The sequence below is a fragment of the Pristis pectinata genome, chromosome 12 (genome assembly GCF_009764475.1).
Source record: "Pristis pectinata isolate sPriPec2 chromosome 12, sPriPec2.1.pri, whole genome shotgun sequence".
NCBI classification, from domain to species: Eukaryota; Metazoa; Chordata; class Chondrichthyes; order Rhinopristiformes; family Pristidae; genus Pristis; species Pristis pectinata.
In genome coordinates this window covers 43,470,055-43,614,233 of record NC_067416.1, presented here as the reverse complement: position 1 = coordinate 43,614,233, position 144,179 = coordinate 43,470,055, and the positions used below count along the sequence as shown (strand labels likewise).

The following is a 144,179-nucleotide window of genomic DNA, read 5'->3' as shown; positions in this document are numbered from 1 at the left end:
AACTGGCCCAAATTGATTGGAAGGGTAAGCTAGTTGGAGGGATGGCAGCGCAGAAATGGATGGAATTTCTACGAGAAATAAGGAAAATGCAGGATAGATATATTCCAAGAAAAAAGGTTATGAATGGAAATATGGCACAAATGTGGATAACGAGAGAGGTGAAGGCTAAAATAAAAGCAAAAGAGAGGACATACAAGGAAGCAAAAATTGGTGGGAAAACAGAAGACTGGGAAACTTTTAAAAACTTACAGAAAGAAACTAAGAAGGTCATTAGGAAAGAAAAGATGAATTAGGAAAGGAAGTTGGCAGATAACATTCAAAAAGATACCAAGAGTTTTTTTAAATATATGAAGAGTCAAAGAGAGACACGGGTTGATATAGGACCAATTGAAAACGGTGCAGGAGAGATTTTAATGAATAACAAAGAGATGGCAGAGGAACTAAATGAGTATTTTGCATCAGTCTTCACTGTGGAGGACATCAGCAATATACCGGATAGTCAGGGGTCTCGGGATAGAACTGAATTCAGTTAAGATTACTAGAGAGAAGATGCTCGGGAAGCTAAATGGACTAAAGGCAGATAAGTCTCCCGTACCAGATGAGGTACACCCCCGGGTTCTGAAGGAGGTGTCTTTAGAGATTGCGGAGGCATTGGTGATAATTTTCCAGGAATCAATAGACGCCGGCATGGTTCCGGAGGACTGGAAGGTTGCAAATGTAGTTCCGCTGTATAACAAGGGTGGGAGGCAGCATAAAGGAAATTACAGACCAGTGGTGAGTAAATTATTGGAATTGATCCTCAAGGGTGGGGTTATGGAATACCTAGAGGTGCAAGGCAAGATAGGCCCAAGCCAGCATGGTTTTGTGAAGGGAAGATCCTGCTTGACCAACCTATTGGAGTTTTTTGGGGAAACCTCAGGTAGGGTGGATAAGGGAGAGGCTGTGGATGTCATGTATTTCGACCTTCAAAAGGCCTTTGACAAGGTGCCGCACAAGAGGCTGATTAATAAGATGACAGCTCATGGGATTTCAGGTAGGATATTAGAATGGGTGGAGCATTGGCTGGTAGGCAGAAAGCAAAGGGTGGGAATAAAGGGATCCTGTTCTGGTTGGCTACCGGTTACTAGTGGTGTTCTGCAGGGGTCGGTGTTGGGGCTGCTTCTTTTTACTTTGTACATTAATGATTTGGATTATGGTTTTGTGGCTAAGTTTGCAGATGACACCAAGATAGGTGGAGGAGTAGGGAGCATAGAAACTTAGATAGTTTAGGAGAATCTGCAAGGAAATGGCAGATGAGATTCAATGTTGAGGAATGTGCAGTTGTACACTTTGGAAAAAGAAATAAACGGGCAGATTATTATCTAGATGGGGAGAAAATTCAAAGTACAGAAGTATAAAGGGACTTGGGGGTACTCGTGCAGGATACCCTAAAGGTTAACCACCAGGTCAGATCAGCAGTAAAGAAAGCGAATGCTATGTTAGCATTCGAGAGGTATAAAGTATAAAAGTAAGGAAGTGTTGATGAGGCCCTATGGGGCACTGGTGAGGCCTCATTTGGAGTACTGTGCGCAATTTTGGGCCCCTTAGGAAGGATGTACTGATGTTGGAGAGGGTTCAGAACAGATTTATGAGGATGATTCCTGGAATGAAAGGGCTTACTTATGATGAGTGTTTGTCGGCTCTTGGATTGTATTTATTGGAGTACAGAAGAATGAGAGGGGACCTCATAGAAACATTTAGAATGTTGAAAGAACTGGACAGAGTAGATGTGGTTAAGCTGTTTCCCCTAGTGGGTGAGTCCAGGACTAGAGGGCACAATCTTAAAATTAGAGGGTACCGGTTTAAAACAGAAATGAGGAGAAATTTCTTTAGCCAGAGGGTAGTGAAATTATGGAATTCTTTGCCACGTACAGCTGTGGAGGCCCAATCATTGGGGGCGTTTAAGGAGGAGATAGATAGCTATCTAATTAGTCAAGGTATCAAGGGATATGGGGATAAGGCCGGAAATTGGGGCTAGATTGGAGCAGCCCCAATGGGCTCGATGGGCCAAATGGCCTACTTCTGCTCCCTTGTCCTGTGATCTTGTGATCATCATAGAACAATACAGCACGGATACAGGCCCTTCTGCCCACTGAGACAATGCTGACCATGGTACCCACCCATCTAATCCCAATTTCCTGCATTCAGCCTATATCCCTCTTAGCCCCACCCCTCCATGTACCTATCCAAGTGCTGCTTAAATGATACTATTGTACCTGCCTCAACCACTTCCTCTGGCAGCTCATTCCATATACTCACCTCAGGTCCCTTTTAAATCTTTCCCCACTCACCCTAACCTACGCCCCCTAGTTTTAGACTCCCCACCTTATCTATGCCTCTCATAATTTTAAACATTTCAATAAGGTAGCCTCTCATTCTCCTATGTTCCAAGGAATAAAGACCTAGCCTGGCCAACCTCTCCCTATAACTCAGGCCCTCGAGTCCTTGCAACATCCTCGTAAATCTTTTCTGCAATCTTTCCAGTTCAACCATGTCTTTCCTATAACAGGGTGACCAAAACTGTACACAGTACTCCAAGTGCGGCCTCACCAATGACTTATACAACTGCAACATAATGTCCCAACTCCTGTACTCAATGCCCTGACCGATGAAGGCCAGCATGCTAAATGCCTTTTTCACCACCCTGTCTACCTGTGACACTGCTTCCAACAAACTATGCACTTGTACTCCTGGGTCCCTCTGTTCCATTACACTCCCTAGTGCCCTACCATTCATAGTATAAGTCTAACGCTGGTTTGACTTTCCAAAATGAATCACCTCACACTTATCTGTATTGAAATCCATTTGCTATTTCTCTGCCCACTTCTTGAACTGATCAAGATCCCATCCCCCTGTAATTTACAATAACCTTCTTCACTATCAACAACATCACCTAATTTCGTGTTGTCCACAATTTACTGATGAAGCCTTGTGTATTTGCATCCAAATCGTTTATATAAATAATGAATAACAGAGGTCCCAACACAGACCCCTGCAACACACCACTAGTCACCAGCCTCCATTCTGAGAAACAACCTTCAACCTCCACCCTCTGCTTCCTACCTCAGAGCCAATTTTGAATCCACCTAACTAGCTCTCCCTGGATTCCATGGGACCTAACCTTCCAGACCTGCCTGCCATGTGGAACCTTGTCAAAGTCCAAATAGACAACATCCACTGTCCTAGCCTCGCCTACCTTTTTGGGTTCCTCTTCAAAAAACCTCTAAAAGATTCGTCAAGCACGACTTTCCATGCACAAAGCCATTTCTGACCCCCTGATCTATCCAAATTCTGGTAGACCCTATCCCTCAAAATTCCCTCCAGTAACTACCCCACGACTCATATCAGATCTGTAGTTCCCTGGCTTGTTCTTGCTACCCTTCTTAAACGATGGAACAATATTAGCCACCTTCCAATCTTTGGGAACTTCACCAGTGGCTAATGATGAAGCAAATAACTACAAGGACCTTTGCAATTTCTTCTCTAGCCTCCCACAAAGTCTGAGGGTGCACTTGGTCAGGCTCTGGGGATTTATCCACCTTAATGCGCTGTAAGGCTGAAAATACCTCCTCCCTGGTAATATGAATTTTCTCTAAAACATCTCCACTAGTTTCCTTTATCTCTTGAGCAACCATGATTTTCTCCCCAGTAAACATCGAGGACAAATATTTGTTAAAAGTTCCACCCATTTCTTGCGGCTTGAGATGTAGGGGACCTACAGGGGACATATTCTCTCCCTACTCCCTTACTCTTTATGTAGCTTGGGAATTTCCTTCACCTTACCTGCCAGATCCATCTCATACCCTCCCTTTGTCCTCCTGATTTCCCCCTTAAGAGTAATTTTAATTTTTTTATAGTCATCAAAACAGACATTGTGTAACATGCCTGAACAGTATAATTGTGTTATGTTCAACCATCATGCACTTCACAATAACTGAATATTTTTATATTGTATAATATTTCATATTGTGGTTAGAAAGTTACTGGAGGGCATTCTGAGGGGAAATGATCTATCAACATTTGGATAGGCAAGGTCTAATTAGGGATAGTCAGCACAGCTTTTGTGCATGGGAAATTGTGTCTGACAAATCTGTTTATTGAGTTTTTCGAAGAGGATAGATAAGTGGACAATAGATGAGTGGACATATCTATATGGATTTTAGCAAGGCCTTTGACAAGGTCCTGCATTGCGGGTTAGTCTGGAGGGCTAGGTCGCATGAGATCCAGGAAGACCAGCTTTGCAATTGGATTTGCAATTGGCTCGATGGTAGGAAGCAGAGAGTGATGGTTGAAGGTTGTTTCTTGGACTGGAGGTCTGTGACTTGTGTACCACAGGGGTCAGTGCTGGGACCTTTGTTATTTCTATAAACGATTTGGACATTACTTCTTTAAATCATGTGAATTCACAAGGCATGGTTAGCAAGTTTGCAGATGACACAAAAATAATTGGTGTCATAGTGAAGAAGGTTATTAAAAATACAGGGGGGTCTTGACCAGCTGGGTGTGGGGACTGAAGATTGGCAAATGGCTTTCAATCCCGATAAATGTGAGGTATTGCATTTTGGGTAGTCAGTCCAAGGTAGGACTTGTACAGTGATGATCAGGCCCTAGGGAGTGTTGCAGAACAGAGGGACCTAGGAGTCCTGAAGAAGGGTCCTGACCCAAAACGTTGACCGCCTGCTTTTTGCCATGGATGCTGCCTGGCCTGCTGAGTTCCTCCAGCATCATCGTGCTTTTCATCTGGATTCCAGCATCTGCAGTCCTTTGTTACTCATTGAGTATAGGAGTTGGGACGTTATGTTGCAGTTGAACAAGAGGTTGGTGAAGCCACACTTGGAGTGTTGTGTACAGTTCTGGTCACCCTGTTATAGGGAAAGACATCATTAAACTGGAAATAGTGCAGAGAAAATTTACGAGGATGCTGTCAGGACTCAAGGGACTGAGTTGTAGGGAGAGGTTGGGCAAGCCAGGACTTTATTCCTTGGAACATAGGAGATTGAGGGGTGACCTTTTCGAGGTGTATAGATAGGGTGAATGCACATACCCTTTTTCCCAAGGAAGGGGAACTAAAAACTAGAGAGCATGGGCTTAAGGTGAGAGGTAAAAGATTTAAAAGGGACCTAAGACACAACTTCTTCATGCAGAGGGTGGTATGTATATGGAATGAGCTGCCAGAGGAAGTGGTAGAGGCAGGTACAATAATAACATTTAAAAGGCATTTGGATTAGTTCATGGATAGGAGGGGTTTAGAGGGATATGGGCCAGACACGGGCAAATGGAACTAGCTTGGTGGGCACCGTGGTCAGCATGGATGAGTTGGATGTAAAGCCCTGTTTCCATGCTGTATCGACTCTTTAACTCTATAGCATCCCAAACCATAACTTACTGGATCATATCGTGGTGTAATATCCCCATCCAGATTGCATTATTGCATAAGTTCCCTGAATTGCATCATCTTTCCATCTCTAAAGAAAATTATTTTGTTGCACAACAATTCTCGAACTGTCATGGAGTTACATAACATGGAAAGAGGACAATTTGTCCCCTATCCCCCCTCGAAAAACTCTATCAAGTTAGTAAGATGCGACTTTCCCCACACAAAGTCTCTAATTAGGCCATGGTTTTCCAAATGCTCATAACTCCTAGCCCCAAGAATCCTCTCCAATCCTACCAGTGACGTGAGACTCACTGGTCTATAATTTCCAGGGTTATCCCTATTTTCATTCTTGGACAAAGGAACAACGTTAGCTACTTACAAGTTGTCTGGGATCTTGCCTGTGGTTAGAGAGGACAAGAAGATCTTGGTCAAACCCCCAGGAATCTCACTTCTTGTCTCTCATAATATCTGGGATATATATTGCATCAGGCCTTGGGGACTTGTCCACCTTAACGTTCTTCAAAAGCCCAACACCACCTTTTTCTTAATCTCAAAATTCCTGATCGTATTAGCATGCTCCACACTGATCTCTCTATCCTCCATATCGTTGTCCTCGGTGAATACCGACGCAAAGTACTCACTTAGGACCTGGCCCACATCCTCTGCCTCCAAGCACATAGAGTCATACAGCACATAAACAGGCCCTTTGGCCCAACTGGTCCATGCCGACCAAGATTCCCATCTAAGCTAGTCCCATTTGCCTGCATTTGGCCCATATCCATGTAAATCTTTCCCATCCATTTACCAGTCCAATTGTCTTTCAAATGTTGTTGATGTACCTGCCTCAACCACTCTCTGGCAGCTCATTCCATATACTGACCACTCTCTTGGTGAAAAGCTGCCCCTCAAGTTCCAGTTAAATCTCTCACCTTAAGTCAATGCCCTCTAGTTCTTGATTCCCCAACCCAAGGAAAACGACTGTGCACATTCACCCTATCTATGCCCCTCATAATTTTATACTTCTCCATAAGATTGCCCCTCATTCTCCTTTGCTCACAATCTCCAACCTCTCTCCATAACTCAGTCCTCAAGTTTTGGCAACATCCTCGTAAATCTGTGCACATTTCCCAGTTTAATGGCAGGTTTACCAAAACTGAACACAAAATGTTCCAAGTATGGCCTCACCAACATCTTGTACAACTGCAACCTAACATCCAGTCTTCCATACTCAGTGCCCTGACTGATGAAGGCCAGCATGCCAAATGCCACCTTCACCGCCCTGACTAACTGCGACGCCACTTGTACTCCTAGGTCCCTCTATTCTACAATACTCCCCAGGGCCCTACCGTTCACTGTGAATGTGAAATGCCAAAATGCAACACCTCACACTTATCTGGATTAAGCACCAGCTGATCAAGATGCCTCAAATTCCTGATAACCATCTTCACTGTCAATGACACCACTTATTTTAGTGCCATCTGCAAACTTACTAACCACGCCTTGTACATTCTCTTCCAAGTCATTGATATGGATGACAAAAGCAATGAGCCTGACACTGACCCCTGGGGAACACCACTAGTCACAGGCCTCCAGTCCAAAAAACAACCTTCCACTGTCACCCTCTGCTTCCTACCATCAAACCAACTATGTATCCAGGTCTCCCTGGATCCCATGCAGTCTGACTTTCCATTAGCAGCCCACCATGTGGAACCTCATCAAAGGCCTTTCTGAAGTCCATATGGACCACATTTACCACCCCGTCTCATCAACTTTCTTGGTTACTTCTTCAAAAAACCCAATCAAATTCGTGAGAAACTCCCATGCACAAAGCTGTGCTGACTATCCCTAATCAACCCCTGTATCTCCAAATGCTTGTATATCTTATCTCTCAGAATCCCTCTAGTAACTTACCTACCATAGATGTTAGGCTTACTGTCTGTAGTTCCCAGGTTTTTCTTTGCAGCTCTTCTTAAATAAAGACACAACACCTCACCTGTGGCTAACGATGATGTATATATCTCAGCCAGGGTTCCTGTAATTTCTCCTCTAGCTTCCCACAGTGTTCTTGGATATACCTGATCAGGCCCTGGACTTTCATATGTTTTAAGATATACAGTATCTCCTCTGCTGAAATGCAAACTATCCCCAAGACCTCCCCATTAACCATCTCAAGGTTCGAAGTCGTCATGTCTTTCTCCACAGTAAAAAGCAGAGGAGAAATACTCATTGAGGACCTTGCCCATCTCCTGTGGTTCCACACAAAGATGACCAATTTGGTCTTTGAGGGTCCCTATTCTCTCCCTAGTTACTCTTCCCTTGATGTACTTATAAAATCTCTTTGATTCTCCTTAATCTTCTCTGCTAAAGCTACTTCATGCCTGCTTTTTGCTCTTATAATTTCCTTCTTGAGTATACTCCTGCCTCCCCTATACTCCTCCTGGGACTCGGTTGATCACAGCTGCCTGCACCTGACCCATTCCTCCTTTTTTCGTGACCAGGGCCTGAATATCCCTTGTCATCCAGAGTTCCCTTCTCCTGCCAGCCTTGCCCTTCACTCTAAGAGGAACACGCAGACCTTGAACTGCATCCAATAAAAAGAAGGTAGGATAAAGTGGAGCAGCCGTTGTGACAGTGGGCTAGTGTGGGGGTGTGGAGCTGAGGATTTGGCTAGAGAGGCTTTGGTGAGAAGGCACAGGTGAGGAGCAGATAAGAATCAGGTAAGGTTTTTATTTTCCTGTTAATCTGCGACCTTTGACAGTGTAAATAAAATGGCAGTCAGGGCAGTGGAATGCTCCTCCTGCAAGATGTGGGAAGTCAGGGAAACTCACGGTCTCCCTGATGACCACATCTGTGAGAGGTGCACCAAGCTGCAGCTCCTGACAGACCAGGTGAAGGAACTGTAGTTAGATGTACTCAGGATCATCCAGGATTCTGAGGATATCACAGTTGAGAGTTTTAGTCAGGTGGTCTCACCTCAGGTGCAGGCTACAGATAGATGGGTGGCCACCAGGAGAAGTAAAACAGAGCAGGGTTCCACTGTGGCCGTTCCCTTCACTAACAGGTGTACTTTGGATACTGTTGTGGGGGATGGCCTTTCGGAGGCCAGCACCAGTAGCTGAGTCAGTGGCCCCGTGCCAGGTTCTGAGGCAAACAAGGGAAGGGTGAAGTCAGGCAGAGAGATGGTGATAGGGGACTCGATAGTAAGAGGTGCAGATCGGCATTTCTGTGGCTTCAATGAAGACTCCAGGATGGTGTGTTACCTCCCTGGTGTCAGGGTCAAGGATGTCTCGCAGTGGGTACAGGACATTCTGAGAGGGAAGGGTGAGCAGCCAGAGGTCGTGGTCCATACAGGTACCAATGATGTAGGCAGGAGTAGGGATGAGGTCCTGCAAAATGATTTTAAGGAGCTAGGTTGGAAGTTAAAACGCATGACTTCCAGAGTTGTAATCTCAGGATTACTGCCTATGCCACATGCTAGTGAAGTGAGCAATAGATGCATAGTGCAGTTCAGTATGTGGCTAAGGAGGGAAGGTTTCAGACTTATGGATCATTAGTCTCTTTTCCAGGGCAGGTGGGAACTACTAACAAGATGGTTTGCACCTGAACTGGAGGGAAACCAATATCCTCGCTGGGAGGTTTGCCAGTGCTACTTGGGAGGGTTTAAACTGGAGTGGCAGGGGGATGGGAACCACAGCAGCAGGGCAACAGGTGGTAGGGTTGAGGGCAAGAAAGATACAGTGACAAGTAAGACTGAAAGGAAGGACAGCAGGGGACAGGCTAATAAACACTGTGGGACTGATGGGCTGACTGGCTGCTCAACGTTCCTGGGTTTCGTTGTTTGAGACGTGATGGGTGGGGGGGTGTAAGAGAGGTGGAGGGGTTGCACTACTAATAGGGGAGAATGTCACAGCAGCACTCAGAGAGGACACACTGGAGGGCTCATCTACTGAGGCAATTTTTTAAATTAGATTTCTTTATTAGTCACATGTCCATCAAAACACACAGTGAAATGCATCTTTGCGTAGAGTGTTCTGGGGGCAGCCCACAAGTGTCACTACGCTTCCGGCGCCAACATAGTATGCCCTCAACTTCCTAACCCCAATGTCTTTGCAATGTGGGAGGAAACCAGAGCACCCGGAGGAAACCCATGCAGACACAGGGAGAATGTACAAACTCCTTACAGGCAGCAGCTGGAATTGAACCTGGGTCGCTGGCGCTGTAATAGTGTTATGATGACCGATACACTACCGTGTACTCAGAAATAGGAGAGTTGCAATTACATTGATGGGATATATACTATTGGCCCCCAATAGCCACCGAGAGGTGGAGGAACAGATATGTTGACAGATTATGGAAAGGTGCATAAACAACAGGGTTGTCATAGTGGGGGACTTTAACTTCCCCAGTATTGATTGGAACTTCCTTAATACAAGAAGCTTAGATGGGGCGGGATTTCTTCAGTGCATTCAAGAGGGGTTCTTGAAACTAGAGGAGAGAACATACTGGACCTAGTTTTGGGAAATGTGCCAGGCCAGGTGACAGACCTGAGAGTGGGTGAACATTTTGGGAATTGTGACCACAACTCATTAGATTGTTTTGGGAAGGATCAAATTGGATCTTGTGGGAAGGAACTAAATTGGGGGAGGGCAAATTACAACAGGATAAGACGGGAGCTGAGGGGCATTGATTGGGAGCAGCTGCTGTCAGACACGTCCACATCTGACATGTGGGAGTTGTTTAAAGACCAGCTGATCAGAGCTCAGGATTGGCATATCCCGGTTAGGAGTAAGGACAAGGATGGTAAGGTAAGGGAACCTTGGATGACCCGAGAGGTCCTAAATTTAGTCAGAAAGAGAAAGGAAGCATACATAAGGTTTAAGAAGCTAAAATCAGACTGGGCCCTTGTAGAGTATAAAGATAGCAGGAATGTGCTCAAGCAGGTGATTAGGAAGGGGCCATGAAATGTCCTTGGTGAGCAGAGTCAAGGAGAAGCCCAAGGCATTTTATACGTGTATTAAGAAAAAGAGGATAACTAAGGAGAGAGTAGGTCCACTTAAGGATAAAGGAAGGAATTTGTGCCTAGAGTCAGAGCAAGTGGCTGAGATACTGAATGCGTACTTTGCGTCAGTATTTACTGAGGAGAAGGAATTGGAGGATAGTGAAAACAGAGTGGGGCATGCTAATGTGCTGGGACATTTTGAGATTGAGGGACGAGAAGTGCTGGGTCTTCTGAAAAGCATTCAGGTGGATAAGACCCCAGGGCCTGATGGCATGTATCCCAGAATATTGAAAGAAACAAGTGAGGAGATTGCTGGGGCTTTTACAAGGATCTTTGTGTCCTCACTAGCAACAGGTGAGTTCCTGGAGCACTGGAGAGTAGCAAATGTTGTGTCTTTGTTCAAGATGGGAAGTAGGGATAATCCAGGTCATTATAGGCCAGTAAGCCTCACATCAGTGGTCGGGAAGCTATTGGAGAGGATACTGAGGGATAGGGTTTATGGAAAGGCATGGCCTGCTTAGGGACAGTCAGCATGGCTTTGTGTGGGGCAGGTCATGTCTTGCAAACTTGATTGAGTTGTTTGAGGAGGTGACAAATGAGTTTGATGAGGGTAAGGCAGTGGATGTTATCTACATGGACAAGGCATTTGACAATATCCCTCATGGTAGGTTGATTCAGAAGATAAAGATGCATGGGATCCAGGGTAAATTGCAAGTTTGGATTTGGAACTGGCGTCCCCATAGAAGACAGGGAGTAGGGGTGGAAGGCTGTTATTCTGGCTGGAGGTCCGTGATCAGTGGTGTTCCACAAGGATCGGTGCTGGGACCTCTGTTGTCTGTGATATATATCGATGATTTGGATGAAAATGTAGATGGGTGGGTCAACAAGTTTGCGATGACACCAGCTGTGGACAGTGTAAAGGACCATCAAAGAATACAGTGGGATATAGAACAGTTACAGATATGGGCAGAGAAGTGGCAAATGAAGTTTAATCCTGGAAAGTGTGGGGTGTTGCACTTTGGGAGTTCAAATGAAAGGAGAAAGTATACCGTTAGTGGTAGGCCCCTTAATAGCATTGAGCTGTAGAGGGATCTTAGGGTCCAGGTCCATAGTTCACTGAAAGTGGCTACGCAAGTAGATAAAGTTGTGAAGAAAGACGTCTGGAATGCTTTCCTTCATTGGTAGGGGTGTTGAGTATAAGAATAAGGAACTCATGCTGCAGCTATCTAAAACCTCAGTCACACCACATTTGGAGTATTGTGTCCAGTTCTGGTCGCCCCATGATACGAAGGATGTGGAGATTGTGGAAAGGGTGTAGAAGAGGTTTACCAGGATGCTGCCTGGATTAGAGGGTATGAGCTATAAGGACAGGTTGGACAAACTTGGGTTGTTCTTACAACGTCAGAGGCTGAAGGGAGACCTGACAGAGGTTTTTTAAATTATGAGAGGCGTAGACAGACAGAATCCTGTTCCCCAGGGTAGAAATATCAAACACCAGAGGATATGCTTTTTAAGGTTAGAGGTGGGAAGTTTTAAGGTGATATGAGGGACAAATTTTTTCTGCAGAGAGTGATAGGTGCCTGGAATGGGTTACGAGGGGTAGTAGTGGAAGCAGGCAGTCTGGTGGAGTTTAAGAGGCTTTTAGGTAGACACATGAACTTGAAGGGAATGGAGGGATATGGATGATAAACAGGAGGAGGACATTTAGTATAAATTGGCATTGAGATCGGTACATCACAGGCTGAATGGTCTGTCCTGTGCTATACTATTCTATGTTTGAACTCTCAATATCTCACTTTTAAAAGCCTCCCACTTGCCATTGCCAGATATCCCTTTGCCTGCAAAGAACCTACTCCAATCAACTTTTACAAGTTCCTGTCTCATACCGTCAAAACTTGGCTTGCCCCAATTTAGAACTTAAACTTGTGGATCAAGATCTGTCCCTTTCCATAACTAAAACTAGTAGAACTACGGTCACTGGTCCCAAAGTGCTCCCCAACTGTCACGTCAGTCACTTGTTCTGCACCATTTCCCAAGAGTAGGTCAAGCTTCGCCCTCTCCACTATAGGGCCCTCAATATACTGCATGAGGAGACTTTCCTGAATCCACTTAATGAATTCCACCCCATCTAAGCCCTTAACATTATGGCAGTCCCAATCTATATTAGGATAGTCAAAACCCTGACTAGGACACCTGACTATGACTATTCTTGCAACTATCTGTAATTTCCCTGCATATTTGTTCCTCTAATTCCCGTTGACTATTAGGAGTCTATAGTAGAATCCCAACAAGGTGACCATCCCCGTCTTACCTCTCAGCTCCACCCACAAAGGCTCACTGAACCATCCCTCAGTAATTTAATGTCTTACTACTGCCGTGATGTTCTGCTTAATCAGAAATACAATACACCCTCCTCTCTTTCTTCCACCTCTATCCTACCTATAGCACACGTACCCCGGAATATTTTAGCTGCAGGTCCTGTCCCTCCCTTAGCCACGTTTCTGTAATGGCAGTGATATCCAAGCCCAATAGCTCTCCATGCCCTGAGGTCATCTGCCTTACCTTTCAGGCCTCTTGCATTGAAAGAAACGCAATTTACTCCAGCCGTCTCTCCTCGCTCCCTGCCTTGCTGCTGCCCGTCTTGTCTCCTGAACTTACTGCTGTTGAATTCTCTCAACTTCCAGCCTCCCATCTACCTCACTGCTGCTTTGGATCCTACCCCCCTGCCAATCTAGGTAAAACCATCCTTAGTAGCACTGGCAGATTTGCCAGCTTGGATGTTGGCCCCCTCCAGTTTAGGTGCAATCTGTCCCTCTTTGTATAGGTCACCTCTGTCCCCGAAAAGATCCCAAGAAATTTGAATCCCTGCCCCCTGCACCAACTCTTCAGCCAAGCATTCATCTGCCATATCCTCCTGTTCTTACCCTCACTAGCTCATGGCACAGGGAGTAATCCAGAAATTACCACCCTGGTGGTCCTGCTTTTTAACCTCTTTCCTAACTCCCTACGTTCACTTCGCAGGACCTCATCCCTTTTTCTACCTATGTAATTTGTGCCAACGTACACAATGACTTTTGGCTGCTCACCCTCCTCATTGAGAATGTTCTGTAACCAGTCAGAAACATCCTCGACCCTGGCACCGGGAAGCAACACACCATCCTGGAGCCTTTTTCGCAGCCACAGAATGTCCTGTCTGCTCCCCCCCCCCCCCCCCCCCCCCCCACCCTTCACTGTTCCTTTATGCCTTCACCCTTCCCTGCTGAGCCTCAAAGCCAGTCCTGGCTGCTGCTGCTTTCTCCTGAACAGTCATAACACCCCATCCACCAACAATATCCAACATGGTATACTTGTTTTCAAGGGGAGTGGCCACAGAGGAATCCTGCACTATCTGTCTACCCCCTTTACCTGTCCTGGTGGTCACCCAACTACCTGCAGCCTGCACCTTTGGTGTGACCACCTCACTGAAACTCTTCTCTATGATGCTCTCAGCATCCCAGATGATCATAAGTGCGTCCAGCTCCTTGACGCAGTCAACTGGTAGCTGCAGCTGGACACACTTCCCACACGTGGAGTCCTCAGGGACACCGGAAGTCTCCCTAATCGTCCACATCCTGCAGTACGAGTGTACCGCTTCCCTAACTGGTATCTGAATGCACTAATTGTGAAGATTAAAGTTGAAAGACCTTACTTTTACTGTTACCTCTGCTCTGCCTCACAGCCTAAGCCTCAGCGCTTTGACCTCAAACACGGCCACTTTCAAAATGGCCACACCAAAAATATGTCACCTCCCTTATCTTTCAGTAGTCCTATCCTCTCCCTAGTTATCCTCTCACTTTTGATGTATGTATGGAATGTCTGGAGATTCTCTTTAAACCTACATGCCAAGGACTTTTCATGGCTCCTCCTGGCTCTCCTAATTCCCTTCTTGATTTCTTCTTTTCAAGCGTCCTGTTAGATTTTAGTTTCCTAAACCTTACATATACTTTTCCCTTCTTGACTAAATTCCTAACCTCTCTCGTCATCCATGGTTCCCTTACCTTGTCCTTTCTTCTTACAGTAACAAACCTCTCCTTTATTCTATGCAGTTGATATTTAAACAATCTTCACATGTTAGATGTGGATTTGCCCCAAAACAGCTGTTCCCAGTTAACTTTCCCTAGTTCCTGCCTAATACTCTCGTAATTTGCCCTCCCCCAATTTAATACTTTCCTGCAAGGTCCATACTTATCCTTATAGCTATCTTAAAACTTAAGGAGTTGTAATCACTGTTCCCTAAATGTTCTCCCACTGAAGGGCCAGTCACCTGGCCAGGCTCATTTCCCAACACCAGGTCCAGTATGGCCCCTCCTTCAGTTGAACTATCCCCATTCTGTTTTAAAAAACCCTCTTGGATGTACCTATCAAATTCTTCCCCATCTACCTGACTTGCACTAAGGAAGTCCCAGTCTATATTGGAAAAGTTGAAGTCACCCATTAAAACAACCCTACTGTTTTTATAGCTTTCCCTAATCTACCTGCATATCTGTCCCTCAATGTCCCAGTGACTATTTGGGGGGGGGGGGGGGGGGGGTGGCGGAAAGAAGAGGTCTATAGTATAATCCCATCAGAATGATTGCACCTTTCTTAACTGGGGTGTTATAATAGGTGACTTCAGCTTCACCCCCATTCATTGGGACTGCCATAGTGGCTTGGATAAGGCGAAATTTGTCAAATGTGTACAAAGTATTCTCAAACTATATGTAAATGGCCCTACTAGAGAGGGGGCAACATTGGATCTCCTTTTGCGAAATGAGGCAGGGCAAGTGACTGAAGTGTCAGTGGGGGAGCACTTTGGGACCAGTGACCATAATTCTATAAAATAGTTATGGAAAAGCATTGAACTGGTCCTAAATAGGGGCAAGGTAAAATTTAATAGCATTGGACAGGAACTTTCAAAAGTTGGTTGGGAGAGGTGGTTTGCATGTAAAGGGACATCAGGCAAGTAGAAAACCTATTAAACTTGAGATAGGGAGAGTTCAGGGACAGCATCGTCCAACCAGAGAGAAGGGCAAGGCTGGCAGGATTAGGGAACCCTGTTTGTCAAGGGATATTGAGACTCTGGTGAGGAAAATGGTGTACGACAGGTATAGGCAGCTGGGATCAAGTGAATCCCTTGAGGAGTACAAGAGATGTAGGAGTACACTTAAGAGGGAAATCAGGAGGGCAGAAAGAGGATATGAGATAGTTCTGGCGGATGAAGTAATGGAAATCCTAAGAGATTCTACAAGTATATTGAGCAGAAGGGAACTCAGGAGAGAACAGGTCCCCTTAAGGATTAATGTGGTCATCTATGTGTGGAACCGCAGGAGATGGGTGAGGTCTTAAATGACTATTTCTCATCTATAGGTACTGTGGAGATGGTCATGGAAGCCAAGGAATTAAGGGAAATAAATAGTGGTGTCTTAGAACATATCCAGATTATAAAAGAGGAGGTGCTAGCAGTCTTAAAGCATATTAAGGTGGATAAATCCCCGGGGCCTGACTAAGTGACCTTGTGGGAATCCTGGGAAGGACTTACATGGGTCTTGGCTGAGATATTTGTATCATCTTTAGCCACAGTAAGGTACTGAAAGACTGGAGGGTGGCAAATGTGCTTTTATTTAAGAAGGGGTGCAAGGACAAGCCGGTAAGCCTAACATCAGCAGTGGGAAGGTTACTTTGTTGTCACTGATTAATTAGACTCTGACAACTTGCACTCGTTTCTCAATCACACTTTATTACTTGTGCAGAAGGAGAACAGTCCGACCCCTGTCACTATTCTAAAGTTTCAACAAAGAGTTGTCTTTTTAAACAGATATTGACTTAATTAAAATCTTTGGGCACCTTAGAATCCCTCATTTGCATACATTAAATACCAATCATGTTCCATTAATAGAGGTGTTAATGACCAATAGAAACTACATGTTAATAGCCAATAATATCTTTAGAGTTAGTAAAGTAATTGTCCAATAGTTAGTGTGTGCCTTGCCATCCTTTGTTTTCATCTTTACCTTGTCTTGGTATGGCTGGTGACCTCGGCTCCCATGCTGTACAAAGAGGAGCTATGCTCTCAACGACCTTGCTCAGCATGGGTGACTGCAGACTGTCCGCAAGCCATCTTTGCCTGCACGCTACCTTAACCCTTACCTTGCCACAGCCTCCACAACTTGAGGGGATTCTGAGGGACAAGATGTAGCTACATTTGGAAAGGCAAGAACTACAGAGTCATTCAACAGGGAAACAGGCCCTTCGGCCCAACTGTTCCATGCCAACCAAGATGCTAATCCAAGCTAGTCCCATTTGCCCGCGTTTATCCTTCTGAACCTTTCCTATCCATGTACCTGTCCAACTGCCTTTCAAAAGTTTGTTATTGTACTTGCCTCAACCACTTCATCTGGCAGCTCGTTCCGTATATGTATCTCCCTCTGTGTGCAAAAAAAAGTTTCCTCTCAGGTTCCTATTAAAATTTCCCCTCTCACCTTAAACTTATGCCTCCTAGTTCTTGATTTCCCAACCCTGGGAAAAAGACGAGTGCATTCACCCTGTCTATGCCGCTCATGATTTTATACACCTATATCAGATCACCTCTCCTATGCTCCAAGAAAAGAAGTCCTAGCCTGTCTGACCTCTTCCTATAACTCAGTCCCTCGAGTTTTGGCAACATCCTTGTAAATCTTTTCTGCACTCTTTCCAGTTTAATAACATCCTTCCCATAGCTGGGTAACCAAAACTGAACACAATACTCCAAGTGCAGCCTCACTAGTATCTTGTACATCTGCAACGTAACATCCCAACTTCTACACTCAGTGCCCTGACTGATGAAGGCCAGCGTGCCAAAATTCTTCTTCACCACCCTGTCTACCTGCGATGCCACTTTCAGTGAAACAAGTACCTGAATTCCAAGGTACCTGTGTTCTACATCACTCCCCAGGGCTCTACCGTTCACTGTGAAAGTTCTACCTTGATTTGACTTCCCAAAATGCAATACCTTTATCTAAACTAAGCTCCATTTGCCATTCCTTGGCCCACTCACCCAGCTGATCAAGATCCCTCCGAAATTTTTTGATAACCATCTTCACTGTCAACCATACCACCTATTTCAGTGTCATCTGCAAACTTACTAACTGTGCCTTGTACATTCTCGTCAAAATCATTGATATAGATGACAGACAACAATAGGCCCAGCACTAACCCCAGAGGCAAACCACTAGTCACGGGTCTCCAGTCTGAAAAACAACCTTCCACCATCATCCTCTGCTTCCTACCGTCAAGTTAATTGTGCATTCATTTAGCCAGCTGTCCCTTGATTCCATGCGATCAAATTGTCCAGAGCAGCTACCGTGTGGAAGTCCATATAAACTATGCCTACTGCCCTGCCCTCATTGAACTTCTTGGTTACTTCTTCAAAAAAACTCAATGAAATTCGTGAAACATGATCTCCCACACACAAAGCTGTGCTGACTATCCCCAATCAACCCTTGTCTTTCCAAATGCTTGTATATCTTGGTCTGAGGGGCCTTTTCTCTCCCTAGTTACTCTTTTTCCTTTAATATACCTACAAGATCTCTTTAGATTCTCCTTAATCTTCTCTGCAAAAGCTATCTCATGCCCCCTTTTTGTCCTCCTGATTTCCTTCTTGAGTACACTCCTGCAACACCTATACTCCAGGGATTCACTTGATCCCAGCTGCCTGTACCTGACCCATGCTGCTTTGTTTTTTCTGGCCAGGGCCTCAATATCTTTTGTCACCCCATCTCTTGGTTCCCTACTCCTGCCAGCCTTGCCCTTCACTCTAACAGGAACATGTAGACCTTGAGCTCTTGCCATCTCACTTTATGTGTGTGGGAAATCGCGTCTCACAAATTTGATTGGAGTTTTTTTTAAAAGAGATGACCAGGGGAACTGATGATGGCGGGATGGTACTCATTGTCTACGTGTGTCGTCCCGAAATCAATTTTCCCTTTCTGTCCGCTGTAAATAACACTGCCACAAGGTCGATTCGAACAAATACCTTTATTAGCAGCGCACCGCTGGGAGAATTCTCTTCAGCACTCACTAAGAGTTGCTTCCCGAGTTCTCCCCGAACAAAGGGCAGACAGACATTTATACAGGAATTGTCACGCACATCCCATGCAAACGGCGCCGCGAGTTTCGATCAAGCTATAGAGATCCCGAGACAGCTATCGCACCTTTTGTCTTAGTATAATTGAGTTATAATCAAGGCTTTCAAAGGCAGGTATCACCCTTCATTGTTCAGACCAAGTCTTCACCTCGATGTTAATTACACTCAGTATCGCCACCGTCTGACATATCGGAATGGTTCGTTACCCAAAACAAAGGCAGTTAACATACTTAACATTCCAACCTAACTAGTGGGTCAGCAGCTTGCTAGTCCTTGCTAAAGAAATATAAATGCATATATATATTTTGTTTGCCAGTTATAGGTATGGTTGCAGTTCTTAACCCTTCACTTCCTCACGTGGACCCGAGGGGCAACATTTTCCACAGAGGGTGGTGCATATATGCCAGAGGAAATGGTAGAGGCAGGTACAAATGCAATGTTTAAAAGACATTTAGGGAGGTACATGGATAGGAAATTTCCAGCAGGTTAAGGGCCAAATGCGGGCAAATGGGACCAGCTCAGGTAGGCAACTTTGTTGGCATTGACCAGTTGGGCTGAAGGGTTTATTTCCATGCTGTATGACCTTGATTATTTCACCATTAAACAAGTTCAGGTTTATTGTCATGGGCATACATACACAGGGCAAAAATGTCATGAAAATTAGCTTCCTGCAGCAGCACAGTACATGGCAAACATAGCTCTTTTACAATATTTTATTGATTCCACATAGAAAATACAGAGTACATGAATCAGAAAAAAGACAAATTGCTACAAAATACATTGTGTTAAATCATACTTGAAATCATAATACCCCATACTGATACACAAAAATGATAGTTAATTAATTACAATTACATTGGAATAATTTTATTATAAAAAAAATCTAAACCCACTACCAAGACTGAAGCTGTTTGGTAAAAAAAAGGACAAAGAAAAACCCTAAACACACAATAATATTAGCCAATATCTGTACTTTAACCACCAAATCAAAGGTTTTGAAAATAGTTCAGAAAAGGTCCCCACAATGTTTGAAAGTCTAACTTAGATTCAGAAATTGAACAATGGATCTTCTCTAAATTTAGGTATGACATAACATCCCGTAACCATTGAACATGAGTAGGGGGAAACTTCCTTCCATTTAAGCAACATAGCCCTCCTGGCTATAAGAGAAATAAAGGCCAATACGTGTAAATCAGAAGTCTCCAAAATTATATCTTTTTCTCCAACAATCCCAAATAATGCAGTCAAAGGATTAGGCTTAACATTTATTTTAAAAAGCACAGAAACACCTCTATCCAGTATTTTTTAAGACTTGGACATGTCCAAAACATGTGGATTAAAGAAGCCTCTCCATTATTGCATTTATCACAATAAGGAGATATATCCAAATAAAAATGAGATAGCTTGTCTTTGGACAGGTGAGCTCTATGGACCACTTTAAATTGAAGGAGGGAGTGACGAGCGCATAATGATGAAGTATTGACCAATTTAAAAATTTCATTCCAAGTTTCCTCAGAAACTGAAATCTGCAAATCTTGTTCCCAAGCATTTTTAATTTTGTCTAAGGGAACCTTACTTGTTCCTAATAATCTACCATAAATATTAGATACTGAGCCATCGTAAAAAGGCTTCAAATTAAAAATTACATCTAGTAAGTTCTTATCAGGACTCATAGGGAATGTATGTAATTAAGATCGGAGAAAGTCTCTGGTTTGTAAATATCGAAAAAAAAGTGGGTTTTTGGTAAACTATATTTAGTTGACAATTGTTCAGATGAAGAGAAATTTCCTCCAACAAACAGATCCTGAAAACAAGTAATACCCAATCTATCCCACTCTTTAAAACTACATCAGTCATAGAAGGTTTAAAAGAACAATTAGCAAAAATGGGACTAGACAAAGAAAATCTCGATAAACCGTAATATTTTCTAAATTGTAGCCAAATCCTCAAAGCATGTTTAACTACCAAATTATCAGTTAGTTTATTTAATGATAAAGGAAGTGAACAGCCAAGCAAAGAAATAATAGGAAACTTTTTAACTTTTTAACAGAATTAGCTTCCAAAGAAGCCCATACTGGACAAGCCTCATGATTAGTGTAACCAAAATATAAGATTTCGTATATTGACTGCCCAGTAATAAAACCTAAAGTTGGGTAAGGCAAAACCTCCATTCTTTTTAACTTTCTGAAAGTGAACTTTATTTAATCTAGGATGTCTGTTTTTCCATATGTAAGAAGTGGCAAGGTACTTGGCAGTGTAGAGGAGCAGAGGGATCTGGGGGTTCATATTCACAGTTCACTGAAAGTTGCCTCACAGGTGGATAGAGCAGTTAAGAAGGCCTATGGGATGTTAGCTTTCATACGTCGTGGGATTGAGTTTAAGAGCCGCGAAGTGATGATGCAGCTTAACAAAACTCTAGTTAGACCACACTTAGAGTACTATGTTCAGTTTTGATCGCCGCATTATAGGATGTGGAGGTGTTGGAGAGGGTGCAGAGGAGATTTACCAGGATGCTGCCTGGATTAGAGTGTATGGAATATGAGGAGAGGCTTAAGGTGCTAGGGCTTTATTCACTGGAAAGGAGGAGAATGAGGGGAGACATGATAGAGGTATATAAAATATTGAGAGGAACAGATAGACAGCCAGCGCCTCCTTTCCAGGGCACCAATGCTCAAGATGAGAGGGCATGGCTTTAAGGTTATGGGTGGGAGGTTCAGGGGAGATGTCAGGGGGAGGTTTTTCACCCAGAGAGTGGTTGGTGCATGGAATGCACTACCTGGGGTGGTGGTGGAGGCAGATACATTGGACAGGTTCAAGAGTTTGTTGGATAGGCATATGGAGGAATGTGAGATAGAGGGATATGCGGGAGGAAAGGGTTAGATAGTGTGAGGGTGGTTTGATGGACGGCACAACATGGTGGGCCGAAGGGCCTGTTTTGTGCTGTATGGTTCTATGGTTCTAAGATATAATTGAATCAAGAGAATCAAAAAAGGACTTAGGAATAAAAACAGGTAAGGCCTGAAATGGGTATATTGTGGCGACTCACCGTCTAGTCGGGCAAACCAGCTCGGCAGTCGGGTCGCGCGGCGTCGGAGCGACAAGGCCCAAGATGGCGGCAGGCCTCGTCTTTCCGAGCGATGGGGAGAACCCGCGCGCGGTAAAGTCCTGATGGCGTAGGACTTACGTCATTGCCGGTTGTTTTGGGCGGGAACATTCTCCCTTAAAGGGCCCGCGCAAGGCGGGAAAATAAACCAGTTCTGTTTGGCAATCCTCCGAGTAGAGTCTTGTTTTATTCCGCGGTAGCAACCGCTACATTGGTGACCCCGACGGTCCAAACGGCTTTTGGACCCGCGAAATGGACGACAGCGCAGCAGCCAACGCAGTGGCCCTCAAGCTGCCCACCTTTTGGACACTTCGGCCCAGCGTCTGGTTTGACCAGGCCGAAGCGCAATTCCACCTTCAGCAGATCACCTCCGACTCCACGAAGTACTACCATGTGGTTAGCTCTCTGGACCAGGAGACAGCCGCCCAGGTTGGAGACTTCATCCAGTCGACTCCGGATGAAGATAAGTACCCGGCTTTCAAAGACCTTTTGATCCGGGCCTTCAGCCTCTCCCGTCGTGAGCGCGCCGCCCGCCTGCTTCATCTGGATGGCCTGGGGGACAGATCCCCATCTGCCCTAATGAATGAGATGCTGGCATTGGCCGAGGGACGCAAGCCATGCCTGATGTTCGAACAGGCCTTCCTCGAACAGCTCCCCGATGACATCCACTTGTTGTTAGCTGACGCCGACTTCAGCAACCCCCGTGAGGTGGCCGCCCGGGCAGATGTCCTGTGGAGGGCCAAGCGCGAGAGCGGTTCGTCCGTCCGTCAAATCACCAAGCCGCGAGCCCAACGCCCGCCTCGCCCGGCCCCAGCAACCGAGCAGCCACGCCCCAGGAACGCAGACGACGACACAGGTGACCAGCTGTGCTTCTACCATCAGAGGTGGGGTGCGGAGGCCCGTCGATGCCGCCCACCCTGCAAGTTTCAGGGAAACGCCAGGGCCAGCCGCCGCTGATGGCTACGGCGGCTGGCCGCCGACAGAGCCTCCTCTTCGTTCAGGACAAGAAATCTGGACGGCGTTTCCTCGTTGATACTGGAGCGGAGGTCAGTATTTTGCCCCCGACAGGCCGCGACATTCGTGACATGCCACTAGGTCCTCTACTCAATGCTGCCAACGGTACAACGATACAGTCTTTCGGCACCCGTACGCTCAATTACACTTTGGCGGCAGCTGTTTTACCTGGACCTTTACCCTTGCCACCGTCACCCGAACACTCCTAGGAGCCGATTTCCTTCGGGCCCACAACCTGTTAGTCGACCTGCGAAGGAAGCGGTTAGTCCACTCTAGCACTCTCCGGACCTATCCCCTGGGAGAAATCAGCCCACCAGCCCCGCGCCTGACTCCATTTCCCTTTCTGGCGACGATTTCGCCAAGCTCCTAGCCGAATTCCAATCGATTTTGGCACCTTCGTTTACAAATTCTAGGCCCACACACGGGGTACGACACACATCATTACCACAGGGCCACCCCTGCATGCCCGAGCACGATGGATTACCTCCAGACAAGCTCTGCCTGGCAAAGGAAGAGTTCCGTCACATGGAGGAGCGGGGATTGTTCGCAGGTCAGACAGCCCCTGGGCCTTCCCCCTGCACATGGTCCCCAAAGCCACCGGAGGGTGGAGGCCCTGCGGCGACTACCGCAGGCTGAATGACGCCACCACCCCGGACCGCTATCCATCCCTCACATCCAGGACTTCGCAGCGAACTTACACGGGGCCCGCATCTTTTCCAAAGTGGACCTCGTTAGGGGATACCACCAAATCCCGGTCCATCCGGGATGACGTCCCCAAAACTGCGATTATCACCCCATTAGGCCTGTTCGAATTCCTTCGGATGCCGTTCGGCCTTAAGAACGCCGCGCAGACCTTCCAGCGGCTGATGGACGCGGTAGGCCGAGACCTGGACTTCGTGTTCATTTACTTGGACGACATACTGATCGCCAGCCGTAACCGCCAGGAACACCTTTCCCACCTCCGCCAGCTGTATTCCCGCCTCCGCGATTTCGGCCTCACAATTAACCCGTCCAAGTGCCAATTCGGACTTGACTCTATCGATTTCCTCGGCCACAAAATCACCAGCGACGGGGCAACACCCCTACCCGCCAAGGTGGATGCTATCCGCCATTTTGCCCGCCCCGACACAGTCAAAGGCCTACAGGAATTCCTTGGGATGGTCAACTTTTACCATCGTTTCATCCCTGCAGCAGCCCGTATCTCGCTGCTGGCTGGTAAGGGCAAGGACATCACCTGGACTGACGAGGCTGCAGCTGCTTTCGTTAAGGCCAAAGATGCCCTGGCAGACGCCACGATGCTGGTACACCCCAGGACTGACGTCCCGACTGCCCTCATGGTAGACGCGTCCAACACCGCGGTGGGTGGGGTACTGAAACAGCTACTCGAAGGCCGCTGGCAACCCTTGGCATTTTTCAGCAAGCACCTTAGACCGCCCGAACTGAAGTACAGCGCTTTTGATCGGGAACTTCTAGCGCTGTATCTGGCGGTCCGGCATTTCCGATACTTTCTAGAAGGCAGGCCTTTCACCGCTTTCACCGATCATAAGCCTCTGTCCTTTGCCTTCTCCAAAGTCTCCGATCCCTGGTCAGCTCGTCAGCAGAGACATTTATCCTACATTTCCGAGTTCACAACTGACATCCAACATGTCTCCGGAAAGGATAATGTCGTTGCTGATGCACTTTCCAGACCAACCATCCACAACCTATCCTTGGGTGTCGACTACACGGCCCTAGCTGACACACAGCAAGCCGACGACGAACTGCCCAGCTACAGAACTGCAGTCTCGGGTCTGCAGCTCCGAGATTTCTTGGTTGGTCCAGGTCAGTGGACCCTACTTTGCGACGTTGCGACTGGTCAGCCCCGCCCTATAGTCCCTGCAGCCTGGCGGAGACACGTTTTTGACTAGGTACATGGGTTGGTGCACCCGTCCATCAGATCTACTGTCCGACTGGTCGCCAGCAAGTTTGTCTGGCATGGCCTGCGCAAACAGGTCAGTGAGTGGGCCAGGACTTGTCCGCACTGCCAGACGTCAAAAATCCAGCGACACACCAAGGTCCCACCACAGCAGTTCGAGCCTACCCGTAGGAGGTTCGACCACATACACGTCGACCTCGTGGGCCCTCTGCCAGTTTCAAGAGGAGCCCGGTACCTCCTTACCATCGTGGACCGGTTCACGACGTGGCCTGAGGCAACCCCCCTGGCTGACATCACAACTGATTCCTGCGCCCGGGCGCTGCTCACAACTTGGGTCTCACGTTTTGGCGTTCCGGCCCACATCACTTCAGACAGAGGCACCCAATTCACTTCCAGTCTCTGGGCTGCATTAGCGAACCTGCTAGGGACGCAGCTGCACACCACCACGGCCTACCATCCTCAATCAAACGGGTTGGTGGAACGTTTTCACCGCCATCTGAAATCGGCCTTGATGGCCCGCCTGAAGGGTCCTAACTGGGTTGATGAGCTGCCTTGGGTCCTGCTCGGCATACACACTGCCCCCAAAGAAGACCTCCGCACTTCGTCAGCTGAGCTTGTATACGGGGCGCCACTAGTTGTCCCCGGGAATTTCATACCTGCCCTTCGGGACCAAGGGGAACAACCCCCAGCAGTCCTACAAAGACTGCACGAGAAGCTTGGCGCCTTGGCCCCGATTCCCACCTCACGGCACGGTCAAGCCCCATCCTGCCAGCCCAAGGAACTACGGGACTGTAAGTTTGTTTTCGTTCGCAGGGGCACACCTCGGGCGCCATTGCAACGACCATATGAGGGACCGTTCCGAGTCATACGGAATAACGGATCCACTTTTATTTTGGACATTGGAGGCAGGGAACAGGTTTTCACGGCGGACCGCCTCAAACCGGCCCATTTGGATCTGCAACAGCCTGTCAAGATTGCCACGCCGCGACGCAGAGGCCGCCCCCCCTAAGCGGCAGCTGGCACAGCCCACGGACCTTGGGGACTGTCTCGCCGGTTCTGGGGGGGGTTGTTTGGCGACTCACCGTCTAGTCGGGCGAACCGGCTCGGCAGTCGGGTCGCGCAGCGTCGGAGCGACGAGGCCCAAGATGGCGGCGGGCCTCGTCTTTCCAAGCGACGGGGAGAACCCGCGCGCGGGAAAGTCCTGATGACGTAGGACTTACGTCATTGCCGGTTGTTTTGGGCGGGAACATTCTCCCTTCAAGGGCCCGCGCAAGGCGGGAAAATAAACCAGTTCTGTTTGGCAATCCTCTGAGTAGAGTCTTGTTTTATTGCGTGGTAGCAACCGCTACAATATAAATTTAGCTAAAATATTCATTTTAATAGAATTAATTTGGACAATCAACGATATAGAGAGGGGTGACCAATTTGATAAGACCCTTTTCACATAGGTCAATAAAGTAAGAAAGTTTTCTTTAAATGAGTGTTTATCATTTTTAGTAATTGTTACACCCAAATAGGTAAAATGATTTCTTACAATTTTCGAAGGAAGGTTAGTATCAAATGACATCAGATTATTCAAAGGGAAAAGTTCGCTCTTGTGTAAATTCAGTTTATATCCTGAAAACTGGCTAAAACAGGAAAGTAGAGAAAGCATAGGAGGTAACAAGGTCTCAACATCAGAGATAAAAAGCAGTAAATCATTGGCATAGGGCGAAACTTTGTGGGTAATACTTCTTCTAAGGATACCAGCAATATCTGTAGATTCTTGAAAAGCAATAGCTAAAGGTTCTAAAGCGAGATCAAATAGCAAAGGGATCAAAGGGCATCCCTGTCTGGTTCCGCGTTGAAGTTTAAAAGGTTTAGAAATTTGAAAGTTAGTAAGAACACGAGCAGAGGGAGTAATTTAATCCATTGAATGAAATTGGGCCCAAAGTTAAATTTCTCTAATGTTTTAAATAAGTAACTCCATTCAATCCGATATTTCCTTAGAGGATGAGTAGATACTATTCAGTAAACAACGAATATTAAAATGGGAATAGCGATTTTTAATAAAACCAGTCTGCTCATTGGATATAATTGATGGTAAAGTATTTTCCAATCTACGAGCCAAAACTTTAGATAGAATTTTAACATGAACATTAAGTAAAGAAATTAGTCTGTACGAAGAACATTCCGTTGGGTTCTTATTTTTCTTAAGAATAAGTGAAATGGAAGTGCCATAAAAAGATTGTGGTAACCTACCCAATTTAAAAGAGTCTGAAAAGAACATAAATAAGGTATAAGCAAAGAGGAAAAGGCCTTATAAAATTCTCCAGGAAATCCATCAGGACCTGGAGTCTTTCCGGAGTGCAATGAACGTATAACCTCGACGATTTCCTCATAAGCAATAGATTGATCCAATTGTTTTTGGTTATCAGAAGAGAGTGTAGGAATGTTTAATTGGTCGAAAAAAATTATTCATTACGGTGTCGTCTTTAGGAGAATCAGAACTATAAAGTTTAGAATAAAATTCTCTAGAAGTATCATTTATTTCTAAATGATCAGTTGTCCTCTCACCATTAGCTTTGCAAATTTCTTTAACTTGCCATCCAGCAATAAAGGTTTTTAATTGGTTAGCCAGTAATTTACCTGCTTTATCTCCAAGAATATAAAATTGACTTTTATATTCTTTTTAAAGTTGACTCTCAATTGGATATGTTAAAAGGAGATCATATTTAGTTTTAATTTCAACTCACCTTTTGTATGAAGCAGGATCTGGATCCAAGGCATATTTTTGATCTAGTAGTTTCAATTGATTAGCTAAATCAATTCTCTGTTAGCTTTTTTTCTTAATGCTTGCCACATAAGAGATAATTTGTCCTCTAATAAAGGCTTTAAAAGCATCCCATATAATAAGACTGGAAGTCTCTCCCGGCATATTCTCTTTAAAGAAAAAAATAATTTGCTTCTCCAAAAAATTTAAAAAGTCTTTATCAGATAACAAAGTTAGATTAAAATGCCAAGATCTGTTTGTTTGAGGGACTCCGGCGAGGTATAAAGATAAAAACACAGGAGCATGATCTGAAAGAGCAATCTCTTTATATTCACAGGATTGAACTGATGGAATCATTTGACTATCAATAAAAAAAATAGTCAATCCTGGAATATGTATGGAAAACATAAGTTAACATAAATTAACATCAATTATACACAACTCGCACAACAAAACAAACATAACAACACTAGTGCAAGAGAGGAAATTGTAGTCCGAGCTAATGTTGGGGTTTTTCAGGTCTCCCCCACATAGCAGTGGGGAAGAAGCTGTTTGTTGAACCTTGAAGTGTTGGTCTTCAGGCTCCTGTACCTCCTGCCTGATGGCAGCATCGAGAAAAGGACATGGCCACTTTGACCACTATGCACTATAATGGACTTTGTTTTTTTCTGTTCTGTTCTTTCTTGTAACAATAGTGTATAATTTATGTTTAACTTATGTTTTTCTTGTGAATGCTATTTACCTGATGCTTTGTGCCTGTGATGCTGCTGCAGGTAGGTTCTCTGCTGCACCTGGGCATATGACATTAAACTTGACTTTGAACTTTTGGCCTGGATGGTTGGTGTCCCTAATGATGGAGGTCACCTTTCTGAGATATAGCCTCTTGTAGATGTCCTCGATGGTGGGGAGAGCAGTACCTGTGATAGAACTGGCTGAGCCCACTACTCTCTATAGTCTCTTGTGATCCTGTGCATTGGAGTTTCCATTCCGGGCAGTGTGGATTGGAAGTAACATCTCTCAGATGCCTATGACAAAGCACTGATGAGTGAGATAGATCAGCTGGTTGAGTGGTGTTGCAATAACAATCTCGCACTCGATGTCAGCAAGATGAAGGAATTGATTGTGAACTTCAGGAAGGAGAAATCAGGAGAATACATACCACTCCTCATTGAGGGGACACTGGTGGAAAGGGTGAGCAGCTTGAAGTTGCTGGGTGTCAACACTTTGGGGGATCTATCCTGGGGCCCAACACAATGATGTAATCATGAAGAAGGCACACCAGTAGCTCTACTTCATTAGGAGTTTGAGGAGATTCAGTACGTCACCAAAGAATTACAAATTTCTATAGACGTACAGTGACTGGTTGCATCACCACCTGGTATAGAGGCTCCAATGCACAGGATCGCAAAAGGCTGCAGAGGGTTGTAGACTCAGCCAGCTCCATCACAGGCCCAGTTGTCCCACCATCGATGACATCTTCAAGAGGTGGTGCCTCAAGAGGCGGCATCCATCACTAAGGGCCCTCACCATCCGGGACATGCCCTCTTTTCGTTACTGCCATCAGGGAGGAGGTACAGGAGCCTGAAGCCCCACACTCAATGTTTCAGAAACAGCTTCTTCCCCTCTGCCATCAGATTTCTGAACAGTCCATGAACACTACCTTGTTATTCTTTTTTTGCACTATTTATTTATTTTTGTAATTTATGGTAATTTAATGCCTTTGCACTGCACTGCTGCCACAAAACAACAAGTCTCATGTCATCTAAGTCGGTCTTCAGATCAGAATCTGATGCAACCTGTCAGACTAAAATTGGTAAATTAGTTTATTATTGTCACAGCAAAAAACTTGTCTTGCATACCGTTCGTACAGATCAATTCATTACAACAGTGCATTGAGGTAGTACGAGGTAAAACAATAATAGGCTGCAGAATAAAATGTTACCGTTACAGAGAAAGTGCTGTGCAGGTAGAGAATAAGGTGCAAGGTCATAACAAGGTAGTTTGTGAGGTCAAGAGTGCATCTTAACATACTAGGGAACCGTTCAATAGTCTTATAACAGTGGGATAGAAGCTGTCCTTCAGCTTGCTGGTTTGTGCTTTCAGGCTTTGGTATCTTCGGCCTGATGGGAGGGGTGAGAAGAGGAAATGTCTGGAGTGGGTGAGGTCTTTGATTATGCTGGCTACTTTACCGATGCAGCGAGAGGTGTAGACAGAGGCCATGGAGGGGAAGCTGGTGTCTGTGATGTGCTGAGCTGTGTCAATTCTCTGCAGTTTCTTGCAGTCACAGGTAGAGCAGTTGCCATACCAAGCCGTGATGCATCCAGATAGGATGTTTTCTATGGTGCATCGATAAAAATTGGTGAGGGTCAAAGGGGACATGCCAAATTTCTTTAGCCTCCTGAGGAAGTAGAGGCGCTGGTGAGCTTTCCACTGTACATCTGTGGAAGTTTGTCAAGAGTCCTTGATGATAAGCCAAATCTCCTTAAACTTTAAGAAAGTAGACTCACTAGTGTACCTTCTTCATGGTTGCATCTATGTGCTGGACCCAGGGTAGGTCCTCTGAGATGTTGACAGCCAGGAGCTAGAAGCTGCTCACCCTTTCCATCGCAGATCCTTCAAGGAGGACTGGAGAAGGGTCTCGGTCCAAAACGTTGACTGTTTATTTCCCTCCATGGATGCTGCCTGACCTGCTGAGTTCCTCCAGCACTTTTTGTGTGTTTTCTGGTGAGTATTCACCTGATTTCACCTTACTAAAGTCCACAATCAGTTCCTTGGTTACTCCCTCTTCTGACATTCAATAAACATTCCTAATCAGGACTTCTGCACAGTTTGTGCTGCCTACTTGGAATTTTTACGGTGTGGAGAATAGTTATTAGCAGAATTCAAAAAAGGTTGTGGATTACTGGAATCAAAATTGAAAATGCTGCAAATATCCAGCAGGTCGGGCGGCATCTGTGGGAAACGGAACAGTTAACACTTTAGATCCCGGAGCTGTTGTCAGCACTTTAACTGGTTTTCTTTCCACAGACGTCTATTTTTATTGTAGATTGCAAATTTCTCGGTTTTTTTTTGTTGCTTTTCATTCACTATGGATTTCTGGATGCTGTTGTGGAAGAAAATGTTGAACGTGGGAGCAAAGACTGGGGACGGACCAGCCTCCCCCCGGTTCTGCGGGGCGCATCGCAGGCGAGCAGCGGGGGAAAGGCGGAAGTGTCGGCGGTGAGTGACAGGCCGTTCCCGCTCTCACGGGGCGTGGTTTGCGGCTCTCGCGATAGGAGGGGCGTGCGGCGGGCTGGAGCGGGCGCCATTTTGTGGAGAGTCGGCTGCGCGGTCTCCATTGTGTGTGGCGGCGACCGTTGGAGCGGGATCGGGGGCACGATGGCGCAGGAAGAGGGTAATCAGCGGCCCGATGGCCCCAGGCTTTGCCCCACCGAGCCGCTGAACCGGCCGGCCCACCGACCATCTCCCTGCCCGGGCCTCCGCGGCCGCATGGAGCGGGGGTGGAATCGCCTGCCGGGCGTCCCGCGTTTGGGCGAACGGCCCCCGGTCCGCTGGAGCCGGGACCCCGCTCTCGGTGCGCGGCCCGTCCCCGGGCCCCGGGGTCGTGCTGGTTACCGAATCGCCGTTGGTTCGGTCCCCCGTTTCGAGCGGTGAACGGGCACCGTGATTACTTCCTGTAACACGTAGTGAGAAATAATGGCGGGAGGCCCCGCTGCCGCTCGGGGTCTGCGAGCGCCCAGTAGGCGAGAGCTGTCGCACGCCGGGCCCCGAGTGGTTCCCTGGGCTCCGATCCCTCCCCCCCCCCCAGTCCAGGCGGTGGGCATCCGGCAGCAGCTCGGATTGACGCTGGGGCCTCCTGCGCCGCGGCGCCCCTCTCCCCGGGCCGGGCCTCCGGCGCCGCCGCGCCCCCTCCCCCCCCCCCCCCCTTCCCCCGGCGACCGGCTCATGCACTGAGCCCGCGCTTGTGCGGGGCCTCCAACCCTCGCCCACGCCGCCGACTTGGTGCCGAACCTCTTGTTGCGGAGTTTTAAGTGCTGTTCGCCGGATAAATTGGTATGGTTGCCTTGGTTGTTGAGTCCGTGGGTGAAGAATGATTCTTGTTTCCTGAGTGCATTTTGGGGGTTTAAAACCAAAGCCCCTGAAGGGAGAAAAGCAAATCGTTCATTCCATTAACGTGTCAAACTAAATCAAACTTGTGATTGTTTCGCAGAAATCTTTACTAACTTGGAGCCAGCAGTTGAAGGTAAGTATTGAATCAGTTTATGAATTGTAGTACTTTGGCTACGCACCAAGGCAGTTGCTGTTCATTGTTTGACAATAATTGCAGAGAAAGAGCCAGAAGTTCCCACAAAGGAGGAGGACTATGTTGTGCGAGTACGTGGTCTACCGTGGTCGTGTACACCGGAGGAAGTAACCCGTTTTTTTTCAGGTATTACTGTTAATGATCAAGATTACTTTCCGCTTTATCTGCGGGCAGTGCTTAATTTTAACAATTTTGTTTTGATTTAGAGTGTGATATTCGAAATGGGGTGCGAGGTGTGCAGTTCACTACCTCTAAAGATGGTCGTCCAAGTGGTGAGGCTTATGTGCATCTGGATAATGCTGAAGACTTCAAAAAAGCTTTGGCTAAAGACAGGAAATACATGGGCCACAGATACATTGAAGGTCAGTAGCAATGCTGCACTGTGTGGCATGTAGATTAAATGAAGGCTCTGAAAAACAGTCAACCAAAATTTCACTCAGCCTCGGCATGAAGGGTCATCAAAGAAATCCTACGTTTATAAATAGTGAGGACATTTTTGCTTTGTCCATTAATGAATTATAGTCCATGTGACAGTTCCTGTAGTCAGGAAAAAAATTGGCTAAAGGGCAGAGCTCTGAGATGCAGAGGGATCTGTATGTTATTTGCGGAATGGTACTATTAGAGGTATTGTAAGAAATTGGGAAACAATATTACTTGTTGCAAAGGGGATTCAATACAGAATTAGGGAGGTTTCGGGACTGGATTGAAACATGCAATATATTGTAGGATCTTGACGTGGAAAAGATCAGAATTGATCTGCCATTTAAGATGGAGATAAGTCTTTGAAACATGCTGCTTTGAGGCGTGGTGGTAGACATTGAAATTTTTTTAAGGCAAAGGTAGATAGATTCATGATAGTGTAATAATTTATGGAATTCCTTCTGGAAATCTAAATGCATTACATAGGTTCTCCTTCATCCACCCTGTTTGCTACATCCTCAGAACTCTACTAAATTTTCAAACTGGATTTTCCTTTCATAAAACAAAGTTGACTCTGCTTGATTGTCTTGTGACTTTCTAGATATCCTGTTATTACCTCCAGAAATAAATGATTCTGTTATTTTTCTAACTACAGGTGTTAAGCTTATGACCTTGTATGTTCCTGTTTTCTGTCTTCCTTTTTAAAAGAGTATTGCATCTGCGGTTTTCCAGTCCTCCAGGATATTTCTGGAATCCAGAGTGCTGTTTCTGCAGCCACTTAAGACCCATGGATGCTGGCCATTGTGTCCAGGGGATATTTTGGCCTTTAGGGTCATAGAGATGTATAACACAGAAACAGGCCCTTCAGCCCAATTCATTTGTGCCAACCATGATGCTGTTCTATGCTGATCCCATTTGCCCACATCAGACCCATATCCTTCTGTCTCCGTTAGAGCTCCAGCACTCTCCTCCGTTTCCTCTTGGCATGCTGGGGTAGATCCTGTCAGACCCTGGGGATTTATCCACCTTAACATGTGCTAGTACCTCTGATGTTTCCTCTTTCCTGACAAGACATTTTCCAGAATATCCCTCTCCCAACCCTCCATCCCCGCATCCTTCTCCCTGATGAATACTGATGAGAGGTATTCATTTAGGATCCTGGTTGTATACCCCGGCTCTCAGATTTCCCTTTTGGTCCTTGAGATGACTTGCTCCTTCCCTGGTAATTCTCATGCTTTTAATATACTTACAAAAGATTTAGGGATTCTCCTTAATCCTACCCGCCAAGTCTATTTCATGTTCTCTTTTTGCCATTCTAATTTGCTTAAGTCCTCTTCTACGTCCCCTTTAAATCTCAAAGGACTCGCTTGATGCCAGTACTTACACCTGCCATTTGCTTCCTTATTTCTGACCAAACCTTCAATTTCCTTTGTTAACCAAGGATCCCTAAACTTACCATCTTTGGTTTTTACCCTTCCAGGGATGTGCTGACTCTGAGCTCTTACTATCTCGTCTTTAAATGCTCCCCTCTACTCCGATGTTTTCCCTCTTGCAGCTGCTCCCGATCTACTTCTGCCAGGTTCTGCCTCATACTGTTGAAATCAGCTCTCTTTGAATTTAAGACCTTAACGTTAGGACCGATCTTATCTTTCTCCTTAACTGCCTTGAAACTTACTGAAATATGGCTGCTGTTTCCAAAAGGTTCCTTCACAGACACTACCACCACTTGCCCATCCTCATTCTGAGATAAGACCCCTTCCCTAGTAGGACTTGCTACATGTGACTGCAAGGGTTTCCTTTGGTTGCTCCAGTTTCCTTCCACATTTCGAAGTTGTTTGGTAGGTTAACTGTGTGCTGTAAATTGCCTTTGATGTGTAGATGAGCAGGAGAATGTGGGGAGAACAAAATGGGATTTGTGTTGGGTTAGAGTAATTGGCTGCTTAATGCTGTGGACTCGGTTGGCTGATGGCCTGTTTGCTGTATGACTTTTTATGTCTATAAAAAGAATAGTTATTGCAGCTCCTTAAGTTGTAAGATAGCTATGAATGAGGATGAATGTGGACCTCATACTTAAATTGGAGCAGAGCAAATTATGAGAGTACTAGGCAGGAACTCAGGAGAATTAATTGGGAACAGCTGTTTTTTGGGCAAGGATACATCTGACGTGGATGGTGTTTTAACGACCAACTACGCAGAGGACAGGTGTGTTCCAGTAAGAAGGAAGTGCTAGGATGGCAAGGTAAGGGAACCTTGGATGACGAGAGGGGTGGTGAATTTAGTTAAGAAAAGGAAAGTGTCTGTAAAGTTTAGGAAGCTAAAATCAGAGCCCTTGAGAATTACAAAGAAATGAGCTCAGAAATAGAAGAGCCAGGAGGGGCTATGAGAAGTCCTTAGCAAGTAGGATTAAAGAGAATCCCAAGACATCCTGTAGATACAGCAAGAGCAAGAAGATAACTAGGGAGAGGGTAGGATCACTCAAGGATAAAGTACTTTGCGTCTGTATTTACCAAGGAGAAGGATATGAAGAATGGTGAGATCAGTGTGGAGTGTGCTAATATGCTAGGATATTTTGAGCTGAAGAAGAAGGTAGTGTTGGGTCTCTTAAAGAACATTAAGGTGGATAACACCCCAGGGCCAGATGGGATATATCTCAGTTATTGAGTGAGGCAAGAGATGAGATTGCTGGAGCCTTGATCAAGAACTTTTTGTCCTCTTTTTGCCACGGGTGAGGTCCCAGAGGACTGGTGAGTAGCTAATGTTGTGTTATTCAAGAGGGGAAATGGGGTTAATCCTGAAAACTATGGACTGATGAGTCTTGCGTCAGTGATAGGGAAATTTAGAGAGGAATCTTAGGGATAGGATTTATGAGCATTTAGGAAAACATGGCCTAATTAGCGATAGCACGGCTTTGTGCAGGGCAAGTTGTGTCTTACTAACTTGATTAAGTTTTTATAGGAGGTAACAAAGGTGATTGATGAAGATAGTGGTGAATATTGTATGCATGGATTTTAGTAGTGTTCCACAAGGATCTGTACTGGGACCTTTGTTGTTTGTCATGTATATAAATGATTTGGATGAAAATGTAGTAGAGTGGTTGAGTAAGTTTGCAGACGACACAGATCGGCATTGTGGATATTTTAGAAGATTGCCAAAGATATGGGTGGAGAAGTGGCAGATGGAGTTTAATCCTGCCGGTATCTTTTTCCCAGGATTGAAATGTCTAATACTAGAGAGCATGTATTTAAGGTGAGAGGGGGAAAGTACGAAGGAGATGTGCAAGGCAAGTTTTTTGTTTACACAAAAGTGCGGGCCTAGAATGTGTTGCCAGGGGTGGTAGTGGAGGCAAATATGATACAGGCATTTAGGAGGTTCTTGGATAGGCACATGAATGTTCAGAGAATGGAGGGATATGGACATTGTGTAGGCAGAAGGGATTAGTTTAGTTCATCACAATATGGTGGGCTGAAGGCCCTGTTCCTGTGCTGTACTGTTCTAGGTAAAAACTCTTTCCTGTTTCTGTATTATTTCATGATTTGCTCTCAGTTTAGTACAGGAAGTCCCCGGGTTACAAACTAGTTCTGTTTTTGAGACTGTTTGTAACCCGATTTTGTATGCAACTTGGAACAGTGTCCGTGCATGTGCACTTGGCCTGGGGTTGGGCCAAAGAAGATGTACCGCCGCTGTGGTAGGATCAGGGGTCGGGCCCGCTTACGAACCAACCACGAAGGTCGGTTCGTAAGTATGGGCGTTCGTAAGTCGGGGACTTCCTGTACGTGAAAAGATGTGCTGCCACATTCCAAACCATTGCTTGATGGTGCTGTTGACAGCATCTTCCAACACTTTCTAGATGGCTGAGAATAGGGCAATAATTTTATATTGGGTAGTTTTAAATGTTTTAATTATTAAAACAGCTAGCTTAGAGGTGTATTTAGTTCAGGAGCGCAAGTCTTCACTAAGGAGTTGCTGGTCCTTTAGCCTTCTTTGTATGTGATGTGCTCAGTCGTTTCTTGATAATGTGGCGTGAATGGAGTTCAGTGATAGAGATCTTAGAAGAAACTTGATTATGAACGCAAAGTGATCAATGAATCAGGCCATGAAGTTGCAGATTATGGTTAGAATATATCTCGCCCAGAGTGCTTCATGGATGCCTAGTTTTGAGAGCTTGTTCTGTTCCATTTAACATGGTGGTACTGCACAGGCAATGGAGGATGTTCTTGATGTAAAGATGGGTCTCTGCAGTTATAATTTCTTTGTTTGCTGTCTTGGTCAATGTATCTGCTACAGGTAAATTAAAGAGGAGGAGGTTAAATTGGTTTATCCCTTTTGTGATTCACTCACTACTTGTCGCAGATCCAGTCTGGACAGCAGTGATCTTCTGGACCAGAATAATGTGGTCAGGCTGGGAGTTACCAAACTGTGGTGCATTAACATCCTCTACCCAGTGCTCATTTTGTGCTCTTTCTGTTCTCATTTAATGTAGAGGAGTACTGATTCTTCAGCTGAGAGAGAAGTATGCTATAAGCAAGAGGAGATTTTTATTGGCTTTGCTCAACCTGAAAGCATGAGACTTTGAGATCTGAGGTTGTGTTCAGTGGCAACTTTCACATGCTGCTATATCAGTGGTGGTGGGATGGTGTTGCTAAGGATTGTTCTGTAAGAATCTGGCATATGATTCGTTCCTGTTGTTACTCAACTGTGTAGGACAGCCTTCCCAGTTTAGATATTGTTCTCACAAATGAGAGATGGTCTCTGCCATTTTCAAATTTGGTGCCCTTTTGGTGGCAAGTTTGCTTTAATTCTTATTCTTTCTTACCTCTTTGGTGCTATTTTTCAGTGTGTAGCTAACAGTTTTGGGTGACAAGTCAGTCTGCAAATTTCTTTCCCCAAAGGACATCTATGAGCCAGATGGAGTTTTGGGGAAATATGGTAGTTTCACAGACACCTTTACTGAGACTAGCTTCTCTTTTTTTAAAAAAAATCACCCTTGATAGACAGTATTTGAAATTCCCCTGCTGCCTTGATGGTATTTAAATTGGTGTTTCTGGATGATTAGTTGGTTTGTGCCTGTGGTCCGGTAGATTAACCATGGCGTGACCATAAAGGGAAAAGGACAGAGTAGTAGCTGCCTCTTGTTACGGAGATGGAGTAACATTTTTGAGTTGGGGTGGGGTGGGGGGGGGAAAATGGGTACCTTCTATGCAAACTACAGCATGTCTTATTTTCCTCAGTTTTCAAATCTAATGGCAGTGAAATGGACTGGGTTCTGAAGCATAGTGGTTCAAATCATTCTGATACATCCAATGATGGCACAGTGCGACTCCGAGGACTTCCATTTGGCTGCAGCAAGGAGGAAATTGTTCAGTTTTTCACAGGTATTTTTCACGTACTTGGGTCTTAACTGGAAATAGATATTAGTACTTTGACTTGCCGTTAGATGTGTGTAACTTATAATGGATAATTGTCATCAAATCTTAAGAATTATCTGATTTATTTATCCTTTGGCTTCAACTATGTGCTTTTAGTATAAATTTAAAACTTGGCAACAATGACAACTGAAACTTTTAGTTGTATATGATTAAAAAATGTTGAGCTTGAAGCACATAAGGATTTGTATATCTTGATGCTTGAGGCATCCTTTACCTAAATGTAACCAGTATCTGCAATATGAACTGAATGTAAATTTTTATTTGTCCGTAGTTGGATTCAACGTTATGGATTGCAGCTGTATCTTCAGAACAGTCGTTATTAAGAGTTGTAATTGAAATGAGTTCTGTAGTTGATATGTAGTCTGTTTAATTATTTTGAAGCTGAACACTTTTAAATCATTATAGAACTTGGGTTTGCTTTAATTCTCTTATTAGTATTTTACATTTTTGTGTGTTAGTAACTGGGTTTTTAATCTTTTATATATTTGTAGATAATGTTGGGAATTGTGCATCATTTAATATTGTTCCCCTGATGGGGTTATTTTGTCCTTGGGTTAAAGGGTTGGAAATCGTGCCAAATGGGATAACTTTGCCGATGGACTACCAGGGGAGAAGCACAGGGGAGGCCTTCGTGCAGTTTGCTTCAAAGGAGATAGCAGAAAAAGCACTGGGGAAACACAAGGAAAGAATAGGGCACAGGTGGGGATGGACGGACGGGTTGGTTATTCATCTTAAAGTTGAGTTTAATCGCTAGGTGCTGGTGTATGACGCACTGAAGCTGGGACTACACACTGATCTTGCAGTCAGTTAAGAATAACGTACATAAATATAAACGTTCTATAATCCTAAGATCCCAAGTAAGAGCTACAAGTGTAGCTTAATTGAATTATGCCTTTTTTAAAAAAAATGTGTAATAATCCTGTTTGGATTGAATGGATTAAAAATGCAGCTTATTGGTTTGCAAATGTTATAGCAAGGTCTCACAGCTGCCCTATAATTTAGGTGGCTTGTTGTGATCTTGTAAGATCCCAGTAAGAGTCAAAAATGGAGTGCTGACCCTGTTTATCTGGGGTTGTTACAAGTCTTTGAGCTGATACAGTCGCATTTCACTCTTGTCATTACTCGCAGCACAATGTTTGCTCACTCATGTTGCTTTCAATGCTCAGCACTCCCTTCAATTTAATTTTTGCTCTGTCAGCACCCTTCATATCAATGGTCTAATGTGCCAGGACTGTCAAGTCCCTTTTTGGGGCTGCTAGTTCTTCCCTGGTGTGCCCTTGCCCTGTTTTTTTCGCTCCAAGCTGCAGATCAGTGAATGCCTGAGATGAACAGTATTGTAATTTCAATTATTTGCAACTGTGTTATACTTAAACCATATTTTCATGCATTAGAATACAATCCATTTTTATGGCCTGAACAAGCTTTGAGAAGATTACTTACAAAATAGTATTGAATATTGTAATCTATATGCTTGCTCCATTGAGAAAACATTAAATTAAAATATCATGTAGGAACCATGTTAAATTAAATGTGTAGTATTGGTGTACTTTAGAAATAAATAGTTACTGCTAGTTTACATCTTTCTAAAGTAAACTGAGATACATGTTTTAAATGTATTGTTTGTTATCCAGCATAATTCTATCATTACAGTATTTCTCCTGAATGTTAATCTGTACTCGTTGTGATTTAGGTATATTGAGATATTTAAAAGCAGCAGAGGTGAGGTCAGGGCATACTATGATCCACCAAAGAGGCTGATGGGACAGAGACCAGGCCCATATGACCGGCCAATGGGACGAGGTGGTTACCTTGGAGCTGGCCCTCAGCGAGGAGGTGTTTATGATCGAATGCGTCGAGGAGGTGGTTATGGTGGTGGTGAGTGTTTAACTGAAATGTTTTTTCGCTTGCAGTATATAAAGCTGTGCAATAATTTTAAAGTATTTATTAATGTCTGCCTGTGTGCAGCTCCATATGCTGAATAAACTTGTTGTGATCTGAATTTTACAAGATGGCCAGAAGTTATAGCCATACACGTCCTATCATAAGAGTGTGCCCAGACTGAAAATAGCAGATGAATGACATTTATTGGGCACAGAAATGGAGAAACCACCGGTCATTTGTTCATTCTGAGCAAATCTATCAAATTGCACAAATATGAAAATATCTGCAAGTTTCCAGGATTCAGAGATTTATTATGACCAAGTACAGGAAGTCCCTAACTTACGAACCGACCTTTATGGTCGGTTCGTAAGCGGGCCTGACCCCCGATCCTACCACAGTGGCGGTACACCTTCTTTGGCCCAACCCCAAACTTTTTAATCGATGTCTCAGCCTTGACATAAATATGAATAACCGGCTGTGAAAACAAACCACTGGAGGAACTCAGCCGGTCAAGCAGCATATGTGAAGGCAAAGGGATAGTCGGTGTTTCAGGTTGAGACCCTGCATTCAGACTGAATGTGTAGAGGGAAGAGAGTCAGCATAGAGGTGAGAGAGAGGTGGGCTGGCAGGTGATGTTGATTCAGGTGAGAAGAAAGATGATGGACAGATGGAGTCAGGTGGTGATTTGGCGGTGGGGGGGGGAAGGGGGTGGGTGGCAGTGGTAGTGGAGAGAGAAGTGGAGGAGTTGGGAGATGGTGGCTGGTTAGTGATAGGGTAAGGAGAGGGAGAAAAGGGGGCAGGTGGAGGGGAGGGAGGGTGCAGGCAGATGCTGGAATCTGATAAGGATGGTGAAAAGTGGAACCAGATAAGGGGGGGGGGGGGGATGATGGGCAGATGGAGCACATTGCAGGAGGGGATAAGAGAACCAGAAGGTGTAGTGTGTGGGTTGCTGTCATGAGTAGACAGGAGCTTTCTGAGCTTGCATCTTGGAAACTAGCATGTCTTGTCTTTGGTTATCAGTCCTAGTTTTGTCTTCTAAATGATTTCAGTGCAAGTAGAAGTGTATTTTAGGACCTTGAGGTTCACATTTTTTACTTTCATCTGTGTTTATGGTTTGTTTAGGTTATGGTGGATATGATGATTACAATGGATATGACAACTATGGCTACGGAAGCGATGAATACGATGGGCCTGGTGCAATGAGAGGCAACAGAGGTAAGTTTGATGTTTAAGATAATTTTGATTGTATTATTTACAGGGAGTGGGAAGTTGGACTGCAGGAGAGGGATAAAGGTGAATGGGATAGAGTAATTAGGAAGAATGTCAAAGATGAGTTTACTGTTGTATGCGCAGGTGCAGTGAAAAGCTTTCTTGCAGCAGCATCTCAGGTGCATAGTATCAGATACACAACAATCACAAGAAGAACAAATTATACAAGAAAGAGCACATTTAGAACAAAAAAATAAAGTTCATTATAGTGCAAAGTGGTCATAGTGTTGCTATACTGAGGTTATGATTAGGGTTGTGCAGGTTGGTTCAAGAACTGAATGGTTGAAGGAAATAGCTGTTCTTGGACCTGGTGGTGTGGGACTTCACGTTTCTGTACCTCCTGCCTGATGGTAGTTGTGATAAGAAAATATGGGCTTGGATGGTGGGATCTTTGATAAATGTTGCTGCCTTGAGGCAGCGCTCATGTAGGTACTACTGATGGTGCGGAGGGATGTGCCCATGATGTATTGGGCTGAGTCCACCACTCTCTGCAGCTTCGTGTTCCTGTGCATTAGAATTGCCACACCAGACTATGATGCAACCAGTCAGGATACTTTCAACAGTACATCTGTAGATTAGGGTGTTTGGTGACATGCCAAACCTCCTTAACCTTCTAAGAAGGTAAAGACGCTGATGTGCCTTTCTTGAGATTGCATCCATGTGCTGGGTCTGGGATGGGTTATCAGATTATGTTAACAAGCAGGAATGTAGAGCTTCTGACCCTCTCCACCAATGTGGACTGGTGCATGTTCGCCACCCTCCTTCCTGAAGTCAACAATCGGTTCTTAGTTTACAGATGTTGAGCAAGAGGTTGTTGTTGTGGCACCACTGAACCAGGTGCCCTGTCAGGTAATGGCACTGACCCATTACCACCTGTGATTTGTGCAATGACAGTGATGTCATTGAATTGGTATATCGCATTGGAGCTGTGCTTGGCCACACAGTTGTGTGTAAAGGGAGTAGAGCAGAGGCTCAGCATCTAGCTTTGAGGTGCACCGGTGTCGATGGCCAGTGAGGAGGAGATGTTGTTACCAATCCTCACTGATTGAGGTCTGCTGATGAGGAACTTGAGGATCGAGTTGCAGAGGCTCAGGTCTTGAAGCTTGATAAGTTTTGATCGTAAAAATGGAACGAGGGAGGTTGTGATGGGATATTTATTAAAGTTTGTTGGCATGAAATGTAGAGTAGAATGGGACATGGTGTTTTCAGATTTTTTTAACCAACTTTTTCTGCTGTTGAAAGGTATGGGTAACCATGGATATGGAGGAGCTGGAGATGCCAGCTCAAGCTACCTGAGTGGACACTTTGTGCATATGCGGGGTCTGCCATTCAGGGCATCGGAGGATGACGTTGCTCATGTAGGTTCTTGATAATTTCATACAATTTGCAACAATAAATGTGATCAATGGATGGTTACATTCTGCCTTACAATTGTTTCTTTATAGTTCTTTTCTCCTCTGAATCCTCTTCGTATTCACCTGGAGTATGGAAGTGATGGTCGAGCTACTGGGGAAGCTGATGTTGAATTTGCAACACATGAGGACGCAGTAGCTGCCATGTCTAAAGATAAAGCTCATATGCGTAAGTGCAGAGTAATCTTTGATCTGGTCTTCCCTCGGATGAGATGCACATTTTGAAGAGCCTGCTTTTCATTGCTAGATTTTACTAAGTTTGATGATCTTAGTGCTGGAGTCAAACTTGCCATCTCCATTATTTTAGAAAAAGAATCCTGCCAAGGCCAATGCTGTTGGGGAATTAGGGTATATGCAGATAACAGGTACCCAAATGACATTACATTTATAGGGCTGACCATGGGTCATGCCCATTTGCATAGATTCCTTGAGGGTTACACAGCCTGCCCTGTTGCCCAATCAGGAAGGGATAAATTCCATTAGCAAAATTGGGAGTGGCTTTATTGAGGCAATTTTAGAGCGTGGTTAAAATACTAGGTATGGCCTTGGTGACTAAAGACTGGTAAGGACAAGGTGGTTACTTTTAATGGCATTAGTGAATTAGTTGTGATGATATTTAGATAGCTTATGGGTATATTACCAATTTTTTTATGAAGTTGACCAATGCCATGGGATTTCAATTTTACTGCTTTAGTAACCTTTGCTTCCTGAAACTGGACGTTCCCAGACATTGAAAATATCCACAGAACTGCTTTATTAAGATGATATGGTGGTATAGGCTATCACAGAAAATTTACAAAGTTAGATATCGTCAAGTTTCAGAATATATTTAACTTATCAGGGAGTACCTGTTGCAAAAATGGTTATTCAAAACCATTTTGGTTACGGAACTTGATCTCATTTCAGAGCATCGCTACATTGAACTGTTCTTGAACTCCACTGCTGGAGGAGGGTCTGGCAGCTACGGTGGTAACTATGGAGGCCATGCAATGGGTGAGTTGAATTTTAACTCTGCCTTTTCAGTTGCAGTGTGAATATTTTCTATATATTTATTTAAAAGACTCCTTTCTTATAGGAAACCAGGGAGGTTATGGGGGCTCTGGGAACCACGGGATGTCCAGTAATTACGGTGCTGGTTACGGGAGTCAGAGCAGCATGGGCTCTTATGGTAAGGAAAGTTACATTCTTTTGCTTCAACTATAGATAGAATATAGAACAGTACACAGCACAGAAACAGGCCCTTTGGCCCACAATGTCTGTGCCAAGCATGATGTCAAATTAAAGTAATCCCTTCTGCCTGCGTATGCTTCATATCCCTCTATTCCCTGCATTTATCTAAAAAGCCTCTTGAGCACCACTGTCAGATCCTGCTTCATTTCCACCCCTGGCAAGCATTTTAAAAAAATACTTGCCCTGCACGTCCCCTTTAAACTTTCCCCTTCACCTTAAAGCTATGCCCTCTAGTATTTGACATTTTTACCCTGGGAGAAATATTCTGGCCATCTACCCTTTCATAATTTTACCTGCTTCTATCAGGTCTCCCCTCGGCCTCTGATGCTCCAGGGAAAACAGTCCAAGTTTGTTCAACCTCTTCTTATAGCTCATACCCACTAATCCAAGCAGCATCCTGACAAATCTCTTCTGTACACTTTCCAAAGCCTCCACATCCTTCCTATAAAGGGGTGACCAGAACTGCACATGATATTCGAAGTACAGCCTAAACAAATTTTATACAACTGCAACATGTCTTCCTGACTTATACTTGATGCCCTGATCAATGAAGGCAGTCATGCCATATGCCTTCTTTACCACACTATCTATTTGCGTGACCACTTTCACTGAGCTTATGGGCTTGGACTCCAAGATCCCTCTGTACATCAGTGCTGTTTAGGGTCCTGCCAATAAATGTCTACATTCCCCTTACATTTTACCTCCCAAAGTGCAACACCTCACTAGCTTAGATTAAACTCCCATCTGCAATTTCTCTGCCCGTAACTGATCCATATCCTATTGTATCTTCTGACAACCACCTTCACTGTTTGTAATTCCCAACAAAGGTGATGATTCACTAACTGAAGCTCCATTCCTTCAAGTACACTCATTGTTTTTTATTGCCCCTGAAATCCTGGAATTTAGTTAATGTCACAATAAATGTAAGTCATATTTATTACATCGTATCTTTACCCCACCCATCCATTCCATTATTTGTATGTAATTGATTGAAATTGTTTTCTATAATTACCTTGATTTTTCTGATGCTTGAGGCTGCCAAATCTTGCTAATCTTTTAAATTTTGATTTGAAGGCTTTATGATTGAATTCTTTATTCTAGGTCGACACAGCGGAGGCAACAATGGTGCAGGGGGCTACTACGGCGGCTCTGGAGGCATGGGAATGGGGGGTAACATGGGAGGAATGGGGAGCATGGGCGGGAGTGGAGGCTGGCGAATGTATTAGTGACTTTGCACGGCCTCAAGGTGACACTGGCCGCTTCTAGTCATTTTGAAGCTATTTTGTTTTCGTATTGTGCAGGATTAAGTCAGTAATATTCCTGCTCTGTTTCTAAAATGGGGTCTGGACACAATAGTTTGTGTTGGTGATGATGTTAATTCAAATCTTCAGGTTTCAATTTTGCTTTGATTTTTTCATTTTAATTTTCCAGTTTAAAAAAAATCCCATTAAATACCAAGTCTAATAAAGATTTTAAAAACTATTTTGAAATGGTTGATTCCATGATTTGCTACTATATACTTCTACAACACGTGGCCGACATGGGCTTAGCAAATCAGAACTGAATCTTGTTCCACCTGACATGCAGTGCAATGCATTCCAGTTAAGTGGGTATCTGGAATTTAGTTAATGTCACAATAAATGTAAGGCTCCATGAAAATGGGGCCATATTGCCAACTTGTCCATGCTAACTTGTAGGTATGCTTTTGTATTAACCAAATGCTGGCAATAGGGTTAATATTGCCCAGCCCTTGCCATAGGTGGTTAAAATGCTCACTAGATATCTATTACATGCTCTCAATGACATCATTGCGCATTCCAGGTACTTGACACTTGGGTGAAGAAAATCCTCCTAGTTTTATCCATTCTATGACCTGTGGTAGGATAGACTGCAGATCCATATCATATCCTCATATCTATATATCTCAGTTATGTACTCTTTTAACCTCCTGTACTCGAGAGTGGGATAGGTGGGATCCACAGTGATTTGGCTGTTTGGATTCAGAATTGGCTTTCCCATATTGGACACAGGGTAGTGGTAGATGGGATGTGTTATTTCTGAAGATCTGTGACTAGTGGTGTGCTGCAGGGATCTGTACTGGGACCGCTGCTGTTTGTGATACATATCTGAATAAATGAAAAAATGACTTGGATGAAAACATGGATGAGTGTTCTAGTAAGTTTGTTGATGACACAAAGATTGGTAGCGTTGTGAATAGTGTAGGATGCAGAGCAGTCTATTAAACCTCATCTGCCATTTTTTCAGTCCATTACACCAAAACATCAATCTCTGCTGCCTGGACTACGTTCCACACTGATAACAAGTCTGCTAATCTTCATGTCACCTGAAAACTTGCTGATCTTGCTTACCATACATCTTTCAATACATTACAAACAATAAGGGTTCCATCACTGATGTTTGTGGGATATCATGGGCATCCAATTGCAAAAGCAACCTTCTACCATCACCCTTTGTCTCCAAGTAAATTTTGGACATGTCCTGGGTCTCATGGACCTTTTAAACCAGGCTCCCATGTGTGTTGTACTTAAGTTGTATTTCATTCACCACACACCTAGTCTGGTAGGTATGTCTGCCAGGCTTGGTCACCTTTTGAACAATTAAACATTGCATTGTGTGCTGTTGCTGCCATCTTCTATGTGTTTAGCATGGAGTAGTAACACTTCAGCAGATTGATAGTAAATGGTAATCAGCAGGTTTACTTACCCATATTTGGCTTGATGTCTTGAGTCTTGAGACTCTGAATTCAATGCTGAGGATATCTCAGAGCTACTTTTTCCTTACAGTATAGTAATGCACCAAGACACCATTTGTGTTGCAGAAATCTGATATGATATTGCACAACTGCATTGGCTTAGCTTGGTTAATCTGTAGGAAAATTTCACTTTAGACAGCAGCAGAGAGCTGTTTGGGAGAACTTTAAGGTTCACTAGGCTGGTGGCAAACTTGCTGTGTTCAGATTCAATGCCAGTGCAGTTCTATTCCTTGGATAGACTCCCTCTACAACTGTATGCTTTCAATGTCAAGGGAATAAAATACTGTGGAGAGCTTTTTGACCTCCAGGAACAAAAAAATCCAGTTCAGGTTTAAGAATTGGATTGAGTTAATATCGTCCCTTATGAATCATACTCATTACACACCACTGCCTAAAGTCAAGATTACAATGAAAGTGTGGCTCTACTACTATATTGTGCAAGCAGTTTCTATTTCTATAAGCAAAAAAGGTATTTGTTTACAGTTAACAGGAAGGAAAAGCATTACATAAGCAATCAAATGGTGGTCTTGCCACTGACACCCACAGGTCATGCATAAATTAAAGCAATTCTCTTTTTGCACGTAAGTAACAAAACACATTACACAATTATAAAAATGATTACATTGTCCTCAAACAGACTCATTTTAATGTTAGTGAACATTAGTCTTCACGTTGTAGTAATTAGATGATTTCAAAGAACAAAAACTCATACCTGGTCCTCCATGCAATGTGAAAGGCACCAATAAATTGAATACCAGCAAAAGTTCAACTTTCAAAAAAATACTCCATTAGTGATCAACTTTAAATACAGTAATATTGTGAATACAAAATAATAGATGTTAAAATTACTACTGGCTTTTTGAGTTGGCATCTGTACAGATTAGGCAGTTCATCTAATTATTATAAAAGATGACTGATCATGATAAAGAAAATACCACTTTTCCATACTGTCTAAGCTGCTCTTCATTTTTTTTTTACAGAGACTAGCATAGACTTTATAAAGAACTATTTATCCAAAGATCTAAATTTTGCCTACTGGTACTAGGCCTTAAGTTTGAGACTTGCATCTACAGTTTTCAGGTATTGGAGGAACATTGCTGCAGCAAAAGTGCATGGCAGGTGTCACACACACGCACAGGTCTTGGAGAGGAGGGAAGAGGAAGCTCATTATCAGAACAGGCATTGCAGAAGATTTCCCCACAGTTTCTGCAGTGATGCTAAAGAGAAGATAAATCAGCTTAATTAGTACTGCCACTGTTAGGTATTTATTTCAGTAACATATACCACTGTTGATGAGAAAGATAATTGGAGGTGCAACCATAAGCTTAGCTTGGAGAAGCTAAACTTAGCTTAGCTTTTACAGAAGCAGCCTGGGAGCCGTTGGAGCAGCAGTTCCCTTTCAGGTATGGTGAGTATTTAAAAAGCTTAGTGGAGGGCAACTGACAGGTTAAAGAGTGTTGAGTGGTTGATCAGAGGGAGTGTGTACTTGAGGTAATTGGCAGGGACAAATATAAGGAGGGGTAACTCATAAAGTTTATAAAACCATGAGGGATATAAATAAGGTAGATGGTCATAGTCTTTTCCCCAGGGTTGAGGAGGGCACAAGAGGAGAGAGATCTAAAAGAGACCTGAGAGGTAACTTTACACAGAGTAGCTGGAATGAGCTGCCAGAGGAAGTGGTCAAGGCAATTATAATTAATAGCAACATTTCAGAGGCATTTCGATAGGTGCTTGGAGGGTTATAGGCCGAACACAGGCAACTGGGACTAGCAGGGACAATGCTGTGGTTGGCGTGGACCAGTTGGGCCAAAGGGCCTGTTTCCATGCCGTATTACGCCAAGTCTAGTGTTACTACTTAATATTCTCCAGCATTCTGGGTGACTGTTCAAGATCTTGTGACAAGAGGTACTTCTCTCATGTTCTTGCTCTCATTTCAGGATTTACACTCCTATATAGCTTTATCCTGCCAGTACATACTTCTGAGCATGTTATATACCTTCCTTGTACTGATGGAGAACTCCTTCCCACAAAGTTTACAGCAGGCAGCATCTCTGTCTTTCAGCCACACCAAACCCTGAAGATAGAAGCACAATGGTTAGCGTTAAGTGGAAAAAAAATCATTATTTCAAGTATCAACCTAAGAGAAGGTTCAGCCAATCTGGTGTTGAGTTGCCCTAACCAGAAGTTCTAAGTTTGAGCTGTGCCAGATGAAGCTCACTCAGAGACGGTGATATTTAAGCAAACCTTGCTTTCGATGAGGGAATTTGTTCTCTGATTACCACCTCAAATCTTTGCATGCATTGCAGCCTCAAGTCAGCTGCAGAATTTCCAAATCCAACAGACAACCCTGGGATTCCCCAAGTTCCCTCTGTTCCTCAATATATCTTAATATGTCTTGTAATTTATCATGCATTCCCTCACTCTATTTGCCTTTCCAATTTGACCAGACTATTAATATTCTCCTGCAGCCTAGAATTTTCTTCCTCATTATCATCACACATTCAATGTTGGTATTATCAGAAAACTTCTCAATTGTAGCATCTATATTTAAGTTCAAATCATTATACAACATGAAAAAAGCAAGAGGTCTTTTACTGAACACAATGTGCATTAAAACACCATTCAGCAGTATGCTTTGCTTTTTCTCCCACAGACTATTTTTAATCAAAATTGCACCTTTCCCTCAAATTTGATGTACATCTACTTGATTAATTTGCCATGTGAGCACTATATAAAAAGTGCTATTCTTGGTCAGTCCTCATAATCTAAAAGAAATTCATTTGGAATAGTTGAAAATGACCTTACCCTAACAAATCTCTGCAGACTGCCCTGTGCTCTGCAGAGATCTGTTAAGGTAATCAAACACTGATTAAGGCTGCTACTCAGAAGTTTTTTAATAATTTGCCATCACCACTATTGGGCTGATTACTTTCTCATTTTTTAAAGAAGAGTAAAACAGTCTATTTTTCAATTTTATCCCTGCTCTTGGAGTATGTCATTTTTTTTGCCTTATCATACATACCCTGTATTTTCTCAACATCCATGGGGTTGCACCTTCCCCCTTTTGATGGGAATGTATTTTAAACATGTTCCCGTCCTGGTAGTCTCTTCCCTGAATGCCTGCCAGCATTCTGATACTGGTTTATCCTCAACCAGCTTGGTTCCCATCCACATTTGCTAAATCACCTGGTAAAAATGACCTTGCCCAACTTTAAAATTTATACTTGTGTTCAATCTGTTTTCTTTCACTGTTATGCTAAATCTAACATATAATGTTCATTGCCTCCAAAATGCTCTCCCTTTCCCACAAGTTCATTCGCTAAAATGAATTCTAATACCACTAATTCTTGCTATTAAGAAAGACCTCAAGTGCATTTCAAAAATTATGCACCTTCTTTCCCACAAAATGACTAAATTCACATCAATTTCACTGTTTTCAACTTAATTGTCCTGGAGAAGCTCCAAATAGATCACTGACAGTAACTCTGATTTTCACATTGCATGAGCAAAAAGTTGCTGTTTCAAAGAGTAATGATGGCAAACACTGGTCATTTTGCAGTCATTACTGCAAAATCTGAGTCATTATTAAATTTAAGGGTTCTCTTGATGGCTCAGCTCTAAAAAAAACTTTGTCTCAAACACAATTAAGATGGACAAATAACATGAATAATTTGCAGCAAAAAAATATTCCTTTAAGGCACAAAAGCCCAACAGGAAAAGTAGTCCATGCATAGCTGACAAGAAAAGTCAAAAGTAGTATGAAATCCAAGGAAAGACCATATAAAGTTGCCAGAGTTAACAGGACTGAAAGCATGATCTATATCCCTATAATGATGGCTGTAATAACAGAGCTCCTTTTAAAAAAAAATTAGATTGATCAGTCAGCTTAGATTTACAAAAGGAAAATCATGTTTTATTAATCTGTTGGAGTTCTTTAAGAATGTGATTGGTAGTACAGGGGGAAAACAGTGGATGTAGTGCATTTGGGTAATCATAAGTCTTTCGGTGAGGTCCAAGCAGGAGGTTGGTCAACAAGTCACACATAGTTGGAGTTAATGTGGAACAGAGGGACCTGGGAGTACAAGTGCACAGTTCACTGAAAGTGGTCATGCAAGTAGGCAAGGTGGTGAAAGCAGCATTTAGCATGCTGGCCTTCAGTCAGGGCATCGAGGTTAGGAGTAGGGACATTATGTGGTATACAAGTCGTTGGTGAGGCCGCACTTGGAGTATTGTGTCCAGTTTTTGTCACCCGGTTGTAGAAGACATTGTCAAGCTGGAGAGGGTGCAGAATAGATTTACAAGGATGCTGCCTGGACTAGAGAGGTTGGGCAGGCTGTATCTTTAGCGTATATTCTCTAGAGTTTAGAGGAATAGGAGGTGATCTTGTTGAAACTTACTAAATTTATTCAGGGCTCAACAGGCTGGATGCAGAGAGAAAGTTTTCCCTATCAGTCTAGTATCAGGGATCACAGTCTCAGAATAACAGTTTGACCCTTTTGGACTGAGAGGAGGAGAATGTTTTTCAGTGTATGATGAATATTTGAGATTTCCTACTGCAGTGGGCTGTGGAGGCTCAGTCATGGAGTTCCTTCAAAACAGATTTCTAGATAGTAGGGAAATCAAGGAATATAGGGATGGTGCAGGAAAATGGTACTGAAGGAGAGCAGACACGATCTTTACGAATGGCACAACAGGCTGGAAGGGTCAAATGGCCTACCCCTGCTCCTATTTAATATTTCCACACTTACCCAAGTTTTATCATATCTTAAAACATTTGACAGTTTTTCTATTTCCAGATCACAAATGCATACAAAATACCACATTGGTTCTAACCTCTGGGGAACATTACAGGCTATCCCCAGGTAAAAAAAATTCAATTTTTACAGGCATCCAAATAAATGGATTTTGTCCATAAGTCAGAGAATACACAAAATCACTTGATACAGTAACTGTACCTCCACAGTATTTAATGAATGGTGGTGTTGAGGGCCAATTAACAGGAACATTTATTTATTGCCTTCTCCTGTTACAATGGTACAGAATCAGGATGTCTCACACTCAATGCATGGTTTCCATTGACTTGACAAATCAGTGGATGTTACATTGTTTACTAGAGCATTATTGCATCAGTATCAATAGAAGTGATTCCTCATCAATTTCCAAAGCAATCTTCTGAAGTGGCCTCCTGTGGTGAAACTGGCAGTCTGTGTTCTCAAGAGACAATGGTGTAAACAGGTTTCCTTTCAAGCCTAGTTCTTGTTTAGCTCATTCCTCTGAATGGGCGTCTAAGTCAGGCGTTTGTCACCCAGGGATGGCCTGTACTTGCATTGTTCTCAAATTGTTCAGAATTGCTCACTATATTTTACTGATCTCAAAGCTAATCCTTTATTCACAATCATGGGTTTCAATGTTGCTAATAGCTATTCAACTTTTATCTGATAAAGGACTTTAGCTAACACAGAATTAATGATTTCTGCTTTTTCTTGTTTATGGCTATTCACACTTTCACAGGTGGCATAAACCAGTGGTTGCGTCAATAGGGGTCCCAATGAATGAACATTCTGCACCACGTGGAAACCTCAGGATACTTCCTATGGCATGGACAAACACGTAGAGAAAATGTAGTCAGAAGAGCTCAAGTTCTAGGTTTTAGTGAATATTTGTATTTGAGGTTTGTTACTCAAATTGGTATTCAACAATACTGTTGAAGGAAGTAATTTCTTTGGAAAGTCTAGCTGAGGTACTATGGTTCAAGGTACTATGGGTACTTAACTGTCTAAGATGGGGAGGAGGGTATGGGGACAGTAGGCAGTGGAAGAGAAGGAACTTAGTAATGATAGCCACAGATGAAATTCCTGGACTGTACTTTGTCTCCCTGGATCTCACTAACCAGCTGCAGAATATTCTAAGAAGGCAGAATGAAAGACCAGTTGAGGATCATATCGTATTTGAAAACATTGGCGGAAAGAATGCATGCAGATTACAGGCAGCCATACTATAGGAAGGATGTCATTAAGGTAGAGAGGGTGCAGGAAGGATTCACAAGGATGTTGCCGAAACAGGAGGGCAGAATTATAAGGAGAGACTGGATAGGCTGGGACTCTTTGCCTTGGATCGTAGGAGGCTGAGGGGTGACCTTACTGAGGTATCCAAAACCATGAGGGGCACAGATAAGGCGAATGGTCACAGTCATTTTCCCAGGGTAGAGAAGTCTAAGACTAAAGGGCATAGGTTTACGGTGAGAGGGGCAAGATTTAAAAGGAGAACTGAGGGGCAAGTTTTTCACACAGCGGGTGGTGGGCATATGGTGTGATCTGCCAGAGGAAGTGATTGAGGCAGGTACAATTACAAGATTTAAAAGACATTTGGACAGTTACATAGATGAGAAAGATTTAGAGGGATATGGGTCAAATGCAGGCAAACGGGACTAGCTCAGGTAGGCATGGATGGGTTGGGCCAAGGCACCACATGGGATAACTGCCTCAATCAGCCAAAGAATGGAATGTAAGAGCAAAGGTGTTTACAAATCCAGTTGGGTACAGCTGGAATACTGCATACAGTTCTGGTCACCACACTAGAAGAAGAATGAGGGACTGGAGTGAGGGGCAAGGATTCAGATTTCTGGATCAATTGGGGCCTCTTTTGGGGCGGGTATGACCTGTACAAAAAGGACAGGCTGCACTTGAATCCCAGGGGAACCAATATCCTGGTGGGGAGGTTTGCTAAGGCTACTGGGGAGAGTTTAAACTAGAATTGTTGGGGGGTGGGATCCGAACTGGAGAGACTGGGGAAGATGTGTTTGGCTCTCAAACAGAGAAAGCTTGTAGTCAGTACGAGAGGAAGGATAGGCAGGTGATAGAGAAGGGACGTGCTCAGACCGACGGTTTGAGATGTGTCTATTTTAACGAAAGGAGTATAGTGAACAAGGCGGATGAGCTTAGAGCTTGGATAAATACTTGGAGCTATGATGTGGTGGCCATTACAGAGACTTGGATGGCTCAGGGACTGGAATGGTTGCTTCAAGTGCCAGGTTTCAGATGTTTCAGAAAGGACAGGGAAGGAGGCAAAAGAGGTGGGGGAGTGGCACTGTTGATCAGAGATAATGTCACGGCTGCGGAAAAGGTGGACATCTTGGAGGGATTGTCTACGGAGTCTCTGTGGGTGGAGGGTAGGAACAGGGTGGGGTCAATGACTTTACTGGGTGTTTTTTATAGGCCGCCCAATAGTAACAGGGATAGCGAGGGGCAGATAGGGAAGCAGGTGTCAGAATAACAGAGTTGTTGTGATGGGAGATTTTAGTTTCCCAAATATCGATTGGCATCTCCATACAGTGAGGGGTTTAGATGGGGAGGAGTTTGTTAAGTGTGTTCAGGAAGGGTTCTTGACACAATATTGGGAAATGAGCCTGGTCAGGTGTCAGATCTTTCAGTGGGAGAGCATTTTGGAGACAGAATTATGATCACTATCTCCTTTACAATAGTATTGGAGAGAGATAGGAACAGACAGACTAGAAAGGTGTTTACTTGGAGTAAAGGGAATGATGAGGCTCTCAGGCAGAAAATTGGAAGCTTAAATTGGGAACAGGTGTTCTCAGGGAAAAGTACAGAAGAAATGTGGCAAATATTCAGGGGATATTTGTGTGGAGTTCTGCATAGGCATGTTCCAATGAGACAGGGAAGTTATGATAGGATACAGGAACCGTGGTGTACAAAGGCTATAATAAATCTAGTCAAAAGAAAAAGAAAAGCTTACAAAAGGTACAGAGAGCTAGGTAATGTTAGAGATCTGGAATAGTATAAGGCTAACAGGAAGGAGTTTAAGAAGGAGATTAGGAGAGCCAGAAGGGGGCATGAGAAGGCCTTGGCGGGCAGGATTAAGGAAGACCCCAAGGCGTTCTACAACTATGTGAAGAGTAAGAGGATAAGACATGAAAGAATAGGACCTATCAAGTGTGACAGTGGGAAAGTGTGTATGGATCTGGAGGAAATAGCAGAGGTAGTTAATGAATACTTTACTTCAGTGTTCACTATGGAAAAGGATCTTAGTGATTGTAGTGATGACTTGCAGCAGACTGAAAAGCTTGAGCATGTGGATATTAAGAAAGAGGAGGTGCTGGAACTTTTGGAGAACATCAAGTTGGATAAGTCGCCTGGCTCAGGGGAGATGTACCCCAGGCTGCTGTGGGAGGCGAGGGAGGAGATTGCGGAGCCTCTGGCGATGATCTTTGCATCATCAATGGAAACGGGAGAGGTTCTGGAGGATTGGAGGGTTGCGGATGTTGTTCTCTTATTCAAGAAAGGGAGTAGAGATAGCCCAGAAATTACAGACCAGTGAGTCTTACTTCAGTGGTTGGTAAGCAGACGGAGAAGATCCTGAGAGGCAGGATTTATTAACATTTGGAGAGGTATAATATGATTAGGAATAGTCAGCATGGCTTTGTCAAGGGCAGGTCCTGCCTTACAAGCCTGATTGAATTTTTTGAGGATGTGACTAAACACATCGATGAAGGGAGAACAGTAGGTGTAGAGTATATGGATTTCAGCAAGGTATTTGATAAGGCACTGCATGCAAGGCTTATTGAGAAAGTAAGGAGACATGGGATCCAAGGGGACATTGCATTGTGGATCCAGAACTGGCTGGCCCACAGAAGGCAAAGAGTGGTTGTTGAAGGGTTGTATTCTGCAATGGAGATCGGTGACCAGTGGTGTACCTCAGGGATCTGTTCTGGGACCTTTGCTCTTTGTGATTAAGAAGGAGATTCGGAGAGCCAGAAGGGGCCATGAGAAGGCCTTGGCGGGCAGGATTAAGGAAGACTCCAAGGCATTCTACAACTATGTGAAGAGTAAGAGGATAAGACGTGAAAGAATAGGACCTATCAAGTGTGACAGTGGGAAAGTGGATGAGGAAGTGGAGGGATGGGTTAGTAAGTTTGCAGATGACACAAAGGTTGGAGGTGTTGTGGATAGTGTAGAGGGCTGTCAGAGGTTACAGCGGGACATAGGTAGGATGCAAAGCTGGGCTGAGAAGTGGCAGATGGAGTTCAACCCAGAAAATGTGAAGTGGTTCATTTTGGTAGGTCAAATATGATGGCAGAGTATAGTATTAAATGGTAGGACTCTAGCCAGTGTGTAGGATCAGAGGGATCTTGGGGTCCAAGTCCATAGGACGCTCAAAGCAGCTGCACAGGTTGACCCTGTGGTTAAGATGGCCTTCCTCAACCGTGGAATTGAATTTAGGAGCCGAGAGGAGGAGCAGCTATATAGGACCCTGGTAAGACCCCACTTGGAATACTGTGCTCAGTTCTGGTCACCTCACTACAGGAAGGATGTGGAAGCCATAGAAAGGGTGCAGAGGAGATTTACAAGGATGCTGTCTGGATTGTGGAGCATGCCTTATGAAAGCAGGTTGAGGGAACTCGGCCTTTTCTCCTTGGAGCGACAGAGGATGAGGGGGGACCTGAGAGAGGTATATAAGATGATGAGAGGCTTTGATCAGGTAGATAGTCAGAGGCTTTTTCCTAGGGATGAAATGGTTGCCACAAGAGGACATAGGTTTAAGGTGCTGGGGAGCACATAAGTTTTTTACTCAGAGAGTGGTGAGTGCGTGGAATGGGCTGCTGGCAACCGTGCTGGAGGCGGATACGATAGGGTCTTTTAAGAGACTTTTGGGTAGGTACATGAAGCTGAGAAAAATAGAGGACTATGGGTCTCTAAGGTAGGGACATATTCGGCACGGCTTTGTGGGCCGAAGGGCCTGAATTGTGCTGTAGGTTTTCTATGTTTCTAATGTGACAGCACCAGAGAGGGTTCAAATGACAACGTCAAGGATGGAAGTCTAGCTGAAGAAAGATTGCCCAGACGGTGTTAGTTTTCTTTGGAAAAGAAGAGGCCAAGGGGATTTAAGAAAGAATTAAAACTAAGAGTGGCCTAGTGAACAACTAGGGAATGCAGTTTTAGGGTAACTTGTAGAATACCCAAAAATGTCATTACTGTTGCTGCCAATTTAAACCCAGCTCTCACCTTCACATGTTCAGTCTCTGACTTTTTGAATCTGTCTCCATCTTAGGAGGTAAGCTAGCCACAAAACCTCCAAGACAAGCTGACAGACTCCTGCCGCTATCTTGACTAAACTTCCTCTCACCCTGCATCGTATAAAGACTCTGCTCCATTCTCGGAGTCCCTCTGATGTTGTCACATCTGTTCTGGTGACAACATTTCCCACACAAATGCCTCTGAGATGTCTTCCTGAACCATGCTTCCACCCTACCTTAGTTGACAGAGCCCAGAGTCATCCATTTACCACACTTCTATTCTCATTCCCTCTCCTGGCCGGAGGAAGGGTAGGGCTCTCACCAGAGTATCATCCTTCACATTTTCCAACATGATGCCACCACCAGATACATCTTTCCCTCCCCTTTCAGCATTCTGAAGGGGCTGTTCCCTTTGCGACGCTGCTCTGCTCCTCCATCTCCACCAACATTCTTCGTCTCAGGACACTTTCCCAAGCAAGCACAGGAGATTCTTTCACCTCTTCCCTTCCCACCATCCAGGAACCCAATCAGCCCACCCAAGTGAAAGTGATGATAAATTTCGCATGCCTTCCAGTCTTCTGTGTGGCGATCTTGCAGCCTTTGCATCTCAGTATGATTACTGAATTCAACAGCTTTCGCTAATTCACATAGAACACTATAGCACAGTACAGGCCCTTCGGCCCACAATGTTATGCCGACATTTTATCCTGCTCTAAGATCTATCTAACCCTTCCCTCCCACATAGCTCCCTATTTTTCTATCATTCATGTGTCTATCTAAGAGTGTCTTAAATGTCCCTAATGTATCTGCCCCCACAATCTCTGCCGGCAGTGTGTTCCAAGCACCCACCACTCTCTGTGTAAAAAACCTACCCCTGACGCCCCCCTTATACTTTCCTCCAATCACCTTAAAATAATGTCCCCTCATGTTAGCCATTGTCGCACTGGGAAAAAGCCTCTGATTGTCCACTGGATCTATGCCTCTTATCATTTTACACATCTCTATCAAATCACCTCTCATCCTCCTTCTCTCCAAAGAGAAAAGCCCTAGACATACTCTCCAATCCAGGCAACATCCTGGTAAATCTCATCTGCACCCTCTCTAAAGCTTCCACATCCTTTCTATGAGGCAACCAGAACTGAACACAATACTCCAAGTGTGGTCTGACCAGAGTTCTATAGAGCTGCAACATCACCTCGCAGCCCTTGAACTCAATACGCCAACTAATGAAGGCCAACACTCCATACGCCCTCTTACAACCCTATCGACCTGCATGACGACCTTAAGGGATCTATGGACGTGGACCCCAAGATCCCTCTGTTCCTCCACATTGATAAGAGTCCTGCCATTAACCTTGTATTCTGCCTTCAAAATCGATCTACCGAAGTGTATCACTTCACACTTATCCGGGCTGAACTCCATCTGCCACTTCTCAGCCCAGCTCTGCATTCTATCAATATCCTGTTGTAATCTACAGCAACCTTCTACACTATCCACAACACCACCAACCTATCATCAGCAAACTTACTAACCCACCCTTCCACATTCTCATCCAAGTCATTTATAAAAATCATAAAGAGCAGGGGTCCCAGTACAGATCCCTGTGGAACACCACTGGTCACCAACCTCAAGGCAGAATATGCTCCATCTACCACCACCCTCTATGTTTGCATTAGAACTGGTCAGTTCTGGTGCAGTGTTATCCACCTGCAATATCAACTTTGTTCTCCCTCTTCAGACGCTGCCTGAGCATTTCCAGCATTCTCCTTTGGGTTTCAGGTTCAGTAACAGTTCAGACCTGCATTTTATAGCTTTATCTCTTTCCTTCACTCCCTCCCCCTCCTTCACTCTAAATGTTCTTACTAATCTATTAACCAAAAGACTCTGTATACATTGGAATCGGCACAGCAACCTTGGCCTCATCCTGTGGAGAGATATTTCCCTTGTGCCATCCACCCTCCCCCAACACTGCAACTTCAAATGAATTTTTCTTCTCACCTTCCCTGGTTCTGACGAAGGGTTTTTAGCCTTAAACATCAACTATTTCTCTTTTCACAGATTCTGCCTGACCCGCTGAATGTTTCGAGCAGTTTCTCTTTTTATTTCACATTTATAGCATCTGCAGCTTTTTTCAAAATTTCCATCGGTGGTGGAAAGTTACTGGAGGGGATTCTGAGAGACATGATCTACTTGAATTTGGAAAGGCAAGGACTGATTAGAGATAGTCAGCATGGCTTTGTGCGTGGGAAATCTTGTCTCATGGATCTGACTGAGTTCTTTTTTGAAGAGGTGACCAAGAGGACTGACGTGGTCAGGGCAATAGATTGTCTACATTGGACTTCAGCAAGGCTTTTGACAAGGTCACACGTTAGACTGGTCTAGAAGGTGAGATCACATGGGATCCAGGATGAGCTGGCCAATTGAATACAAAATTGGCTTGGTGAAAGGAGGCTGTTAGTGGAGGGTTGTTTTTCAGATTGGAGACTGTGACCAGTGGCGTGGCACAGGATTAGTGCTGGGTCCATCGTTGTTTGTCAGGCCCCCAAATAGCCAATGGGAATTGGAAGAATAAATATGCAGGAAGATTGTGCAGAGTGGTAAGAATAATAGGGTTGTCATAGTAGGAGATTTTAACTTTCCTAACATAGATTGGGACTGCCGTACTGTTAAGGGCTTAGATGGGGTAGAATTTGCTAAATGCATTCAGGAGACTTTCCTTGGGCAATGTATTTTTACTCTTGGGTAATAGGGCAGGGTAAGTGACTGAGGTGACAGTAGGGGAGCACTTTGGGACCAGTGACCATAGTTCTATTAGTTTCAAAATAGTTAGGTAAAGGGACAGAACTGGTCCACAGGTTCAGGTTCTAAATTGGGGCGACATGAATCTTACAGTATGAGACAAGAGCTTGCAAAGGTTGATTGGGGTAGGTTGTTTGCAGGCAAGTGGGAGGCTTTTAAAGCTGAGACATTGAGAGCTCAAGTTGTTGAGTCTGCATGTTGTTGTTACAGTGAAGGGCAAGGCTGGTGGGAGTAGGGAACCCTGGTTGCCCAGAGACATTGAGGACCTGGCCAGGAAAAAGGAGGCATGGGTCAGGAACAGGCAGCTGGGATCAAGTGAATCCCTGGAAGAATACAAGAGATGTAGTTTGTACTCAAGAAGGAAATCAGGAGGGAAAAAGGGGGCATGAGATAACTTTGGCAGAGAAGATTAAGGAAAATCCAAACAGATATTATAAGTATATTAAGAGAAAAACAATAACTAGAGAGAGAACAGGCCCTGTCAAAGACCAAAGGGGACGCTTTTGTGTACAGCCGCATGAGATGGGCAAGATCCTTAATGAATATTTCTCCTCTGTTTCTACTGTAGAAAAAGACATGAAGACTTTGGAACTAGGAAAAGTAAATGGGGAGGTCTTGGGGAAAGTCCTCAAAACAGTAGAGGTGCTGGCTGTCTTAAATAGTATGAAAGTAGACAAATCTCTGGGGCCTGACCAAGTTTATCCAAGAACATTGCGGGAAGCTACAGAAGAAACTGCAAGAGCCCTGGCTGAGATATTTGCATCATTGTTACCCACAGGTGAGGTGCTGGTAGACTGGAGGGTAGAGAATGTCGTGCCTTTATTTAAGAAGAGCAGCAAAGGAAAAGCTGGGACCTATAGGCCAGTAAGTCAAACATCTGTGGTAGGTAAGTTACTGGAGAGGGTTTTGAGGGATAAGATATATGTACATCTGGGAAGACAGGGGTTGATTAGGGGTAGTCAGCATGGCTCTGTGCGTGGGAGATCATGTCTTATGAACTTGATTGATGAGGTGACCACGAAAGCTGATGAGGGCAGGGCAGTAGACGTGGTTTATGTGGACTTCACTAAGGCCTTTGATAAAGTTCCATATGGCAAGGCTGCAAAGGAAAATTAGATCACATGGAATCCAGGGAGAGCTGGCTAATTGGATACACAATTGGCTTGATGGTAGAAAGCAGAGGGTGATGGTGGAAGGTTGTTTCTCAGACTGGAGACCTGTGACTAGTGGTGTGCCTCAGGGGTCAGTGCTGGGCCCATTGTTGTCTGTCATCTATATCAATAATTGGTTGAGAATGTACAAGGCATGGTTAATAAGTTTGCAGACGACACTAAAATAGGTGGTATAGTGGACAATGAAGGAGGTTATCAAAAATTACGGGGATCTTGATCAGCTGCATAAGTGGGCCAAGGAATGGCAAATGGAGTTTAATTTGGATAAGTGCGAGGTGGTGTATTTTGGAAAGTCAAATCCAGGTAGGACATCCACAGTGAACAGAGGTACCTTGGAGTACAAGTACATGGTTCCTTGAAAGTGGAGCCACAGGTAGACAGGGTGGTGAAGGCGGCTTTTGGCACACTGGCCTGCATAAGTCAGGGCACTGAGTGTAAAAGTTGTACAGGAAGCTGGTGAGGCTGAACTTGCAATATTGTGTTCAGTTTTGGTCGCCCTGCTATAGGAAAGATGTTTTTAAACTGGAAATAGTGCAGAAAAGATTTACAAGGATTCTGCCAGGACTTGAGGGACTGAGTTATAGGGAAGAGGTTAGCCTAGGACTTTATTCCTTAGAGCATAGGAGACAGAGATGATCTTATAGGGGCATATAAAATCATGAGGGGTATAGACAGTCGTTTCCCAGAGATGGGGAATCAAGAACTAGAGGGCATAGGTTTAAAGTGAGAGGGGAAAAATTTAGGAGGAACTTGAGGGGCAACTTTTTTTTTTCCCCCCACACAAAGCGTGGTATCTATGTGGAATCAGCTGCCAGAGGAAGTGGTTGAGGCAAGTACAATGACGACTTTTAAAATACAGTAGGACAGGTACATGGATTGGAAAGGTTTAGAAGGTTATGGGCCAAAGGCTGGCAAATGGGGCATCTTGGTCAGCATGGACCAGTTGGGCCAAAGGGCCTGTTTCTGTACTGTACAACTCTGACTCTATATGAATAATTTGGATGAGGATGCAGTTGGATGGCTAGCAAGTTTGCAGCTGACACCAAAACTGTAGACAGTGGAGAAGGTTATCTAGAGATTACAACAGGATCCAGATCAACTGGGAAAGAGGGCCAAGGAATGGCGGATGGAATTTAACTCGGACAAGTGCGAAGTGTTGCACTCTGGGTAACTAAAGTAAGACAGGACTTGCACAGTAAATGGCAGGGCCCTGTACAATCGATAGACCCTGGGGTATTTCTCTGACTGAAGGCCTGTGAGCAGTGGTGTTCTGCAAGGATCAGTGCTGGGACCTCTGCTGTTTGTAACATAAATGATTTGCGTGAAGGTGGTCTAATTAGTAAGAATCCAAACAACACGAAAACTTGTGGATAGTGAGAAAGGTTGTCGAAGTTTAAACTTGGGTGGAGAAAAGGCAGCTTCATCTGTACAAGTGTGTGGGGTGATACATTTTGGTAGGTCAAATGCAAGTGGAAAATATGCAGGACCCTCAGGAGTACTGATGTACGGAGGGATCTCTGAATTGCATGTCTAGCTCCCAGAAAGTGGCAGCACAAGGTTGGCATGTCACATTGCAGCTGTATAAAACTTTGGTTAGGCCGTATTTGCAGTACTGTGTGCATTTCTGATTGCCACATTACAGGAAGGATGTGGAGGCTTTGGAGAGGGTGCCAAAGAAGTTTACCAGGATGCTGCCTGGATTAGAAAGCATGAGCTATAAGGAAACATTGTTCTCCTTAGAGCGTCGGAGGCAGTGAGGAGACCTGATAGAGGTTTTTAAAATTATGAGAGGCGTACATGGGGTAAGCAGTCTGAATCTGTTCCCCAGGGTAGGAATGTCAAACACTAGAGGACATGCTTTTAAAGTTAGAGGGGGGGAAGTTTAAAGGCAATGTGAGGGGTAAGTTTTTTTTAATATAAACGCAGAGAGTGGTAGGTGCCAGGAATGGGTTACCAGGCAGTTTGGTGGAGTTTACGCAGCGTTTAGATAGACACATGAATATGAAGGGAATGGAGGGATATGGATGATACACAGGAGTACGGATGGTACAGATAAACAGATGATAAACACTTTAGTATAAATTGACATCAAGATCAGCATAACATCGTGGGCTGAATGGCCTGTCCAGTGCTATGTTTTCTCTGGAGTGTCAGAGGCTGAGGGGAGACCTGATTTGAAATAGATAAAATTATGAGAGGCACAGATAGGGTAGACGGCCAGAATCTTTTTCCCAGGATAGAAATGTCGATCCCCAGAGGGCACAGCTTTAAGGTGAGAGGGGGGAAGTTCAAAGGGGAAATGTGGGTCACATTTTTTTACACAGTGCCTGGAATGCATTGCCTGGGGAGGTGGTGGAAGCAGATATGACAGCAATAATTAAGAGGCACTTCAACAGACATCTGAACAGGCAGGAAATGGAGGGAATACTCCACATACTCCAGGGAATACTCCAGGCAGATGAGATTGGTTTGACTGACAACAAGGTTGGTGCAGAATACTGGGCTGAAGGGCCTGTTCTATGTTCTAAAATTTTCAGGAAGATTATGGTTAAATTTGCTTTCCTGTGTAATTTAAACTGTACTACGAATATGAAACCTGGGTAACTGGACTTCTTCTGATTCACTGCTCTCCATGTGAATTACAACTTTCTCATCCTCATGATCCAAATTCTACTCAAAGGCAGAAAACCATCTTAAGCAACGAGATTGCTTAAGTTTTAAGACAGCTATGAATACGGACCTTGCAGGAGAGTATTAAATTGACAGTATTAGGCAGGAACTAAGGAGAGTTAATTGGGAACAGCTGTTTTTGGGTAAGTCCACATCTGACATGTGGAGGGTGTTTAACGACCAACTGCACAGAGCACAGGACAGGTATGTTCCAATAAGAACAAGGAAGTATATGTAAAGTTTAGGAAGCTAACATCAAACAGGGCCCTCGAAGAAGCTAGAAAAGAAGTCAAGAAGGGAATTAGGAGAGCCAGGAGGGGCCAGGAAAAGTCCTTGGCAAGTAGGAATCCTAACAGAATCCCAAGGCATTCTATATATACATCAAGAGCAAGAGGATAACTAGGGAGAGGGTAGGACCACTCAAGGATAAAGGAGGGAACACGTGCTTGGAGGTGGAGGATGAGGGTGTGGTTCTAAATGAGTACTTTGTGTTTGTATTTACCAAGGAGAAGGATGTGGAGGATAGTGAGATCAGTGTAGAGCGTGCTAACATGCTAGGCTTTTTGAGATAAAGAAAAAGCGAGTGGTGGGTCTCTTGAAGAATATTAAGGTTGATAAGTCCCCAGGGCCAGATGAGATATATCCCAGGTTATTGAGAGAGGCAAGATATGAGATTGCTGGGGCCATGACTAAGATCTTTGTGTCCTGCTAGCCACAGGCGAGGTCACAGAGGATTAGCAAATAGCTAATGTTGTTCCATTGTTCAAGAAAGGAAATAGGGATAATCCTGGAGACTATAGACCGGAGAGTCTCACGTCAGTAGTAGGGAAGCTATGGGAGAAGATTCTTAGGGATAGGTTTTATGAGCATTTGGAAAACTACAGCCTAATTAGGGACAGTCAGCATGGCAAGTCATGTCTTGAGTTTTTCAAGTAAGTAATGAAGGTAGAGCTGTGAATGTTGTCTAAATGTATTCTAATAAAGCATTCGACAAGGTCCCTCATGGGAGACTCATCTAGAAGATTAAGATGCATGGGATCCACTGCAACTTGGCTGTTTAGATTCAGAATTCTTGCCCATAGAGGGTAGTGGTCAATGGGACTCATTCTGGCTGGAGGTCCATGACTAGTGGTGTTCCGCAGGGATCTGTACTGGGACCGCTGCTGTTTGTGATATATATAAATGACCTGGATGAAAATGTGGATGAGTGAATTAGTAGTTTTGCAGAGGATACAAAGACTGGTGGTGTGGATAGTGCAAAAGGCTGCCAAAGGATAGAGTGAGATATAGATCAGCTGCAGATATGGGCAGAGAAATGACAGATGGAGTTTAATCCAGCCAAGTGTGAGGTGTTGCACTTTGGGAGATCAAATGTAAAGGGACAGTACACTGTTAATGGCAGGACCCTTAATAGTGTTGATGTACAGAGGGATCTTGGGGTCCAAGTTCACATCTCCCTGAAAGTGGCTGAACAGGTCGATAGGGTGGTAAAGAAGGCTTGCCTTTATTAGGCACTGAGTTCAAGAGTCAGGGAGTTATGCTGCAGCTCTATAAAACTTTAGTTAGGCTGCATCTGGAGTACTGCATTCAATTCTGGTCTCCTATGGAGGCTTTAGAGAGGGTGCAGAAGAGGTTTGCCAGGATGTTGCCTGGATTAGAGGGCATGTGCTATAAGGAGAGGTTAGACAAACTTGAATTGTTTTCTCTGGAGTGGCAGAGGCTGGGGGGAGACCGGACAGAAGTTTATAAGATTATGAAAGGCATACAGTAGATAGAGTAGACAGCCGGTATCTTTTTCCCAGGGTTGAAATGTCTAATACTAGAGGGCATGCATTTAAGGTGAGAGGGGGCAAGTTCAAAGGGGTTGTGTGGGGCAAGTTTGTTTTACACAGTGAGTGGAATGAACTGCCAGTAGTGGCAGTGGAGACGAATATGATAGAATCATTTAAGAGGCTCTTAGATAGGCACATGAATGTGCAGAGAATGGAGGGATATGGACATTGTGTAGGCAGAAGGGATTAGTTTACTTAGGCATTTTAATTAGTCTGGCAAAACATCACGGGCTGAAGTTCCACGTGCAAAGAACTGCTGCTTTATAAAGCAGCACATCATGAGCTGCGATACAACAGATGAAATCCTTTATATAATTACCTGCAAGGCCTTGTTAGCCTCTTTAATGGTCTCGATTTTGAGCTTTGACCTATAAGTGAAAAGATCGTATTCCAGAGTAAATACAAAAAAAGAATGCAAAATAGATACAATCATTAAATACAAGCCACACCCACCATCACAGTCCTCCCACCACTCCCCTCTCTCTCCACCCACAACATTCATGCATATCACCCGTCTACAATGAACACTGTTTATAGGGGTTGGAGGTGGGGGAAATTGGTGGGGGGGGGGGCAAGTATACAAATGATCCAGCAGCACGATTAATAAGATGAGAGGGATGCTTTACTCGCTGAGTTTGTAGCCCAGCTCCTGCAACGCCTGCTCCTGATCATTGCAAATTCTCTGCAACTGTCCATTCTCTTCTTGTAATCCAAGGAATTCCTGCAAAACATAACAATAAACAGATATATCAAGTTGGAATGACTTTGGGCCGTTATTTATCTGCCACGTATACACAGAAACGTTTTTCAATGGCTACAGAATACCTGCACCATTTGATTCCCAACGAGTCCCACTCTCTTCAAGAATACAAGCAAATACAGAGAATCTGATGGTGCAAACAGAATTTAGCAAACTAGGCAAGAACTTAAAAAACAGGACCTCCAGGATTGTAATCTCAGGATTATTCTCCATGTGCTAGCAAGGCAACAAATAGGAAGATAATACTGTTCAAATGTGGGCTCAGGAACTGGTGCAGGAGGGAGGGCTTCAGGTATATGGATCTCTTCCAGGACAGGTGGGACCTGTGACCTGTACAAGAGGGATGGGTTGCATTTATTGCAGAGAGATTTGCTAATGCTACTTGGGAGGGCTTAAACTAGTCTGATGGATGATGGGACCCAAAAGCAAACAGGAAAGTTGAAGAAATATAAATGTTAAAGCGAGCAAGTTCAGTTGACAGGACAGGCAGGGGCCTGACAAAGTTAAAGTCGAGTTTATCGTCACGTGCACAAGTACATGTATGCACAGGTGTAATGAAAAGCTTACTTGTAGCAGCATCATCAAAGGCACATGGCATCAGATACACAATATTCAGAAGAAAAGCATAAATTATGTAAAATGATACAAGAACACAATAAGAACAAAAATCCATTGTAGTGCAAAGTGGTCGAAGTATTGCTGTACTGAGACAGGCAGAGGCAGAGAGGAGATAGAGGGGGAGACAATGAGACAGGTAAGTTACAAAGGTAGAATGAAGACAGAGCGAGCGAGCGCCGGGGGAGTGGGGGAGAGAGCACGAGTGCTGCGAGAGAGAGAGCATGAGGGAGAGAGAGAGAGCACGAAAGAGAGATATATAGGCTGGTGGGGTGGGGGAAGCATTGAGGGGGAGTGAGCGGAAGAGTGAATAGAGGGACAGGGTAGGAGATATAAATGGGAGAGACACTGAGAAAAAGAGACAGGGTTACAGAAAAAGAGAGGGGAAGGGATGCCTACCCAAAAGATGGGGTATAGGGAGAGGCAGGAATATCGGCATAGACAGGGATACAAAGAGAAAGAAATAGGACGAGAGAAAAGAGAGACAAAATAGGGGCAAGTGATACGGAGACTGAAAATGCAGGAGGGTGGGTGGGTTGAGGGTGAATGGATGAGTGGAAGTGAAATAGAGGACGGGTATGCCAGGGAGTGAGGGAGACCCCAAGAGAGATTTCAAGAGATAGTAAGAATGAATTGGGATCTCATCTGACAGTAAAAAAAACAATACTGGGAGACATGGACATACTGGTGATACATGAACTGTAGACTAAGCAATATGTGCAAGACGTGACAATAAATGACATGAGAAAATGGCCTAGACAGAGATGTTCAATGACCTGCTCTCAATCTCACACTCAAGAGAAACCACACACACTGCAAGATAATTGTCAAGATACTTTGCTGACTTGGGTTAACAGAAGTGTCATTTTCCAGTACCTTCTTCAGGGCACTGAGTTGTTGTGTTTGTGCTCTCAGCTCTGAGATGGTGTTCCTCTCTCGCTTCAAGTCGTTCTGTAATGCTCGTCTCCACTCCTTCTCAATCTTCAAATCAGTTTCCAGTTGTATCCTGTTAGTTCACAATCAACTCAGTTTCCAGCAAACAAATTTACACCCCACATGGGTGAAAGAACACAACCGAAAACTCCCAGGACTAAACTCACATTTAAATTTGGCCCTGTTTAGCTTCAGAATTTTGGTTACACTATTCCTTAAAGTTTACATTCAAGAAAAAATAGTTTAACTGAATATATATCTGAACTCACAGATCCCTTTGTTAAAAAAAAGAAAAAAAAGATACATAATTCCCTGAAAGTGGCGTCACAGCTAGACAGGGTTTCGTGATATTTATTAATGACTTAGATGAGGGGGGTAGAAGGGTGGGTTCGCAAGTTTGCAGACGGATATTGATAGGATGCAGAGCTGGGCTGACAAGTGCCAGATGGAGTTCAATCCGAAGTGTGAGGTGGTACACTTTGGAAGGACAAACTCCAAGGCAGAGTACAAGGTTAATAGCAGGATTCTGGGCAGTGTGGAGGAGCAGAGGGATCTGGGGGTTCATATCCACAGATCACTGAAAGTTGCCTCACAGGTGGATAGGGCAGTTAAGAAAGCTTATGGGATGTTAGCTTTTATAAATCGTGGGATTGAGTTTAAGAGCCACGAGGTAACGATGCAGCTCTACAAAAGTCTGGTTAGACCATACTTAGAGTACTGTGTCCAGTTCTGGTCTCCTCATTATAGGAAGGATGTGGAAGTGTTGGAAAGGGTGCAGAGGAGATTTACAAGGATGCTGCCTGGACTGGAGAGTATGGATTATGAGGAGAGACTAGGGAGCTAGGGCTTTACTCTTTGGAGAGGAGGAGGATGAGGGGAGACATGATAGAGCTATACAAAATATTAAGAGGAATAGATAGAGTAGACAGCCAACGTCTCTTTCCCGGGGCACCAATGCTCAATACAAGAGTGTATGGCTTTAAAATAATGGGTGGGAAGTTCAAGGGAGATATCAGAGGGATGTTTTTCACCCAGAGAGTGGTTGGTGCATGGAATGCGCTGCCTGGGGTATTGGTGGAGGCAGATACGTTGGTCAAGTTCAAGAGATTGTTAGATAAGCATATGGAGGAATTTAAAATAGGGGGATATGTGGGAGGAAGGGGTTAGATCGTCTTAGGCGTGGTTTAGAGGTTGGCACAACATGGTGGGCCGAAGGGCCTGTATTGTGCTGTATTGTTCGATGGTTGGTTCTATGGTTGTAAAGAAGGCTTTTGGCATCCTGGCATTCATAAATCAAAGTACAGGAGTTGGTATGTTATGGTGAGGTTGTATGAGACATTGGTGAGGCCAAATTTGGAGCATTGTGCGTAGTTCTGGTCACCTAACTATAGGAAGCATATCAGTAAGATTGAAAGAGTGCAGAAAAGATTTACTATAATGTTGCCGGGTCTTCAGGAGTCGAGTTACAGGGAAAGATTGAACAGGTTAGGACTTTATTCCTTGGAGCGTAGAAGAATGAGGGGAGATTTGATAGAGGTTTACAAAATTATGAGGAGTGTAGACAAAGTAAGCTGTAGGCAAGTAGGCTCTTTCCACATAGATTAGGAGAGATAAGTACGAGAGGATATAACTTTAGGGTGAAAGGGGAAAGGTTTAGGGGGAACATTAGGGGGAACTTCTTCACTCAGAGAGTGGTGGGGGTATGGAACAGGCTGCCATCTGATGTGGTAAATGCAGGCTCACTCTTAAGTTTTAAGAATAGATTGGATAGATACATGGATGGGAGAGGCCTGGAGGGTTATGGACTGGGTGCAGGTAAATGGGACTAGCTGAATAAAGTTTTGGCACAGACTAGAAGGGCCAAGTGGCCTGTTTTCTGTGCTTAGTGTTTTATGGTTCTCAGGAAGCCACAACATGCGGGAATGGTCATCTGAACAATTTGCTGCAATGTCTGACAGAAGACCCATCAAACTGAATACCTCTGAAAATGAGCACATCGGATGGAACTTGAATAAGTGAAGTTAGAATGAAATAGTCATAAAATGTGCCATGAGGGCTTAACTGAAAATATTATAAATGCACTTCTCAAATAAATAGTATAAGGATCTGGACCAACCAGAGTTTTGGAAGTTAGCTAGGAGCTGGTATCAGAGGTTAGCTCTGCTCTCACTGAATCTGATCTCTAACATCAGCTAAGCAGTCTGATGCACTCCAAGCCAAAATACATACACAAGTTTGAAGAATAACAAGTTAGTTGGGGACATGAGGAGGCCTTGGCAAGTAGGGTTAAGGAAAACCCTAAGGCATTCTGTACATATGCGAGGAACAAGAGGATGACTAGGGTGAGGGTAGGACCACTCAGGGATAAGGGGGGAAAATGTGTCTGGAGGCAAAGGAGGTAGGGGAGGTCCTGAATGATTATTTTGCTTCAGTGTTCACCAGGTAGAGGGACTTAGATGAAGGGGAGGTTAGCGTAGAACAAGCAAATGTGTTGGAGCATGTCAAAGTTAAGAAAGCAGTGTTGGAGCTACTAAAATAGATAAGTCTACAGGGTCGGATAGTATATACCACAGGTTACCATGGGAAGCGAGGGAAGAGATTGCTGGAGTGTTAACAATAGCTTTGAGTCCTCCCTGGCCACAGGAGTGGTACCAAAGGATTGGAGAATGGCAAGAAAGGTAATAGGGATAATCCTGGGAATTATAGACCAGTGAGTCTTATGTCAGTGGTGGGCAAGCTATTGGAGAGGATTCTTAGGGACAGGATTTACAAGCATTTGGAGAAGCTTAGACTTGTTAGGGATAGTCAACATGGCTTTGTGAAGGGCAAGTCGTGCCTCAGAAGTCTAATATAATTTTTCGAGAAAGTGATACGACAAATTGATGAAGGTAGTGCAGTGGTAATGCATTTGGATTATAATGCAAACGCAAGGTGATTGACAAGGATCCCCATAGTAGGCTCATCCAGAAAGTCATGAGGCATGGGATCCATAGAAAATTGGCAGTGTGGGTTTGGAATTGGCTTGCCCACAGAAAACAGAGGATGGTTGTAGAAGGGGAGTATTCTGCCTGGAGGTTGGTGACTAATGGTGTTCTGCAGGGATCTGTTCTGAGACCCCTGCTCTCCGTGATTTTTATAAATTACTTGGATGAGGAAGTGGAAGGGTGGGTTGGTAACTTTGCAGATGACACGAAGGTTGGTGGTGTAGTAGATAGTGCAGAAGGTTGTCGTGGGTTGCAACCGGATATAGCTGGGCAGAGAAGTGGCAGATGGAGTTCAATTCGCAGAAGTGTAAAGCGATAGACTTTGGAAGGTCGAACTTGAAGGCAGAGCACATGATTAATGGCAGGATTCTTAGCAGTGTGGAGGAACGGAGAGATCTTGGGGTCCAAGTACATAGATCCCTCAAAGTTGCCGTGCAGGTTGATAGGGTGGTTAAGAAGGAGTATGTTGTGCTGGCCTTCATTAGCCAGGAAATTGAGTTCAAGAGCCGAGAGGTAATGTTGCAGCTCTATAGAATTCTGGTTAGACCACACTTGGAAGTTTTGTGTTCAGTTCTGGTCACCACACTATAGGAAGGATGTGGAACGTTTGGAGAGGGTGAAGAGGAGATTAACCAGGATGCTGCCTGGATTAGAGGACGTGTCTTATGAGGAGAGGTTGAGCGAGTTAGGGCTTTTCTCTTTGGAGCGACGGAGGATGAGAGGAGACTTGATAGAAGTATGTAAGATGTATGAGTGGCATAGATAGAGTGGACAGCCAGCATCTTTTCCCCAGGGTGGTAATGGCCAATACTAGAGGTGATGTGTTTAAGGTGTGTGGAAGAAAGTTCAGGGGAGATGTCAGAGGTAGGTTTCTTTACACAGGGAGTGCTGGATGCCTGGAATGCACTGCTGGGGGTGGTGGTAGGGGCCAATACAATAGGGTCATTTAAAAGAGATAGGCACATGGACGAAAGAAAAATAGAGGGTTATGGGAGGTGAAGTAGAGAGGGGGATAGATTGAATGGAATAAGGTTTATATACATTGGCACAACATCATGGGCTGAAAGGCCCGTACTGTTCTGCGTTCCACATTAGTACAACTTTGATAACCAACAGTCTGTGTGTCTAACATACAACAGTAGTGGAGGAATTAGGCCTGGATGTACTAATTTGTTTTACAGGTGAAACTCTCTCACATGTGACAACCTGTGGGGACAGTCAGACCCTCATTGTAAAAGATCCAATTGCTATGTTCATAGGGTCCCATTTATTGAATTGTGGCAGGGTGGGGGGAAGAGAGAGAGCGCACGGGGGCGGAGGGAGCGCGGGGGCGGAGGGGGAGAGGGAGAGCGCAGGGGGGAGAGAGATGGAGAGTGGCGGCGGTAGAGGGAGCGCGGCGGAGGTGGGGCATGAGAGAGAGAGGGGGAGAGAAAGCGAGAGCGAGAGAGAGAACGAGAGAACAACAGGCAAAGGTACAAGGCAGATGGCAGATTGAAGGCAAGACAGAATGCGAGGGAGAGCAATAAAGAGAACCAAGACCACAGTGTGGGCACAATATAGCGAGAGTATAGCAATGACAGTAAGCAAGAGCAAAACAATGAGAGTGAGAGCAGAACACAGAGTGAGATAAGGTGACATGGCAAAACGGGTAGGAGAATACGTTAGAGAGAATGACATCCAAAGCAAGAAAAGGAATTCAAAAGGGTAGACAGAGGGAGATAAAAAGGCTAAAGACAGAACATAAAGCAGGCAAAAGAAAGGCAAATATGGACACAGAAATAAACTGAAGTGGGAAGGAAGAGAACAGCAACTTTGAGATAAAGGGTTGACTGTGAGAAAAAGGAGGTGCACACAGGGAGGAGGGAGGCAGGAGAGTGGAAAGTGGTTGGAGGGAAGAGAAGGTTCAAGGGAGGAGGGGCAAAAAATGGCAAATAGAAACAAGAGAAATGGAAGAGGAACAAGATATTGGGAAAGAGTAAGAGACAATAGAAAGTGGAGGGCCAGTGAAGAGACTGAGAGAAGAGTGCAGGTTGGAAATCATGGCAATGTTTGCAAGAATTAAGGTGTAGAGAGAAAGAGAAGAGACGAGCGTGCATTAAAATACATACTCATTATGTATATTTATCTGAGAGTGCTGGATCCAAAAGTCATTTTATTTTCTTAGTTGCTCCCCATATACTTACAGCTGCTGTTCCTTCTGGTCACTTTCTCTTTGCAGGGTCTCCACCTTGTTCCCCAGTTCATGCTTGCACTTGTAGCTTCCCTTCTCTGCTGTCTCCTGATCTTTTTCTGCTTGCTGCAATCTGGTGCAAGTTAAATCAACTCTGGATAAAACCTATGCTTTGACCAGGGATGCAGGGTGGAAAATAGACCAAAAAGACAAAGAAGCAAATAACAGGATGCAAACATCAGCAAATTAAACTGGAGGAAGGTAAGAGAGAGGAATGGATGCGAGGGTCGGAGGGAAAGGGATAGTAGAGAAATAAAAGAAAGGCTGTGTTGCTGGAAAAGGACATCACGTCAGCTGAAGAACTTGGAAAGAGAAATACATAGTTGTTGCAGTCCAAGTATCAAACAAATAGGGGAAAAAAAGAAAAGTTCTGCTGAAGGAAGTTGAGGAGCTGGAATCTAAAATAACAAGCTGAACAAAAGACTTCTCTGGGTTTCTACCCGAGCTGTATGCAAACTGGCATGGGGTCAAAGTTGAATGTATGGCTTAAATACGTGTGTGAAAGAAAGGTTTCAAATGATGGGGCACTCACACAAGTAGTGGGGAAAGTGAAAGCTGATTCACTGGGACAAATCTCACTCAGATGTGGCTGCCCTGGCAAACTGAACAACTAAGACTATACACTGGGTTTCAAACAAAATTAAATTGTTTGAGCAGAAGACAGGGCCAGAGGGGAGAGAAAAGAGATTGGGTAAGTTAAGAAATGTTCTCTTAAGGACAATTGTAATAGTGCAGTTCATGACTTGCAGTGTGTAACAGGAAGGGGCAGAGCATGTAATGATGTCAGCAAATAGAGCCACTGTAAGGAAAAGTGATAAGATCAATGTTAAAGGTTCTTTTTCTGAATTCACAAATTACTTGTAACCAATAAGAGCAACTGGCACGATATCGAATAAATGGGTATAACCACAGCTGGGAACGGAACATTCCAGCATACTTGACATTGAGCAAGGATCGGCAGTTTGATTAAAACCACAGCAGAATGAGGAATCATCTTGCCTCAAAGGAAGGAAGTAAAATTAATGTGGATGGAGACAATAAATAACAAAACAAATCCATCAATGGGAGAAGTCTTCAGGTCCCCTTTCAGTAGCTACCATTGGACAGAATAAACAAAAAACAAAAGGAGCTTATAACAACGGTAATGCAATATCACAGGCAATTTTAATCTTAAATTTGCCAAATCAAATTGACAAAGGACGTCATGACGACAGGTCCATGAAGGCAGCTTCCGACAATACATTGTGGATCCAGTCAACAAATAGGCTATTTTACATCTTGCGACAAGTAATGAGATCAGATTAATTAGTGAGCCCACAGTAAAGGAAGCTTTATGAAAGAGTGATCACAGCATGGGAGAACGTCACATTCAGTTTGAGAGCAATTAACAATGAAATCACAATGAAACTAGAGGAGAGCTGGCCAAAGTGGACAGGAAAATCAGATTGAAACGTATAACAGTGGATAAGTAGTGGCAGATATTTACACCACTTTGGATACTGTTGGGGTGGTGTGGGGGGAATAGCCTCTCAGGTAAAAATTACAGCACTGGCCAGTTCAGTGGCACCGTGACTGGCTCTGTCGTACAGCAGGTTAGAGCAACATCTAGGCAAGCAATAGTGATAGGGGGCTCTTTAGTTAGAGGGCATAGACAGGTGTTCCTGTGGCTGCGAGCAAGACTCCAGGATGGCGTATTCAGGTGGTGCCAGGATCAAGGACGTCTGAGTGGGCACAGAACATTCTGAAGAAGGAGGGTGAGCAGCCAGAGGTCATGGCCCATATTGGTATTAACGACATAGGCAGGAAGAGAGGTGAGGTCCTGCAAAGAGAATTTAGGAAGTTAGGTAGAAAGTTAAAAAGCAGGACCACGAGGGTTGCAATCTCAGGATTACTCCCCATGCCACATGATAGCGAGGCAAGAAATAGGAATTTAGAATGTGTGGCTAAGGAGCTGGTGCAGGAGGGAGGGCTTCAGATACATGGATCATTGGTCTCTCTTCCAGGGGAGCTGGGACCTGTACAAGGAGGACAGATTGTACCTAAATTGGAGGCAGACCAATATCCTCACAAAGAGGTTTGCTATTGCTATTGGGGAGGGTTTAAACTAGCATGGCAGGGGGTTGGAACCAGAGTAGTAGGTCAGCTAGTGGAGGGATTGAGGGGAAGGTGGAGGTTAGGTCAAGTGGATGATGTGAAATTAGGAGGTGTTGTTGATAGTGAAGAAGGTTATCTTAGATTACAGGGGGATCTTGATAAGTTAGGGAAGTGGGCCGAGGAGTGGCAAATGGAATTCAATACAGATAAGTGTGAGGTGATGCATTTATGCATTTTGGGAAGTCAAACCAGCACAGGATATAGAGCAGTAGTGAATGTAATGGAACAGAGGGACCTTGGAGCACAAGTGCATAGTTTGTTGAAAGTGGCATCATACAAAGGGTGGTGAAAAAGACATTTAGCACACTGGCCTTCATCAGTCACGACATTGAGTACAGGAGTTGGGAGATAATGTTGCAGTTGTATAAGTCATAGGTGAGGCTGCACTTGGAGTACTGTGTACAGTTTTGGTCATCGTTACAGGAAAGACATGGTTAAACTGGAAAGAGTGCAGAAAAGATTTATGAGGACGTTGCCAGGACTAGAGGGCCTGAGTTATAGGGAGAGGTTGGCCAGGCTAGGTCTTTATTCCTTGGAGCGTAGGAGAATGAGGGGTGACCTTATAGAAGTGTTTAAAATTATGAGAGGCATAGATTAGGTGGATGGTAATAGTCTTTTCCTCAGAGTAGGGGATTCCAAAACTAGGGGGCATAGATTTAGGGGAGAGGGGAAAGATTTAAAAGGGACCTGAGGGGCAACTTTTTCACGCAGAGGGTGGTGAGTATATGGAACAAGCTGCCAGAGGAAGTGGTTGAGGCAGGTACAATAGTATCATTTGAGAAGCACTTGGATAGGTACGTGGAGGGGTGGGGCTGAGACGGATATGGGTCGAACACAGGAAATTGGGACTAGCTGGGTGGGCACCATGGTCGGCATGGACTGGTTGGGCTGAAGGGCCTGTATTGTGCTGTATTGCTCTATGACTCTATGTGAGAAGGAAGGACAGGAAGGTCCAGGTTAATGAATCTGGTGGGGCTAACGGGCTGAAGTGTGTTTATTTCAGTACAAGGAGTCTCAATGAGTAAGGCAGATGAACTTAGCCCTGGATTAGTACATGGATCTACGATGTGGTAGTCATTACAGGGAATCGGTTGAGAGAAGAGCAACTCAATGTTCCAGGATTCAGATGTTTCAGATGTGACAGAGGGGGATATAAAAGAGGTGGGGGAATTACACTACTCATCAGGGAGAAGGTCACAGTGGCACTTGGAGGGATCATCCAGTGAGGGCATGTGGGTAGAGATCTGGAATAAGAAAGGTGCAATCACTATGATGAGGTTATATTACAGGCTTCCCAATAGCCAGCAGGAGATGGGAGGACCAGATATGTAGGAGGATTATGGAAAGCAACAGGGTAGTTGCAGTGGGTGACTTTAATTTCCCCAATATTGATTAGGACCCTCTTAGTACCATAAAGTCAGATGGAGCAGAATTTGTTAGGTGCATTCAGGAGGGTTTCTTGACACAGTATGAAGATAATCCAATCAGGGAAGGAGACACTGGACTTTGTATGGGGAAGTGAGCCTGGTCAGGTGATCAGGGTTTCACTGGGACAGCATTTTGAGAACAGTGATCGTAATTAGCTGAAAACTTGCGTAGTTTTGGATGAGGAAAAGACTGGATCTCGGGACAAAATGCTAAATTGGAGAAAGGCTAATTACGACAGTATTAGGTAGGAACTGGGGAGAGTAGACTGGGAGCGGCTGTTATGAGGTAAGTATGCATCTGACAGGTTGGAGTCATTTAAAGGCCCACCGGTCAGAATTCAAGACCAACATGTTCCTGCGAGGATGAAAGACAAGGATGGTAAGGTTTGGAAAAGAAGTCAAGAAGTCACATTGCAGCTGTATGAAATTTTGGTTAGGGCTCATTTAGAGTATTGTGTGCAGTTCTGGTCGCTGCTTTACAGAAAGGATGTGGAGGCTTTGGATAGGGTGCAGAAGAGGTTCACCAGGACGCTTGCTGGATTAGCTACAAGGAGAAGTAGGACAAACCTGGAGAATTGGAGGCTAAGGGATGACCTGATAGAAGTATGTAAAATTATGAGAGGGTAGATAAGAGAACTTTTCCCAGGGTGGAAATGTCAAATACTGGAGGGCGTAGCTTTTAAGGGGGAGACTGGAGAAAGTTTAAATGAGATGTTTGAGGCGAGTTTTTTTTAAATACAAATAGTGGTAGCTGCCTGGAATGCGCTGCCAATGGAAGTGGCGGAACCAGATATAATAACGTTTGAGAGGCATTTGGACAGAGACATGAACAGTCAGCAAATGGAGGGATACAGACCACATGCAGGCGGATGGGATTAGTTTGGATTGGCCTCATGGTTGGCACAGACTTCATGGGTCGAATGGCCTGTCCCTTTGCTGTACTGTTCTATGTTAAGGGGCATCTTGACAGGTACGTGACTGAGCATAGGGGGATATGGAATTAATGTGGGCAAGTGGGATTAGTCTCGATAGTCTTGACAGGCTGAAGGGCCTGCTTCTATTCTGTACAACTCTATGATTCTAATGATAGTGCTTGGGGGCAGGGGGGCAAATTTTAGCAATCAGCAAAGGATAACTAAAAAAAAATTTTAAAGGAAGAAAATACAAAGAGATTAAAACAACAAGGTATACTGAAACAGACTGCAGTAGTTTTATGTGTAGTAGAACAGAGGAAAGCTACAAAAACAAACACTGGTGCCTAGAAGCCAACACGGGGGAGCTTAATACACTGGTACCCAGCTTGGCATGACCCCACTGACAGCCAATTCATTATAGCTCACTTGGTCCAACATTGGTAGGACTGATCCTGTAACCCCTAAACTTTAAAAAAGACATCTGCTGGGGCTGTGTATTCTATTCTGGTAACCTGCAGTGATTCCCTGTCCTCCCTGTTGCCGTGCTGGGAATCTGGTGCTGCCGAGCCGGGACTAAGTCACAGAGAAATCTCAGGGCCAGGCAGAGCTGTGCATCCAAACAAAGGGGAGACAGCAGTTTCCATCACATCCATCAGAAGATGATGAGGGAGACCACAGGGTCCAGGCAGTCTTTCAGCTATTGCTCATCGCCAGCAACAGCCTGCATTCAGTGTGCTGGCCAGGATGCGGCTCTGAGCCCTGCTGCACGGTGCCCGTCACCCCAGCCTGACAGCACCAGCACTCGTGGGCACCCAATTCAATGCTGCAGAAGTGCCAATGGAGGGCAGGGATTTGAGCCAGGGTCCTGGCACAGCAATGCGGGGGCAGAGGGTCATGGCATGTTCCTGGAACAACACACAGTCAGTAATGTACCTCTTTCTATAATATCTCCTTTTATTGATGATTCCACTAGTGCTCTCATTGCTGGGAACACACCTTCAGCGCTAAGCAAGTTATCAGTGTAATAGGGAATAAGGAAATGGCAGAGAAGATGAACAAATATTAAAAGCAGACCAAACTGTATGAATCAATGGGGGCAAGAGACAATTATTACCAGAGGAAATGTGTTTGGTAAATTAATGAGACTAAGGACCATCAAATCCCCAGGACTGGATAATCTGCCTCTATGCTTCTAAAACGACTGCAGAGTTTCCAAGCTCCCAGGATTCCAGAAAAGTCCCAATGGCTTGTAAAACTTGAAACATAACCCTGCTTTACACGAAGGGAGAGTAAAAACAACAGAAAAGCCAGTCTCTTGTCTGGAAGATACTGGAGCCCACTGTAAAGGAAGTGGGCAGTCAACACAGTTTAGTAAAAGGGAAATCAGGTTTGATAAATTTATTACAGATCATTTTGAATGAAGCTAGAAGGGTGAATACAGCGAAACCAGTGGATGCCATGTATTCAGATTTTAAAAGGGAAAGGATAAAGTGCACATACACGAAATAAGGAGTCACCATATTTCAAGTAATATATGAAATGGAATAGGTTAATTGACAGAAAACAGAGCAGGGTAATTTTCAGGTTGGCAGACTATAACTTAATGGCTATTGTGGGCATCAGTTGTTTGAAATTCACATTAATAACAGTGTACTATATCCAAGTTTGCTGATGATACAAGGATGGAAGAGCAAGTTGTGAGGAGCACACACAATGTCGCAGGGGACATTGAGAGGTTAAATGTGTGCAAAAGATGGCAGATGAAACATAATGTGAGTTTTAGTACAAAGAATAAGGAAGGAGATCATTACATTGTGTGAGAAGGTTGGTGTTCAGACAGCTCATGAAAAACAAACCAAAGTCAGCATGCAGGAACAAAAAAAGCGATCAGGAAGGCAAATGTAATGCTGGCCTTTATTACGGAAAAGATAAAGTACAGAAGTTGGGAAGTCCTGCAAAACTGTATTGTGCTTTGGTACAACTACATCTGGAGTACTGAGCACAGTTTTGAATAAGAGGCAGTACAGGGAAGGTTCACCAGATTGATTCCTGGGCTGAAGGAGTTAAGTCTTAAGGTGAAAGATTAAGTAGATTAGGCCTATACCCACTGAACTTCAAAGAATGAAAGCTGATCTTCAAGTCATCGAGTCATACAGCACAAAAACAGGCCCTTTGGCTCATCATATCCCTGAATACATTTGATTCTGAGAGGGTTTCACAGAGTAGATGCTGTGAAGATGCTCCACCTGGCAGCAGAGTCCAGAACTACAGGAGGTGTAGTTTTGTGATAAAGGAATTGACATAATAAGGAATGCAGTAAACCTTCAGAATTTCATCACCAGAGAGCTGTGGATGCTGAGTCATTAAGTACTGTAAGGGAATGGACTATAAGGGAATGGACTATAAGGGAATGGACTATAAGGGAATCAGGCCTACAATCAGGTTAGCCATAACCTTACTGAATGCCAGAACACTACCAACTACTTCCATTTATGTTCTTGTATGCAAATCTGATGCAACGAATTCAACAGAGATATTGACTACAGGTTCTGTGATTTAATGACAATTAAAAACAACCATATTCTCTGTAAATGTTCTCAAGCATACACAACATAGCAATGCTATTGATCCAATAACAGTGGTGGGAGAGTCAGATTCTAAGAAAATTAACCTATAAGTAACTGCACATGAATATAACAATTACTCCAACCTACACATGCACACATGGAAAGGGAGAACCAAGTTCCTTATCAGAGCTAAAAGAAACACAGAAAACACTACAAAGACACTCAGCAAGTCAGGCTGCACCCGGAACACAGCACAGGAACAGGCCCTTCGGCCCACATTGTTGTGCCGAACTAATTAAGCTAATGACACCAAATCTCTTCTGCCTGCACATGGTCCATATCCCTCCATTCTCTGCATATTCATGTGCCTATCTCAGAACTCTTAAACACCTCTATCATATCTGCCTCCACCACCACCCCTGGCAGCACATTCCAGGCACCCACCACTCTCTGCGTAAAAAACTTGCCCCACACATCCCCTTTTTGAGCTTTCCCCCCCTCACCTTAAATACATGCCCTCTAGTATTAGACATTGATTCTGGGAAAAGATACTGGATGTCTACTCTATCTATGTCTCTCATCATTTTATAAACTTCAATCAGGTCTCCCCTCAGTCTCCACCGCTTCAGAGAAAACAACCTTAGTTTGTCCAATCTTTCCTGAAAATACATGCCCTCTAATCCAGGCAGCATCCTGGTAAACCTCTTCTGAACCCTCACCATAGACTCCACATCCTTACAATAATGGGGTGGCCAGAATTGAATGCAATACTCCAGATGTGGCCTTACCAGAGTTTTATAAAGCTGCAACATAACTTCCTGACTCTTGAACTCAATGCCTTGACTAATATTACGCCCCCTTTACCACCCTATCGACTTGTGCGACCACTTTCAAGGAGCTATGGATTTGGACCCCAAGATCCCTCTGTACATCACCACTGTTAGGGGTCCTGCCATTAACTGTGTACTTTCCCTTTACATTTAATCCCCCAAAGTACAACACCTCACACTTGGCCAGATTAAACTCCATCTGCCATTTCTCCACCCATATCTACAACTGGTCTACATCCCACTGTATCCTTTAGCAACCTTCTACACTATCCACACCACCACCAATCTTTGTGTCATCAGCAGACTTACTAACCCACCCATCCACATTTTCATCCAAGTCATTTATATACATCACAAACAGAGGTCCCAGTATGGATCTCTGTGGAACACCACTAGACACTGACGTTCAGTCAGAATAAGACAATTGACCACTACCATGTCTTTTATGGGCAAGCCAATTCTGAATCCAAATGGCCATGTCACTGTGGATCCCATGCAGGGACCATGAGCCTACCATGAGGGACCTTGTTGAATGCTTTATTAAAATCTATGTAGACAACATCCACAGCTCTACCTTCATCAATCACCTTTGTCACCTCCTTGAAAAACTGAGTTGTTAGTAAGACACGACCTGCCCTGCACAAAGCTACTTAGGCCATACTTTTCCAAATATTCACAAATCCTATCTCCATGAATCCTCTCCAATAGCTTCCCTACCAGTGATGTGAGACTCACTGGCCTATAGTTTCCAGGATTATCCCTATTTCCCTTCTTAAACAATGGAACAACATTAGCTACTCGCTAGTACTCCAGGACCTTGCCTGTGGCTAGAGAAGACACAAAGATCTTGGTCAAAATCCCAGCAATCTCATCTCTTGCCTCTCTCAATAACCTGGTGTACGTCCCATCAGGCCCTGGAGACTTATCGATCTTAGTGTTCTTCAAGAGACCCAATACCACCTCATTCTTTATCTCAAAATGTCCTAGCATATCATGATGCTTCACACCGTTCTCATTACTCTATGTCCCTTTCCTTGGTAAATACCAACACAATGTACTCATTTAGGACCTTGCTCACATCCTCTGCCTCCAAGCACACATTCCCACTTTTATCCTTGAGTGGTCCTACCCTCTCCCTAGTTATCCTCTTGTTCTTGATGTATGTATAAAATGCCTTGGGATTCTTGTTAATCCTACTTGGCAATGACTTTCCACTGCCCCTCCTGGCTCTCCCAATTCCCTTCTTTTCCGGCTTCTTTATATTCCTCAAGGGCCCTGTTCAATTTTAACTGTCTAAACCTTACATACGCTTCCATTTTCTTCTTGACCAAATTCACCACCTCTTTCATCATCCAAGGTTCCCTGACCTTGCCATCCTTGTCCTTCCTTCTTACCGGAATATACCGGTCCTGCACTCTGTGTAGTTGGTCTTTAAACATCCTCCACGTCAGATGTGGACACCCAATAACAGTTGTTCCCAATTAACTCTCCCTAGCTCCTGCCTAATACTCTAGTAATTTACCCTGCTCCAATTTAATACTTTCCTACAAGGTCCATTCATAGCTATCTTAAAACTTAGAGGGTTGTGATCAATGTTTCCTAAATGCTCACTGCAGTCAGGATCGTTTCCCAACACCAGGTCCAGTATGGCTCCTCATCTAGTTGGACTATCTACATACTGTTTTGAGAAACTCTCCTGTATGGACCGAACAAATTCAACCCCATCTAACCCTCTTGCATTAAGGAGGTCCCTGTCTATACTGAGGAAGTTGAAGTTATCCATGGCAACAACCCAGTTGTTTTTGGCACCTTTCCCTAATCTGCCTACATATCTGTTTCTCAATATCCAGGTGGCTACTGGGGGAGGTGGGGGGGGGGGGGGGGGGGGGGGGGGGGTGTCTATAGTATAATCCAACTAGAGTAATTGCACCTTTCTCCTTTTTGAGTTCTACTCCATTATATCCCCTGTGATATGGTCCCTGATTATTCGTGCAACTCCTCCCCCTCTTTTATCTCCCTCTCTATCTCGTCTGAAACATCGAAACCCTGGAACATTAAGCAGCCAGTCCTGTCCCTCTCTCACCCAAGTTTCTGTAATGGCCATACATCATAGTTCCATGTATTGATCCATGGTCTAAGTTCATCTCCCTTACCCTTAATACTCCTTACATTAAAATACACACACTTGAACCCCTCCGTCCCATCGTGTATATGACCTTGCTCCTGCCTGTCCTTCCTTACAGACTTACTGGTCAGGACATCTAACTTCCCTTCCATCCCTCCACTTTCTGACCTGGCCCTCTGGTTCCCATTCAATTCAGTCTCAACTTCCAGCCTCCTATCTGCCTCACTGCTACTTTGGATCCCACCCCTGCCAATCTAGTTTAAACCCTCGCTAGTAACACTAGCAAATCTGCCTGCCCCTCCAGTTCAGATGCAACCTATCCCTCTTGTGCAGGTCACCTCTGTGGAAAGAGATACAGAGTTAACAATTCAGGTCAAAGAGCCTTCTTCAGAACTGGCAAGGAGACAAAGGTGGTTATTAAGCTGTAGGGAGGGTGGAGGAGGATATGTCTCTGAATGGTAAAACCAGAGTAACCTGGGGATAAGCTGAAAACAAAGTATTCTGGTCAATGAGTGAATGGGAGCAGTTAGAGAGCAAGAACACAGACAAAGAATGTAGGACTTGTGAAAAGCACAGCAGGATGACATTGGTGGGAGGTCAGGCTGGGTAAGTCCTCTACTCCCAGAGAAAAAAGAAACACCTCAGATGTCACTTTGACCCTTCCCAAATATCTGGTCCCAAACAGGCTCATCTTTACCATGGACATACAATCTCTTTACACCTCCATCCCACATCTGGGGACCCTCCTCCTCTTCCCTGAGCTGGGGTCCAACCATTTCCCCTCTATCAACACACTCATTCGCCTGATTTCACTGAACAGCTTCTCCTTCACTGAGGACAGTGTTGGTAACTTTAATGTTCTAGAGCATGTTGATATCAAGAGAGAAGATGTGTTGGAGCTGTTAGAAAACATTAGGACAGTTAAGTCCCCGGGACCTGACAGAGTATTCCCCAGGCTGCTCCGCGAGGCAAGGGAGGAGATTGCTGAGCCTTTGGCTAGGATCTTTGAGTCCTCGTTGTCCATGGGAATGGTAATGGAGGATTGGAGGGTGGCAAATGTTGTCCCCTTATTCAAAAAAGGTAGTAGGGATAGTCCAGGGAATTATAGACCAGTGAGCCTTGCATCTGTGGTGGGCAAGCTATTGGAAAGGATTCTTAGAGATAGGATCTATGAGCATTTAGAGAATCATGGACTGATTAGGGACAGCCAGCATGGCTTTGTGAAAGGCAGATCATGTCTCACAAGCCTGATAGGGTTCTTTGAGGAAGTGACCAGACAGATTGATCAGGGTAGTGCAGTACATGGATTTTAGTAAGGCATTTGACAAGGTTCCACATGGCAGGCTTCTTCAGAAGGTCAGAGGGCATGGGATCCATGGAAGCTTGGCCATGTGGATTCAGAATTGGCTTGCCTGTAGAAAGCAGAGGGTTGTGGTGGAGGGAGTGCATTCAGATCGGATGGCTGAGACTAGCGGTGTCCCACAAGGATCAGTGCTTTTCGTGCTTTTTATTAATGACTTGGATGAGGGGGTAGAAGGGTGGGTTGGCAAGTTTGCAGACGACACAAAGGTTGGTGGTGTTGTGGATAGTGTGCAGGATTGTCAAAGATTGCAGAGGGATATTGATAGGATGCAGAGCTGGGCTGAGAAGTAGCAGATGGAGTTCAATCCGAAGAAGTGTGAGCACTTTGGAAGGACAGACTCCAAGTTAATGGCAGGATTCTTGGTAGTGTGGAGGAGCAGAGGGATCTGGGGGTCCATATCCACAGATCCCTGAAAGTTGCCTCACAGGTGGATAGGGTAGATAAGAAAGCTTAGGGCGTGTTAGCTTTCATAAGTCGAGGGATCGAGTTTAAGAGCCGCAAGGTAATGATGCAGCTCTGTAAAACTCTGGTTAGACCACACTTAGAGTACTGTGTCCAGTTCTGGTCACCTCATTATAGGAAGGATATGGAAGCATTGGAAAGGGTGCAGAGGAGACTTACCAGGATGCTGCCTGGTTGAGAGAGTATGTATTATGAGGAGAGACTGAGGGAGAGAGGGCTTTACTCTTTGGAAAGGAGGAGGATGAGAGGAGACATGATAGTGGTGTACAAAATATTAAGAATAGAGTATACAGCCAGCGCCTCTTTCCCAGGGCACCAATGCTCAATACAAGAGGGCATGGCTTTAAAGTAATGGGTGGGAAGTTCAAGGGAGATATCAGTGGAAGGTTTTTTACCCAGAGAGTGGTTGGGGCATGGAATGCGCTGCCTGGGGCGGTGGTGGAGGTAGGTACATTGGTCAAATTCAAGAGATTGCTAGATAGGCATATGGAGGAATTTAAAACAGAGGGATATGTGGGGGGGAAGGGGTTAGATAGTCTTAGGCGAGGTTTAAAGGTCAGCACAACATTGTGGGACGAAGGGCCTGTATTGTGCTGTACTGTTCTATGTTCTATGTCTATGTTCAACTCCACTCACTTTCTCCAGATAATTTCATTAACTTTGCCGCCAATTTCTACCCTGTTCTCAGCTTCCTATGGGCCATCTCTGACTCTTTACTTTTCTGGTCACTGTCTCCGTCTCCGGAGATAGGCTAGCTACTAACATCCATTGCAAGCCTACAGACTCCCACAGCTATCTAGACAACTCTTTGTCCCATCTTACCTCCTGCAAGGACTCTTTTCCATTCTCCAGGTTCTCAGTCTTGGTCATATTTGCTCTGATGAGACTTTTCATACCAGTGCCTCTGAAATGTTTTCCACATTCCGGAACTGTGGCTTCCTCTCTATCATTGTTCACAAAGCCCTTGACTGCATCTCATCTTCCTGTGCCTCTGCTCTTACCCCTTCTCCTCTGGGACAGAACAAGGATGGAGTTTCCCTGGTCCTCACATTCCACCTCACCAGCCTCCACATTCCAACAGATCATTCTCCACAATTTCCACTACCTTCAGAGATTCCACCAGTAGATGCATCTTTCCCTTTCCGCCCCTTCCAGCATTTCGCAGGGACCTTATCTTCATGACACCCTTGTCCATTCTTCTGTTCCTACCAACCACCCAACTTTTTACAGCACTGTCCTTTGCAATCTCAGGTGATGCAACACTTGTCCTTTTACCTCTTCCCTTCCCACCAGCCAGTCTTTCCAGGTGAAACAGTGATTCACTTGCGCTTCATCCAATCTAGTGCACTGCAGCCAGTATTCACAGTGTGGCCTCCTCCACACTGGAGAAACCAAACACAAACCGAGAGAACGCTTTGTGGAGCATATGTGTTCCATCCTCAGGGGCAACCCCAAGCTTCCCAGTGCCTGCCACTTTAGTTCTCTACCCCATTAGTCTGAGTTACACTGAGGCCCAATGCAAGCTTCAGCAACTGTCCTTATTTGCCATCTGGGCACACTAGAGCCTTCTGGATTTAACGTTGAATTCAACAGCGTCAGGTAACTTTCTCTCTCTGTTTATGTCAATCACCCATTTGTGATATTGGCTCAGCTTGGTTTTTTTTTCCCCCCATTTTTAATTTTTTACTCTCTGGGAGCGGACGATGTGCCCAGCCATGTTTTCCTGCTCTGCATTTCCAACTGCTACGTTCTTTTGTCAATGTTCTCACTGTCCAACTGCTCCAATTCACTCTGACCAAATTATCTTAAGAACATAGAACAGTACAGCACAGAAACAGGCCCTTTGGCCCACAATGTCTGTGCAGACTATGGTGCCAAATTCAACTAATCCTACCTGCCTGCATATGATGCGTATCCCTCCATTCCCTGTATGTTCAAGTGCCTAATTAAATGCCTCTTAAAGACCACCACTGTATCTCCCTCCACCATCCCCCACCTCGGCAGTGTGTTCCAGGCACCTACCTCACTGTGTAAAAAAAAGCCTCAAATATCTTCTTTAAATTTAAGCAATGCCCTCTAGAATTTGACATTTTTTTCCCCTCAGAAAAGGAGTCTGACTATCTGGCCAATCTATCAGGTCACCCCTCAGCCTCCGCCACTCCAGAGAAAACAATCCAAGTTTGTCCAACCTCTCGTTATAGCCAATACTTTCTAATCCAGGCAACATCCTGATGAACTTCTTCTGCACCCTGTCCATAGCCTCCACATCCTTCCTCTAATGTATGCTACGTTGGTGCCGGAAGCGTGGCGACACTTGCGGGCTGCCCTCAGAACACTCTACGCAAAAGATGCATTTCACTGTGTTTTGATGTACACGTGACCAATAAAGAAATCTTATCTTATAATGCAGCAACCAGAACTGCAACAACTCTCCAAATGTCCCCTAACCAAAGTTTTATGCCGCCCCAACACAACTTCCCTACTTTTATACTCTACACACTGACCAATAAAGGTAAGCATGGCGTATGCCTTTCTTTACCACCCTATCTACTTGTGTTGCCACTTTCAGTGAGCTATGGATTTGCATCCCAAGATCCAGCCATGCTCCTAAGGGTCCTGCCGTTAACAATATACTTTCCTCTTCAGCTGGCCTCTCAGTGCAACACCTCACACTTGTCCAGATGAAACTCCATCTGCCATTTCTCTGCCCACATCTCCAACTGATATACATCCTGCTGTGTCATTCGATAACTGCCTTCACTATCTGTAATTATGTTGTGTCTGCAATCTTGCTAATCAGCACATTTACATTTTCATCCAATCATTTCTTAGAAGGCATGGTAGTGTAGCGGTTAGCATAATGCCACTTCAGCGCCAACGACCGGTGTTCAATTCTGGCCACTGTCTGTAAGGAGTTTGTACGTTCTCCCCATGTCTGCGTGGGTTTCCTTTCACATTCCAAAGACGTACAGGTTAGGAAGCTGTGGGCATGCTATGTTGGCACCAGAAGCGTGGCGACACTTGCGGGCTGCCCCCAGAACACTCTACGCAAAAGATGCATTTCACTGTACGTTTCAATGTACATGTGACCAGTAAAGAAATCTTATCTTACAAACAGCTTATCCCCGTGGTTACCGTGGTTTTACCCTACTAGAAACATCCCCATCCCCCACACTCCCTGCAGCTTAACAAGCTTTTGTTTCCTTCCCAGTTCTGATGAAGGGCTTTGACCTGAAACATTAAATGTGTTCGTCTTTCCACAGATGCAGCCTGACCTGCTGAGTATTTCCAGCATTTTCTGTTTTTATTTTATATTTCCAGCATCTACAGTTTTTTGGTTTCCCTATCAGAGCTTCCTGCACATTATTGTAAATATTACAGGAATGCCCACAGTCCTGAATTTATTCACGTTGGACGGTTGACATTTGTCAAAAATATTAAACCATGGATTAGAGATAGTATGAAAATCCTATTCATCCTGACAAAACATTATGTGGTCCTGTTCTGCATGACTCACTTCAAGTTGGCAGCCTTCAATCTGTCCCATCATCTCCCTTTTCCCTAGAGTGCCCAATGCTTTCTGGAGATACAGGTACCAATCCATAGAACCATAGAAAGTACAGCTCAAAACAGGCCCTTCGGCCCACAATGTTGTGCTGACCTTTAAACCTTGCCTAAGACCATCTAACCCCTTCCCCCCACATATCCCTCTATTTTAAATTCCTCCATATGCTTATCTAACAATCTCTTGAATTTGACCAATGTACCTTCCTCCACCAACGCCCCAGGAAGTGCATTCCATGCCCTACCCACTCTCTGGGTAAAAAACCTCCCTCTGATATCTCCCTTGAACTTCCCACCCATTACTTTAAAGCCATGCCCTCTTGTATTGAGCACTGGTGCCCTGGGAAAGAGGCACTGCCTGTCTATCTACTCTTCTTAATATTTTGTATACCTCTATCATGTCTCCTCTCATCCTCCTTCTTTCCAAAGAGTAAAGCCCTAAGTCTCTCCTCATAATCCAGGTAGCATCCTGGTAAATCTCCTCTGCACCCTTTCCAACACTTCCACATCCTTCCTATAATGAGGCGACCAGAACTGGACACAGTACTCTAAGTGTGGTCTAACCAGAGTTTTGTAGAGCTGCATCATTACCTCACGGCTCTTAAACTCGATCCCATGACTTATGAAAGCTAACATCCCATAAGCTTTTTTAACTACCCTATCCACCTGTGAGGCAACTTCCAGGGATCTATGGATATGAACCCCTAGATCCCTCTGCTCCTCCACACTACCCAGAATCCTGCCATTAAATTTGTACTCCGCCTTGGAGTTTGTCCTTCCAAAGTGTACCACCTCACACTTCTCCAGATTGAACTCCATCTGCCACTTCTCAGCCCAGCTCTGCATCCTATCAATGTCTCTCTGCAATCTTCGACAGTCCTCTACACTATCCACACCACCACCAACCTTTGTATCGTCTGCAAACTTGCCAACACACCCTTCTACCCCCCTCATCCAAGTCATTAATAAAAATCACGAAAAGCAGAGGTCCCAGAACCCATCCTTGTGGGACACTGCTAGTAACAGCCCTCCAATCTGAATGCACTCCCTCCACCACAACCCTCTGCTTTCTACAGGCAAGCCAATTTTGAATCCACAAGGCCAAGCCTCCCTGAAGAAGCCTACCATGTGGAACCTTGTCAAATGCCTTACTAAAATCTTCCTGGTCACCTCCTCAAAGAACCCTATCAGGCTTGTGAGACATTATCTGCCTTTCACAAAGCCACGTTAGCTGTCCCTGATCAGACCATGATTCTCTAAATGTCCATAGATCCTATCTCTAAGAATCTTTTCCAACAGCTTGCCCACCACAGACATAAGGCTCACTGGTCTATAATTCCCTGGAATATCCCAACTACCTTTTTTTGAAGAAGGGGACAACATTTGCCACCCTCCAATCCTCCAGTACCATTCCCATGGACAACGAGGACTCAATCCTAGCCAACGGTTCAGCAATCTCCTCCCTCGCCTCACGGAGCAGACTGGGGAATATTCTGTCACACCCTGGGGACTCATCTGTCCTAATACTTTCTAACAGCTCTAACACATCCTCCCTCTTGACATCTACATGCTCTAGAACATTAACCTTACCAGCACTGTCCTCGGCATCATCCAGGCCCCTCTCATTGAGGACCTCACCCACTTCCACAGCTTCCAGGCACGTCTTCCCACCTTTGTCTCTAATCGGTCCTACCTTTACTCTCGCCATCCTTCTGCTCTTCACATAACTGAAAAACGCCTTGGGATTTTCCTTAACCCTACTCGCCAAGGCCTTTTCATGTCCCCTTCTTGTTCTCCTCAGCTCCTTCTCAAGTTCCTTCCTCGCTACCTTATATTCCTCAAGAGGCCTATCTGATCCTTGCTTCCTAAACCTTATGTATGCTGCCTTCTTCTTCCTAACTAGTTCCACCTCTCTTGTCACCCATGGTTCCTTCTCTGCCTCACCAGGACAAATTTATCCCTAACATCCTGCAAGAGATCCCTGAACAACGACCACATCTCCATAGTACATTTCCCTTCAAAAATGTCAGCCCAATTCACACTCGCAAGTTCTAGCCTTATAGCCTCATAATTTGCCCTTCCTCAATTAAATATCTTCCTTTCCTCTTTGCTCCTATCCTTGCCCATGACAATGCTAAAGTTTAGGGAACGGTGGTCACTGTCCCCCAAATGCTCACCCACTGAGAGATCTGTCACCTGACCCCGTTCATTACTTAATACTACACCTAATATGGCATTCCCCTTAGTTGGCCTGTCAACATACTGTGACAAGAATCCGTCCTGAACACAATTTACAAACTCTGCCCCGTCTAAACCTTTGGTACTAAGCAGGTAGCAATCAATATTTGGGAAGCTGAAGTCTCCCATGATAACAACCCTGTTATTCTTGCACCTTTCCAAAATCTGCCTTCCAATCTGCTCCTCAGTATCCTTGCTGCTACTGGGGGGCCTATAGAATACTCCCAGTAGAGTAACTGCTCCTTTCTTGTTCCTAACTTCCACCCATACTGACTCTAGAGAGGATCCTTCTACATTATCTACCCTTTCTGCATCTGTATTAGTATCCCTGACCAGTAATCCCACCCCTCCTCCCTATCCCTTTTAAAACACTGAAATCCAGGAATATTCAGTATCCATTCCTGCCCTGGTGACAGCCAAGTCTCTGCAACAGCCACAATATCGTAGTTCCACGTATTTATCCAAGGTGTTAGTTCATCACTCCTATTCCTGATACTTCTTGCATTTAAGTAAATGCACTTTAGCCCATCCACCTATCTACTTTTATACCCTATACTCTGCTTCTCCTTCTTCAAAGCCTCTCTATATGTTAGATCTGACTTTACTTCTTCCACTGACCGACCCCTGTGGTTCCCATCCCCCTTGCAAACTAGTTTAAACCCTCCCGAACTACACTAGCAAACCTGCCTGCAAGGATATTGGTCCCCCTCAGGTTCAGGTATAACTCATTCATTCTGTATAGGTCCCACATTCCCCAGAAGAGATCCCAATGATCCAAAAATCTAAAGCCTTGCCCCCTGCACCAACTCCTCAGTCACGCATTCATCTGCCATCTCCTCCTATTCTTACCTTCACTATGACGTGGCACTGACAGCAATCCTGAGATCGCTACCCTTGAGGTCCTGTTCTTCAGCCTTCTGCCTAGCTTGCTAAACTCGCTCTGCAGGACCTCATCCCTCTTTCTACCTATTTCTACTAAGGTACGGTGCACTTACTCATGGAATAGAAGCTCAAGCACAGTGTAGCTATGTAACGGTGGGGCAGAGAGAATTGGAAAAAGATGCATCTAAAAGAGATTTGGAGGGGTTTAGAGGGATATGGGCCAAACACGGGCAAATGGGACTAGCTTGGTGGGCAGTATGGTTGGCATGGACAAGTTGGGCCAAAGGATCTGTTTCCATGCATGAGAGAAAAATACAAACAAATGACAGAGGGGAGACGCTCAAGGGGAAGGTGGGAGAAGAAAGGGAGACCAGGTGAGGGGAGGCAGGAGTGAGGTGGGAAGGAGACTGGGGAACAAAAGGGCCCTTCTCAGGGTAGCAGGAGACTGGAGAGGTAGTGCAGGAATCAGTACTAGCTATTCACAGTAGGGAGAAGGATGTAGAGAGGCGTCAAGGGAATATAGACAAATTAAGTTAGTGGACAAGAACACAGAAAATATACAGTATTGTGTGAAAATGTGAGGTCAACAACTTTGGTACACAAAACAGAAAAACGTTTTTCTTTTAAATGGGTCATAGAGTCACAGAGTAATACAGCACAGAATCAGGCCCTGTGACTCAGGCCCCCCCAGTCCTGGCAACATCCGTGAATCTTTTCTGCACCTTCTCCAGCTTAATCACATCCTTCTTACAGTACAGTGACCAGAACTGCACACAATATTCCTCACCATCATCTTGTACAGCTGAGATACAATGTCCCACCTCTTGCACTCATTGCCCTGTCCGATGAAGCCAAACATGCCATATGCCTTCTTCACCACCTTGTCTACCTGTGTCACCACTTACAGGGAACTATGTATTGTACCTCCAGGTCTCTCTGTTCTACAACACTCCCCAGGGCCTTATCATTCACTGTGTATGTCCTGCCCTAGTTTGACTTCCCAAAATGCATCACTTCACACTTGTCTGAGTTAAATTTCATCTGCCATTCCTTTTCCCACTTTCCCAGTTGATCCAAGTCCTGTTGTAACCTTAAACAACCTTCTTCACTGTCCACTACACCACCAATTTTCCACAAACTTACTGATCATGCTACCTACGTTCTCATCCAAATCATTAATATGAATTACTAACAACATGGACCCAGCACCGATACTTGCAGTGCACAACTGGTCACAGGCCTCCGATCTGAAAAACAACCCTCTACTACCAACCTTGGAAATTATTTGAGAAGGTTAGGTAGGGATAGTATCTGGAAAAGCATGGACTTATTAGGAATAATCATCATGGCTTTGTGCAGGGGAAGTCATGGTCTACGTTCTATGACTCCTAACACCAAGCCAATTTTGTATCCAATTGGCTAGTTCACCCTGGATCCATGTGATCTAACCTTCCCGAGCACCCTACCTGGTGGGATCTTGTTAAAAAGCCTTGCTAAACAACGTCAACTGCCTTGCTCTCGTTAGATTTGTGAGACATGATTTCCCATGCACAAAGACACACTGACTATCCATATTCAGTCCTCATCTTTCCAAATGCAGATAGGTGCTGTCTTTCAGAATCCAGTACTTTCCCACCACTCATGTTAGGCTCACCGGTCTGTTGTTTCCTAGCTTGTCCTTGCACCCCTTTTTAAATAAATGCAGGTAATGTTGGGAGCTAGTTGTATTTGCATACAAGTCACTGAAAGCCAACATGCAGGTGCAGGAAATAATTAGGAAGGCAAATGGTGTGCTAGCATTTAATGCGAGCGGATTTGAATACTGGTGCAAGGAAGGCTTGTTGGAATTGTATAGGGCTTCAATGAGAAGGCACCTGGGGTATTGTGCAGTTTCGGGCTCCTTACCTAAGGAGTGCAGAGAAGATTCCCCATGTTTGCCGTTCGAGGAGGGATTGGGTAGACGAGGCCACTATTCTTCTTTGGAAGATTGAGATCAATTGAAACGCACACAATTCTTACAAGGCTTGACATGCTAGATGTAGGGAGGATGATGTCCTAGCTGAGATAGTCTAGAAGCAGGAGACACAGTCTCAGGATAAGGGGGAGGCTGACTTGGGCTGGCATAAGGAGAAATGTATTTTCTCAGAGTGGTAAATCTTTGCAATTATCTATCACAGAGGGCAGTGGAGGCTCAAAGCAAAAATTTATGTTTCTGGATAGTAAGACAAACTAGATATATGAGAGAGTGCAGGAAAAGGGAACTGAGGCAGATCAGCCATGATCTTGATGAGTGGTTCAGAATGCTGGAGGAACAAAATAGCCTACTTCTGCTCCTATTTTTTATGTTCTTGTTTGAGGGTGGGGCAAAGGGGAGGTGGGAAGTGAAGGTGGGGAAGAGGAGGTGCAGAAGAGGGCAAGTGGGAATGGGGGTGAAGTAAGAGTGACAGCAGGGAAAAGTTGAGATAGGTGATGGGGGAAACAGAAGAGAAAGAAGGAAGGGAGACAGGAGAGAGAATATGGAGACAAAGTGGGGAGAAAGGTGGATACTGAAGAAGGTACCACATGGAGAAAAACTCATGCCGATTCGAGTTCCTCAGGGCAACATCCTAGACTGAACATCCTTCAGATGCTTTATGACTGACCTTTCTTCCCCTAAGATCAGAAGTGGGGGTGTTTGCCAATGTATACACAATGTTCAAGTGCATTCATAACTCCTCAAAAAAGCCCACTGTGCATGTCTGCCTTCAGCATGACCTAGATAACATTCAGTAACCTTCACACCACACAAAAGTCAGGTAATGGCATCTCCAATAAACTGATGTACACACAATATTCAATAGCAGTACCTTTGCCAATGCCCTGACTGGGTGTCACCATTGACCAGAAGCCTAGCTGGACTGAGAAATACAGAGCAGTTCAAAGGCTGTATATCTTGTGATGAGCAACTCACCTTTAGACACCTACATGCACAAATCAGGATTGACAGAATACACTCCACTTCCAAACAGCTCCTACAAATCTCAAGCAGCTCAGCATCGCCCAGTTCACTTGACTGGCATCTTCTCCAACCACTTAAACAGTCATTCCTTCCAACACCAGCAAACCATGGCTTGATTATGCACAATACATAACTTGCTGCAACCTGCTGAAGTTTATTCCACAGTATCCCAAATCTGTGAATTCTGCTACATGGAAGGAAAAGGGGAGCAGACACATGGGAACAGAGTCACTTCCAGGTTCCCAATCAGTTCACATTACATCCTGATTTGATAATGTATCAGTATTTCATTGTTATCATTGGATTTCTAACGATGTGGCAGCACATTTGCTGTATGGATGTAGTGACTTAAAAAGGCAATTCAATAGTACTTTTTCAAAGGACAATAGCTGGAGTTGTCAGAAAGGAGAGACAGAAGTGGCATGAGAGCGAAAGAAAGAAGAGAGAAAGAGGGGAGGAGAGAGAGAAAGAGGCAGGAAAGAGAGAGGCAGGAGAGAGCGTGAAAAAAGGCAAGAGTGAGGGAAAAGACAGTGTGAGAGAGAGGGGGAGAGAGACAAAAGAGGAAAGACGGATAGAGTATTTGAAGGAAAATTTGGCTGGTTATTCTGTCCTTTTGGGCATTTACGCACCTCTTCCGAATATAATTTAAAGTTACACCTTTAGTTTGCTACTAGGCATCTGGTTACAAAAGCAATTCTATATGTTACTCTCTCTACCAATGCACTTCAAACAGGAGATTATGATAGTTCGCGTTTGGTCTAATAAATCTTTGTCACTTGGGGGGTCATTAAAATAAAGGGACAAATTGGGAGAAGCAAATGGGTAGAGAAAGGAATAAATAAATGAAAATTAAAGGGGAAGAAAGAAAAAGATGTTAATAGCAGTAACATTTGTAAAGACATCAACAGCAATTTATTTAAATATAAAAATAGTAATGGATGAGACTGGAGGACATCACATGAAAATGGTAAAGCTCTGTAACCAGGATCTAATACAGAGACCAACGAAACATTCCACTGAGACATCACCTAATAAACAGTGCTAGATGGATTGTGTTCTGCCAGCTCTACACACAAAGCCTCAAGCTATGGTTATCCGTTAGCCAAGACCAAAAGGTACTGAATGCACCAACCTGGGTCATTGGCATTAGCAAGGTAATTCCATCATCGACAGCCTGTAAATCTGATACTGCTCATTGTTGATTGCCAATTGTGGAGATTGGCTGAAATCACATTAACTAGTTGGAATAAGAGACCAACTCTGCTCCAGTACAAGATTACTTCAAAGCAGTTACATTAACAGCTATCTGCATCAAATGGTGGGGGAGAGCCTCTCCATTCAGAGTAATCTTGAGCCACAAGCAAAGGACATTTCAGATTTGATCATACTGTATCTGTGCTCAGCTAAAATTAATGCAGTTAACCATTGTCCTTTAGGGACTAACGGCTGGAGGGAAAAAATGGATACAGAGCTTGTTCCTGATATTTAGATCTTCATTCAAATGTACATTACAGGATGGTGCTGGTCAGGTGCAGATAAAGAGCACTGGGGCAGAGGGAAGGCAGCTTTGAATGAGGGCACTGCTGACAAATGCAGCTGGAGATAACACAACCTCAGCCGAGAGGCCAACATCAAGTGAGGACAATAATGGTGAGGGGACCAGCACTTGCTGGTTGGACGCAGTGTTGTTGCAGGTCACATATGAAAAGCAGTATGAAGAACAGGAGCCACTCCCAACAAAACCTGAGGAAAAGGGAAGGAAGTGGAATTATGGAACTATGAAATTGTACCTTTGCTCCATCCTCTTCATTGCAGCTGTGACTTGGTTGGTCTTCTCTTCCAGCTGACTCATCATTTCACTTTTCTGCTTCAAACCATCTTCAGAACCCTGGATCCAAAGAAGTGCAGATCAATATTTCACAGAATTTGATGTGGATAAGGTTTAAACAGTCACTAAACTTTAACTGAATGGCTTGGAAAAGACTCAAAGAAAGCCACACAAACCACTAAACTTGACTCTACTTCAATCTTCATTGGTTAAAACTGCTTCTGGTAGACTTGTTCAGGGTAAACAAGAGAAAACATTTCCATTTCCCACAGCAGCAACCTCTCATTTGAATAAATGTAATGGTCTGATGATATTCAAAAAAGACTGACAAGGTGACTCATGCTTTGGATCAGGGAGCAAAAGATGCAGCAAATTCTTGTTCCAGATGCCCAGTGCAGGCCTTTATCAAGTACACAAAACTTTCACTGCATGATAGACACAATGCTCAGGTGTTTTCGTCAATCCCAAGCACGGAAAGCTATTCAACACCAGCAAGCAGGGCATAAATCAGCAATGCCTGACAACCGTCCACATGGATGCATATTTCAGCAGAGATCACTTGATAACAATTGAAAGCAGAAACTCTGGCTGATTCCGCCCTCTGCCACTCTGGTGTGGAAGCTGATGCCAGGGTCCACTCTAAGTTTGTATAGTGGCTGCTGGAACGTGGTGACCTAAATCTTGCCAGATTTATAGGTGTGTATGGGTGTGTGCACATGTATGTATGCAAGTGTGTGTCCTTCCTACAGTCCTTCCTGCTATCGTATTTTTAAAATCTACACTTCTGTCAAAGTGTTTTGCAAAGCCCAGCTATAATATAAATAAGAGTGAAAGCTGGAGTGTATACAAGAGACCTTTCTACCAGAGATGGCCATCTTTAACAACTGCCCAAACTGCCCCAAGTTTTACAATTTAACATAAAATGAAGTATTATATTAAAAGAATATATTTGGGAACTGTAAAGACAGGTGGATGAAATTTAATGGAGAGAAGTAGAAAAGTGATTTAAAAAGGGACAAAATAATACATTACTTTTGTAATGTATTACTGGAGTAGAGATAGCCCAGGAAATTATAGACTGGTGAGTCTTACCTCAGTGGTTGGTAAGCTGATGGAGAAGATATTGAGAGGCAGGATTTATGAACATTTGGAGAGGTATAATATGATTAGGAATAGTCAGCATGGCTTTGTCAAGGGCAGGTCCTGCCTTACGAACCTGATTGAATTTTTTGAGGATGTGACTAAGCACATCAATGAAGGGGGAATAGTAGATGTAGTGTATATGGATTTCAGCAAGGCATTTGATAAGGTACCCCATGTGAGGCTTATGGAGAAGGTGAGGAGACATGGGATCCAAGGGGACATTGCAGTGTGGATCCAGAACTGGCTGGCCCACGAAAGGCAAAGAGTGGTTGTTGAAGGGTTGTATTCTGAGTGGAGGTCGGTGACCAGTGGTGTACATCAGGGATCTGTACTGGGACCCTTACTATTTGTGATTTTTATAAACGACTTGGATGAGGAAGTGGAGGGGTGGGTTAGTAAGTTTGCGGATGACACGAAGGTTGGGGGTGTTGTGGATAGTTTGGAGGGCTGTCAGAGGTTACAGAGGGACATAGATAGGATGCAGAGTTGGGCTGAGAAGTGGCAGATGCAGTTCAACCCAGACAAGTGTGAAGTGGTTCATTTTGGTAGGTCAAATATGTTGGCGGAATATAGTATTAATGGTAGGACTCCTGGCAGTGTGGAGGATTAGAGGGATCTTGGGGTCCGAGTCCATAGGATGCTCAAAGCGGCTGCGCAGGTTGACTCCGTGGTTAAGAAGGCATATGGTGTATCAATCGGGGAATTGAATTTGGGAGCCGGGAGGTATTGTTGCAGCTATATAGGTCCCTGGTCAGACCCCACTTGGAGGAGTATTGTGCTCAGTTCTGGTCACCTCACTACAGGAAAGATGTGGGAGCCACACAGAGGGTGCAGAGGAGATTTACAAGAATGGTGCCTGGAATGCGGAGCATGCCTTATGAAAGCAGGTTGAGGGAACGTGGCCTTTTCTCCTGGGAGAGACAGAGGATGGGGGGGGGGGACCTGATTGAGGTGTATAAGATGATGAGAGGTATTGATAGGGTAGATAGTCAGAGGCTTTTCCCCAGGGCTGAATTGGTGGCCACAAGAGGACATAGGTTTAAGGTGCTGGGGAGTAGATATAGAGGAGATGTCAGGGGTATGTTTTTTACTCAGAGATTGGTGAGTGCGTGGAATGGGCTGCCGGAAATGGTGGTGGAGGTTGATACGATAGGGTCTTTCAAGAGACTGTTAGATAGGTACATGGAGCTGAGTAAAATAGAGGGCTATGGGTAAGCCTAGTAATTTCTAGGGTAGGGACATGTTCGGCACAGCTTTGTGGGCCGAAGGGCCTGAATTGTGCTGTAATTGTTCTATGTTCTATTACTTGAATTGAAAGAAAGTAACATGGTTGCTAGAAGAGTTTTAGGGGTTCTGTCAACAATAAGTTAATGCTATCACAGCAATGCTTGCAGATTTGCTGCTGGAATACAATGAATAGTCAAAACATTGGTACCTCACTGAGCACTCAGGATGATAGTGTGCAGTAAGAATCTTGAAATGTTGGCCAGAGAGTGGCAAGGAACAATTGCTGGGATCAAATGTGTGTGTGCATGGGGGAAGGGTGACCTGGATGCTAGGTAACCAAGGTACCTAGCATCCAGGTCTCTGCAGACATGAGCCTGCAGATGCTAGGTCTCTGCAGACATGAGCCTGCAGTGCTTGAGGCAATGGTCACGTGATGGATCAACCTGGACAAAGAATCAACCCAGGTAGGGGCGGAGAGAAGTGACCAGGGTATAAAAGAGTGAGCACACCAGTGGTGAGGTCTCTTGGATTTGGGCTAGGTCACGGCTGACGCCGCGGACTGATTGGAGCGGGGCGCTGCAGTTAAATGGGCTCAGGCACGCTTCTGAGATAAGTACCACTTGTTGTAACTTAGCAATAAAGTGTGTTGCATGCAGCATTGTGTGTGCAAGGCTCATTTCTATCGGATCTGCGAACAATCCTGCTTAACTTTGGCACAACAAAGTGCTAATGGAATCAATGCTAAAGTGGATCATTTATAGCATTGTATAGTGGAAATGATGGTGTGCTGTGCCAGGGAACCAGCCAGCACACCATCAGTTGCACTATACAATGCTATACATGTACAGGCAAATACTTGTTTGTTCAGACTAGAGGACCAAGCAGGTTATGAAAAATCAGCACATGGGGTGGCGGCAGGGTGGAGGGGGAGGGGGGAGGAAGTGGTAAGCAGAGACTGGTGTACTGGGCCAAAATAATGATGTTGTCTTGCTATTTTATAGATGGTCACTTCAACAGCACTTGAAATATTGCATATGGTATTGGCATCACTCTAAGAAAATGATACAACGAGCTACTAAGAGATACAGAATAGGGTAAACAGGTGCTTGAACATATACAGTAATTACATTTATAATTATCTGCAGTGAGGGTGCTCTCACTGGAACAGAAAGGATTGAAAAGTGATAGAATTACAGATTCCATGATTCTATAGGCACTCATAACGGCATCTTTCAAATTCCCCGTAACTACTTTTAAAGTAAAATAAATTCAAAGTTAATTTGCAGAAACATTATTTCAGAGAACGAGTCATCAATCTATCATACACCCAGCCTTGGGAGATATTAAAAATACAACTCTAGATGAGTTTGTTTGATAAAAGGACAATTTGCAAATCAACATTGGGAAATTTAAACATACCGAGATACCCAATCTAAAGACACCTGTCCCTCTCAAGGTTCCCAAAGCTTTCATCCACTGGGATTTACCTTACCTAATGTCCAGGTGTATTATAAGACTAATCAACAGAGGCTGGTCATCAAGATTAGTTAGCAACATTATTGTTGTATCATGTGACTACCAGTATGGTAGAAGCTGAACCAGGTAGGCTCTGTACTTTTCTTGTCCAGCAGTTCACATTTTCCAATAAAAATAGTTTAAAATGCAATTAGAATTGCCTTGCTCTAGTTATTTTCTAACCCCATCTGACCTTAAGACAACAGTGTGCAATAAAACACAAACTCAAGTGGGACAAAAAAGCCATAGCATTGGGGAGCATGTACTTCACTAAATATTCAGTCACTATCCTGCTATTTACAGTTTAAAGTTTTATAACGCTTTGAATTCTTAAGAACCATAGAACACTACAGCACAGAAAACAGACCATTTGGCCCTTCTAGTCTGTGCCGAAACTTTATTCCGCTAGTCCCATTTACCTGCACCCAGTCCATAACCCTCCAGACCTCTCCCGTCCATGTATCTATCCAATTTATTCTTAAAACGTAAGAGTGAGCCCGCATTTACCACATCAGATGGCAGCCCGTTCCACACTCCCACCACTCTTTGAGTGAAGAAGTTCCCCCTTCACCCTAAAGCCATATCAAATCTCCTCTCATTCTTCTGGGCTCCAAGGAATAAAGTCCTAACCTGTTCAATCTTTCCCTGTAACTCAACTCCTGAAGACCCGGCAATATTCTAGTAAATCTTCTCTGCACTCTTTCAATCTCACTGATGTCCTTCCTATAGTTAGGAGGTCCTGCGTAAGGAGTTCAGGGAGTTAGGTGTTAAGTTGAGGGGCAGGACATCCAGGGTAACAATCTCAGGATTGCTACCTGTGCCACATGGGGGTGAGGAGAGGAATAGGAAGATTAGGCAGACTAATACGTGGCTGAGAGGATGGTGCGAGAGGGAGGGCTTCAGGTTTATGGATAATTGGGATTTGTTCCAGGGAAGATGGGATCTGTTCCAATGGGACGGTTTACACCCGAACTGGAGGGGTACTGAATTCTTGCAGGAAGGTTTGCTAATGCTGCTCGGGGGGGTTTAAACTAAATTTGCAGGGGGAGGGGATCCAGAATGAGAGAGAGGATAGCGAGATGGAGGGTAGAGGACAGGTAGGAACTACACAGTTTCGGAACATTAATGCGAATGGAGAGAGGAGAAATGAGTTAAAAATCCTATATCTGAATACATGGAGTGTCAGGAATAAGGTAGGCAAGCTTGAAGCTCAGATACGAATGGGTAAGTATGATGTTGTTGGGATAACGGAGACATGGCTGCAGGAAGATCAGACCTGGGAAATGAATTTTCAAGGGTATACATGCTATCATAAGGACAGGAAGGTGGGCAGAGGGGGTGGGGTGGCCCTGTTGGTGAGGAATGAGATTCAGTCCCTTGCAAGGGGGGACATTGAATCAGGAGAAGTAGAGTCAGTGTGGATAGAACTAAGGAACTGTAAGGGCAAAAAGACCCTAATGGGTGTTATCTACAGGCCTCCGAACGGTGGCATGGATATTGGGTGCAAGCTGAATAGTGAGTTAATGTTGGCATGTGGCAAGGGTAATGTCAAAGTAGTTATGGGGGATTTCAATATGCAAGTGGACTGGGAAAATCAGGCTGGTACTGGACCCCAGGAAAGGGAGTTTATAGAGTGCCTTCGGGATGCATTCTTGGAGCAGCTGGTGCGAGAGCCAACCAGGGAGAGGGCTATTCTGGATTTAGTGCTGTGTAATGAGCAGGATTTGGTAAGAGAACTCGAAGTAAAGGAGCCATTGGGAGGTAGTGACCATAACATGATAAGTTTTTATCTGCAATTGGAGAGGGAAAAGGGCAAATCAGAAGGGTCAATTTTGCAGTTGAACAAAGGAGACTATGGAGCCATGAGGGAGGAGCTGGCTAAAGTTGACTGGGCGGGCATCCTAGCAGAATTGTCAGTGGAACAGCAATGGCAGGTATTCTTGGGAATAATGCACAAGGTGCAGGATCAGTTTATTCCCCAGAGAAGGAAAGATTCAAAGAGGGGAAAGGGGCCACCGTGGTTGACAAAGGAAGTCAGAGATAGCATTGTGTTAAAAAGGAATAGGTATGGCAGAGCCAAGCTGAGTGGGAAGATAGAAGATTGGGAAATTTTTAAGGTGCAGCAGAATTTAACTAAAAAGGTAATTTGGGAAGAAAAAATGAGGTACGAAGGCAAGCTAGCCAGGAATATTAAGGAGGATAGCAAAAGCTTTTTTAGGTATGTGAAGGGAAAGAAGTTAGTTAGGAACAATGTTGGGCCCTTGAAGACTGAATCGGGTGAAATTATTATGGGAAACAGGGAGATGGCAGTCGAATTTAGTAAGTACTTTGGATCTGTCTTCAAGGGGGAAGACGTAAGAAATCTCCCAGAGGTAAGAATGAACAAAAGGCAGAGGGTGACAGAGGAACTGAAGTGGATTGACATCAGGAAAGAAATGGTGATGGGTAGACTAATGGGGCTGAAGACTGACAAATCCCCAGGTCCAGATGGTCTGCATCCCAGGGTACTAAAGGAGGTGGCTCTAGATATTGTGGATGCATTGGTGATCATTTTCCGATGTTCCTTAGATTCGGGGTCAGTTCCTGAGGATTGGAGAATGGCTAATGTTATCCCACTTTTTAAGAAAGGAGGGAGGGAGAAAACGGGGAACTATCGTCCAATTAGCCTAACATCTGTGGTGGGGAAGATGCTAGAGTCCATTATTAAGGATTAAATAGTGGCATATTTGGATAGCAATGATAGGATTGGGTCGAGTCAACATGGATTTACCAAGGGCAAATCATGCTTGACTAATCTACTGGAGTTTTTTTGAGGGTGTAACCAGGAAAATAGACGAGGGAGATTCAGTGGATGTTGTATACCTCGACTTTCAGAAGGCATTTGATAAAGTGCCGCACAGGAGATTGGTGGGTAAAATTAGGACTCATGGAATTGGGATAGAAAACTGGTTGGCGGATAGGAAACAAAGGGTAGGGGTGAATGGATGTTTCTCAGAATGGCAGTCCGTGACTAGTGGGGTGCCACAGGGCTCGGTGCTGGGACCGCAGCTGTTTACGATCTATGTTGATGATTTAGATGAAGGCATTGTGAATAACATTAGCAAGTTTGCTGATGATACAAAGTTGGGTGGCAGTGCGACATGTGTAGAGGAAGTTAGGAGAATTCAAGGTGATTTGGATAGGTTGGGTAAGTGGGCAGATACTTGGCAGATGAAGTTTAATGTGGATAAGTGTGAGGTTATCCACTTTGGGAGCAGGAACAGGAAGGCGGATTATTATCTGAATGGTGTGGAGTTAGGTAAGGGGGAAAAACAAAGGGATCTAGGAGTCCTTGTTCATCAGTCACTGAAAGTGAATGAGCAAGTGCAGCAGGCAGTGATGAAGGCTAATGGAATGTTGGCCTGTATTACAAGGGGAATTGAGTACAAAAGCAAAGAGATTCTTTTGCATTTGTACAGGGCCCTGGTGAGACCACTCCTGGAGTATTGTGTACAGTTTTGGTCTCCAGAGTTAAGGAAGGATATCCTGGCTATAGAGGGCATGCAGCATAGGTTTACGAGGTTAATTCCGGGGATGTCGGGACTGTCTTATGCTGAGAGGTTGGAGAGACTGGGATTGTACACGCTGGAATTGAGAAGATTGAGAGGGGATCTGATTGAAACATACAGGATTATTAAGGGATTGGACAAGATAGAGACAGGAAATATGTTCCAGATGTTGGGTAAGTCCAGGACCAGGGGGCATGATTTAAGAATAAGGGCTAGGCCATTTAGGACAAGGTGAGGAAAAACTTCTTCTCCCAGAGGGTTGTGAATTTGTGGAATGCACTGCCTCAGAGGGCAGTGGAGGCCAATTCTCTGGGCACTTTCAAGAAGGAGCTAGATAGGTTTCTTATAGATAGGGGAATCAAGGGATATGGGGACAAGGCAGGAACAGGATATTAATTGTTGAGGATCAGCAGGAAATATGTTCCAGATGTTGGGTAAGTCCAGGACCAGGGGGCATGATTTAAGAATAAGGGCTAGGCCATTTAGGACAAGGTGAGGAAAAACTTCTTCTCCCAGAGGGTTGTGAATTTGTGGAATGCACTGCCTCAGAGGGCAGTGGAGGCCAATTCTCTGGGCACTTTCAAGAAGGAGCTAGATAGGTTTCTTATAGATAGGGGAATCAAGGGATATGGGGACAAGGCAGGAACAGGATATTAATTGTTGAGGATCAGCCATGATCTCAAAATGGCGGTGCAGACTCGAAGGGCCGAATGGTCTACTTCTGCTCCTATTGTCTATTGACCAGAACTGCACACAATACTCCAAATTTGGCCTCACCAATGTCCTATACAACCTCACCATAACATCCCAAATCCTATACTCAATACTTTGACTTATATTTAAACTTTATACTTTAAGCTTATATTTAAACAGCAACAGCTGTCAACACCAAGCAACTTACCTGGAGTTTCTTAAACATCTCCATATTAATGGCCTTCACTTCATCAAGCTGGTGCCGAAGACTAATTAGTGCATCCTGCTTCTCATGAATGTCTTTTTCCAGCAGCTTCATTGCTATTTCTATTTCCTGCTTCATGCTGATCTGTACCAACAGGTCACTCTCCACGTCCTGCCAGATAGTAAAGCTCAGTCACATCAATAACATGACCGTATCTCTGCTGTTCGTAAGAAAACATCCACTGTTGGACAGCAAGCCATTATGTCCATGTGGTCAGCTACTCATCGGACGGACAGGTGAGAAGTGTGAGGAGGGGAGACATGCGGGAAGGAGGAAAGAGAGGGCAAAACGGGGACCAGAGAGGGAGAGGGGGAGAGAGAAAGAGAGTGAATGTAAGCAGCAATAAGAAAATAGGCAGGCAGGTTGGGGGGTCAGACAGATGGGAGCAGCTGAGGAAGTGATAGATGGTGGTGGGGGAACTAAGAGAGTAGCACGGTGAGTGGAGGACGATTATGTGACAGGGTTACAGGTGGTGGATGCAGAGAGAAAGGGGCAAGCAGAGTGCTAAGAGCTGGCAAGGGGGGGTGGGGGGGCAAGAGAGGGGGGAGGCGAGGGGGGGCGAGAGAGAACACGTGCAAAGGTGGGGGTAGTGTGGTGACTGGCAAGGGGAGAGAAAGGAGGCAAGGAAAGAGTGCAGGCCAGAACGAGTAGGTAGACAAAATGACATTATTATTAGAATTTCATATGACGAAATCTTTTACTGAACCAGTGGGTAAACAGAAGGTTTTGTTTGAATTTAGCCATTGTGCTGATATTGATCTATAATGGCTTTCCACAGCAAGCCATTAATGGATGTTCTCAAGGATGAACAGTATTTTCCTCTTACAATGATCCTGCGCAGCACCTTCCCCCACCCCCCTCCCATGTTAAAAGGTAACTTCAAAACCTAATTACTTGTCTATGCTTCCTCAATTTCCTAGTTGGATAAATGGAAATCATGCTGAAAGTCTCTCTTCCTGTGGACAAGTAGTTCATCCCCAGAGAATATTAAGTTCATTAATTCACATGCTGGAGTTGAAGGGGGGCGACAGGGGTCAACAACCAACAATGCAACAGTAGTGGTAACCACCAATTACACAAATCTAATTTAACCCAAGTCACTACTCACAGAAACTATGATCTGAAGCCCATTTATATAAATGGCACATACCTGACGCATGCGCGATTCTGCTCTCAGCTGTCTGTGAGCCTCATTATACACATCATCCAGCCCCTGATGACAACCCTTGCAGGTCTCCAGCTCCTCGGACATGTTCTGTTTCTCCAACTGAACAGGTAAACATCTTTTGTTAGACTAAAGAGCAGCAAGAAGTTGCAGGTTCAAGAATACAGATTACAATGGACTTGCATTCACCCAAAGTCCCTCTTCCCTTTGCTAAAATAGCTTACTGCTAAAGACAAACTGGACTCATTGGTGTCTTTTAGGTGATGCAGATTTAAAGGCTTCACACAAACTGTGATATCTCACCCTAGAGTCACTCTTCACATGAGCCAACGTTCATACAACTAATATCATAATTGCACATGTACATATCCTCACACAATCCCTCCTCACACAATCCCTCTCTAACTCCTGCTCAGGAATAGAATCCTGTTCAATTTTTTATTTCATTCATTCATTTTCGGGGATCTGAAACACGGGAAAACAGTTACTGGCCACCCCAAAGTACCCTTGAGAAATGGTGGCAATCCTCTACCGAGCCATTGTGTTCAGGATGGTATTCAACTTAGATGTTGCCAAGCACTTACTGTCTTTGTCATGCTTGGTGGTAAGGTTTGTGGCTTTGGGGGAGTGCCAGAGTGACTGCAATGTATTTCACTATTAGTCATTCTAGAGTGACCGCCAGGGTGTCATAGAGTCATAGAGCACGGAAACAGGCCCTTGAGCCCAACTGGTCCATGCTGACCAAGATTCCCATTTAAGCACGTCCCATTTGCTTGTATTTGGCCCATATCCCTTTGAACCTTTCCTATCCATGTACCTGTCCAAGTACCCTTAAATGGTGTTAATGTACCTGCCTCAACCACTTCCTCTGATAGTTCATTCCATACACAGACCACCCTCTGGGTGAAAAACGTGCCTCTCAGGTTCCTATTAAATCTCTCACCTTAAACCTATGCTCTCTTGATTTCCCAACCCTAGGAAAAAAAACTGTGTGCATTCACCCTGTCTATGCCCCTCATAATTTTATACACCTCTATAAGATCACCCGTCATTCCCCTACTCTCCAATGAAAAAAGGCCCAACCTGCTCAACCTCTCTCTGTGATTCAGTCCCTCAGGTCCCGGCAACATCCTCGTATATCTCCTCTGCACTCTTTCCAGCTTAATGGCATCTTTCCTGTAGCAGGGTGACTAAAACGGAACACAAAATTCCAACATCTTGTATAACTTCAACATAACATCCCAATTTCTATTATGCAACACCTCACACTTATCTGAATTAAACTCCATTTGCCATTCCTCGGCCCACTTACCCAGCTGTTCAAGATCCCTCTGTAAATCCTGACAAACATCTTCATGGTCAATGACATCACTTATTTTAGTGTCATCATTGATATAGATGACAAACAGCAACGGGCCTAGCACCAAGCCCTGGGAACACCACTAGTCACAGGTTTCCAGTCTGAGAAATAACCTTCCACCATCACCCTCTGCTTCCTACCATCAAGCCAATTCTGTATCCAGTTAGCTAGCTCTCCCTGGATCCCACGTGATCTAAATTTCCATAGCAGCCTACCATGTGGAAACTTATTAAAGGCTTTACTGAAGTCCACATAGACCACGTCTACCACCCCACCATCATCGACCTTCTTGGGTACTTCTTCAAAAAAACTCAGTCAAATTTGTGAGACATGATATATCCCAAGCACGAAGCCATGCTGACTATCCCTAATGAACCCGTCTTTCCAAATGCTTGTATATCTTATCCCTCAGAATCCCCTCTAGTAACTAATCTATTACAGATGTTAGGCTTACTGGTCTATAGTTCCCAGGTTTTTCTTTGCAGCCCTTCTTAAATCCTCACACTCAACGTCAGCAAGACCAAGGAATTGATTGTGGACTTCAGGAAGGGGAAGTCGGAAGAACAAACACCAGTCTTCATTGAGGGGTCAGTGGTGGAAGGAGTGAGCAGCTTCAAGTTCCTGGGCGTCAACCTCTCAGAGAATCTATCTTGGGCCCAACACATTGATGCAATCACAAGGAAGGCACACCAGTGGCTCTACTTCATTAGGAGGGAGTTGAGAAGATTTGTTATGTCACCAAAGACTCTTGCAAATTTCTACATGTTTAGAGAGACATGAGATGAACACAAGAAATTGGGACTAGCTGGTGGGCACCATGGTCGGCATGGACTGGTTGGGCCGAAGGGCCTGTATCTGTGCTGTATTGCTCTATGACTCTAAGCTTTACTCCTATTTGTCCTTTTCCATAACAATGGAAAACCTAACTGAAATACCTTCACTACTACCACCACCACTCCTTTCACCTGCTTGCTTCACTTCCTAAAACTAAATCCAGAACTGCATTACCTATCCACCTCCTGTTGTACCCTATCCAACAAAAAAACAATGCTATTTAGGAATTCTGTGCCCTTCTCATTGATTATCCCTCTAACCAATATGTCACACCTCTCCTTTTTATCGTTCTTTTTATCTTGCCTGGAACCAGAAACATAACGCTGTGAAAATATACATCAACGTCTATCAGGGCCTTCACTCATCTGGCTCTTTCACTACACACATTTCACCTATAACTTACACACTGAGTGCACCTTAATTAATATTATTATTAAAATTCCCCCTGTATTACTGCCCTAATATTTCTGCTCTTTTCTGAAATTTGTTGATGGTTTTGATCTTGTATTTTCCTCAGTATGTTGTACGCTCCCAAAGCGCTCCCTTGTCTTGTTCACTAAACATCTTGCATGTAGGTTAATGCCACTAAACACAGTCATACTCATTTCTTGCCCATTTTTCACAAAGGCAAATGTAAGTAAGTTTTTGAACTACTGTACTTTAAAAATATTTGTTCGTATTTTAGGGTTTTTAAATCAAATATATCTTTAAGCTTTTTTCAAAATTATTTAAATCTATCCAATTTCTTCAAATAAACATTTGAAGACATTTAAAAATAATTTAAAGGCCTTGGACAGCCATAGTGCCTGCACCACCTTGAGCGCCACCTCTTAGGTGAGGAGGGTGAGCTCGTCCTGGCCTCTGTCCAGGCAGATGGTGAGCTACAAGTCAATCTATGATACTTAAATCTGTTATGACCTTTCCTTCATCAAACACCAAGCAGTAAAGTGTGAAATATTTGCTGCTTCCAGCTTATGTTTAGGGCAGTACAGCAGCTCAGCTAAGTAGAGTTGCTGCCTCACAGCTCCAGCAACCTGGATTTGATCCTGACCTTGGGTGCTGCCTGTGTAGACTTTGCACATCCTGCATCTCAAAAATGTGCAGGTTGGTAGGTTAGTTGGACATTGTAAATTGTCCCTGTGAATATGGGAGATGGAATCTAGAGGGGTTAATGGGAATGTGGGGAGAATAAAATGAGATTAGTATAAATGGGTGCTAGATGGTCAGTGTGGTCTCTTTGGGTCGAAGGATCTGGTTCCATGCTGTATCATTAAATGACTCTATGGCTCTGTGAGACATTGGTGTCAGCCTGCTCACCCTGACTCAGTGCATCCGATTCTAACTCTGACCAGTCATAGTCTTGAATCTTTGAATATGAACATGCAAACTTTAGCACCCTCACACATACCTCCAGATGTTTTTGCGTTGTTATTAACATTTGAACATTTTCATTACGAAACTGGAGGTTTTCTTCTTGCAACCGAATGATGCTGTTCTTAGCGATTGCTAACTTTGGGGAAAAAGAGAGGACCAAGAGTCATCAAGTAGCGCCACCAGTGTAAATTCACCACATGCCCTGGCTCCTTATCATCATTTTCCACAACTTCAGTGTCCTTGTACAATTAAATGTAAAAAGGGCAAAATGTTTCACTGATTGGAGGGTGAACTTAGCTGAGCTCTGGTTCAGAATCCTTGGCAGCTCTTTATAAATTAAGTGCAAGCTCATACACCACCACGATTACTCCTGAATCACCAGCAACCAAACCACATCAGGATTACTTCCAAGTACAGAGGACCATATTAGATTAGAATTACTCCTAGACTCCCAGAGATAAGGGAACCACAGAGCACCAAAAATGCTCACACACTTCAATGAAGTGAGACCCACACTAGACCAAAATTACTCCCAGACTTCTTCAATCAACATGAAGTAATCAAGATGCAGCATGTGATTCTATTCCATGATTTCCTAAATAATATATCTGATTGGCATCGTCTGTCCTCAAAACAATCAGTGGTAGTTTGGGCTTCTACTGACAGAAGTAATCTTTGTATATTATAGGCGTCCACTACATAGACTGACAATAACCCTACTTGAACATGGGCCTCTATCGCCAGGAGTAATCCTCATATATTGTGGGTGTCTATAACCAGTATAACATGGGCCTCTATCCCTGGGAGCATTCCTGGTACAAGGCAAGCTTCTGGTCTCAGGAGTAATCCAGATATTTCTGACAGTGATTCAGGACTGGTCATATTGAAGTCATTGCTGGGACCTTTCCTGTGGTGCATGCACAGGACCTCTAACATTGGGTCCACATACACCCATGCCTACAACCTCCTCCCCATGGTTAGGAGCCCATGCACAGAATTGATATTGTTTGACCCAGAACATACAACAATTGCTCCAGACCTCCAATAATTTTCAAGAATTGGACAGACCAGTGGCATAACTTGTAGAGTTGCTGCAGCAACCTGGGTGCTATCCTGACCTGTGCTGTCAGTGGACTGTGCACATTTCCCCTCAAGAGTGTGGGCTTCCTCCCACATTGGGTGGGTTGGTAGGTTAATTGGCCACTGTAAATTGGCCCTTGTGTGCAGGCAAGTGGTAGAACCTGAGGAGATTTGATGGGAAAGTGGGGAGAATAAAATTAATATAAGATTAGTGTGAATGAATGTTTGAAAGTTGGCATGGACTCAATGGCCGAAAGGACCTGTTTTGGTGCTATGTAACTAAATAATAATTACTGGATAGTCCAGTTTTTGTTTATGATCATGGAGTAATGTAGGTCTCAATCCTAGAATGCTACAGTAATCCTGGTGCAATATGGAACACTATTTCCAGGAGTAATTCATGATGTAGACAGTGGCTCCATCTGGGTGGATGTACACAATTCAGGTATAGCATTGACCTATATTCCTGGTTGTGAGTAATTCTATATTCTATTCTGAGAATATGGACATAATTATGTTGGGATATGCATTGGGCATCTATCTCAAGGGCAGTGAATCACATTGGGCACTAAGTGTTAGGTTATATCCTAGCAATATTACTGCATCCAGAAAGAAAGGAAGGGTAAAAATATGATCTAAAAAACATCAATGCTTTACAATATCAACATTACAAAAGTGGCAGTACGAACACATCTCTTTATCTAGCTGTTAAAGTGTAAGATCTCTGCCTTTAAAGCAGTTGAACACTTGAATATTTAACATCTGGAAAACATACAATTAATTTTTAAATTTAAAGTTAGTACCTCTTCAATGAGTTTAGAATTTGCAGTCTCAAGTGATGTAACTCTGCCCTGCAGGCTACCGACTGTTGAACTGAAAGCAGAAACACAGAATTAATTATCTACTGAAATAACCAAACATTCTGAAGGGTAGATAGGGCTGTAATATATAAAATAAAAACTGAAAATACTGGAAAAATTCAGCATGTCAGGCAGCATCTGTGAACAATGAAATGGAATTAAGATTTCAGATGGGTGACCCATTGGTATATACTGATGACTCTGAACTTTACTGAAAGTGGTTCCTCAGAAGGTTCTTGTGCACCAAGCACGTACTGAAAGTTTAGCCTGCACTCTGCTCCTGCCTAGAATCTGTCCATGTTTTTGGAGAGCAAAAAATCAAAATGAATATGAATGTCTCTACCAACACTCGCTTAGTTTAAAGTAAATCAAACTTGTGCTGCATCGGTGTTACCACAATTTCACTTCACACTGACATACAGCAAATAGTAAGTTTGCAGATGACACTAAAATAGGTGATGTCATAGACAGTTAAGAGGGGTATCAAGAATTGCAGCGGGATCTCAATCGGCTGGGTAGGTGGGCTGAGGAATGGCAAATGGAATTTAATTCAGATTACTACAGTGTTTTACTTTGGAAGGACAAATCAAGGTAGAACCTTTACTCTGGTTCTGGGTACTGTTGTAGAACAGAGAGATCTTGGAGTAGAGGTGCATAGTCCCCTTAAAGTGGAGTCACAGGTAGAGAGAGCAGTGAGTAAGGCTTTTGGCATGTTGGCCTTCATCAGTCAGGGCACTGAGTATAGAAGTTGGGAGGTTATGTTGCAGTTGCACAAGACGATGGTGAGGCTGCACTTGGAATATTGTGTTCGGTTCTGGTCACCCTGCTATAGAAAAGATGCCATTAAGCTGGAAAGAATGCAGAGGAGTTTTACAGTGAAGAGGGACCTAGGAGTACAAGTACATGGTTCCCTGTACTCGTAGGTGGACAGGGTGGTGAGGAAGGCTTCTGTCACGGCACTAAATTGGGATGTTATGTTGCAGTTGTACAAGAAATTGGTGAGGCCGCATTTGTAATATTGCGTTCAGTTCTGGTCACCCTGCTATAGAAAAGATGCCATTAAGCTGGAAAGAATGCAGAGGAGATTTACAAGGAAGTTGCCAGGGCTTGAGGGACTGAGTTGTGAAGGGAGGTTGAGCAGGTTCAGACTTTTTTTATTGGCTTGTAGGAGAATGATGATCTTACAGAGGTGTATAAAATCTTGAGGGGCATAGACACGGTGAATGCGCACAGTCTTTTTCCCAGGGTTGGGGAATCAAGAACTAGAGGGCATAGGTTTAAGGTGAGATGAGGGAGACCTAATAGGAACCTAAAGGACAACTTTTTCACCCAGAGGGTGGTCAGTTTCTGTAATGAGTTGCCTGGGGAAGTGGTTGAGGCAGATACATAGGCCAAACATGGGCAAATAGGAATCTTGGTCAGCATAGACCATTTGGGCCAAAAGGCCTGTTTCCGTGCTGAATGATCATATGACCTTTATTCCTGTCGTCTCACCAAGCAAGAAACCCCAACCATGTCTGAGCCAGAAGCCTCTGGCCATTCCAACTGTTCAGGTTTGCTGATTAATGTCCACTCTGCCTGGATAACCAACAGTGGGCATATCACAAAGGCTGGCAGATTTCATTTGGAAGCTGAGCTGCACAGAGAGCTTAACACCATGCAGGGGACCCTGCTGGACCAATGGAAGATTATTCACAAGATAAGCCAAAGCACATTTGTCCATCTCCCCATGAGAAAATCTAGGAAGTAAAAGAAGCTCTCATTGTAAATGCCAGTGAACAATTGGCTCAATGTAACCTCATGTTCAGACTTCATTATGGTCTGTATGGTTCTGTCATAAAATATGCAAGACAGAACCAGGTTTGTTTGTATTTAACACACAAATACAGCATCTTAATCCCACTTTGCACACTGTTCCATCACCTTTTATTTCACCTTTCAAATCTATGTTTAACTGTTCCTGCAGTTTAGTTTTCCAATTACTCAGATTGACAAAAAGCCTCACAATTCTCCATTTGAAAGCATGAAAGTATCCCCTCCTCTCACCTAGATAACCTACGTTTAATTTTATTAAACCCCTTTATAATAGGGGCTTTTAACTTTGCCTGATCTATTCATTCAAAATTTTAAACACTGAACTTGGAATGCAAACAGTTTTATTTCTGTAACGCTGGCGACATGCCTATCAACCTACACTACATATTCTGTTTGAATACCCTTCTGATAATGATACACCGTTACATTCCTCAGGTCCTGAACTAGTACAATATTTAGAGACACAAGAGACTGCAGATAGAGTTATAGAGCACTACAGCACAGAAACAGGCCCTTCGGCTCATCTAGTCCACGCCAGCCTGGTTTTCTGCCTAGTCCCATCTACCTGCACCTGGACCATAAGCCCTTCATACCTCTCTCATCCATGTACCAATCCAAACTTCCCTTAGATGTTACAAGTGAACCCACATCCACCACTTCCGCTGGCAGCTCATTCCACACTTGAACCACCCTCTGAGTGAAGAAGTTCCCCCTCAGATACTTCACCTTTCACCCTAAACCTATGACCTCTAGTTCTAGTCTCATCCAACCTAAGAGGAAAGAGCCTGTATGCATTCATTCTATACTCACAATTCTGTATACCTCTATAAGATCTCCTGCACTCCAGGGAATGAAGTCCTAGCCTATTCAACCTTTCCCTATAACTCAAGTTCTCAAGTCCTGGCAACAACCTTGTAAATTTTCTCTGCACTTATTCAAACTTATTGATATCTTTCCTGTAGGTAGGTGACCAAAACTGCACACAATACTCTAAGTTTGGCCTCACCAATGTCTTATATAACTTCAACATAACATCCCAACTCCTGTACTCAATGCCCTGATCTATGAAGGTCAACATGCCAAAAGCTCTCTTTACTGCTTGAGTACTGTTGGGGGAGACAGCCTACCTGGGGGAAGCAACAGTGGCAGTGTCTCTGGCACAGAGTCCGGCCCTGTGGCTCAAAGGGTAGGGAAGGAGAGAGGAGGGCACTAGTGATAGGGGACTCTAGTTAGGTGGGCAGACAAGCGATTCTGTGGACGCAGGAAAGAAACTCGGAAGGTAGTTTGCCTCCCAGGTGCCAGGGTCCGGGATGTTTCAGATCACGTCCAAGATATCCTGAAGGGGGAGGGAGAACAGACAGAGGTCGGGGTACCAACGACATAGGTAGGGAAAGGAATGAGGTCCTGAAAAAAGACTACAGAGAATTAGGAAGGAAGTTGAGAAACAGGACCTCAAAGGTAGTAATTTCCAGATTACTGCCTGTGCTAAATGACAGTGGGTATAGGAACAGAATGAGGAGGAGGTTAAATGCGTGGTTGAGGGATTGGAGTAAGGAGCAGGGATTCAGATTTCTGGATCATTGGGGCCTCTTTTGGGGCAGGTATAACCTGTTCAAAGAGGAAGGGTTGCATTTGAATCCCAGGGGACCAACATACTGGCAGGGAGGTTTGCTATGGCTACTGGGGAGAGTTTAAACTAGAATTGTTGGGGGGTGGGATCTGTACTGGAGAGACTGGGGAAGAGGTGTTTGGCTCTCAAATAGGTGTTTGGCTCTCAAATACAGAAAGCTAGTAGTAGGTACGATAGGCAGGTAATAGAGAAGGGATGTGCTCAGACAGGTTTGAGATGTGTCTATTTTAATGCAAGGAGTATTGTGAACAAGGCGGATGAGCTTAGAGCTTGGATCAATACTTGGAGCTATGATGTGGTGGCCATTACAGAGACTTGGATGGCTCAGGGACTAGAATGGTTGCTTCAAGTGCCGGGTTTTAGGTGTTTCAGAAAGGACAGGGAGGGAGGCAAAAGAGGTGGGGGAGTGGCACTGTTGATCAGAGACAGTGTCAGGGCTGCGGAAAAGGTGGACGTCGTGGAGGGACTGGCTACGGAGTCTCTGTGGGTGGAGGTTAAGAACAGGAAGGGGTCAATAACTTTACTGGGTGTTTTTTTATAGGCCGCCCAATAGTAACAGGGATATCGAGGAGCAGATAGGGAAGCAGATCCTAGAAAGGTGTGAGAATAACAGAGTTGTTGTGATGGGGGATCTTAATTTCCCAAACATCGATTGGCATCTCCAGACAGTGAGGGGCTTAGATGGGGTGGAGTTTGTTAAGTGTATTCAGGAAGGATTCTTGACACAGTATGTAGATAGGCCTACAAGAGGAGAGGCTGTGCTTGATTTGGTATTGGGAAATGAACCTGGTCAGGTGTCAGATCTCTCAGTGGGTGAACATTTTGGTGATAGTGATCATAATTCTATCTCCTTTACGTTAGCACTGGAGAGGGATAGGAACAGACAGACTAGAAAGGCGTTTACTTGGAGTAAAGGGAATTATGAGGCTCTCAGGCAGGAAATTGGAAGATTAAATTGGGAACAGATGTTCTCAGGGAAAAGTACGGAAGAAATGTGGCAAATATTCAGGGGATATTTGTGTGGAGTTCTGCATAGGCATGTTCCAATGAGACAGGGGAGTCACGAGAGGATACAGGAACCGTGGTGTATGAAGGCTGTAATAAATCTAGTCAAAAGGAAAAGAAAAGCTTACAAAAGGTACAGAGAGCTAGGTAATGATAGAGATCTGGGAGAGTATAAGGCTAACAGGAAGGAGCTTAAGAAGGAGATTAGGAGAGCCAGAAGAGGGCATGAGAAGGCCTTGGCGGGCAGGATTAAGGAAAACCCCAAGGCATTCTACAAGTATGTGAAGAGCAAGAGGATAAGATGCCAAAGAATAGGGCCTATCAAGTGCAGCAGTGGGAAAGTGTGTATGGATCCAGAAGAAATAGCGGAGGTACTTAATGAATACTTTACATCAGTATTCACTATGGATAAAGACATGGGGGATTGTAGTGGGGACTTGCAGTGGGCTGAAAAGCTTGAGCATGTAGATATTAAGAAACAGGAGGTGCTGAAACTTTTGGAAAGCATCAAGTTGGATAAGTCGCCGGGACCGGATGAGATGTACCCCAGGCTGCTGTGGGAGGCGAGGGAGGATGCGGAGCCTCTGACGATGATTTTTGCATCATCGATGGAGACGGGAGAGGTTCCGGAAGATTGGAGGGTTGCGGATGTTGTTCCCTTATTCAAGAAAGGGAGTAGGGATAGCCCAGGGAATTATAGACCAGTGAGTCTAACCTCAGTGGTTGGTAAGCTGATGGAGAAGATCCTGAGAGGCAGGATTTATGAAGATTTGGAGAGGTATAATATGATTAGGAATAGTCAGCATGGCTTTGTCAAGGGCAGGTCCTGCCTTATGAGCCTGATTGAATTTTTTTGAGGATGTGACTAAACACATCGATGAAGGGAGAGCAGTAGATGTAGTATATATGGATTTCAGCAAGGCATTTGATAATACCCCATGCAAGGCTTATTGAGAAAGTAAGGAGACATGGGATCCAAGGGGACATTGCAGTGTGGATCCAGAACTGGCTGGCCCACAGAAGGCAAAGAGTGGTTGTTGACGTGGAGGTCAACAATATTCAACAATATTCTGCGTGGAGGTCGGTGACCAGTGGTGTACCTCAGGGATCTGTACTGTGATTTTTATAAACGAGCTGGGGAAGAGGTGTTTGGCTCTCAAATAGAGAAAGCTAGTAATAGGTACCATAGGCAGGTGATAGAGAAGGGACGTGCTCAGACAAGTTTCAGATGTGTCTATTTTAATGCAAGGAGTATTGTGAACAAGGCGGATGAGCTTAGATCAATACTTGGAGCTATGAAACGACCTGGATGAGGAAGTGGAGGGGTGGGTTAGTAAGCTTGCGGATGACACAAAGGTTGGGGGTGTTGTGGATAGTTTGGAGGGCTGTCAGAGGTTTCAGAGGGACATAGCATGCAAAGTTGGGCTGAGAAATGGCAGATGCAGTTCAACCCAGATAAGTGTGAAGTGGTTCATTTTGGTAGGTCAAATATGATGGCAGAATATAGTATTAATGGTAGGACTCTTGGCAGTGTGGAGGATCAGAGGGATCTTGGGGTCCAAGTCCATAGGATGCTCAAAGCGGCTGCGCAGGTTGACTCTGTGGTTAAGAAGGCATATGGTGTATTGTCCTTCATCAATCGGGGAATTGAATTTAGGAGCCGAGGGGTATTGTTGCAGCTATATAGGTCCCTGATCAGAGCCCACTTGCAGTACTGTGCTCAGTTGTGGTCACCTCACTACAGGAAGGATGTGGAAGCCACAGAAAGGGTGCAGAGGAGATTTACAAGGATGCTGCCTGCAATGCGGAGCATGCCTCATGAAAGCAGGTAGATGAAACTCGGCCTTTTCTCCTTGGAGCAACGGAGGATGAGGGGGGACCTGATAGAGGTGTATAAGATGATGAGAGGTATCGATCGGGTAGATAGTCAGAGGCTTTTCCCCAGGGCTGAAATGGTGGCCACAGGAGAACATAGGTTTAAGGTGCTGGGGAGTAGGTATAGAGGAGATGTCAGGGGTAAGTTTTTTACTCAGAGAGTGGTGAATGCGTGGAATGGGCTGCCAGCAACGGTGCGATAGGGTCTTTTAAGAGACTGCTGGATAGGTACATGGAGCTGAGAAAAATAGAGGGCTACGGGTAAGCCTAATAATTTCTACGGTAGGGACATGTTCGGCACAGCTTTGTGGGCTGAAGGGCCTGAATTGTGCTGTAGTTTTTCTCCGTTTCTATGTTATGTAACCCAATCTACCTGCGATGCCACCTTCAAGGAATTATGGATCAGTCTTCATAGGTCCCTTTGTTCTCTCATACACCTCAGAGTCCTACCATTCACTGTGCAAGTCCTACCCTGGTTTGTCCTCCCAAAGTTCAACACCTCACACTTATCTGCATTAAATTCCATCTGCCACTTCTCAGCCCGTTTTCCCAGCTCGTCAAGATCACACTACTAGCTTTGATAGCCTTCCTCGCTGTCCATTACGCCCTCAGTCTTGGTGTCATCCACATATTTGCTGATCCAGTTTACCACATTATCACCTAAATCATTAATATAGATGATAAACGACAACAGGCCCAGCACCGATCCCTGCGGCACACCACCAGTCACAGGCCTCCAATCAGAGACAACCATCTACTACCACTCTCTGGCTTCTCCCGCTAAGCGAACGTTGAATCCAATTGACTACTTCATCCTGAATGCCAAGTGACTTAACCTTCTGGACCAGCCACCCATGTAGGACTTTGTCAAAGGCCTTGTTAAAGTCCATGTAGACAACGTCCACCACCTTCCCTTGATCAACCTTCCTGGTAACCTCCTTGAAAAACTCTAAGACTGGTTAGACGTGGCCTACCACGCACAAAGCCATACTGACTATCCCTAATCAGGCCTTGTCTATCCAAATACTTGTATATCCTGTCCCTCAGGATACCTTCCAATAATTTACCCACGACTGACATCAGGCTCACCAGCTTATAATTTCCTGGCTTATTCTTAGAGCCTTTCTTGAACAACGGAACAAAATTACCTATCCTCCAGTTCTCCGGCACCTTACCTGTGGCTAAGGACGTTCTAAATATCTCTGCCAGGGCCCCCTACAATTTCTGCATTAGCCTCTCACAAGGTCCAAGGGAACACCTCGTCAGGCCCTGGGGATTTATCCACCCTAATTCACCTCAAGACAGCAAGCACCTCCTCTTCCGTAATCCAGATACGGTCCATGACCTCACTACTCCTTTTCCTCAGTTCTATAGTCTCTGTGCAAGTCTCTTGAGTAAATACAGATGCAAAATATTCATTTAAGATCTCCTCCATCTCTTTCGGCTCCATGCATAGATGACCACGCTGATCTTCAGGAGGACCAATTTTGTCCCTTACTATCCTTCTGCTCTTTAAAAACCCTTGGGATTCTTTTTCAAGTTGTCTGCCAGAGCAACCTCATGTCCTCTTTTTGCCCTCCTGATTTCTCTCTTAAGTGTTCTCTTGCATTCCTTATACTCCTCAAGCGTCTCATTTGATCCTAACTGCCTATACCTAACCACCTCCTTTTTCTTCACCAGGGCATCAATATCCTCGATAACCAAGGTTCCCTAACCCATTAGCCTGGCCTTTTATTCTAACCTGAACATACAGATTCTGCACTCTCAATATTTCACTTTTGAAGGCCTCCCATTTACCAAGCATCTCTTTGCTGAAAAACATTTATCATCTAAGGTTCTATGGTGAACCTTTATCATCTAAGGTTCCCTAATCTTGACATCTTTGCCTTTCACCCTGCCTGGAACATGCTGGATCTGAACACTTACTAACTCTCTTTTAAAAGACTCCCACTTGTCAGCTGTCATTTTACCCACGAGCATCGGCTCCAAAACTACTTCCACCAGGTCCTCTCTTACTCTATTGAAATCAGTGTTCCCCCAATTCAAGACCTTATCCCTTTCTAGAACTACCATGAAATTTACAGAATTAAAGTCACTGTTCCCAGAGTGTTCCCCTGCTGACACTTCCACCACCTGCCAGTTTAATTTCCTAAAATGAGGTCGAGTATGCCCCGCCTCTTGTGGTACCATATACACATTGCCTCAAAAATCTTTCTTTGACTCGCTTAACAAATTTCACCCCATTTAAGCCCCTGCACTAAGGCAATCCCAGTCAATTTTGGGAAAGTTTAAGCCCCTGACTTTATAAACCAATTGCTCTTACACCTTTCTGCAATTTACTCACACACTTGTTCCTCTAATTCCTGCTGTCTACTGGGAAGCCTTTCGTATAACCCCATCCCAGTGATCACTCCTCTCTTATTCCCGAGCTCTACCCACATGGCTTCACCGGATGACTCCTCCAGGATATCCTGTACTGCCATCATGTTCATCCTAGTCAGTAGTGCAACTTGCCCTCCTCTTGCAAATCCCCTGTCGCACCTGAAACGTCTATATCCCATAACATTAAACTGCCAGGCCTGCCCTTCACTCAACCATGTTTCCGTGATTGTATTAATAATTCCATCCTAAACTCACCCGACTTACCTGCAAGGCTCCTTGCATTAAAATAAATGTAGTTAATCTTGTCAGCCCTTCCGTGGTCCCTAACCTCCTCTGTTTGTTCTGCCCACTGGATTTGCTTGACTTATCCTCTATATTCAGGTCAATCTCTGCACCTGCCGCACTGCCACTGAGTTTCCCACCCACTGCCAAGTGAGTTTGAACTCTCCCAAGTACAGAGATGGGGCAGAATTTGTTAGGTGAATCCAGAAGGGTTTCTTGACACTGTATATAATCCAATCAGGGAAAGGTCTATGCCGGACCTTCTACAGGGAAATGAGCCTGTCCAGGTGATCGGAGTTTTTGCAAACGGGATAGCTCAGGTAACCACCTTGGTCGGTATGGACAAGTTGAGCCGAGAGGCCTATTTCCGTGCTACATGATTCTATGAGTCTAGTGTGAGCAACCTCATGTTGGTCCCCTTCCAGTTTATGTGCAATCTTTCCTTCTTGTACAGGTTCCACCTACCCCAGAAGTGATCCTGAGAAACCAAGTACCCAAAGCTCTCCATTCTACACTAGCTCTTTAGCCATATGTTCATCAGCCCTATCCTCCTAGTTCTATCCTCATTAGCACATGGCATAGGGAGTGATCCTGAGATTACGACCCTAGTTACCCTGCTTTTTAACCTCTGCCTAACTCCCTAGACTCACTTTGTAGGACTGTCATTAGTAGTAATATGACCTCTGGCCTTGTTGTTCTCCCTTCCCCCTCAGAATGCTCTGTACCCAATCCAAGATCCCCCTTGACCACGGCATCGGGAAGGCAGTAGATCATTGTGGAGTCTTGCTCTCCACCACAGAGGTTATCATCTGTTCTCTTCACTAACGAATCCCCCATCACTAGTGCTCGCCTGGACTTTACCCTCCCCTACCGTGCATCAGAGCCAACCATAGTACATAAACTCAGCTGCTGCTGCCGCTCTGAGAGGCCAAGAGCCCCCCCACCCCCCTGCCCTCCCCACAACAGTATCCAAGATGTTCGAGAGGGGAATGAGCAGATGGGACTCTCCTTACTTGACTCCACCTTATCTTGTGATGACACTTCTATCATGCATTTAAGATGCATTTCACCAGCATTTCATTTTAACTAACAAACAGGAAACCACCTCAACTACATCGAATAAATCACAACTTCTTCCATTGCTTAACGCTAAGCTACAACCTTCTGGGGCATGCAATCCTTTTGTTTCACTTTGGCGTGTATCCAAGGGGGAGATGATTGGGAGCTGATTTGTAAAATTAGCACCAACACAACATGAATACTAACTTTCAAACGGCAGTTTCATATACTGCAGGATTGCAGAGACCGAGAGATCCAAAGATAGAGAACATGGGACTAGCTTAGATGGGCACCTTGGTTAGCATGGATGAGTTGGGCTGAAGGGCCTGTTTCCATGCTGTATTACTCCATGACTCTATGTGGTGTCCTGACAGGACAATATCATTTTACACCCACTTTCCAATTTAGTTTACTTATTTGCAGTATTTTAAATTCAAGCATTCAATAAATAAACAACGAGGCTGCCACCTCCCAAACAAGGGAAAATTATCACAGCTGGATATCATACACATTCAGAGAGGAACATACGTCAATTGTCGATTGAGCTCTTCCACGTAGTTCTTCTGATCCAGGATTGCAGCAATCTGTCCATCACTTAAGTGAAAAAAAAGACTAATTTACAAGGCTTCAGTTACCACTGTTACTAAAATTTTTTAAAAATTTAAAATTTAAAAAAGAAACACTAAATATTGACAATTCATGAACTACTTTTCAGAGGCAGTAGGATGAAATCAAATCATTCTGCACGTCCAAGTACATCAACATTAATAAAAGGCTGTCAATGAATTATGTTAATTGCTTGCATTAACTGCAAACACAAATTAAAAAGTTAACTTTTTGAAATGCTGATCTAACTAGCATTACATAGTGCCTCCTAGAGACCCAATAGAACCCACCACACACCTTGGAGCCTAAACCACCACTTTATCACTGTCCACCACATCTATCTCCCACTGATTTGCCAAGAATCCCTACCCTAACCCTGAAAAAACAGAGCTCCCAAACAAAAAAATTTACAACGCTACCCATAGGCCAAATCTAGACTGCTAGGGTTATTCTGAGGCCCAACTGCCATGTAGTCTCAGACTCCCATTGGCCTGCAGCTTTTACCAGAATCCCATGTGATTTCTTTACTGGGCTTTCAAAACAGGCAAAGTAATTTTCATTATACATTTAAATTCAGGCAAAGTGCTTTCTACTCTTTAACAATGCATTTAAAACCGCAATTAACAAATGGTTAATTTTATGAATAAATACAATTAGTTTTGTTTTTAAATAAACATTTTAAATAGTCCTTAAATGGATCTTCATTTCACATTGTATTTCAATGGCATAGCATGCAAATTCCTTTAGGGTTAGTGCACCACTTCTCACCTGCAACATAACGTACAAACTCGAGTTTTCAGTCAACGGTTACATTAAGTTCTCCGTCCCACTCTGACAATGGTCTACTCTAACATTCCACTGAAGTTCAATGCAAGCTCAAGAAAATGACCAGGCACATTACTGCCTTCAATTATATTTCCTGAATTTTAAAAAATTTGGAATAATTTGATTGAGGCAGGAATTATCAGATTAGTCTATCAAGAAGCCATTGGGTCACGACAAAAAATCCAAGAAACGTTCAGGTGAACACCTGAAGCACCACAGCATAGAAGGCTGTGGACCCGAGCAGGACTCTAAAGATCAGGAAGCATCTGCCTGGTGTGGAACCATTCCTTCAATCTGCTGTACTGGGAACCTGATACAAATCCCCATCCTCCCTCCTGCCACATTTCTGTTGCGGACTCCTGCTCTCAGGTGGTGATGGAAAGAAACAATCGGATCCGGGCAGTCTGTCAACATATACAGCTGCTGCCAGTCCCAGCAGAGCCTGCAGTTATCAACCCAGCCAGGGTGCAGCCCTGTGTCTCACACCTCAGCACTGTGTGGCTGCACTACTCAGCCAGCCTGCACAGAACCAACCCTTGCATTCAGCCTCTGCACATTGTCTCAGTCTGAACAGTGGAGTGATGTTTCATTGCTGCAGGAGTACCGGCAACAGACAGGGGAATCGTGCCAGTTTCCCAGCACAGCAGCACCATCAGTAATGCATCTCCCTGTATATATAGTGCTATAATCATATCTTTTAGTGCCAATCCCATTAGTGTCCCTGTATTGGGAATGCATCCTGAGTGTTAATTGAGATACCAGGTCATGCAATTTGATCAATGTCTTCACTGCTAAGTTTTGTTTTAATGTGTAAAATAGCAAAGAGAATATCAACAGGAATTGTCTCCTATGGAAAACTTCCCACCTTTCCCATAGGACACATGATTCAGAATACCAGTGCCACATCTGTAAAAGTTACCTTTCAAAGCATCCACTGTTGTCGTTATCGCCCTTTAGGTACAAGGAGAAGTCAATGACTCCAACCTACGGAAGAAATGTGAGACCATGTAGAATTGTGGAAAAATGGAATAAATTACAACACAGTGGTCTTCAGCCCTTCATACCCACGTCAGTTTCTTGCAAGAGCAACATTAATTTCCTGTCACATTCCTTCTCTGCACATCTGCAAGTACATATTTACTTCCAATGTCCTGAGAGAGTTGTTTCTGAAGGCATAACGACTTGTAACATGCAGAAACTTTTCCTGTTCCTGCAGCTTTTGAGTCAAAAGTCGTACAACACAGAAACTGGCTCCTTGGCTTCACCATGTTCACGCTGACCTTTGTGCCCAACTACACTGTTTGCCTGCATTAGGACTGTATCCCTCTCTACCTTGTCTCTTTATGTATATGTCTAAATGTCTCTCAGACATTGCAGTTGTATCTGACTTCACCACATCCTCAGCCAGTATCTTCCAGATATCAACAACTCTTCAGTATATAAAAAAAATCTTCCCCTAAGATCCCCTTTAAAACTCTATCCTCTCACAAAAATTTGCCCTCGTTTTTTAGACCCCTACCAGGGGAAACAGATGTTGACTATCTACCCTATCTATGCCTCTCATAATCTTATATACTTCTATTGGGTTACCCCCAGCCTCCTTCGCTCCAGGGAAAACAGGCCCAGCCTGTCCACGACTAAAGTCCTTCAATCCAGGCAACATCCTGCCGAATCCCCTCTTCACTTCTTTTGTTTTTCTTTCCTGGAGATACTAAGTGTGTGTTGCCTTATTACTTACTCCAAATGCATCCCCTGCTGGGTAACAGGTTCCAACATCCAGTCACAGAGTTATACTGCATGGAAACAAGCAATTTGGCTCAATTGGTCCATGCTGACCAAGATGCCTATGTTAGTCCCATTTGCCTGTGTTTGGCCCACATCCCTCTAAACCTTTCCTATCCACGTACCCATCCAAATGTCTCTTAAACATTTTAATTATACTTGCCTCTACCACTTCCTCTGGCAGCTTGTTCCATTTACCCACCACCAAACTTGCCCCTCAGGTCCCCTTTAAATGTTTCCCCTCTCACCTTAAAGCTATGCCCTCTAGTTTTAGACTCTCCAACCCTGGGAAAAAGACCCTGACCATTCACCTTACCTATGCCCCTCATGATTTTATGAGCCTCTATCAAGTCACCCGAGCATCTTTCGTTCCAGGGGTAAAAAAAGGTCCTGGCCTATCCAGTTTCTCCGAATAACTCAAGCCCTCCAGTCCCAGCAACATCACGCAAATCTTTTCTACACCATCTCTGGTTTACACAGGCAGGAATGGAAAACAAATAAAAACTGCAAATGCCAGAATCTGAAACAAAACAGAAATGCCAGTCAAGCAGCAGATGAGGAATGAGAAACCAATGAACAGCAAAAAGGAAACCACAGCAGATCGAAGACTGCAGGACTCGGTATTGAATTCTCCAACTTCAGATACCCTCTTGCTCTTCCTTCCTATAGTATCAGGACTGGCCATTTCACATGCCATTCCTCTCCCACTCTTTTTATCACTTGCCTGGTCAGCATGTCACGGAAGGCCATACTGTTCAACATCACCCAGACCTGAAACCATACACAAAGGAGCTGAACTATCCATTCAATGGCCATCTATCATTTCACCCTATTACTGACATTCCCTTTGCTCACCTCAATTTCTCTGTTCCCAAGATACCCAGGCGGCACTGTAGCGTAGCGGTTAGCGCAATGCTATTACAGCGCCAGCGATCGGGGTTCGATTCCCGTCGCTGTCTGTAAGGAGTTTGTGCATTCTCCCGTGCCTGCGTGGGTTTCCTCCGGGTGCTCCGGTTTCCTCCCACATTCTAAAGACGTACGGGTAGGTTAACTTGGGGGTTTAAAATAGGCGGCGCGGACTCGTTGGGCCACAAGGGCCTGTTACCACGCTGTAAATAAAATTTAAAAGAAAAATCAACTTGCTTTCTCTCTTTCTTAGTTATGATGTAGGGTCTTTGATCTGAGATGTTAGCTGGTTTCTTTTTCCACAGATGCTACTTGACTGGCTGAGTTCTTCTAGTATTTTTGTTTAATACAGGCAGAGTCTGGCAGAAGTCAAAGCAGAGCCCCATCTACTTTGAAAAAGAGGGAGACATACACTGCACATAAGCAATTGGGAACTAGTAAATCTCCTGATGACGGCAAGAAGTGTAGGAGTGCACTTAAGAGAGAAGTTAGGAGGGCAAAAAGAGGATACAAGAAGGATCTGGCAGGCAATGTGAGGCAAAATCCCATGAAATTCTATGGGTATATTAAGAGTAAAAGGGTGGCAAGGCAGAGAATAGGTCTCCTTAAAGATCAACATGGTCGCCTGTATATGGAACCAAAGGAAATGGATGAGATTTTTAATGAATATTTCTCTTCAGTTTTAGCTGTGGAGAAAAGAATGGAAGCTAAGGAAATGGGGGAAATGAGTGGTGTTGTCTTGGACCACATAGGAATTAGCAGGGAGGAGGTATTGGGGGGGGCGGGTTCTTAAAGTGCGTTAAGGTGGATGAATCCCCAGGGCCTGACCTGGTGCATTCTTGGTCCTTGTGGAAGCTAGAGAAGAAATTGCAGAGGCCCTTGCAGATATTTGCTTCATTTCTAGCCACAGGTGAGGTTCCCAAGAATTAGAGTGCCGCTAATGTGATACCATTGTTTGAAAAGGGTAGCAAAAGCAAGCCAGGAAACCACAGGCCAGTAAAGTAGTGGGTAAATTGCTGGAGGTGATTCTGAGGGACAGGATCTACCAACATTTGGAAAGATAGGGTCTGATTCAGGACAGTCAGCACAGCTTTCTGTGTGGGAAATCGTATTTGATAAATCAGAGTTCTTCAAGGAGGTAACCAAGAGGGTAGATGAGGATAGGGCAGTGGACATTGTCTATATGAACTTTAGCAAGGCCTTTGACAAGGTTCCTCACAGCAGGCTAGACTGGAAGGTTAGATTGCATGTGATCCGGGGGAGATGGCGGATTGGATTCATAATTGGCTAACTTGTAGGGTGATGACTGAGGGTTGTTTCTCAGACTGGAGGCCTGTGCCTGGTGGTGTGCCACATGGGCAAGCGCTGGGACTTTTGCTGTTTGTAATTTATATAAATTATTTAGATATAAATGTACAAGGCATGGTTTGTAAGTCTGCAGATGATACTAAAATAGGTGGTGTTGTAGATAGTGTAGAAGGTTATGAAAAATTACAGGGGGATCTTGATCAGCTGGGAGTGTGGGCTGAGGACTGGCAAATGGCTTTCCATCCAAATAAACGTGAGGTATTACATCTTGGGAGCTCAAACCAGGGTAGCACTTATACAGTGAATGGGTATAGGGCCCTGGGGAGTGTTATGGAACAGAGAGACCTGGAAGAACAAGTGCAAAGTTCGCTGAAAGGTAGATAGTGTGATGAAGGCAGCGTTTGGCATTCTGGCCTTCATCACTCGGGGCACTGAGTATAGGAATTGGGAAGTTATGTTGCAGTTATCTCACATGTTGGTGAGGCTGCACTTGGGAGTATTGTGTACAGTTTTGGTCACCCTGTTATAGGAAAGATGCTATTAAACTAGAAAGAATATAGAAAAGATTTACCAGGACGTTATCTGGACTTGGGGCCTGAATTACATTGTGTAGACTAGGACTAGAGCATAGGAGATTGAGGGGTGACCTGATGGAGGTATATACAATCAAGAGGGGCATAGACGGGGTGGGGTTGCTAAAAAACAAGAAGGCATAGGTTTAAGGTACAATACAGGGCCTGTATTGTTCTGTGGTTCTATGGTTAAGATCAAAGGCGAGAGATTTAAAATGGACGTCAGGGGCAGCTTCTTCACTACAAAGGGTGGTGTGTATTTGAAATGAGCTGCCAGAAATAGTGGTTGAGGCGGGCACATTAGCAACATGTAAAAGCCATCTAGATTAGTACACGAATAGGAGAGGTTTAGAGGGCTACGGGCTAAATATGGGCAGAGGGGACCACTTCGCTGGGCAATACATTTGGCGTGAATGAGTTGGGCCGAAGGGCCTGCTTCCATGCTGTATGACTCTATGACTATCTCACCCTTAGTTGTGAAATTTTAATGAGGGGTCTGTGGATTATGACCTGGAAAGAGAAGCATATCTGATTCCTCCTCTCCAAAGATGCAGATACCACATGTAGCTGCTCTGATTGAGAAGAGCCAACAACATTCACTTCAAAATAGTATAAAACTTTGGTTAGGCCACATTTCGAGAATTGTATGCAGTCTGGTCACCGCATTACAAGGAGGATGTGGAAGCTTTGTATCAGGTGCAGAAGAGGTTCACCAGGATGTTGCCTGGATTAGTAAGTGTTTTCTATAAGGAGAGGTTGGACAAACCTGCATTGCTTTTTCTGGAGCATCGGAGGCTGAGGGGCGACCTGATAGAAATATATAAAATTATGAGAAGCACAGACAAGGTAGATAGTCTTTTTCTCAGGGTGGAAAGGTCAAATACTCAAGGGCATAGCTTTAAGGTGAGAGGGGGAAGTTTAAGGGAGATTTACATGCAAGTTTTGTTTTAAATACAGAGTGGTAAGAAGGTCCTGGAACACACTGCTAGGGGAAGTGGTAGAAGCAGATGCGATGTCAACATTTAGGAGGCATTTAGACAGGCACACGAGCAGGCAGGGAACGCAGGGGCATAGGCTATGTGCAGTTTAAATTGGCATCATGGTCAGCACAGACTTGTGGGCTGAAGGGCTTGTTCTTGCGCTCTACTGTTCTATGGTAACAACAGTCCTATTCTCAACTTCAGTTATGTGTTAAACAAAAACATGGTCTACACCTGGGAATAAAGCATTGTCCAACCCCTGCCACCCCCTCCCCCCAGAGCTACTGGTAGAGAGCAAAGAGATGGAATTAGTTTTGGAACAATATGTGACAAAACAAAGAGCTGGACAATGGGAATAGCTTGAGGTTTATACAGAAAGCACTTCACTCATACAGTCTTTACCTCTAACATGCTGTGCAATCCATTCCCCTAGTCAGCATCTCATTGGCTTGCCATAAGATTTTACTTTAAATTTCACCACATTATGATTACCAATGCAAGGATATGTTTCTGATGTTCTCTACTATCTCCTTACTGCTCTGACTTGCTTCACAATCTCCTAGTTATTTCAAACCTGCTTTGGTTTACAAATCTGCTCAACTAGCTTCTGGTTTCTCCAGCCTGCTCTCCTTCATCAGGTTTTGAATTCTGATCACTATTCAATGGACCCAGATGGAAACTGCAACACAGGAAGATGGCAGAGATGAGATGCACATACTGCAATAGGCCTCAAATAGAACAGATACACAACTTTGCACTAGACAAAATTTCCTAGGAAATTGAACAGAGTTGGGTTAAATTCCAAATAAATTGACAACTCAGCTCAGTTTCAAGTGTTCAGAAAATAATGAACAAAACTAGCTAACCATGTTTAAAGGTGCTCAGTCTCAGCAAGAATCCAACCTATCCTGTCCTTTCTACGTAGCCTCTGGTTACCATCACCTGTTTTACTACCCTTCACTGTGACCTGTCCTTCTTGTTTAACTTTCTAAATTTCCCCTTCACCGACAACACCCCCACCCACAACTAATCAGTTTAAAGCCTCATCTACAGCCCTACTTACTCAATTACACCAGTCCCAGTCTGATTCAGGTTAAGCCAGTCCTAGTGGAAAAGCTCCCTCTTTCCACAATACGGATGCCGATGTCCATGAATTTAAAAAATCAGTCTTTGAGCTTCACATTCAACTCACTGATCTTATTGGCCCTGTACCAATTTACACATGGCTCAGGTAGTAATCTAGAGGTATTACCTTTGCGAGTCTGCTCTTCTACTTTGTATACTTAAATGACCTGTCAGTTTGCTTATCCTCCAGTTGCACATGCTTTCATCTACACAGGTTGCAGGAATCTAATGAAGAATCTGTTTAACAAGGGCAAGGCTACCTTTTGGATCCTCATACACGTCCCACCCGCTTGTCTCTTTTGACTGACCATTCTGCAGTATCTAATCCTAGGGGTGTGGCTGCCACCTGGAACAAAGCGCATCATTACCATGACCCCTCCCTGATGCAGTGCTGAGTTCAAACCTTGGGTCCAGCTCACCAGTTCTGAGCCCAAGTATTTCGCGCTGCTGACACTTTCTGTAGAAGTGGTCACTATGAATCATGGTGGCTTCCATAAGCTGCCACACATACAGCAATAGAGCATCACCTACACTGCTATCATGGTGGCTTCCATAAGCTGCCACACATACAGCAATAGAGCATCACCTACACTGCTAAGCCTGACAATAATTTTTTTTAAAGTAGTTACACTTTTCCCCTTACAGCATCAAAGCCCCTTTACTACAAAGAAACTGCTGTGCCTCAGCAGAACTCAGATATATATACTCCCAGGTTCCACTAATTCTGAGTCAGCTGCCTTCGATTAACCTAATAAATTGGCAGTCTACAACATTGCTGTTTTCTCCCTTAAATGAGACCACAAGGTTAACAAAATCCAACAATTAAACTATGTTACACAACTAAATACTTAAAAACAAAGCAGCCATTTATTCATCTGCACTTCATTGACACTGCACACAAATGAGCCCCAGCACATTCAGGAACCAGGACCCAGCAAGAGGCCGTGCTTTCAGGAACTAGGATCCTGTACCAGTCTGCATCTTTGGAAATGTTACCTCTTTTAAGAGTTGTATCTCTATGACAGCACTTGCTGAAACCGTGCCCTGGTTGACAGTCAGCATTTCTGAAGATGTGATAGCCATGAACTGGCAGAGAAGCGTGCCCTTTTCCAGCAAGAGTCACACTGATAATGGATATATATTTCAGACTAATCGGCAAAGATCAGAGCCAACAGCCTTACCATGGAATCTAGGTCTTCTCCCTTGACACAGAGGTTAGCGTCAATCACATTAAGTCCAACCAAAAGTCCAACAATCACCGTTCCTTCCTCTTCCATCATCACTGCATGTTCCTCATAAAAATCACTGCAAAGAAATCAGCAGAACACAGTGATTCTATGCAACCTCCAAAACAAATAAGATCATATTTTGTCCAATTCAGATGGTTATTGAAATGTTAATTTCATAAATATCATTTGATATTATCCCAAATGTAGTCCCACCCCTTCCTAAGTGCAGTAACAGGCTGGAGTTTGGTTTCTGTTAATCTTCTTGCTAATCCTTTTTTTCCCACCTGCAAGACCATCTAGCAAACTCTCAATCATAGAGGGCATTACTTACTTCCTTTCCTTGCTGACACCTCCAATCTCATATCTGTGTAAAGTCAAGATCAAAAAAACACGATGATGCTGGAGGAACTCAGCAGGCCAGGCAGCATCCGTGGAGAAAAGCAGGCGATCAACGATTCACGTCAGGGTCGAAGAAGAAGGGTCATGCTTTTCCCCATGAATGCTGCCTGGCCTGCTGAGTTCCTCTAGCATCATCATGTTTTTCATCTAGATTTCTAAAGCCAAGATCATCTCAACTCAGCAAAGAATTAAGTACCCTACATCAGTTACTAAGTCTCCATTGCTCAGAAACACGAGCAGGTCAGGAACACCTTAGAGAAACAGGGTGATGAATATTCATCAGGTTTTGCAGGCAGCTGAAGCTGTAAACAACCTCACCATGGAGCAAAGACAATGTCAACTGGAGTCACCATGGTGTGAAAGGATTAGATGGGACAGAATTTTTAAAATGTATCCAGGAGACCTTTTTGTGCCAATAAAGAGACAGTCCTGCTAGGAATGGCGCAGTGTTAGTCCCAATCTGAGGAAAAGAAGGTGGGCAAGTGTATGAAGTGCTAGTGGGTGAGCATTTTAGATACAGTCACCATAAGTTTTAAAAGTGAAATGTTGAGTGTTCAGGGATAACACATTCCCATAAGAGTGAAGGATAAGGATGGCACGTCCTCAGAACCCTGGACATCAAGGGATACCAATACAGCCCTATATTGCTATAGGGAAAAAGGGGAGCATCCGGTAGGTGTAGAGCACTAAAAGCAGGGGAGGCCTTTAGGATCTAGATGAACTGGGAAAGTGGGTTAAGGAATGGCAGATGGAATTTAATTCAGACAAGTGCAAAATGTTAAATTTTAGGAATTAAACTAGGGCAACTGCACAGTAAGTGGTAGGAACCTGGAGAGTGTTGTAGAACAGAGAGACCTGGGGGTACAGGTACATGGTTCCCTGAAAGTGGCGATACACGTAGACAGGGTGGTGAAGGCGGCACATTTGCCTTCATCGGTCAGGGCACTGAGTACAGGAGTTGGGATGTCACGTTGCAACCGTACACGTTGTTGGTGAGATCACACAGAGTATTGTGCTCAGTTCTGGTCACCTAGCTATAGGAAGGATGTCATTAAGCTGGAAACCGTGCAGAAAAGGTTCACAAAAATGTTACCGGGACTGGAGGGCTTGAGTCATAAGGTGAGGCTGAATAGGCTGGAACTTTTCTCCCTGGAGCATAGGAGGCTAAGGAGTGATCTTATAGAGGTATATAAAATCATGAAGGGTGTTGATAAGATGGATGGTTACAGTCTTTTTCCCCAAGGGTAGGGGGAATAATACTAGACTTAGTGAGAGGGGAAAGATTTAAAAGGGACATGAGGGGAAACTTTTTCCACGTAGGGGGTGGTAGGTTTATGGATCAAGCTGCCAGAGGAAGCTGTAGAGGCAGGTACAATTACTATGTTTAAAAGACATTTAGACCAGTACATTGAAAGAAAAGATTTAGAGGAATATGGGCCAAACACTGGCAAATGGGACAAGCTTGGCTAGACATGTTGGTCGGCATGGAAGAGTTGAGCCAAAGGACCTATATGAGTACACAGCTTATATGGGGATGCTTACAAAAAAATCAGGAAGACAAAGAGGAGCCACTAAGTAGGTAAGATTAAGGATAATCCCAAGTATAAGTATATTAAGAGCAAGAGGGTAACCAGGGAAAGAGTGGGGCCATTAGGGACCATAGGGGCAATCTGTGCATGAAGCCAGAGGCCGTGGAGTCTGAAACAAATACTTTTCATCTGTATTCACCAAGGAGAAAGATATTGTAGAGTCATAGGGTAATACAGCATGGATACAGGCCCTTCGGCCCAACCAGTCTATGCCGACAACGGTGCCCACTCAGATAGTCCAAATTTCCTGTGTTTGGCCCATATCCCTCTAGGCTCCATCCATCCATGTACCTACCCAAGTGCTTCTTAGATGATACTATTGAACCTGCCTCAACCACTTCCTCTATAGTTGAAGATTTCAGATGGAACAGTGAAATTCTAGAGCACATTAAGATGAAAAGGAGATATTAGATGCCTCAGCAGGCATAAAAGTGGATTGGTCCCATTTCCCTTGCCTGGAACACCAAATCCTAGTCATTAAATACACCCTTCACTCCAATCTGAATCACAACCTTGCATTAGTATTCTCCATTTCTTTCTATTTAGCCATTTTATATTCATGGGACTCCAGCCTCTTTCATTCTCTGCAAATTCAATCTTGCGAACAAGCTTTTTACATGACGCCTTTATCAAAAGCCTTTGGAAGTTCAGAAACACATCAATGACATTTCCCTCATCAATCCTCTCTATTATTCCATCAAAAAAACACATTGACACAATTTGTCTTTAACAAATCCATATTGGCTTTCTCCAATAAATCCACACTAAACTTTCACCTTCACTTTTTAATGACTGGTCTGCAGTTACTGGGTTTATTCATACACTTTTTTTTATTAAACAAAGGTTTAACTTTTGCTATTTTTCAATTCTCAGGCCTCTACTTCCCTCAACAATCTGGGATTAACAGGTAAAGTTAATTCATCGGTTTTGCACCAGACAACTACAGATCAGAATTTCATAGCCCCCTGACTATTCATCAAGCAAGAAATACAGAAGGATAAGATCTACCTGAAAAGGTCTTTCCGAATAACCATGCACCGCAGGTAATCCGCCAGCTTCTTCTGCATCATGGCAAGCCTTAACCAGGCACGAGCTCGTCCCAGAGGGGTCCTGCAAGGAAACAGCAGCCACAACGGTTAGTTACATCATCTCTACATCTTTTCCAACAGTCAAGCGAATAAGAGACACACCCAATCAAGAACAGAACGTCTGCATTTGCTCTATGCTACTCCAGTGTCAAGTATGCTTACCCACAATGGCAATGCTCTGTACACACGAAGGAGAAATTGATCTGGTGCTAAATGACAGCTGCAGAATCACCACTAGCTATCTTAATCCAACAAAGATCAGTAGCTTGTAAATCCTTGCCGGAATAGTGCCAGAGAGCTGGGGCCACCCAAGAGGAAGAGTAATGGCCAGAGGATAAACACAGAAAACTGTGTATGTGCTTCTTCATGACAACACAGGTAGGCTGGTACTAATCCTGCAACCAAGTTGTGGTAAGTGCAGCTTGCAGACCTTGACAGCAGGGTCACCATGGGTATTTGGGCATCTCAGCAGTTTGCTGCAGAGTCACAGAAGAAATGGACCGTCTGAGAGGTCCTAAACCACCTCTGAGCCTAAATCAGCTAGTCAAGAGCTGACACAATGAAACAAGCCAATGCTGCAAGACACAAGACCTTCAACCATGGTGAACAACAGGTCTTTTAGTTTGCTTACCAATTGAGGACAACTAAGCACAGTTCAAGGTCTTGCTGAGGCCTAGCAAGCTTCACGTTGTGTCTGTCAATGGAAAAACCCGTGGTTCTACCATATGCTAATTGACTCAATCAAAACTGATCCTTTGCTCACATCTTGGCTTCATGGCCATCTGTAACGAGAAGGAGCAGTAGCTGATGTCCCTCCTACTCAATATGAAATTACTTTAACTGAGATGAAGGGCTTGAACCAAGAGTTTCCTCACCACATATTTCAAAGACAGTGCCATATTTCCTGCATTTTGAGAAACAAGATTCCTTACTTTAACCCAGGCAGGTCCCGGACACTTGTTGCAATCTCCACAACTTCAGGACATAATTTCTCCACAAGTTCTAAGGGGCCCCACAGTGACTTGTTGTGGCCAAGGAAAGACTTCTTCACTGCAACACAAGACAGGGAAAGGTCACATTATGAATAGTACTGATACTTGAAATTTGCTCATTGAGGCTTTGGAGGCATGACAACAGGCTTCAGGGTCTCAAGAGCAGGAGTTTCACTCTTAAGAGAGAACAGAATCAGGCTGTGGTGCCTTCCATGGACAAATAATCCCATGTAGACTGGTAGCAGATCATGACCAAGTCCAACTCTATTTCACTGAAAGAGACCACCCCATTTTGAGAGATCCCTACGTTGAGCCAGTAGTACAAGAATGACCTCTGTCATCTTGTTAGGGGTCCTTGAAGTGGGCAGCCGAAGTGCTCACTTAGCATAAATTGACTTGTTAGGCACCAGCTTCAGAAGACTTTCCAATGTCAGCTTGGGATCCTAATGAAATTTTAATGTGCAGTTAATTAAAGTAAATTGTGGAATTGAAGAGTTACCTATTAATAACACTGGCCATGAAACCCCATCTAGTTCACTAATATCCTTTAGGTATGAAAATTCATCACTCAATCTGCCCTATATGTAACTTTAGACCAACGTCAATGCACCAGAGCACTGCAACATAGCATAAACCTAGGCATGATGGAGTAATGCTCAACTCAAAAAACCCTGCAAAATCCTCTTCATAAACACCTGGGAACAAGTACAATAACCAAAATAATGTGGATGCTGGAAATCTGAAATAAAAACAGAAATATTTAGCAATTCAGTAAGCATATATGGAGAGAGAAACACAACTAATGTTCAAGGCTGATAACTATTCCTAGTTCTGGTGATAGTTTATGGATAAAGCAAATTTCAAGATGCAGAAAATGCAGGAAGGGGAGAAACGTGAAATGGGAAGGCCTACAAGAGGGTGAAAGACAAGATACATTACTTGGCAAAAGCAGTAATAGCTGGAAGACATGAAAAGGCAGATTGATTATCTGCAATTACCAAAGGAATGAAGAAATGCTGGAAATCTGGCATAAAATGGCTGGAGATGCAGATTATCTGAAAGTGTTGAATTCAATATCCAGTACAGAAGACGTGCCAAGTTTTTCTTCTAGTTTAGTGAACAGGATGTGGCACTGAGTCACAGTCATCAGTAAAAGAACTGGGTTAAGCAGGACTGAAACAGAGAAGATTCTATGTAGCCCACAAAGTCTCAGGACACAAACTAGAACTGTCTTTCTATTTCTGCAACCATGTATTCTTTACCACCAGAGTTAACAGGGGCCTTAGTCAAGTCTAATCTTTTTCTCACACTTCCCACTTCCAGAATCAGAACAAGATTCACCTTGTCTTCACTTTCCACCACACCAACCTTCACATTCAATGGATCATCCTCCTCCATTTCTGACACTTCAAAAGTGATGCCAACACAGAAAGCAACTTGCCCTCTTCTCCTCAAAGCGACAATTCCCACTGGGAGGGGGAGAAAAAAAAACTAAAAATCTGAAATAAAAACAAAAACAGCTGGAATGGAAAGAGAAACAGTTAACATTTCAGGTCTGGGAGGGTCATCAAAATCAAATGAAAATCAAAACATAGAAGCTGAGGATGCTGAAATCTGAAATTAAAAACAGAAGATAAAGGATCTTTGACCCAAACCATTAACTCTGTTTCTTTTTCACAGATGCTGCCTGACCTGCCAAGTTTTTCCAGCACATTCCGTTTATATTTGCTTTGGGAGGTTCTTGTCATTCGGTCATTTCTTCCCCTCACCCTTCCTCAGCAAACTAAAATGTGGTAATCCCTAATTTGGTCAAAAATCTCTCTCCACAGATGCTTCCTGATCTGCTAAGTATTTTCAGATTTTCTATTTTTATATCTGGGGAATGTGCCCAAGTTGAGAGAGGTACCCCACAACAGTCAAAAATTTTCAGGTTTTTTTCCACCCAGACTCATCACAATTCCTTTGAACAAACATCAGGTAGTAACTTCAACCTCAGGAGCATGAGAATCAAATGGACAGCTAAATAAATACTGATCCACAATCTCCCAATTTACTTTACCCAAGTTGAATAAAACAACTAATGCACAGAAATATAAAGAAGCCAAAGTTTATAGATGTTTTTCAGAATCTGTGACACTCTCATCTATAACATGAAACAGGAACATAAATTATCAGTTACAAAAGTTTGGGCACCCCTGGTCAAAATTTCTGTTACTGTGAATAGCTAAGTGAGTAAAAGATGACCTGATTTCCAAAAGGCATAAAGTTAAAGATGACACATATATTTAATATTTTAAGCAAGATTACTTTTTTATTTCCATCTTTTACAGTTTCAAAATAACAAAAAGGGAAAAGGGCCTGAAGCAAAAGTTTGGGCACCCTGCATGGTCAGTTCTTAGTAACACCTCCTTTGGTAAGTATCACAGCTTGTAAATGCTTTCTGTAGCCAGCTAAGAGTCTTTCAATTCTTGTTTGGGAGATTTTCGCCCATTCTTCCTTGCAGATGGTGTGATGTTTGCTTCCAGAATTTGCTGGTATTTAGTTGAATTCATTCTTCCAAACTTCCCTGCATCCTCACCACAAAATTCAGTGTCAGAAGTCTGCAAAGGAACACCTAAACAAGCCTGATGCATTTTGGAAACTAGTCCTGTAGACGGAAGAAGTTAAAATAGAACTTTTTGGCTGCAATGAGCAAAGGTATGTTTGGAGAAAAAAGGGTGCAGAATTTCATGAAAAGAACACCTCTCCAACTGTTAAGCATGGGGGTGGATCGATCATGCTTTGGACTTGTGCTGCAGCCAGTAGCACAAGGAACATTTCACTGGTAGAGGGAAGAATGAATTCAATTAAATACCAGCAAATTCTGTAAGCAAACATCACACTGTCTGTTAAAAAAAAGCTGAAGATGAAAAGAGGATGGCTTCTACAACAGGATAATGATCCTAAACACACCTCAAAATCCACAATGGACTACCTCAAGAGGCACAAGCTGAAGGTTTTGCCATGGCCCTCATAGTCCCCCGACCTAAGCATCATCGAAAATCTGTGGATAGACCTCAAAAGAGCAGTGCATGCAGAACTAGAGGCCTTCTTCAAGGAAGAATGGGCAAAAATCCCCCAAACAAGAATTGAAAGACTCTTAGCTGGCTACAGAGAGCGTTTACAAGCTGTGATGCTTGCCAAAGGGGGTGTTACTAAGTACTGACCATGCACGGTGCCCAAACTTTTGCTTCAGGCCCTTTTCCCTTTTTGAAACTGTAAAAGATGGAAATAAAAAAAGTAATCTTGCTTAAAATATTAAAGAAATGTGTTATCTTTAACTTTATGCCTTTTGGAAATCAGGTTATCTTTTACTCGTTTAGCTATTCACAGTAACAGAAATTTTGAGCAGGCGTGCCCAAACTTTTGCATGCCACTGTATATAGGAATAGCAGCAGGTTGTAGAATGGAGCAACACTGAACAAGATGTAGAATCAATCTACATTGATTCTACATCTTAGTCAATGTAGAATAAGGTCGCGATTATACACTAACCACATTGGCTGCTGATGAGAAGAATTATGATGACCTAAGTGAATGAAAATGGATTGGCTAACACATACTGGCCAGATTCAAAGATGAAGAGTAGGCTCCTGAGACAAACATAATACAGCTCAGAGGAGACAGCATTAACCCCCCTGTATGTACAGCAGGATATAGAGATATGAATACCAAGAGAATGTGTGTCACTGAGAACAAACACAATTTGGGATGTTACATGATACCTTTTAGTCCGTGTTTGAGGCAATGTTCCATCACAATGAAGAACTGCTGTAGTGGGGCGTAATCCGAGTCGAGAGTCCGCCCAAAGCTCAGGGCCGATTCAATCAGTCCTTTGATACTTAGGTTTGCCATGTTCAGCAGGTTTGCTCGTTCAATGGCCATCGGGTCCCTCGGCACTGAGTGACCAAAGAAAACAGACGTGCTTTGCTCCAGAGGATCACCCCATCAATCTCCACATCCACTTAGCTCCGAGCACCCTGTCACACATGCCACACACCACCAGACCTCCCATTCCCACCAGCCCCAACCTCCCAGCCTCCCCAGTCTTCCCTCATGACCTTAGTCACCTCACATCCCCTCCATCTCCGGAATCTTTTCACTCCATCCCTCCCTCCCACCCAGCCTTCTCTACCTCACAGCCACACCTCAGTTCCTCCACCCGTTCCCCCACACTCCCACCCTTCAGCGACCCTCCCACCCTCTCTCTCCCTCCCATCAGAAGTACCTCCATTCCCACCGCCCCTTCCTCCATCTCACCTACCGCTCAGCCCAGGCCCCACCCCCACCAGCTCCTCATTCCTTCCCACCCAAGCATCCTGCACATTCTCTCTCGCCCACACACATGGAACCCGCGTCCTCCACACCCCAGCCCAGCCCATTTCCGGCCTCCACACTCACACCCAACTCTGCTCGACCTTTCTGCCACCTCTGTCCTCCACCCCACTACCCTGCCCTCCCACTCCTCCATCCCCCCGCAACATATATCCCCCCATCTCAAGCCCGCCTCCACTCTCCCCCTGCCCCTGTAGCGTCCATCCCACCCTCCCCCTTCCCCACACCCACCTCTGTCCTCACCTCCCCAGCCCTCCCACCTCCATCCTTCAGGCCCCTCCGTTCTCCTTCACCATCCCCACCCATTTTCCCCCACCTGCCTCCATCCTCCATGGTCCTCTTCTGCCTCTTGCTCCCTCCGCTCACCACCCTCCTCATCCTCCCCCTCACCTCTGCTGCCACTCCATCATCACCCTCCCTCCAGTTGTCGCACCTCCTTCCCAATCTCCTCCTCCCCTCCCACTTCCCCATGCTTGCCTCTGCCCTCCAGTTTCCCCACCCTAGCCTCCTCTGCCCTCCCCTCCCACCCGTCTCCAGCCTCCTCTCCTGCACTTCCCCTCACCAGCCTCCCTTCCGTCCTACTGCCCCACATCCATCCTTAATTCCCCTGGCTTCCCCTCCCCGTCCTCCCTCGCTCCCACTAACCCTCGTGCCCTCCCCGCGCCCTCTTCCTTGTGCCCTCCCCATGACATCCCTTACCCCTCCTCTCCTCCCCGACCCCTCGTACTCCCGTCCCTCATCCTCCCCCACCTCCCTGACCCAACCCCTCATCCTCCCCCTCCCCACTCCTCGGCCCAACCCCTCGTCATCCCTTCTCCCCTCCCCAAACCAACTCCTCGCCATCCCGTCCCTGGCCCAACCCCTCGTCTTCCCTCACCACCCTTCCCAACCCCTTGTCCTCCCCTCCCCTCTCCTCGCCACTACCCATCATCGTCCCCTCGCCCCTCCCCAACCCCTCATCTTCCCCTCTCCAACCCCTCGTCCTCCCTGACCCAACCCCTCGTCCTCCCCTCCTAAACCCAACCCCTCGTCCTCCCTCTCCCCACATCCTCCCCTCCCCCAACCTAGGCCCAATCCCTCATCCTCCCCTCTCCCTCCCCAACCCCTCATCCTCCCCTCCCCTCCCCAATCCCTCGTCCTCCCTTCCCCACTCCCCGGCCCAACCCCTCATCCTCCCCTCCCCCCGCCCTGCACCAACGCCTCATCCTCCCCTCCCCCATCTCCGGCCCAACCCCTCGTCCTCCCCTCCACCCTGCCCTGCACCAACCCCTCATCCTCCCCTCCCCCCTCTCCGGCCCAACACCTCATTCTCCCCTCCTCGACCCAACTCATCGTCCTCCCCTCCCCACCCTCCCCAACCCCTGATCCTCCCCTCCCCAACCCCTCCTCCTCCCCTCCCTACCACAACCCCTCATCCTTCCTCCGCCTCCTCAACCCTCATCCTCCCCTCCCCGACCCAAACCCTCGTTCACCCCCCACCTCCCCAACCCCTCGTCCTCCCCCCTTCCCAACCCCTCATCCTCCCCTCCCCACTCCCCGTCCCAACCCCTCATCCTCCCCTCCCCACTCCCCGTCCCAACCCCTCATCCTCCCCTCCCCAACCACTCGTCCTCCCTTCCCCCCTTGCCCTGCACCAACCCCTCATCCTCCCCTCCCCCTTCTCCAGCCCAACACCTCATTCTCCCCTCCTCGACCCAACCCCTCGTCCTCCCCACCACAACCCTCGTCCTCCCCTCCCCACCCCAACCCCTCGTCCTCCCCTCCCCAACCACGTCCTCCCCTCCCCCCTGCCCTGCACCAACCCCTTGTCCTCCCCTCCCCTCCCCTCTGCCCTGCACCAACCCCTCGTCCTCCCCTCCCCCCTCTCCGGCCCAACCCCTTGTCCTCCCCTCCCAAACCCCTCGTCCTCCCCTTACCCTCCCAACCCCAACCTCTCCTCCTCCACTCCTGCCTCCCTGCCACAACCCCTGGTCCTTTTCCCCCCTCCCAACTCCCCAGCCCACCGCCTCATTCTCCCCTCCCCACTCCCCAACCCCTCGTCCACCCCTCCACCACCCTCCCTGCACCAACCCATCATCCTCCCCTCCTCCCCCCAACCCAACACTTCGTCCTCCCCTCCTTGACCCAACCCTTCGTCCTGCCCTCCCCCCTCCCCAATCCAACTCCTCGTCCTCCGCTCCCCTCCCCACCCTCCCCAATCCCTCGTCCCCACCCTCAACCCCTCGTCCTCCCCATCCTCCACAACCCCTCGTCCTCCCCCCCCACCCTCCACAACCCCTCGTCCTCCCCTCCCCACCCTCCACAACCCCTGATCCTCCGTCCCACCTCCCCAACCCCTCGTCGCTCCCCCCTCCCCGTCCCAACTCCTCGTCCTCCCCTCCCCAACCCCTCGTCCTCCCCTCACCCCTCCCCGACCCAATCCCTCGTCCTCCCCTCCCCCGCCCCAACCTGTCATCTTCCCCTCCCCCGCCCCAACCCGTCATCCTCCCCTCCCCCTTCCTGCTCCAACCCCTTCCCCCTTCCCTCTCCCTGACCCAACCCCTCGTCCTCCCGTTTTCCCCCTCAGCTCAACCCCTCGTCCTCCCCTCCCCTTCCTGCCGCAACCCCTCGTCCTCCCCTCTACCCTACCCTTCCCCACCCCGCCCCAACCCATCATCCTCCCCTCCCCGCCACAACCCCTCGTCCTTCCGCTCCCCCCTCCCCTCTCCCCTCCTCCCTCCAACCCCTCGTCCTCCCCTCCCTCTTCTTGCCGCAACATCTCATCCTCCCCTCCCCCCTTCCCAACCCCTAATCCTCCCCTCCCCCACCACTGACTCACCTGCCCTCCTCTCCCCTCCCCTCTCTCCAGCTGCTCCCTCCTGCTACTCTCCCTCCCCCCTCTCCCTCCCCCTCCCCCCTCTCCCTCCCTCCCCCTCCCCCCCTCCCCTCCCCCCTCTCTCCCTCCCCCTCCCCCCCCTCTCCCTCCCCCTCCCCCTCTCCCTCCCTCCCCCTCCCCCCCTCCCCTCCCCCCTCTCTCCCTCCCCCTCCCCCCCTCCCCCCTCTCTCCCTCCCCCTCCTCCCCCCTCTCTCCCTCCCCCTCCCCCCCCTCTCTCCCTCCCCCCCTCCCTCTCCCTCCCCCTCCCCCCCTCCCCCCTCTCTCCCTCCCCCTCCTCCCCCTCTCTCCCTCCCCTCCCCCCCCTCTCTCCCTCCCCCCTTTCCCTCTCCCTCCCCCCCTCTCCCTCTCCGCCCTCCCTCCCCCCCCTCCCTCCCCGCCCTCCCTCTCCCCCCCTCCCCCCCCCCCCCTCTCCCTCTCCGCCCTCCCTCCCCCCCCTCCCCCCTCTCTCCCTCCCCCTCTCCCTCTCCGCCCTCCCTCCCCCCCCTCCCCCCCTCCCCCTCCCTCCCCCCCCTCCCTCTCCGCCCTCCCTCCTCTCTCCCCCCCCCTCTCCCCCCCTCCCCCCCTCTCCGCCCTCCCTCCTCTCTCCCCCCCCTCCCTCTCCGCCCTCTCCCTCTCCGCCCTCCCTCCCCCTCCCCCCTCTCTCCCTCCCCCTCCCCCCTCCCCCTCCCTCCCCCCTCCCCCTCCCTCTCCCCCTCTCTCCCTCCCCCTCCCCCCCTCTCTCCCCCCCTCTCCCTCCCCCCTCTCCCCCTCTCTCCCTCCCCCTCCCCCCTCTCCCCCCCTCCCCCCCCCCTCTCCCCCCCTCCCCCCCCCCCCCCCTCTCCCCCTCTCTCCCTCCCCCTCCCCCCTCTCTCCCCCCCTCCCCCTCCCTCTCTCCCCCTCCCCCCCCTCCCCCTCCCCCCTCTCCCCCCCTCCCCCTCCCCCCCCTCTCCCCCTCTCTCCCTCCCCCTCCCCCCTCTCTCCCCCCCTCCCCCTCCCTCTCCCCCTCTCTCCCTCCCCCTCTCCCCCTCCCCCTCCCCCCTCTCTCCCCCCCTCCCCCTCCCTCTCCCCCTCTCTCCCTCCCCCTCTCCCCCTCCCCCCTCTCTCCCCCCCTCCCTCCCCCCCTCCCCCCTCTCTCCCCCCCTCCCTCCCCCCCCTCCCCCCTCCCTCCCCCCCTCCCTCCCCCTCCCCCCTCCCTCCCCCCCTCCCCCCTCCCTCCCCCTCTCCCTCCCCCCCCTCCCCCTCTCCCTCCCCCTCCCCCTCCCCCCCTCCCCCTCTCCCCCCCTCCCCCTCCCCCCCTCTCCCTCCCCCTCCCCCCTCCCCCCCCTCCCCCTCCCCCCCTCCCCCTCCCTCCCTCCCCCCCTCTCCCTCCCCCTCCCTCCCCCCCTCTCCCTCCCCCCCTCCCCCTCCCTCTCTCCCTCCCTCTCCCTCTCTCCCTCCCTCCCCCTCCCCCTCCCTCTCTCCCCCTCCCCCTCTCCCCCTCCCCCCTCCCCCCTCTCCCCCTCCCCCTCCCTCCCTCCCCCTCTCCCTCTCTCCCCCTCTCTCCCTCCTTCCCTCTCCCCCTCCCCCTCTCCCCCTCCCCCTCCCTCTCTCCCTCCCCCTCCCTCCCTCCCCCTCTCTCCCTCCCCCTCCCCCTCTCTCCCTCCCCCTCTCTCTCTCTCCCTCCCTCCCTCCCCCTCTCTCCCTCCCTCCCTCCCTCCCCCACCCTCTCTCCCTCCCTCCCCCACCCTCTCTCCCTCCCTCCCTCCCCCACCCTCTCTCCCTCCCTCCCCCTCCCCCACCCCCACCCTCTCTCCCTCCCTCCCCCTCCCCCACCCTCTCTCCCTCCCTCCCCCACCCTCTCTCCCTCCCTCCCCCTCCCTCTCGCTGCCCCCACCCTGACTCACCGCTGCCGCTCTCAGAGGGCGGCAGGTCGCAGTCGGGCGCCGGTGCCGAGGGGGTCTCCGACCTGCTGCGGACCAAGCCGACGCTCGAGCCCTGCCAGCCGGCCTCCGCCGCCGGTCCCCGCTCCTCCTGGAGCCGCAGAACCCCGAAGGTCCGCTCCGGGTCCCGAGCGTCGCCGTCCGCTAGGCCTAGGCCCGGGAGCGGCCCCACATCCCGCTCCACACACGCCATATCCCGGGCCGAGCCGAGCCGATCCCCGCCGCTCCCGTCGCGGTGGGTGTGTCCCGCCTCCGAGAAACCTCCCTCAGTCTCAGTCCCCCTCCCCCTCCCCGCCCCGCTCCCAGCTCATCAATGGCAGCCTGGAGTCAGCAGCACCAGCCCGGCGTTGCAGCAACGTCGCCCGGCTGGGTGAAACCTCAAGCAACTCCACAGCCGCCACCACAAATCAGTTCATTTGCCACCCCACGCCCACCAACCGCAACACTGACTGCAGAAAATCCACACCTAAGCAAGCGCTCTCGCCAAGGGCAGCAAGACAATGGTCAGGAGAGAGGAGGCAGGGGTCAGCCTGCAGGCGAGTCCCCGGAGGGGTAGATTTCAACAAGGGGGAAAAAGGGGGCAAGAGATAGTTTTGGCAGACAAGATGCAAAAAGGGGAAAAGAGTAACAAGAGAGGAGATATTTCTAATACAACAAAACACAGTGAAATGAACCTCTTTTGCATAGAGTGTTCTTGGGAGGGCAGCCCGCAAAAGTGTCGTCATGCTTCTGGCACCAACGAGGCACACCCGCAAATTCCCGACTGGTACATCTTTGGGATGTGGGAGGAAACTGGAGCACCCGGAGGAAACCCACGTAGATACGCGGGGAGAATGTGCAAACTCCTTACAGACAGCAGCCGGAATTGAACCCAGATCACCAGCACTGTAATAGCGTTACGCTAACCGCTACGCTACTGTGCCTGACCCTCAAAGGCCAAAATGGACATCTACACGTGGAGCTGCAGAAGATGGGCAAGGTCCACTAGTTTTGCCGTGGTGAAAGACATCAAGACTTTAGCGCTTGAGATAGATAATGAGGAGGTCTTGGGGATAGTCCGCATTACAGCAAAGGAGGTGCTGGGCAGCT

At 45.3% G+C, this 144,179-nt stretch overlaps 2 protein-coding genes across 4 annotated transcripts; one reads left to right on the top strand and one right to left on the bottom strand.

Moving 5' to 3' along the window:
- The first annotated feature begins 30,612 nt into the window (after window positions 1–30,612).
- hnrnph3 (heterogeneous nuclear ribonucleoprotein H3 (2H9)) lies at window positions 30,613–44,762 on the top strand. 2 transcript variants are annotated; one of them, XM_052027866.1, is made up of 13 exons: window positions 30,613–30,733; window positions 31,550–31,582; window positions 31,667–31,768; window positions 31,849–32,004; window positions 37,291–37,434; window positions 38,049–38,187; window positions 39,179–39,363; window positions 40,492–40,584; window positions 41,881–41,996; window positions 42,084–42,219; window positions 42,957–43,043; window positions 43,126–43,218; window positions 44,382–44,762. In XM_052027866.1, exons 1-13 carry the CDS (start codon window positions 30,718–30,720, stop codon window positions 44,504–44,506), a joined length of 1,425 nt encoding a protein of 474 aa, XP_051883826.1. In that variant the 5' UTR covers window positions 30,613–30,717; the 3' UTR covers window positions 44,507–44,762. The 2 variants fall into 2 exon arrangements, with proteins under 2 accessions (XP_051883826.1, XP_051883824.1); XM_052027864.1 differs by having other exon boundaries at window positions 43,126–43,224; window positions 44,383–44,762.
- A 1,712-nt stretch (window positions 44,763–46,474) lies between these two features.
- On the bottom strand, window positions 46,475–143,365 carry rufy2 (RUN and FYVE domain containing 2). Of its 2 annotated transcripts, XM_052027862.1 has the most exons (18): window positions 143,055–143,365; window positions 137,708–137,881; window positions 133,884–134,001; window positions 132,872–132,973; window positions 129,828–129,951; window positions 122,893–122,957; window positions 121,071–121,136; window positions 110,438–110,507; window positions 108,589–108,690; window positions 104,972–105,088; window positions 103,765–103,932; window positions 95,393–95,490; window positions 72,032–72,151; window positions 66,808–66,937; window positions 65,183–65,277; window positions 64,876–64,924; window positions 48,050–48,127; window positions 46,475–47,270 (listed from the first exon to the last, which is right to left on the bottom strand). In XM_052027862.1, exons 1-18 carry the CDS (start codon window positions 143,281–143,283, stop codon window positions 47,130–47,132), a joined length of 2,046 nt encoding a protein of 681 aa, XP_051883822.1. In that variant the 5' UTR covers window positions 143,284–143,365; the 3' UTR covers window positions 46,475–47,129. The 2 variants fall into 2 exon arrangements, with proteins under 2 accessions (XP_051883822.1, XP_051883823.1); XM_052027863.1 differs by lacking the exons at window positions 46,475–47,270; window positions 48,050–48,127; window positions 64,876–64,924; ... (1 more) ...; window positions 66,808–66,937; window positions 72,032–72,151 and adding an exon at window positions 85,636–94,377 and having other exon boundaries at window positions 143,055–143,345.
- Window positions 143,366–144,179: the final 814 nt, after the last annotated feature.

What these genes read in the sequence shown, in the direction of transcription:
- hnrnph3 (XM_052027864.1), top strand. An exon ending in TAAAGATAAAGCTCATATGC is followed by an intron (nt 42,220 to 42,956) that starts GTAAGTGCAGAG and finishes ATCTCATTTCAG; the next exon opens with AGCATCGCTACATTGAACTG. An exon ending in CTATGGAGGCCATGCAATGG is followed by an intron (nt 43,044 to 43,125) that starts GTGAGTTGAATT and finishes CCTTTCTTATAG; the next exon opens with GAAACCAGGGAGGTTATGGG.
- rufy2 (XM_052027862.1), bottom strand. Translation starts at nt 143,283, where the DNA reads ATGGCGTGTGTGGAGCGGGATGTGGGGCCGCTCCCGGGCCTAGGCCTA. An exon ending in AACAGTGGATGCTTTGAAAG is followed by an intron (nt 121,137 to 122,892) that starts GTAACTTTTACA and finishes TTTTCACTTAAG; the next exon opens with TGATGGACAGATTGCTGCAA. An exon ending in CAACGCAAAAACATCTGGAG is followed by an intron (nt 105,089 to 108,588) that starts GTATGTGTGAGG and finishes TTACCTGTTCAG; the next exon opens with TTGGAGAAACAGAACATGTC.